The sequence below is a fragment of the Silurus aristotelis genome (assembly GCF_946808225.1).
Source record: "Silurus aristotelis genome assembly, chromosome: 25".
Classification (NCBI taxonomy): domain Eukaryota; kingdom Metazoa; phylum Chordata; class Actinopteri; order Siluriformes; family Siluridae; genus Silurus; species Silurus aristotelis.
In genome coordinates, this window is record NC_139598.1 from 5,139,241 (window position 1) to 5,283,419 (window position 144,179).

Consider the following 144,179-nt stretch of genomic DNA (forward strand, 5'->3'; position numbering starts at 1 on the left):
TAAGTGAGTAAGTAAGTAAGTGAGTAAATAAGTAAGTAAGTAAGTGAGTAAGTAAGTAAGTAAGTAAGTAAGTAAGTAAGTAAGTAAGTAAGTGAGTAAGTAAGTAAGTAAGTAAGTAAGTAAGTAAGTAAGTAAGTGAGTAAGTAAGTAAGTAAGTAAGTAAGTAAGTAAGTAAGTAAGTGAGTAAGTGAGTAAGTAAGTAAGTGAGTAAGTAAGTAAGTGTGTAAGTAAGTAAGTAAGTAAGTAAGTGAGTAAGTAAGTGAGTAAGTAAGTAAGTAAGTGAGTGAGTGAGTAAGTAAGTAAGTAAGTAAGTAAGTAAGTAAGTAAGTAAGTAAGTGAGTAAGTAAGTAAGTGAGTAAGTAAGTAAGTGTGTAAGTAAGTAAGTAAGTAAGTAAGTAAGTGAGTAAGTAAGTAAGTAAGTAAGTAAGTAAGTAAGTAAGTAAGTAAGTAAGTAAGTAAGTAAGTAAGTGAGTAAGTAAGTAAGTGAGTGAGTAAGTAAGTAAGTAAGTAAGTAAGTAAGTAAGTAAGTAAGTAAGTAAGTAAGTAAGTAAGTAAGTGAGTAAGTAAGTAAGTAAGTGTGTAAGTAAGTAAGTAAGTAAGTAAGTAAGTAAGTAAGTAAGTAAGTGAGTAAGTAAGTAAGTGAGTAAGTAAGTAAGTAAGTAAGTAAGTGTGTAAGTAAGTGTGTAAGTAAGTAAGTAAGTAAGTAAGTAAGTAAGTAAGTAAGTAAGTGAGTAAGTGAGTAAGTAAGTAAGTAAGTAAGTGAGTAAGTAAGTAAGTGTGTAAGTAAGTAAGTAAGTAAGTAAGTAAGTAAGTAAGTAAGTAAGTGTGTAAGTAAGTAAGTAAGTAAGTAAGTAAGTAAGTAAGTAAGTAAGTAAGTAAGTGAGTAAGTAAGTAAGTAAGTGTGTAAGTAAGTAAGTAAAAGTAAGTAAGTGAGTAAGTAAGTAAGTGAGTGAGTAAGTAAGTAAGTAAGTAAGTAAGTAAGTGAGTAAGTAAGTAAGTAAGTGTGTAAGTAAGTAAGTAAAAGTAAGTAAGTGAGTAAGTAAGTGAGTGAGTAAGTAAGTAAGTGAGTAAGTAAGTAAGTAAGTAAGTAAGTAAGTGAGTAAGTAAGTAAGTGAGAAAGTAAGTAAGTAAGTAAGTAAGTAAGTGAGTAAGTAAGTAAGTAAGTAAGTAAGTAAGTAAGTGAGTAAGTAAGTAAGTAAGTAAGTAAGTAAGTAAGTAAGTAAGTAAGTAAGTAAGTAAGTAAGCAAGTGTGTAAGTAAGTAAGTAAGTAAGTAAGTAAGTAAGTAAGTAAGTAAGTAAGTAAGTAAGTAAGTAAGTGAGTAAGTAAGTAAGTAAGTAAGTAAGTAAGTAAGTAAGTAAGTAAGTAAGTAAGTGAGTAAGTAAGTAAGTGTGTAAGTAAGTAAGTAAGTAAAAGTAAGATCCTACACATACGCATGGAAAAGAGCAAGGACATACAGACCTTAGAATAAACAAGACAAAAAAAACCACAATGGAAAAATGATGGACTACATCCAAATAATTCAGAAAGGCAGTCTTAGTTTTGAAACTTACAAACCTGAGGTCAAGAGTGCAAAAAACTCCACCAGTGTACAGCAAAAACAGTGCACACTTCCGCATAGCCTAGAGGAAGTTATTAGTACAACCTTAAAACACGCACTGAACTGTAAAAATCTGTAGCATATATAGGCTTGTTATGCACCGTAAAAAGTACTTTATTGTCATTGCATACAATACAATACAATGAGCCCTCAGGCAACAACAAGGCATTTACACATTAAACTAAAAGGAATTGAAATTGAGAAGTTCAAAAAGAGGAATAAAGAATAAATACACAGAGTACACTGCCTTGTGATGCCCTAATTATTGAAATGTGTTCTGAGAGGTAAATTTTGTGCATAGGATAAAACTATAATATAAAGACAAAATTCTGAACCAGGAAATACAGCAATGTACAAAACTATTATTACCAGAGCATACTGTAAAGTTAATTACAGTATGAGTACTGTCAGGTTTAAAGTAAACATCTGGCAACCCTGCTGCCTGTATTTTCTGTTCAATTTTTACCTGACAATTTTTTGGAGTGTAGTTTATAGGAAAATAATCAACCATACATCACAGCAAAAAAAACAAAAAAAAAACAACAACAAACAAACAAAAAAGCTCTGACTCATTTAAATGTATTACAATTGTTAAATATATTAGATTTATTTATAATGTACAATTATATATAATGGAATTTCTGCCAATCAATTTATACCTACTTGATAAAAAAAACCCACAATTACATTTGTACAGATCTATAGTCTAAAACAATGATACTATCATTTAAATATTATACAATTATATATTTATGATAGCTAAAGTAATAGCATTTTTATAGCAATAAATAGCAATTCCACCTTATTGTAAGTTAAATACAGTATCGCCTGTGATTTTCCACAACGCTGACATTGTAGACACCTTCCAAATATGCTATAATAATTTGCATTAATTTATTTATTATTTTAAATGGTAATGTACATTTTGTCCATTTGCCAATTCTCACTAATTTGCTGATTTTGATGCTTTACATCAGAGGTCCCCAACCACCGGAGTGAGATATAACGCTCTATTATTTATTGTGTTTTGCCCTTTAAAAGCCACTATCCATATTTACATACAGTGTGATTCCAAAAAACATCATTTCCACACTTCAACTAATTATTAAGTGCTACACAATCATGCCTTGAACAATTCTTTAGTGGGGGAGGTAAGAAAAGACCAAGTGATGGTGATAACAAAGAGAGAGACAGCTAATGATGAGTAAAAGGGAAAAAAAAAGCAGCCTTTGATATTTTATTTGTTTTATGCAGTTTCTGTGGAAACAAAATGCTGTTATGCTGATATTGTTACATTTATGTTGTTGTCTGTCTCTGTATTCAAAAACCCCTGCAATTTTAAGAATGTATAGATTTTTTTATATATATATATATATCAAAGTTGGCGCATTAATAATGCATTAATGCAATAATTTATTTTAACGGTACTACTTTTATTAGCGCGTGATTGATGCAGAACACATTTCTTTTTGACCATTTTAATTAAAAATAGAAATGAATAAATATAAAAGAGGCAAAATTAAAAGCTTCAATGCAACACACATTCATTCACGAGGTTCTTTCTTTTATCTGAAGAATTATTTTTAATCACTAAACATTTGTTGTACTGATGTGCTTAGAAAGAACTTCAAGAGATGAAGTTGTGAAGACATCGTGTTATTCCTTCATTTTTTAATCATGATTGAGCTAGAGAGTAAGAACAACAAACAAACAAACAAACAAACAAACAAACAAACAAACAAACAAACAAACAAACCAATAAAAGCTATGGATGGCCATGGTGAAGTTTGGAAGCAATACATGTCCTGGGTAAGCTGTGTTGGTCTTTAGGTGTGGTGTAATGACTAGACAACTAATGCCAGGACTGTGATTTCATTCTATTAATGATGTTTTTGTGCCTAAATAAAAAAATTTATAAAAACCTGGCAAATTCATCAGGCAAGACACTGATTTTCTTACATTGTCTCCACTGTATAAGGGAATATTGCAAGCTCATGTGGTTCGTGGTAGAATTAAATGAAGAATAACATCAAGTTTAACTGTAAAACATTGTTTGGGAAATGCAATTTTGATATCAGTTATGGAGAAGATTTGATGAAATATAAACAGTTCCTAATGGTGCATTCAGGCTTTTGCACCCTACTGACTATAATTGAAGTGATCATCTGCAGGAGGGAGGAACTGATTTTCCAAATGATAATAATAAGACCGCAATCGATTGTGCTAAAAAAATGTGTGTGTGTGTGTGTGTGTGTGTGTGTGTGTTATAAGCAATAATCCTACATAATATTTTGTATTTGAAACATTTATTTTGTATAATGAACTCATTTATTTTCATTAAATAAGTTTGTGTGAATGTTGTGTCAATGTTTATTTCAATGATTTCAACTTTAAAAATAAAGATGAATATAAAATTGCGGGTGAACAAGTGCTATCACGACTAAGAAACATATTTGAAAGCTGTTTGTTTGATGTGTGTGTGTGTGTGTGTGTGTGTGTGTGTGTGTGTGTGTGTGTGTGTGTGTGTGTAGGCAGTTGCCATAGAAACACCAACCATAGTGTAACACAAGTAATATTTTGGCCCAGTTAACTGGTTATGCCTTTAAGTAAAAAAAAAAAAAGAGTGGTTATCAATACATTGATGGTTTGTAGCAGTAAACAGTGTGTGTGTGTGTGTGTGTGTGTGTGTGTGTGTGTGTGTGTGTGTGTGTGTGTGTGTGTGTGTGCAGATGTGTTTTCCTAATACAGTGTTTATTGTCATACCCATGTTTAGATACAAGTTTTTGAGAAATCTGATGAAATATAAACAACTCCTAGTAGTGCAGTCGACATTTACCACCTAGTGACTATAATTTAAGTGAACATCTGCAGGGGGAGGAAGTGTTTCCTGTTTCTGCTCAATTATAATAATAATAAGACCTCAATCAATGGGGCTAAAAATAGGGACAGGCATGAAGTGTGAGTGTGTGAGTGTGTGTGTGTGTGTGTGTGTGTGTGTGTGTGTGTGTGTGTGTGTGTGTGTGTGTGTGTGTGTGTGGGTGGGTGGTTTGGGGGGAGAGAGAGAGAGAGAGAGAGAGAGAGAGAGAGAGAGAGAGAAAGAGGGACAAGTTTACTGGGGCCAAGATTCACACAACTGACACTTCACACAACACATCCATCAACTTCTACAACCTCTTCACTCAACAGCGTGTATTTCATGCTGTCATCTCTTTTTCGGTGTAGAATAAGGGCAGAATAAAAGCTCCACCGTTCTGCAGTGTTATTCTAGAATGCTCAGTGAACCTCTAGAAATCTCAGTGTCATTGCAGAATTCTCAGTGAAGTTACAGGAACTTCAGAGAGGTTATTGAATCCTCATTGTGGCTTTAACTAAACCTCTAGAATGATCAGTGTCACTCCTGAATAATTGGATTTTCATAAAAAAAAATTAAATTTTTTACTTAAAAATTTTACTTATTTTCTTACTTAAACTAGCAGAACCAAAACTGTTCCAGCATTACAACTATGGCCTGCCCTAGAGCTCTAACATCAACCGTACTGAACACCTCTGGGATTAATGTGAATGCTGACTGCACCCCAGGCCTCCTCACATCACCTACATCAGTACCTGACCTTATTAACACCCTTTTGTCTGAATCAGCACAAATCTCCTCAGGCAAGATCTAAAATCTAGAACATATTTCCAGAATAATTGAGGTCAATATAAGAGGCAGAGGACGAAATGTAGAATGGGATGTTTCATGTTCAATAAGAATCCTATAATCAGGTTTTTATCGTTTGTTCATATACAGTACAGACCAAAAGTTTGTATATATTATATATACAGTACAGACCAAAAGTTTATATATATTATATATACAGTACAGACCAAAAGTATAGACACACCTTCTCATTCAAAGAGTTTTCTTTATTTTCATGACTATGAAAATTGTAGAGTCACACTGAAGGCATCAAAACTATGAATTAACACATGTGGAATTATATATGGAATTATATACATAACAAAAAAGTGACCTGAAAATGTGTCATATTGTAGGTTCTTCAAAGTAGGCATCAAGAGAATGCCAAGAGTGTGCAAAGCAGTAATCTAAGCAAAAGGTGGCTACTTTGAAGAACCTACAATATGACATATTTTCAGTTTATTTTTTTTTATGTATATAATTCCACATGTGTTAATTCATAGTTTTGATGCCTTCAGTGTGAATATACAATTTTCATAGTCATGAAAATCGAGAAAACTCTTTGAATGAGAAGGTGTGTCCAAACTTTTGGTCTGTACTGTAGATTACAGCTCCATGACGAGATGGTGTACATGGGTTAGTGTGGAAGATAGGGAATGTAATGGTATACGTATTCCAACTGACCTTTTTCGGGACAGGGTTTTCGGTTAGGCGCATCGAATGCAATCCTTTTTTACATGTGGAACATAGATCAAATCTGAGTTCCCTCTGAAACGTATTAAGTGGCGGACCGCAAGTTTCTTCACCTCACACTGTTGTGTAGTGTCAAAGTTTATTCAATTATTATTATTAAACCACAAAAACCTACACAACAATGCCAAGGGTATAAAAAAGAAACTAGATATAGCGCAGTGTCACCGTGGCTACTCACACCGTACTGGAAATACGATTGTGAACGCTGAATTAGGATTTGTAGTGTAGTGTTTTGTGCATGCTCGAAATCGCTGCCACTTCCTTTATTTGAGCCATTTATTTAAAATGGTTTAAAAAATGTGAACTGGTGATGTTCATAAATGTTAATAATAAAAACTGTGTTAATTAAAAATGACAAGCTATTTTTTGTTTTGCATTTCTTCCCCCCAACTTTACCAAAATTGTACCTCGACCGTGACTTATGACACTATATGTCATACTCTGAATGAATGTGTATGTGACAAATAAAATTAGAATTAGAATTTGACTTAAAAACCTAAGTACATACCGAACTGTAAATTTTGTGAACCTTTATACCCTTATTAGATGATCTTGAGTGGCCTGGAATGGAGTTCTGACCTCAACCCTAATGAACACCTTTGGGGCTGAATGAGCACAAATCTCCAAAATTCTGTAGATATTTCCAAAAAAGAGGAGATTATTATAAAAGAAAATGGGGAATGAATGTAGGCATGTTCCAATAAAAATCCTACAAACTTGTGTCTATATAGTGTACAAATTTAATGCAAACTGTGTTTGAGTTTCCCAAATAAAGGAAAAATATTTTTTTTTAAAAAACTTGTCACCTTACAGCATAGTAAAAATCCTTTTTTCCCAGCGATGTTAGGAAGCTGGAACAGAGCGCAGGGTCAGCCATGATACATCGCCCCTTGAGTACAATGGGGTTAAGGACCTTGCTCAAGGGCCCAATAGAAACTTAAGCCCCCAAACTTCTCGTCAGTAACCCAGAGTCTTAACCACTGAGCAACTACCTCCACATATACAACATCTGCTTACTTAGACTTACCCAAATAGTACAAGCACAACTCAATCATCATCCATGCAACAGTTATTAACATGTAATTACATATATGCCCTCTAAAAATGTATACCTTGCGCTTAAACGGGAATTTATACAGTTGAGAAATTGCAAATGCTGTTTACTGAATTACTCACTCAATTCTGCTCCAACTATTTATTTGAATTTATTTTCAATTCTTTCATCCGTTCGAAAAACCGTAAACAACTTTCACAGGCTTCAGCTGCAGTAAAGAGATTCAGCTGAAAATGCTGGAGGGTTTCCTTTAATTTGCATATTCAAGAACCACAGCGGAAAAGAAGTATGGGACACTGTGAGACAGAGCCTGAACTAGATTACAGTAGTGTATTGCAGTGTGAGCCAAGATAGTAAAGGGGAGACACAATGCATAAGTCACTGGGACACATTATAGTCTCTGTATAGCAATTCAAAATGTGTGTATGCATATGTGTGTGTTTGTGTGTGTGTGTGTGTGTTGGCTGAAGTCGAACCGCTCTCTCTGATGTGCTTCTCTTTCTCTCCACACTGTGGTGCAGATTGTCCCTCTCTCTCTCTCTCTCTCTCTCTCTCTCTCTCTCTCTCTCTCTCTCTCTCTCTCTCTCTCTCTCTCTCTCACACACACACACATACACACTCACACACATTCACACACCCTCCCTCACACGCTCGCTCATACACACATACACACAGACTCTCTCTCTCTGTCAGCAGATGGACGCAGCTTTGCTTTGGTGCACACTCTTTTCTTCTCTCTTTCTCGTTCTGTTGCAGCTGAAACGGTTCTCTTTAATGGAGATTTGCACGGAAAATCCTGAAGATTAATCTGCTCTAGGCAAAACATCAATTCTTCCTTCCTTTCTTTTTCTCCATCTCTCTTTCCATCTATTTCTCTGTCTTTACTTCACTCTTAGCTGCTTGTGTGATAGAAGGCTTGCATGCCAAAGCTGCTTTACTTCAAAAAGGTAAGATCTTTTCTTTTCTCTCTGTCTCTTAAATACTATATATATATATATATATATATATATATATATATATATATATATATATATATATATATATATATATATACACAAACACACACATGTTGCTATACATCCTCAGTCGCTGCGCAATAATGACACTTCATGATTCTGCTGGATGGAAATCTGTCATGATATTCAGGTTGAAAAAAAGTGTTACTGCATCTTCACGCTTAGTCTGAGTGTGATTATGAAAATGCTAGGATCGTCAAATATCCTGCGCATCCACCTAGTCACAAAAGAGCAACAGTTTGCGTCAATGCTGCTGTAGGTCAGGATTTGCAAGGAGGAAACGATCATAAACAGCGTTGACGCAACACCTCCACTCCTGGGGTCACTGCATTGGCTCTTTCACTCTGTACAGAACTTGAAAACTTCTACAATGTTCATTTGAATGAAGGAAATCACTCTAGTGTTGAATTGTGGCGCTTCTTTAAATCTATCACCGGACTCATTTTGTACAGGATTTAAAATAATTCAACACACCATCCAGATATAATATTCAATTCTGCTCTACTCTCTTCCAATGAAATCATTTTAATAATTGAATACATCATTTACATGAAGGTTGAATTCATGCTTAATGGATACTATAAATAATTAACAGGAAGGGTAATTATTGTGTTATTTCATCACATAACCCTGAATTATTCTTCTCTAAAAAAGTGTAGAACCATACACTGTTCAAACAGAACCTCCGAAGGACCTGTGAAGAACGCATTTCTTTTTTTATTACGAGTGTAATTAATGTAGAATTCACAGTAGTTCCTGAATAATATATTTATAAAAAAAATAGACAGTCCGATGCGTTATTACCGAAACCGCTTTAATTAAATTCTAACTTGGATTCATTAACATGTCCGGTGTTTGATTCATTTTTTAATAAAATAATCATAATGATCACATTGCCATGAATGGATTTGCAATACAAGCAGGAGAAGTTCAGAACTTCAGAAAGCAGGAATCTAATAGACAACTAATAAATTGAATCTGGAAATGTTAATTGGTCAAATAATCCAAATAAAAGCATTTTTATTTAAAAGTTAATACTATATAATAGATAGTAATAGTAATAGCAATGCACTTATTCAATTTTATACTAAATAGTAGTAATAATATGCTTTAACAGAGTTAACAGTGATGAATGAACTACGCATGTGGTGTTGAAAGTGTTGGAGGCACACAATTATTATAGGATGTGTTCAGATGTAGTGTTCCAGGTATAAAAGTGCACCTGTGCACAAGGCCAGATGCATGAAGATATGGTGTACAGTGGAAGATCTCCTGCTATAGAGTTCTGACCTCAACCATATTGAACACTATTTGGGATGAATTGGATAGCTTAGTGCACGCTTGGACTCCTCACCATTATCACCTGACTATCCTTATGCCCTTGTCAAAAAATCTCCACAAGCACACTCCAAAATCAATAGAACATCTGGCCAGAAGAATGGAGGTTATTATAATATAGTATATATATTTTGAACAAATGAACTAACATTTACTAAACATTAAATAAATGAACTCTGACGTTACACTCGTATGAAATCAATAGTTTCGAATGATATTTTCCCTGTATTTCTTTTCTTCTTCAATCAGAGATATTTCAAACACAACACAAAAACGTGCCGTTTTATAAGCCAGCTCACTCATTAATTCCTCGTTTAGTTATTATCGACCCATATTATAAAGTTTATGTGATGTCAAATTCATTATATCTAATTTATAGCTTAGAGGTTTAGGGCAATGTCTTTATATAGAAAGCCCAATTTTTGTAGTGAAGAGTAAACGCTGCAGCAATATGCGGTAATGATCGTTATTTATGTATTACGTGACAGTCTGTGCTGCCGGTGTGACGGCTGATTAAAATGCTCTGGGAATGCACTTTCTTCAGTTTGTACCTGTGCAGCTATCTAGCACAGAGTTTGAATCTTGAAGCCCTATTTGTTAAAGGAACTTTGATGAGCAAGTTAGCGAGTGGATGCTGAAATCTGTACTTTAGCTAGTTAATTTTTATATTATATATGATTTGTATTGAAGGGTTGGTTTGGTACACAATGTCCTTCGAAACCTTCATGGAACACTGGTTCTATGTACAGATTTATAGACTTGCCTTCACTGAGACATACACGTGCCCTCAAATTCCTTCCAAATAGGACATCCTTTATCTCTGGAGTGCACAAATGCTGCCTACCTACTGTAGGGAACTGCCTAATGACTATGTTACACACAGTGTGGGTGTGTAAGTAAACAGCTACTGATTGAAATGAATTTTTTACTCCTTTAAGATTTAGCATGTTTATTTCGTTCTAATTCGCTTGCAAGACACTAAGTGCTCCTTTAAGCAGGTAGCTGTGAAGTTGTATCCTGTCAAGGCATGTCACTGCAGTGCTGTGAATGATCAGCAAGTCAAATAATATGTGTCGAAATAAATACACTTTCTGGCCAAAATGTTTTAAAGACATCTGACTGTCAGGGTTGAGGTCAGGCACTGATTGTTGGACGAAGAGGTCTGGTGTTCAGTCTGTGTTGCAATTTAGTGGGGTTGAGGTCAAGGCTCTGTGCAGGAACTCAAATTCTTTTCCAAACCATATTTTTATGTTGCTCATATTGTGCATTTCATGAGACAATATCATGCAGGCACATTTTGGGTCTTGGGGTTGAAGTAAAGAGAAAATTGAAATGATACAGGATACAGTGACTTTGCAGACAATTTAGTACTTCTACCTTTGTGGCAAAATAGCTGATGGGGAATTTCGAGCTGTGTACTACAGCCAAAGATGGTGCCTTTCTATATGGGTTTTGTACGACGATTATTTTCATGCAAAAATATGCAAATAATCACAATAAATCCATGAATATGCAAATATAATCTAAAATATGATGTCATTTGTTAATTTCTAGCCACTCCTTGAGCATGTTTTAGCTGTTTTTCCCTTAAAACATGATTATAGATGATTGTGTTGTTAATTGAACTGAGTGTAGAATAAAATAAAATACTAACAATCAGGTATTTTTCATTTTCTTTCCTTGCAGTCTTGGAGGCGCGTCTGTAAAGAAGATCCAACGTAGACTGATTCACCTTTTTTGTATTTTTATTTTCTCAAGAATTCCTCATCCATGTATCCATTGGGGCTGATGGATAACCCGAAGAAAACGACACAGCCTGGCACATAGCCAATGTATAATTTTTTTAATATATATGAATGTTACAAATTGCACACAGGGAAGAACTGTTTTAATGTATATAATTTTGGGAGTGCACACTATGGCGCCTCATAGTCAGTCTAGGAGTTGCAAAAGCAGACCCGTGCACCTCCAAGCTGATTAGTTGACCCTTTTTATTCTGAGATATAGGAAGTCCAAACTAGTTTTTTTATTCATTATATAAACAACAGTTTTTTTTAGATCTTGAGTGAACCATGGCGGATAAAGTAGGCCTTGGGGTTCCCAAATCAGGCTCTCGCTCCTCCATGTCTCTTCCTCCAGAGCCTATCGAGATCATCCGCACCAAAGCCTGCACCAGAAGAGTGCGTATCAACGTGGGAGGCCTGAACCACGAAGTGCTTTGGCGGACCCTGGAGCGGCTCCCGCGCACACGCCTGGGGAAACTGCGCGACTGCAATACGCACGACTCTTTAATGGAGGTGTGCGATGATTACAGCCTGAACGAGAACGAGTACTTCTTCGACCGGCATCCGGGTGCGTTCACAAGCATCCTGAACTTCTATCGCACTGGGAAGCTGCACATGATGGAGGAGATGTGCGCGCTCTCGTTCGGACAGGAGCTCGATTACTGGGGTATTGACGAGATTTATCTGGAGTCGTGCTGCCAGGCGCGCTATCATCAGAAAAAGGAGCAGATGAATGAGGAGCTGCGGAGGGAAGCGGAGACGCTGCGAGAAAGGGATGGAGAGGGGGAGTTTGACCACTCCTGCTGTCCTAATAAGCGAAAGAAACTGTGGGATCTCCTGGAGAAACCGAGCTCCTCAGTCGCTGCTAAGGTAAGACTATGGCCTATAATGTACAAAACCAACAGGCTCCCCTTTACCCAACATGTGTGTGATCAGCCATCATGTCTAATTTCCAAATATCTAACAAGCATCCAAATAAGCAAACATTTTTACATCTATCTATCTATCTATCTATCTATCTATCTATCTATCTATCTATCTATCTATCTATCTATCTATCTATCTATCTATCTATCTATCTATCTATCTATCTATCTATCTATCTATCTATCTATCTATCGTTAGGGTTGTTTTGCAAACATCTCCTGATGTCAGGGGAAAACAGCTACTACATCATTGCAAAATGCCACCACATGACCTCATTGACTGATTTGCCTTGTCACTGCATCATATGCCCATCAAAACAGTTTACATAAAAATAAAGGAAGACAGAATACTCTGGGGAGACCCCAAAGTCTCCATACACAAAGCAAATGATTGACATTTATTTGGAAACACACTCAACCCCATTTCCAATGATGGAAGTCTTGAGTGGCCTGCTATAGAGCTCTGACCTCAACCCTACTGAACACCTGTGGGATGAATGTAAACGCAAACCCAGACTTCCTCACCTCACTCAACATCAGTACCTGACTTTACTAACACCCTCGTGGCTAAAAAAACACACAAATCTCCACAAGCACAAAATATAGTCAATCATCTTCCCAGAAGAGGGGAGGTTATTATAACAGTAAATATAAATTGAATGTTAAATGGGATATTTTTTTAAAAACCACATACAAATCTTATGGTCAGGTGGCTATAAACTTTTTGTGCATATAGTGTACTTACATCACATCTTAACCCATCCCCTATCTGTGTCTCTTGCTCATAACCCCAGTGTCATTTTGACAATGTATTATACAATGTCAGAAAATACTAAACGACTTGACAATGCAACAAGAAGAGTGTGAGGTACTTTAGGAGAGTGCACAGTGCTAAACTGGAGGCTATACGTGGTCTTTTCTTGTATCCTGTAGCTCAATCAGAGCATTAAGAAGCAATATTCAAAACATTAACTGGCCGAGGATGTGAAGAATTGCGTTCATGTCCTATTTTGCTGGATCAGTATGCATGTATGTGTGCATATGTGTGTGTGGGCTTATTTAGTTTTTCTTCCCACAAAGTGAGGGGAAATTAGAGACAGTTTAGGTGTGTTTTTCTTTTGTAGATTGCTGTTTTTATTTATTATTGCATTATTGTGCCTTTATAATACTCCATTTTAGAAGAAAGCTTGCGTGTGCTTGCTTTTTTTTTTGTGTTTATCTATTCTGGAGTTCTAAAGCTAAACTTCTCTAAATCCTTATTTGACAGGTCCAAATGCATCGTTCACACATCCCTACTAAATAATTTATTAGGTAAAAGATAATATTCTTTACAATAGCTACACTATTTGGACAAACGTTTGTGGACACCTGACCATAAGATTCTGTCATAAATCTTTCCAATCTTCTGAGAAGATGTTCCACTAGATTATGGAGTGTGCTTGTGGATATTTTTAGCCATTCAGCCACAAGAGTGTAAGTAAAGTCAGGTACTGATGTGGGTGTGGTGAGGAGGCCTGGGGTGCAGTCAGTGTCCACATTCATCCCAAAGGGTTTCAATAGGGTTAAGGTCAGTGCTCTATAGCAGGAGATCTTCCACTACAAATGTAAACCATATCTTAATGGAGCTGGCTTTGTGCACTGTCATGCTGAAAAAAGGTTTAGGTCTCCTAGTATGAGTGATCCGCAGACATCCTATACAGTTGTATGGCTGGGAAAGTCCGGTGTCCCAATACTTTTTTGTCTTTAATGTTTAATGTGACTTTTTTTAAGTGAAAGTAGAAATTTAAAATGCTCTAAGAAGTATGTTTGATGGAACTGTTTAAGAAAATGCTTGTTTTTCTGTGTGAAACCTGATAAACCAAGTGAGTATTAGAACAAAAAATTAGTTTATTTCTCTCAGCTGATTTTTGTTTATGTGTGTGATGTGTGACCGCTGGTGAGTTTTGTTTTTGGGAAATCGATTTTCCTTCTTTGCTTTACATTAGCAGTGATTTGGTTCAAAATTTTTTAATGATCACTTATTTAGAAGGAAATAAAAGAAAGCTGTGATTGAAGTTTTTATTTTCCATTTCGGAAAAAGTCTTCAGCTACAAACGCATGTAAAGCATGGTGTACCTTTTTTTTTTTTGGGTATTACTTCTATCATGCAAGTGTTTTTAGACAAACAGTTTTAATTGTACATCAACCACAGTATTAGTACAAACGTACAATATTTTCTTCTCTTTCTGTTTTTGCCTTAATATTATATAAATATATAGTCTAGTATTGTTTTGGATCTGTGTTAAAATGTATACACACACACACACACACACACACACACACACACACACACACACACACACACACACACACACACACACACACACACACAGACTGAGTGATAAAATGCCCAAAAGGAGTTGAAAGTATTTTTTGGTATCGACAATAGCTATTTTTTAATAGAGTATTTCTGCTGAATAACTTCCCACGTCAGGTCACATAAATCATGGATATGGTATCTCGAGATCTCTCTCTCTCTCTCTCTCTCTCTCTCTCTCTCTCTCTCTCTCTCTCTCTCTCTCTCTCTCTCTCTCTCTTTCTCTCTTAGAAGATCCTACACACCACCAGTAAACAGGAAAAGTAAATAAAGTTCAGTTTGAAGCTTCTCTTGAATAAATATTTCAGGACAAACCATACGAGGAAGTTCACACGAATACTTGTTTAATGTGACATTTAGCCATACTGGCAAATTTCTCTCACTTAGCATGTTTGTATGAAAAAATTTAACAGATGAAGGTGTGGTTGCATGTTTTCATATGAACTCATTGTTGAAACCGAGAAGTGAAAATATACACAAAAACTGACAGGCAGAGATACAAACATGTGCTGTGTATAAAACAACATTTATGTGATTGGCTGGATTTTTCACCTTTTATGGTAAAAGAAACGTTAGTAATATGTGAAAGGAATGTTTGGAACAACCCAGTAAGCACAACCAAAAATATTTCTGTGGCCTTTTCCACAGAATCCACAGAATCCCCTTCTGTCACCTAAACTTTAAATAAATGCAGACAGAACCATTACCATTTACCACCATACGTATCACCATAGTCTATCTGTCTGATATGTTTTTCTTTTCTCTTAGTGACAATGTGTTTTTTCTGCAGAACGGCCTCCCACTGGATGTTTTATTTTTTTTTACACCATTGTGTTAACTCTTGGGAATTTTGTATGGGTTAAAATTTAAAAAGATTAGAAGTTTATGGAAAGTCCATACCAACCAACCACACCACAATCACAGACACTGGGATCACATCAGTGAAAGCTCTTGAAATGTGTTCTGCAGGACTTTATGAATTGTAATCCTGCTATCTGATTAGCTGATTAGATAGCTGCATGAATTAAGTGGTAAGTGGTAGCTCAGTGGTTAAAATCTCTGATTGGAAGGTATTAGTTTAGATTCCAGCACCACCATGCTGCCACTTTTGGGCCCTTGAGCAAGGCCTTAACCTTTACCTGCTCACTTGTAAGTCTGGATATGGGCGTCTGCCAAATGAGAGAAATGCAAATATAAATGAAGTAGCAGGTGTTATATAGGTGTTCCAAATAAACTGCTCTGTGGATGTATTGATACAAATAGACTGCTCTGTTAGTACAGATAACATTTTATATTTTATTACACACTCGCAAAGGAGGTTGGCTCGTTCATAGCAAATGTTCCTTGTCCTATAAGCTTCATAGCTAACTGCCCACTCCAGCATTAATGTTAGTTCCAAAATGTTCTCATGTACTTCCATGAATTTTTACAAGCATTGAATTAAGTAAAAGACAGGAAGTGGAGCTGGAGGTAGCAGAGCTAAAGATGTTGAGGTTTTTGTTGGGAGTGACGAGAATGGACAAGCTTAGAAACGAGTTTATTAGAGAGACAGCGCATGTAGGATGTTTTGGGGACAAGTTAAGGGAGGCGAGATTGAGATGGTTTGGACATGTGCAGAGGAGGGACATGGGGTATATCGGTAGGAGAATTCTGAGGATGGAGCCACCAGGAAGGAGGGAAATAAGAAGGCCAAGGAGGCGGTTTATGGATGTGGTGAAGGAAGACATGCAGGTAGTTGGTTTGAAAGAGGCAGAAGTAGAGGACAGGGTGGTATGGAGACGGATGATCCGCTGTGGTGACCCCTAATGGGAGCAGATGAAAGAAGAAGAAGAAGAAGATTGTATTAAAGCTTGTAGTTGCCAATTAGCATAAAACTCCTGTTAACCAATTGCCTTAGTCGGCACAGTTAGGTGATTCCCGGTCTCTGTGCTAAATAATAGATTCTTGGATAATAAGGAAAATGGCATATTAATGTTTAATAACTGCAGGGAAAGCACACACAGAAACTGTGATGACGTACAGTTTCGTCTCTTTTAACCCGAGGAAAGAAATGGATCAAATTCAATCAGTGCTAATTCAGAAGGAGGCTGCAGGATGATGTTCCGGATAATATTTCACATCTGAGTGGGTCCCATGAAAAAAAAAAAAGAAAGAAAAAGGAAGAAATTGCCACCTTGAAGTATGTCAAAGATGTGAAGCTTTTTGAAATGCTATTTAAAAGCTTTTAGAGTGCGTATTTGAGCTTCAGAGCTGAATATTGTGATTCCTAAATGTAGAACCATTTAAATTTGTACCTCTTCACAAACGTTTCACTTTTAATTTCTGAATTCTGCAGCTATAATGGGAGATGATGTTGATGATGAACGGTGCACAACAGATTCTCTCTGACATCCTGACAAATTAATTTAATGAACATAATCCAACTATGGAAATATTTGGCTCATTATTTAAAGTTTGCAGTGATATTAAGGATATTTTTTTAAACCAAAGAGCTTTTATTTCTATTACTGGTTAGGATTCGGCGCTCTCACCGCTGCGGCCCGGGTTCGATTTCCGGTCAGGGAACCGAACACAGCCATTAGGGTTGCACAAGCCAGTGCACTCTTGCTGAAGCCGAAAGAAAGTTTAATTCTGAACACAGTCCTTACATGTAGCTTCAATTATAGCTGTTTGAAGGCTCATCAACAAAACAGTTCCAAAAACTCTTTCTCTCTCTCCAAATATTATCCTCATTCTCTCTCAAATTGTTTTCCTCATTCTCTCTCCAAAAGCAGCATCAAATTAAACCAATTAAATATATAAGGCAAACAAAACCAAATTACATATTAATGTCAACAAAAGCACAAAGAAAGAATCTAAAACAAATCCAAAATATTTCACAAACGTAATATGTAGCCTAGCTGACATATGAAAGGATGAGTTGCTGCAGTCAGATGAAGGGAGCAAGAGTCTGTTAGACCCTTTTTTATTAGGCTTTTTTTTTATATAAAGTGCAATTAGTATAAAATGTAAACAAACAAACAAACAAACAAACAAACAAACAAACAAACAAAATCTAAATCTAATCCCAGGAATGACTGCCTAAATAAGCTAAATATCGAGAGACACCAACCCCACTGCAACCTCCCTCCAAAACCATGTGTCTAACATGTGTAGCAGATGACATAATATGCAGACATATTATGTCATCATGTTGCAGCAGCCTATATGTGTGTGTGTGTGTGTGTGTGTGTGTGTGTGTGTGTGTGTGTGTGTGTGTGTAAAACAAACCTCTTATGAGGTTTATATTTATTTAAGGTTAACCGCCAAACTGACACTGTTGGGCTCTTGAGCAAGGCCCTTAACCTAAGGGATACTGTATCATGGCTGACCCTGTACTCTGACCCCAGCTTCCTAACATGCTGGATATATGAAGAAAGAATTTTACTGTGCTGTAATGTATAGGATGTGACAAATAAATGCATCGCTCTATTATCATTTTATTTTTTATTTTTTGGAGAAAAGAGCCATTTGTGATTAACATTATTGTGTGTATTGTGTTTATGTGTTTATACAGGTGCATCTTAATAAATTCGAATATCATTAAAATAAGATATTTTCACAAGTATTTATTTCTTTTTGGCTCATAATGAACAAAAACCCACTAATTTATCTAAAAAAATTAGAATACTTCATAAAACCAATCAAAAAAAATGTTTTAGTGAAATGTTGGCCTTCTGGAAAGTATGTTAATTTGTCATATGTACTCATTACTTGGTAGGGGCTTCTTTTGCTTTAATTACTGCCTCAATTCGGTGTGGCATGGAGGTGATCAGTCTGTGGCACTGCTGAGGTGGTATGGAAGCCCAGGTTTCTTTGACAGTGGCCTTTAGCTCATTTGCATTTTTTTTGTCTCTTGTTTCTCATTTTCTGCTTGACAATACACCATAGATTCTCTATGGAATTCAGGTCTGGTTAGTTTGCTGGCCAGTCAAGCACAACAACACCATGGTAATTTACCCAACATTTGGTGCTTTTGGCAGTGTGGGCATGTGCCAAATCCTGCTGGAAAATGAAATCAGCATCTCCATAAAGCTGGTCAGAAAAGGGAAGCATGAAGTGCTCTAAAGCTTTCTGGTAAACAGCTGTGCTGACCTTGGACTTGATAAAACACAGTGGTCCAACACCAGCAGATGACAGGACTCCCCAAACCACCACTGTGCAAACTTTACACTGGACCTCAAGCAAATTGGATTCTTTGTCTCTCCTCTCTTCTTCCAGACTCTGGGACATTGATTTCTAAATAAAATGCTGAATTTTCTTTCCTTTAATCTGAAAAGATGACTTTGGCCCACTAAGCAACAGTTCAGTCCTTTTTGTCCTTTGCCCAGGTAAGACACCTCTGACGTTGTCTCTGGTACAGGAATGGCTTGACACAAGGAATGTGTCAGTTGTAGTTCATGGATACGTCTGTGTGTGTCTTGAAGCACTGACTCCAGCTGCAGTCCACTCTTTGTGAATCTCCCCAAATTCTTGAATGGGCTTCTTTTTACCTTTTTCTACCACAATATTTCCTTCCATTCAACTTTCCATTAATGTGCTCGGATACAGCACTCTGTAAACAGCAGCTTCTTTAGCAATGACCTTTTGTGTCTTACCCTCTATGTGCAGGGAGTCAATGATCGTCATCTGGACAACTGTCAAGTCAGCAGTCTTCCCCCATGATTGCGTAGCCTGAACCAGACTGAGACACCATTTAAAGGTTTAGGAAACCTTTGCAGGTGTTTGGATTTAATGAGCTGATTAGAGTGAGACACCACGAGTCTCCAATATTGAACTTTTTCACAATATTCTTATTTTCTGAGATACTGAATTTTGGGTTTTTATTATCTGTAAGTCAAAATCATCAAAATGAAAAGAAAAAAACACTAAAAATATATCAGTCTGTGTGTGATGAATCTATATAATATACCAGTTTCACTTTTTGTATTGAATTACTAAAATAAATTAACTTTTTAATGATATTCTAAGTTATTGAGATGCACTTATAAGTCTGAAGAGGCTAAAACAATTTGATAATTTTGTTCCTTTTAAACTATCACATTAGTTTTTCTCAAATCCACAAGAGTCTCGAGTTTAAAGCTCCATAGCAACAGCTATTAATGCCAACTATGATGGCGTCAGTGTCATGGCCATCGCTATTAAAGAGGTTATTTATAGATCCCACTAGACCGGGGTTATTTAACTATGGTGGCAGGTGGAAAACATAAACCACAAACATGTACACATGTGCGTGCACACACGCACACATTCTGTCTCACACACACCCACACCCACACCCACTCACACACACACACACACACACACACACACACACACACACACACACACACACACACCCACACCCACACACACACACACCCACACCCACACCCACTCACACACACACACACACACACACACACACACACACACACACACACACACACACACACACACACACACACACACAAACACACAGGGCAAATGGACCAGTCAATCTGAAGGCCATAAATATCTGAGATAAATCAAATAAATGAAAGCCATAAATAGATGAAATAAATACAATAAATAAAATAAAATGATAAATAAACCAGTGGTGCTATGTGGGAACACATCCAGGGTGGGATGTCAGGCCATTGCCGGGCTTTATTCACACACTCATTTACATCCAGTGGCAATTTCATTAAGATATTCCACCTACTGGCAATTTTTTTAATGGGAGTGGAACCTATGCAGTAAAAAAATCAACCCTAAAACACATTCTATAAACTGAGACTTTTCAGTCTCGACAATCCCAAACCTTATTTAGAACAATAGAACTTCCTATTTTAGACATATTCAGACTTCATTATTATTTGTATTTATTACATTAATTTGATTGGGCTGTGAAAATGCTGCCTGGATGTTTTTTTTTTAAGCTAAGTAGATCCAATAAAAAAAATCTACCAACATTATGGTATAGAAGTGTCAGACTGCAGTCCTTGCATTCCACAGCATTGTAGAGTTGAGCATTCCGCCTCATTTAACATACCTGATTCAGCTCATTGGGTTAATACGCAAGGTCTTGGTGCGTTACACAAACTCCTGCAGTGGACACCTGACTTTCTGCCATATGTGGTTCTTCTCTAAACTGTTACCACAATGCTGGAGGCACACAATTGTATAGGATGTCTGGATGCGGTATAATAAAATTTTGTGTTTACTTGAAGTTGGAACCCAAACCTGCTCTACCTGATCTTACTAACACCCTTGTGGCTGATGAACACTAATGTTCAAAAGCACACTCCGAAATCTAGTGGAACATCTTCCCAGAAGAGTGGAGGGAATTAAAAGAGCAAATTGGGACTAAATGTGGAATGCAATGTTTAAAAAGCACCTTATGACCAGGTGTCTGCAAACCTTTTACAATATAGTGAACAGTATATATTTATGTACAGTGCCTATTAAAAGTTTAAAAACACCTAGTTTTTAATTGTTTTTGACTTGGATAAATTATTTGACCAATCAAATGCATACATGTAAAAACGTTCATCCTTAGTTTCACTGAAAAATCCTCCCTTAGCATAAATAACAAATTTACACACTCTTGGCATCCGGACAGTCCTTTCTTTCTAAGCATTCAGCTGAAATACTTTGCCATGCCTCTCGCAAAACTTGGCAAATGTGTTCTTTACTAGTTGGAGATTTCTTTCTGGTCTTCCAGTTTATCCCAAAGCAGTTCAATAGGATTTACAGTAGGTGCAGTGACTGCGCAGTGACTGCGCAGGCCATTCCATGATAGATAAATAGAATAGAATAAATTAGAAAAGCCTTTATTGTCATATATACATTATAGCACAGTAAAATTATTTTCTTTGCGTTCAGAGCACAGGGTCAGCCATGATACAGCGCCTCAGGAGCACAGAAGGCTAAGGGGCCTTGCTCAAGAGCCCAACAGTGTTGGCTTGAACCCCTGACTTTCCGATCAGTAACCCAACGCTCTGCACCTGCCTTTCTATGATGTTACATTGCACATTTTGTACATGCACACACTTCTGTTTATATTATAACTTTGTACATATGTTGCTTATGTCTTGTGTTTTTGCCTGTTTTCATTACATCCTTTATTCATGTCATAGGCTGCTTGGAGGAGTCACAGAGTAAGAATTAATAGCATGGTATTATGGTGTAATTAGAATCCTGAATTTTCCTCAGCCATCGCAGCCACAATTTTCTAGAGATGTCTGCAAAAAAACATCACATGTCTCTATGACTGAATGCTAGAAATATCTAAAATAGATCAAAGCTGTTTAATAGCTACCTGCTGTCATTCAGTGGACATATACGTCAACATAATTAGTTCATTTTATAATTTGGTCTGTCAAAGTGTTTGCGTGATTAATGAAGTGCATCATTCCAGCACATGAGTAAAAGGTACCAAAAAATTCATGATTAAAAATGACTTGTTTTACATTTCAACTTGAAACAAAGTCAAAGCTTAAATGACTGACCTATAGAAGTATATTTTAATAATTGATGCAGTTCAGTATTTTATTGTCCTGCACTGTTTTAAAGAGAACATTTTCTATAGTTACAGTGAACCATTCCTCCACACACCAGAACCATAGGCTTGTGCTCTCAAAGCAGCATCTCATTTAATGCAATTTATTTTTAGAGAGAAATGGCACATTTTTCTGAAATGAGTAAAAAATAAAAAGGTATCTCCCAAATTAAAAATGCTAATTCCAATAGAAAAGATTCTTGAAAAATGCACCCTAAAAAGCACAGCATAGCAAAAAATAAATGGACTATATGGTTACATTACATCAGCTTTGCACCTTGGTTACAAATCAAAGCCATGCCAGTGTTCGGTATAACCGCACTTTTGCAACATTGCTTAAATAAAAATGTGTACAAATGTTACAGGATAACATTTGTACACTCTTCATACTGTGTAACTACTTTACCTCATCCATTTATGGACACAGACCACCAAAGGGCCACCAGTGACCATATATTTTTTGCCTATTGGACCCTTCTCAGCAGTACAAATACTGACATAGTAGCGTGTATCACTACTGTATTTAAACAAATCATTAAATCAACCCTGGGTTGTGAACCATGCAGCAGTCAGAAATATCCATCTGACAGCCGTAGTGTGTCTCAGAAATAAGGACGTAGAAAACCCAAAACCCCATACCAGTATCCGGACCCAAATAAAATCCACTTAGTGTGGTTCATTTTTTACTGATGGACATCTAGAAACATGAACAACAAAATTCACAGAGCATTTCACAAGCCAGAATTTGTAGCATGTAATCATTGAAGTTAGTAAAATCTCCCTCGAAAATTACTATAGTAGCTATACCTAATAAACTGGCACCTCAGCGTATGTCTTTAGCTCTTATTTGCGCTTCTTGTGCACAAATCTCTATAATCAATACCATACGTTTTAGCTTTATGAACCTAGACATAAATAAAGGAAATAAATTCCTCCCCAGGCATTTGAGCCGCCAGCCCTAACAAACACTAGCACAGATATATAACCAGCAACACTCATTATTAAGAACACACACCTTGCTGTGGTGTGGAAATAGGAAGGGTCTGTGTGTGAGTGTTGCGCTCTTTTGGGTTTTGTGTTAGAGAAAAAAAAATCAACAAGTCGATTCCTTAAATGCATCCAGGATTTAATTTGTTTTCTTTCTCTCAAAGTGAGTTACAGTTTGTGTCTGCTGGAGCCTGACTCCTGCTGCTGGTTAGACGCTGCTAGTCCCACTTATATAAGTTTCTCTAACGAAAGAAAAAGACAGGATTCTCCTAAATGCACTATATGGACAGGTTTGTGGACACCTGAGCATAAGATCGGTATGTACTTTTTAAATATCTTATTCCACATTTAGTGTGTATATAATAATCTCTGATCTTCTGGGAAGATGATCCACTAGAATTCCGACCTGTGATTGTAAAGATTAGTCCTCATTTAGCAACAAGGGTGTTAGAAAGTCAGGTACTGATGTGAGGTCTGAGGACTGGGGTGCAGTCAGTGTTCTAATTAATCCCGAAGGTGTTCACTAGCGTTGACGTCAGAGCTCTATAGCAGAAGATCTTTTACTTCAACCAATGTAAACCATATTTTTAGAGTGCCTCTAAATTTGAGGTAACAGTTTGGGGAAAAATCACATATTTCTGGAAAATTCAGGTGTCCCAATACTTTTGTGCATATTTGTATTTAATAAAAAAAATGTTTTTATATTGCATATATTATTTTTTTGTTTAATACATATAATTATAATTGCAATAATAATAAAAATAATAATAATGATAATTTTAAATAATAAAAAAATAAAACTGATATTCAAAAATCCAAAAAAAAATAATATTCCACTTATGATTTGTGTCCCCTTTTCCCCCTGTGTGTATTACTTGAGTTAAATTACGTTTCCCCCCCAGAGGCCCAATCTTTGCAGGTGGTGTGTCCTAAATCCTCTCTGCTCACTTTCATGATCAGACATAAATCTGAAGATTACAAGAAGGGTCGTATTGGTTGCAGATCCTCTTGAGGAAAAAATACGATTGTGGTGATTTGGCGCATTCAAATGCCTGTGTGTTGCCTGTGTGTCTCAGAACGTCTTAAACAGTAGATATCTGTAAGTCCATACAAACTATAGCATACCATACAAAAGCAGGACCTGCCTGTGTTTATCACTGCCATGTGAAAATCACTCGATGCAGCTTCATATCAAAAAGTGAGTCATCTCCTTTTGCAAAGAAATAAATACCACCAACATACAACTCGGTTATTTTTTCCCTAGTTTCTGAGGACATTCTCGAAACAATAATATATTCTTTTCTTTTTAAAGATACAACTATTCACCAACCTTGCAATTAAGAGACTCAAATATTGCAGTTCGGGAGAAAAAAGAAACGGAAAAAAAACGCTGTATTTCTGAAACAGCAGGACTTTCTATCTCAACTGAGTGCTTTTTCTACATGACTTACTCTCAGTAATGAGAGCCACACCAGGATACTGCTGAAGTAATGGACTATAAAATGATGGCAGAATAATCACAGTAATGTCACGATCTACCTGAGTGAATTAGTGTAAATGGACCAGCAATGCGATTAAAGGTTACCTCTGCGGCTTAAATCATATCAGCTCACGCTATTGTATCCGTCACAGAGGGCAAGCGAGTGCAAAGAAACATTGCGGATTTTTGCTGAATGTATCCAGAAGGAGCTAGGTCTAGTATTACGATAGCGTTTTCAATGTTATCGATAGCGGTCCTATGAAAGGCAGTGGTAGCATTAAAAACACTATCGTAATATGGGTAAGTAACTAAACCTAGCTCCTTCTGGATTCATTGAGCAAAAATCCGCAATGTTTCTTTGCACTCGCTTGCCCTCTGTGACTTACCCATATTACAATAGTGTTTTCAATGCTATCGATAGCGGTTCTATAAAAGGCAGTGGTAGCATTGTGGTTCAGGATTTGGGGTAGCATTTGAGAATTTGGATTAATGATCTGGTTTACTGGGTACTAATGCAAATCCTGCCACTGCTTAAGCATGGCTTTAGCCCTCAGCTAATCAGATAAGCAATACAAAAACACACCTAATTAGCAAAAGTTTGAAGGTGTATTCATAAATGTTCATATTTATCATCGCTATTGCTACTGTTTTACCGCAACTCTTGTGGGCTGTTCACGTTCTGGAGTGGTCAGTATATATTCAAAGTGGTCCAAGGAAGAATCCGTGGTGAACCAGTGACAGCTGTTAATGCTTGATGGGTCAAGACTGTTTTGGCAGCAAAAAGGGATACTACATGATATTAGCCAACATGATATTAGGCAGTTGGTCATAATAGCCATAAACTTATGCCTCGTAAACAACTGACTAACATGAGCTAATCTAACAGGTCTTCTGAAATTATATTCATACTCTCTGTACACATTTTTCTATGATTATGCTGAACGGTAGGCTAAAGCGAGCTTCGCTGACAGGACTCATGAGTCATAGTATTTTTAAAATACAATTCATATTTTGATATTTTTAACTGCTAATCCTAGAAAGCTGACTAACATGTACAAACCTGTAAGGGGAGTGTATTTTTAAAGAAGCCATGGCAGACACAACTGCCAACTTACATTTATTAGTAAAAATAGACATACAAACAAATAAATTAACACTAAAGCTACGCTATTTGGACAAAAGCATCTGGACACCTGACTTTTTCAGCCATATGTAATTCTTCCCGGCGCTGTTACTACAAAGGATTTATGAGTAGCATAAAATTTTTCCTTTACTTGAACTAGGAGACGCAAACCGGTTTCAGCAGGCCAGTGTTCATCACTCTACATTAATGCCTAAATGAGTGGAGTTTTTTTCATAACAGGAAATGGGAACTAAATGTGGTATGAGATGTTTAAAAAGCACATATGAATCTTATGATCAAGTGTCCTAAGCTTTTGTCTATATAGTGTAGCCAGTGGAGTAACCTGAGTTAAATGGATAGGAAATGTACTCAAAATTAAACTGTATTTGAATGTTTAAGCACTTTACAAGGTGGAAGTATAAGATCTTACAATCTCTGTGTGTTTTTTATTATTATTTAGTTACACTGTTAGCAAACAAAATAAGTATATTTCTTCATATTAATGAGTACATAGATTTATTAGCTTCACTGGTCAAAGCTTTAGTCCAACCTCAAAAACTTACAAACATGTAGTCCTATAAAATGGTGTCAACTTGTACATAATAATATTTTGAATAAAACCGCTTGCTGAATGGAAATTTCTAAAATAAAAAAACCTATGGCTTCAATGTATATCCATAAGTGGTCTATGGAATTCATATAAAAGTAGGAGAACCCCAGGTTTAGATAATCTATGTACATATGAGGTAACAGAGTCGTCCAGCTTCTTTGAACATACACTGATGTGTGGCTTATGAGTAAATTTCATGGGTTGCCTGCTTTTTTTTTTTTACACCACAGAGCATTTTTGTTTAGAAAATATACTTTTAAATATTCTCTGAAATTGTACTATATGTAAATTTGGATAGTGGCTCGCACTACATATACTACAGTGACATATCTATAGACAATTTCAGCAAAACGTTTTTGCGACTCGATAGCAACTTTTCTCTCATACTGGTTTGCGAGTCAGTGGATGGGGACCTCTGGTATACTTGGTTATTTGGGACAGCCTTTCTTTTCTGTTGAACAATGCAGGTGGTGCCTCCTCCTTGATTTGCTCCATTGAAACCTGTGACATTTCAGATTTGCTGGTTTAATTACCTCACAGTTAGTGAAGAAATCAATGACTGGTAATTACAAAAGCTCTGAGTGAAGCTCAAACGACATGTTCGCCGTCGCACTTGACAAATGTGCTTCACGCTTAGTGGTTTATTTTAATAACCTCTTATTTCTGTGTAGAGAGGTCACAAGAGGAAAGTCACTTGGGTAGTCTTGTTGTATTGCAGCTTTCACAGGATGGCAGAAAAAAATAAATCTGAGTACCTTTTTTATACTCGATGTAATGCATGCCGTCACTGTGTTTATATGTATTTAAACTCAAGATTGTTCTCACTTAGACTTGCTTCACCTCTCACTGTTTTTTATTCCTTTCTCATTACTCATCTTTTTAGGTCTAATAGCTTACGTTGTGGCTTTTTTTGTCCACCATGACCCTGAGCAGGATAAAGTGGTTGCTGAGAATGAGTGAATGTGTGTAAGTGTATTCGAGGGTTGTAATGCAAAAGGGTCAATAGCAGGAAGTCAGCAACTTCACACTGGAAGTGTTAGGGTTCTGTCGCGTTTAAGAAAAAACACAAAATGAGTTAGGGAGTGACAGCGCGTCTGACACTGAGAAATGAATGGTTCAGAGTAAGCTGGCCAAAAGGGATTAATCTGCCAACATTGGGGAAAACATTCACAGAAGAACTGAAGCGCACACTGGAATAGAGAGCAGGTTCAAAATATGAAGCATAAAGTAAAAAGCCTAATTTATCAAGTTTTCAGACATCTGTGCCCAGATTTATCATTAGCCTGTGAACAAATCTCATGATACCTCTAAAACTCACATTTTATTTTTTCAGTGTTGGCAAAACAGCTTACAGGAACCAAAAACAAGCCAAGAAGCAAAGCTTCTCTAAGGAGCTTCATTTATTTCAAACATCTCTAGTAAATACTTTATCCTGGTCAGGGGCACAGGGGATCCAAAGCTTATCCAAAGCCCATCAACCCCCCCCCCACCCCCCCCACCCACACACACACACACACACACACACACACACACACACACACACACACACACACACACACATACACACATGCAAGACATATGGGAAAAGAAAGAAAGATGAATACAAAGAAGAAAAGAAAGATAGGGGACAAATGGTAAAAGTAAAAAAGGAAGTAGACAATGACAAAGCAAGAAAGAAAGAAAGAAAGGAAGAAAGACAGAAAGACAGAAAGAAAGAAAATATAAAGAAGGAAGGAATGAAGAAAAGATGGCAAATGAGAAGAGAACAAGCTAAAGAAATAAAGAGCAAACAGAATTTGTATTAAGAAAAAAGAAAGAGAAAATACATACAAAATAGTGTGAAAATATAGAAAATAAGTGAAGAAGAAACAATGGAAATAAAAAGAGGGCAAAAGAGAAATATAAGCAAAAAAAAGTGGAAAGAAAAAGACATGGAGAAGAATGGAGACTATAGTGCTGTGATTATTGTGTGGCCTTGTTGCCTGATGTGATGTGAACACTAATGCAGCTCTTTAACTCAGCTCCTGTGCTTACGCATGCATGAAGTGCGGCTTCATTTTTGCTTTTGCCAAAAGCAGAGTTTCACTACACACATATACACAGCCATTTCTGACTTCTCGAAAAACAAAAGCATATCAGAAATGCTTCACTTTGCTAGTTGAATCACAGGGCCTCATATAAAACGCATTTCATTATTTGCATATCAGGTCAATATAATATGTTTTCACAAAAGGCAGATGAGGTCGGCTATTTTGTACTATTTGTGAAGCGTTTATTTATAGCTAGTTCCACCCATTATAGCAAGCTCCACCCATCATAGCTAGCTCCACCTATTACACTTCACTTCACTTATTATAGCAAGCTCCAGCTATTAAACCTAGCTCCACTGATTATTGCTAGCTCCACCCATTACACTTCACTTCACCCATTATTGCAAGCTCCACCAATACACTTCACACATTAAAGCAAGCTCCACCAATTATGCTTAACTCCACCCATTATAGCAAGCTCCACCCATTACACTTCACTTCGAAAATTAGAGCAAGCTCCACCCATTACACTTCACTTCACAGATTATAGCAAGCTCAACCCATTACACTTCACTTCACAGATTATAGCAAGATCCACCCATTACACTTCACTCCACCCATTATAGCAAACTCCACCCATCACACTTCACTTCACCCATTATAGCAAGCTCCATCAATACACTTCACTTCACCCATTATAGCAAGCTCCACCCATCACCCTTTACTCCACCCATTAAAGCAAACTCCACCTATTACACTTCACTTCACTCATTATAGCAAGCTCCACCCATTACACTTCACTTCACTTCTTATAGCAAGCTCCAGCCATTAAACCTAGCTCCACTGATTATAGCTCGCTTTACCCATTACACTTCACTCCACCCATTATAGCAAACTCCACCAATTACACTTAACCCCACCCATTATAGCAAGCTCCACCCATTACACTTAACTCCACCCATTATAGCAAACTCCACCCATTACACTTCACTCCACCCATTATAGCGAACTCCACCCATTACACTTTACTCCACCCATTATAGCAAACTCCACCCATTACACTTCACTCCACCCATTACACTTCACTCCACCCATTATAGCGAACTCCACCCATTACACTTTACTCAACCCATTATAGCAAACTCCACCCATTACACTTCACTTCACCCATTATAGCAAGCTCCACCCATTACACTTCACTCCACCCATTATAGCGAACTCCACCCATTACACTTTACTCCACCCATTATAGCAAACTCCACCCATTACACTTCACTTCACCCATTATAGCAAGCTCCACCAATACACTTCACTTCACCCATTATAGCTAGCTCCACCCATTACACTTCACTTAACCCATTATTGCAAACTCCACCCATTACACTTTACTTCACCCATTATAGCAAGCTCGACCCATTACACCTAACTCCACATATTTTAGCAAGTGCCACTCTTCAAAGTGGGTTCTATTCGTTATAACTAAAATCATCCTTCCTTTCTTTAGAAGAAAGTCGCTGAATGTTTTGGTGGGCATGTGATATCTAATTGAGATTCTTCTACCATTATGTGTTCTTGAAGCTGCTCTTATCTGACAGCCCAGCATCTGTAAAATTGCATTATGTCCTTCAAAATCTATACTGACATCAATTTCATGATGTTTCAAGGAACCCCAAAAAATACCAGGGCATAAATTAATCATTTGAACAAAGCACTTGAAACACACTTGTGTATATCTGAAATGGCGTAATAGGTCTCTATCTCTGTGAGTCCCTACGCAGCTGCTCTGTGTGTGTGTGTGTGTGTGTGTGTGTGTGTGTGTGTGTGTGTGTGTGTGTGTGTGTGTGTTTTCAAACATCCATCATGGTCCATTGCCAAGTAGTAAGGAGTGTGTTTAATCATACTTACCGACCAAAGAGGGAGAGAAACAAAGTAAACAAAATGTATCTTCATTTACCCTGCTACAAAAACTAGAGTATTAAGGCACGACATGATAAAAATTTAAAACAACAGTTTATTAAGATATTACTCTGTGCTACTATGTTTTAATATCTTTATTAAAGTAAAGCATTAAAATAAACAACAGCTATTCAGCATTTTAGACATTTTAGATTTGTTTCTGGTTTTGTTCAATATGCATTCATTCATGTCATGCTAGCTTTCATACTTGCTAGCATGCTAATGCTTATAGAATAATAAAGTAATTTGTGTGTTAATGGTAAAATAAAACATAGTACTGCATCTGTGTTACTGTGTTTCCTTCTGTGTTCTCTGTCAGGTTTAACTCAGCCAGAGAGCTAATCATCCATACTAATTGCTAATTAGCCTATTAGCAGAAGGAAGGCTTTTAGTGTTGCTCTTGTAGTCGAGTTGCAGTTAGTTAAATTAGCATTGTAATAAGAACTGTACAGTTTCAGGTTAACAGGAAAAGCCTCTCTCTCTCTCTCTCTCTCTCTCTCTCTCTCTCTCTCTCTCTCTCTCTCTCTCTCTCTCTCTTTCTCTCTCTCACACACACACACACACACACACACACACACACACACACACAATCAAAGAAAGACAGAACACATATAAGTGAAAGAATACATGAGATAACAGAGAAAAAAAGCTTTTATTGTTACTTTTGTATTCAAGTTGCAGTTAGTTACATTGACATTGTAATTTAAATCAAAGTTTTAGTATGAACGAAATAATAAAGTCTCACTATGTACTGCAATAAGTTAATGTCTAAACTATGTACATAATGAACTAATGTTAATAAAGCATTCAATAGAGTAAATAAGGCATGTGTGAACCATCGCAAGGCTTACTGTATACAGGGAATAGCATGTGCTTGTCAGTTTTATTTTAAACTCAGTATGTCTACAATAAAGCAGGAAAAACTTAAGGAAGTTCCAAGAGTATTAAGATCTTTCAAAAGCTAATGACATCCCAAAAACTGTAACAGGTCATTTTTCAAGATATTGACATTATAGTCATTTTACCCAGCCCTCATAAAAAGGCAGTAATAAATACACAGAGTGAATGACAAACGTAAACTAAAGCAAGATGAGAAAAGATAGAAGACAAATAGGAAAAGAAACCAAGTGCATTTTATTGTAATTTCAGCTGATATACTGTACATAAATGCACACTTAATAGGACATACAGTGCAAACGTGCAAAGCAAAGAAAGAAAGAAAGAAAGAAAGAAAGAAAGAAAGAAAGAAAGAAAGAAAGAAAGAAAGAAAGAAAGAACACAGACAAAGGCCAGAAAAAAGAAAGGACAAAATAAAGAAGGAAAGAAAAAAGGCATGGCAGAAAAGAAAAGAAAGGTAGATGACAAAGAGGAGAAAAAAGTAAAAGCAAGAAATCAATTGAGAAAGAAAGAAAGAAAGAAAGAAAGAAAGAAAGAAAGAAAGAAAGAAAGAAAGAAAGAAAGAGTTCCAAAAAGCTCACACATAATTAGAAAAAATGTAGCATGCAAGAAATTATTTGATGCAAGAAATAAAGAGAAAATTATGAAAATGCAGGGGAAAGAAAACAGATATAGAAAACAAATAGGAAATGAAGAAATAAGAGCAAGAGACATAAAAGAAAGAAAGCAAGAAAGGTAGCAGAAAATGTGGAAAGTATTAATGAAAGAAAATCAAGAAAGAATGAAAAAAGTATGGATGAGAAAAGTAAGAGTAAAAAGTAATAAGAAATAAAAATAAGAGAAACTGAATAAAGGAAACAGCAGAGGAAAGAAAATAACACCATATACTGTCTGTTAGACGAGTGTCACTGCTCTGATCTCAGAGATATTGTTACATCTATACCGCACCCTTCGACAAGCCTAATGAACATTTATGAGCTCTTTTAGATATTTTTCCACTTAATTTAACACATTTATTTTTTGCTGAAGGTGAATCCAAGTGCCATGTCTGCCAGTGAAGCATCTTAGCTCTTGGCTTGATGTGCTACTATTAAACATTCAGCTGGCTGTAATCCTGCTAAAGATTTTTTAATTCTCGTTGTTCTTGCAGTAAATCCCTGTAAGCACTGTGAAATTAACCCCACAGTGGATTATGTTTTTGAACGCATTTATTGTCTAGAAATAATGTCTAATATTGATAATTTGGTAGGAATGGACTTGCATTTCTTTCGAGACCTGAACTATGATTGTTATTTATTCTACACTTACTCCACGTTTTTGTCCAATCCGCAGACTTTTTTTTAATTACTTTACTTTTCCTTTCAATTTAATTACATTTTATTTGTATAGCGCTTTTTACAATGGACATTGTCTCAATCAGATTTAAACAGATAAAGCGGTAATAAGGTTGTATAAAAGAATGTGTACATTTATTGGACATAGGTTCCTTATAATTGTTTATCCCAGTGGTGACTGTGGCAAGGAAAAAGTCCCTAAGATGTATGAGGAAGAAACCTTGAGAGGAACCAGACTTAAATGGGAACCCATCCTCTCATAAAGAATTTTTAAATAAAAAAAAAATAAAAAAAATGAAATTAAGATTTAGTACAAATACAACAATTGAAAAATTTAAAAAGAAAGATAGAAAGAAAGAAACTAACAGCAAAAAGAATACAGACAGAGAAAACAACTGAGGTAGGAAAATGTGGTCAAAATAAGGACAATAATAATAAAAATTAGGAAAAAAATAGTTTTATATAAAGTAACAAAAATATCAGTTCATACAGCACACACTATTAAGTTGATCTTTATTACCAACAGATTTGTGTTAATGTAATGCATTAAATAATGTTTTAATCTTAGAAGATTTATCTAACTGTAGAGTGTAATGAAACAGCTAATAAAAGAAAATAAAAGATAAAAAAACTTTATAAAGAACGCAAGAAAGAAAGCAGAAAAAGGTATGAAAGTAATAAGAAAAGACTTGTTCACTGCTGAACAGATGTGAATTGATTTTTAAAAGTTTTAGAGCTGCTGCTATAATGGGCAATTAGAATCAAAGGTTAAACAGTGCTTATGATGTAAATCTTGATAATCAGGCAAGACCCATGCTGATGCTTTATTTCCACCAACCTTGTTTCTCAGTTTATGATGCCATCACAATATTGTGTCCGTGTGACAATTCTGTCAGCCATCTTTTTCAAACTTTCATAGTCCGGTGTGTAGAGTTATGGGATTGACTTCTACAAGAAATGCTCTGTCTGGACACACTTTTTCCCTGTCAATCCATCGACGAATTTTATGTAATAATCACAGCACGTTCCCGGTTTTCCCACAAAGCTCCCATCACCTGAGGCCTAAAAGAGTTCAAAGAATCTCCTCGTACATTCTAGGTATAAAATGTTCTCAGACCTTTTGTACATTTTTTTTCTTACCATATAACATGATGTGAATGTATAAACTGCTTTCCACTGACAGTTCCATTACCTTCTGTCAATCACATAGACCTGTCTTCTTCGCTCCCCTCAAAACAGGATACTTTTAATTAAAACTTATGAAAGAATAAAGAAAAAACCCTGAAGGATCTTTTTTAGGTCTGGACTACAAAATAATTACTTGTGAATCCCCAGATTGCATTGTAATAGTTTAATGTCAAAACAAGGATAACACATGGCTGAGCTAAAAATACTGTGAAATTATCTTTTTTTTTGGGTGTAATGAATACGGTATGGTTTATCTACAGCACTGCATTCTTTTCAGAAGAATTAAATTCAAAGGTGTTAGCAAATATCCCAGCACACTTTGCAGTTCTCGGATGTGAGGACCACAGACATAAAGAGCACTCTGCTTTAAACAGGAGATAGCTCTGGGAATACTGGCATTTTTATTAGTCGCTTTAGGCCAATGTTGACTTTGCAGTTTTTGTTAAATGCCTTTAGCTCAAGCTAGAATTGTAGTAATTGGTAGGTCATATGAAGTTGTCAAGCATTGGTTACTTTGTTAACTAGGCAACTAAACTAGCTTGAGATGTCTGCCATGTTAGCTTGAGCTTACATCATGTTTCTTGTATTTGTCCATAATAAAAATATTTTTATAAAGCTGTTTTTACATGAAGCTTATTCAGTTTATATCATTAAGTGTCAAATCTTGGTACAGTATATAAACTTCCAACAGGTCAATTCAGGTGAATTCTTGATTGTGATTGTTTGAAGAGTATAACAGCTATAACATCAAGACAGTTGCATATGATATTAATCCTTTTCATTCATTCATTTTCTCCCGCTTATCCGTAATCCGGGTCGCGGGGGCAGCAGTCTAGCAGTGCCCAATCCTCACAGCACCGTCCCTTACGGTCCCTCCTGCAGGTGGTGAGCCCACGGGAAGGCGGCCCCACGTCACTCCGACATCATGGACCTTGATATTTCCCTCGTAAGGGACCTCCGGAGCATAGAGGGTTAAGGGCCTTGCTCAAGGGCCCAAGAGTGGCAGCCTGGCGATACCGGGGCTTGAACCCCAGACCTTATATGATATTAAATATATCTTAAATATGTCTCAAATATCAGCTTTTTATAACTATCAGTGGTTGTAGGTGAAACATGTAGGTTTCACGCTTTGAACATTCTCACAACATTAAATAGCTTCCACTCTTTTGGAAAGATGTTCCAATAGTGTGAATATTGAGTTTTTTTTGTGCTCATTCAGCCACAAGAACATTAGTAAATCAAGTACTGATGTAGGCGAGGTGAGAAGGCCTGGGATGCAGTCAGTGTTTCGAATCATCCCAAAGGTGTTTAATAGGGTTGAGGTCAGCGCTCTATTGCAGGCTTCTCAAGATCTTCTCCAACCCATCTAAAGCATATTTCATGGAGCTTGCTTTGTGCACAGGGACATTGTCATGCTGGAACAGGTTTGGGTCTTCTAGTTCAAGTGAAGGGAAAATGTAATGTTATTCCATCCAAAGGCATCCAATACAATTGTGTGCCTCCAATGCAACAGATTGGGGACAGAACCACCATATATGGCTGGAAACAACTGGTGTCCCAATACTTTTGTCCATAGAGTGTGTGTGAGTCACAAAAGGAAAAAAAACAAACCTCTGAATATTAATATAATATTATGGGAGTTTCAATTGCCAATTTTCTGCATCATCTTTCTAAAGATTATTTATATATGAAAATAATTATCAGCTAGGTTTCTCATATACTATATCCTAAATAGAGTGGGTGGTTTGGAATATAATCCAAGCTACCCGATTTTCCTGGAAATCTATCTGTATTTAATATACAACAATATGTCCTGTATATTATAAGTAGCCAGAAGTAAAATTTATACCGGGATGCCCTATTATACCAGGATGTATTAAAACACGATCCCCAGTAAGCGTTTATAGGATTATTATTTATATAATATGGACTCTAATGCAGATTTGATGAGGTGACCCTGGTGTTAGAAAAAATTCGCCTTAAAAGGGATTTTTGATTCAGCAACCACACTCCAAGCTGGATGGTGAGATGAAAGCGAAGCTGCGTGTCACAGAGCTCTCCTTCATGTTCGAAATAAATGCCGCTCTTCAAGAATAAAAAGCAAAGAGAATTCACTTGCTAACTTTTAATGCACCATGAATCATTGATCGATGTTAAAAAAAGAAAATAGCTCTACGATCTTTTGTATCTATAGGGTGAAAGTGTAAATAATTATATACTGTGGGTTTTATTATACTAATTTGTAAATAAACAGTTTTGTGTAGATACAATTGTGTATTTCTATCTATCTATCTATCTATCTATCTATCTATCTATCTATCTATCTATCTATCTATCTATCTATCTATCTATCTATCTATCTATCTATCTATCTATCTATCTATCTAACTGCACACATGTACATATATAGACTATCTAGATATTATTTACATCACAAATAATGTGAAAATGTAATCTAAGCATTACAGATCTCAAAGCATTCCAGTTGCAAATCTCTCTCTATCTCTCTTTTGCGTTTGTGTTTGTGCTTGTCTGTCTGCCTGTCTGTACTGTGTGTTCCCACATCGTGCATTTTGCATTTGGACTAAATGGAACAAGAAGTACTTACAAGCCACAGACCCACAAGACTTTTCAGAGCACTAAGTGCAAATACATCTATTAAACCGACAAATGAAAATTATACTGGGGATTGATCTGGACATATACATCTGTAACACACACTATCACATTGTAGTACATTCAGGACCACAAGAAAACCATATCCTAATCGGAAATAAGGAAGGATCGTTGCTGATCTAAATAGACCTACTATGCAAACTTAGTAAGGTAAAGGGTGGAGCTACCAGGAGAGGCAGGGTTATATGCAATGATGGCAGCAAGGTACCTGCATATGTGTGTGTATGTGTGTGTATGTGTGTGTGTGTGTGTGTGTGTGTGTGTGTTTGTCTGTGAAGGACAAGTAAGTCACTTCACCCGTTGCATGTCCTTATCTGAAGGTGATTAGGGAAAGTGATTAGGCAGCCACTCAAGCTAAAATACTTCATTACGTTGCATGAACGATCAGACAGAATAAATGTAGCTATTAAGTCGCAGACATCATCTCCTACAATTTGCATAAATGTCTCTCCAAGCATTAAAGGGTATTTTCTAGCTAATATGACACGTCTGGCTAATAGAGCTAATACGCAATCATTCATAAAATATATTTCACAAGAAATGAAATATCTTTACTAATACGCTTCCAGTTCTACTGTGATGCCACACATGACTATCAACATACACTAGGACACAGTGGGACAAGTTTAGAGTTGTGTTATACTGTATGTGTGTAATCAGGATGTCACTTTCGCACATGGGGTGGGGTGAAGGGGTATAGCCTAAAACCAAGGTGTATCTTGTTTATATGTTTTCGTATTATCAGCTTAAATCAGGAGCAGTATTAAGTTTTAAGTATATTGTAATCACAGTGTGTCATGCGAAAATTCATTTAGTGATATACATAAAAGATTTTTAATGAACAAAATTATGAATAAACTCAAAATAAGTAAAGCAGAGTGTATGGATGGCTTCAAACCATCTAAAACTTTTATTTTTATAAATTTTTATGCCTCATATTTTATGGTTTTGTTTATTCAATAAATTTGGCACATACAAATAGCAAATTATAGTAATATCCTATACTTATTTTCTTCATTTTTTTTTTTTATAACCTTTTATTATATGCTATTTCATAACTTGATTAAAAACAAAGGAAACCCTATTGTTAAATAAAGTCAAATTTGTTGTGATTAATGTTATAAATGTAAGAAGGTTTATTCGTCAAACTATTTATTTTCAAGCTAAATAGCAATTGGGTTTTGCTGTAATAGCAGGTACTAATGTAGGTAGTCATTTCTAATGTTTCTCTATACGTGAAATGAAAACTCTATTTGGAACACTGTACTGCAACACAATCTGGCAAACTTGGATGCCTAAACTACAAGCAGGTGATAATATATGGGTGCAAATTTAACCTAGAAAATTATCTTTACTGTAGGTAGTCATTGCTGAATATGTTGAATACGTCCCTTGCATAAATATTACCATACGTGTTTATTTAAATTTGATTGCAACAACGCTGCATTAAAACACTGTGATGTTTTTTTTTTACTTTATATAGGTGTGAATTTGATAGTAATTGTTTGAGAATTTGGCCATGCATTTATGGTAACATGGTTTCATAGGCTTCTGTATTTACAGAGATTGGAAATATATGATGATGTAGAACATTTGGGCATTGTAGAGCTCGCTTTGCTGTTTAGGAGCCATAATGTTTACGGATATCAACTGCAATTTTCCCTGGAACAGTGCTTTAGAGTAAATAAAATTGTGTGCAAATGTAATAAGTAAGATGTAAGCACTTTTCATTTGAATTTCTTGGTTTTTGGCAGTTTTTTTGTCTAAGCCATTGTTGGCGGGGCAGAATGATTACTGTAGGGCATTACATTTAATGCATGCTTTCAGCCCAGTTCATGGCTGCATGAAACATGTATGAACCTTTTATCAATTGTAAAAACCACAGAAACCTTTTATCTAATTTTATGTAAATGGAAGAGCTCCTATAATCGAATTTGCTGAGTGAGGGATTTTCATGCTAGTGACACGGTTACATATTTATGGACATTTCATTAGCTTCTTTACTTCATTAACTTCACAGATTAGCATGTAAACTGATGTAGCAAAGGACTGGGTAATTTGTGCCATGTCATTTCTCAGTAATGTGAAAAGCTGTGTAATGAATGTTTCCTGACTTGAATGCAACTCTATTTATATAATTATGTTGATGGGTATAGTGTTATTTTTGGTGTGTTGTTCCCCTAATATAAAGGAGCTACAAGACACCTATAGAAATGGCATTGTAGAGTTAGACAGCTTATTTAATACTTTTAATATCCATTCTATTAGATAGCTAGTTAGCTGGGCACTTTTTAATACTTTTTGCAATAAACTTATATTTCTATATTTCTTAAAGCCATGTTGTTAAATTAAAAAAAAAATGTACTTCAATCAGAGCCGCTCATTGTAATGCTAGCTAGATTATTTAATAAGTGAAATATTATTTTTAATCTAATAACTAATCCTTTCAGTTTCACTGATATAGAGTGGATCAATGAAGCAAAAAGAGTTCATTCATGTTTTTATCACTCTGTGTCGGCCATTTTGAATTTTCAGGCCACACTGCCATCTGATGGCATGGTCCCAGGCTGTGAGCGTTGGAAGTGTCAGAAGTATTGCAATGCCATTGTGCTATTGATAGTGCACTATATCTCACTAACATCCTCTGTGTGAACACACTACTCACAATTTAAGTGACTAGTGCATTGAACACATTTTTGGTAGTGCCTGCAGATTGTGTGGACACTTTTTTAACAGCCTTGACTCCATCAGCTTCTTAGCGTTTAACTTCATTGTCATTTTAGAAGAGTTTAGGCAATGCTTCTTATCATACATTTGCCATAAAGCAAAAAGAAGATTTTTCTTGAAGATTATCATTTCAGGAGAGTTTGTAGTGTTTAGTATTATATAAAACTCTATTTTGCTAAATCTGTCTGCTTTATAGCTTTATAGACTAGTTGTTGGTTGTCTCCTTTGCTAGCAGGTTTGTTTGCTAGCTTGTTAAAAGTTAGCTTTTGGCACCAAGGATGCAGGAAATGTAGAAGGTGGTAGAGATGGTGTTTGGGGTTGTAAGTAGTTACAGTGATGTGGCTTATTGTTTTTACTGTTAAGTAGTATGTAAGGGCAATCACCAATCATTATAGAGGTGTATGTTAACTTGTAGTATCTCTACAGTTTATATACTCTCATAATAACCATAAGTGATTAAAATAAATCTTACACATCCTACCTCTGTGTTCTTTTCTTACATTGTCTGATCCTGTCATTTTCCACAGTGCTTTGCATTTGATTTTGCATTGACAAAAGCTGAGGTTAAAAGAGGATGTGCTTATGAAAATGCTCTATTAGGGCATAAAATAGCATGTACTTGAATGATTTGTGTTCGTGTTCACAGTTGTTGCTATTTTTTGTGGTATATGCGCTCATAATTTGTGTGATATTCAGCATATGCAGTATTGTTAGTACGTAGAGATATAAGGTCTAAACCCATTTGGATCAGGTAGTGATGTAGGTGGGGAGGATTGGGTTGCACGTAGCTTGGGTTGCACGTTCCACTTTATTTTAAACATGTTTATTAGGGGTGAGGTCACAACTTAATAGCAGACTAATCAAGGTCTTTTCCGCCAACTGATGTAAAATTATCTTCATGGAGCTGGCTTTGTGCACAAGGTCATTGTCATGCTGGAACAGGTTTGGATCTCCTAGTTCAAGAAATGTGAAAATGCTATGCAATTATGTGCCTCTAACTTTGTAGTAACAGTTCGGAGAAGAACTGCTATGAACATGTCATCGTTTTATTTATTCAATTTCAAATATATGCATCATGCAAAGAAAAAGAAATTGTTACTATATAATAACTAACAACTTACAATAACAATCATTTATTTTGTAACTTTTTTATTTTATTTGGACAGAAATGTGTATCTAATATATTTATAATATTGCATATTATGTATGTTTGAGTTATTTTATATGTTTTAAATCATATAAAATCACTCAACTGGGAATTGAAAGCAGCAGCAAGCTGTGCTTCTAATGCATCCATTATTGAGACTCAGTGCCAGAACATTTCCTCCAATATCAACCCACAAAAAGGGTAGGGCTGCTAGCACTCATTAGGCACTCATTACCCAATGCCGATGTCATGTCGCATTACCCACGATGCATCTACAAAATAGGATAGGGAAGTTCTTTTAAGCTAATGAGGGGCTGCCTGTAGCCATGTCCCATCTCCCTGACAGATGCACTGTAGTAAACTCACTGTGATTGTTTTTCTTATCTAAGAAGACACCTGTTCTGTTTTCTCATAATACATTTTATTTCAGAATACCCAAAATGCACCTGCAGCAAATAAGTGGTGTGTTTTTGCTAGCTTAAAGAAGCATGTATTAATAATGCTTGTTGTGAGTAAAAATACAAGTTTCATTGTTCAGTTTAATCGATTTCCAATGAAATTATTTACATTTATGCCATTTTGGCAGGTGTTTTTCAACAGAATGATGCACAATTACCTCATTTTTACAACTGAGCAGTTGCGGGCTATGGGCCTTGATTAGGGGGCCTGGCAGCAGCAGGTTGGCGATGTAGGGACTTGACCTCACATATGTCTGATCCGCAGTGGGACATCTTTACCACTGAGCTATCACTTCCCACAAAGTAAAACAAGCAGGGTAAAAAAGATTCCTGGTTGATTATCAAAGAAAAAACTGGCATCATTATTGTAACACATAGGAGTCTAGACATCGTGGTTTGGAAACATATCAGGGACAAGGTACAGATAGACTGCGCTGTAAAGATCATCAGACATAGGTCAAAGCAATATGCAACATGAACTAGAACATAACATCCGGTATCGTCCAATCTCAAAAGGGGAAGCTCTTAGCTCAGGCTTATTGATGTATTATCAGGATTTTTAAATTGAATATAAAGAAAATTAGATTAGACTGTAAGAAGCCAGGGAAAATGCTATTCCTGCAGGTTGCATTTCGATGTTGATCTATTACAAGTTTAAATTTTTTGGATCATTTTAGCCTTTAAATTATTCACTAGTCACAGTGCTTGTGAATGTTAACCAACTTCCATTAAAGAGCACATGGCTGCTAATAACAATACCTTCAGTGTGTCCAGTCACTTTAACAACAATGCATCTGAGACAGGAATTTGTCTTCATAAAGAGTGTTTTCACTCTATTCAAATTAATGTCTTACTCGACCTTTTTTTTCATTGTTAGTGTATCTAAAGGCACTATACATCATTATAAGTATTGATTACTATTATTAAGTGCTAGAGGCTAAACAGGGTGTGTGTGTGTGTGTGTGTGTGTGTGTGTGTGTGTGTGTGTGTGTGTGAGCTTTTATGTGTGTGCTCTATGCTCTGAAATATATGCGTCAGCTGCTGTGACTCAAGAGCAAAAAATAGCCCACGGATTATGAAAGGATTGTAATAAGAATGCACGACGTAATCACACAACGCTCTGCATTATTACACGCTAGTGTTCGAAGTGGGGCGTTTACAACACAATATATAAGAAGCCACTTTCACTTTTAGTGTTTATGAACCACTCAAAACTTTTTTAGTAAAGCAGAAGGCAAAAATTAGCACACACTAGGAAATCGTTTCTTTTTTAAATAGTTTATTTTATTTTACCAAGAAGTCTCACTGAGCTCAATGATTTTTTTTTTTTTTACAAGAGTGACCTGGCAAAGGAAGTAGCTAAGGCAAACTCATAACTAAGTAACACAGGTCTGTTCTAAAAATGACAATGCTTTTCACTTGTCACGTGCACCTTACAGAACAGTGGAAATCCTCCTTTGGATATCCCAGGAATGTTAGGAAGCTAGGGGGTCAAAACGCAGAGTCAACCATGATACAGTGTCTCTGGAGCACAGAGGGTTAAGGGCATTTAGCATTAAGGGCCTTGCTTAAGGGCCCAAGAGCCTGCTCCTTCACCACATTCTTGCATTAATTGAGATTAATACATTTTGGAAAAATGTAATGTACACAAACTTTAAATCCTTTTCAGAATATAGACACTTTTGAAATATTTAATTTTTTAAACAAATGCCACATTCTTTTTTTAAAGTGTGGCGTTCATAATTTCACATTCATAATATTTTTTTTTTTACAAGGGCCATTAAACCTTCACGTAAACTCTTTATTATGTCAATGAAACTGCCAAGAGTTGATTTGACCGTTTATAATTTTTATTTAATTCAGTTTTATTCGTGTCATCCTTTTAACAATGAACATTGTCTCAATGGAGCTTTATAGAGATGAGTAGATTATAAAATATGAATTTATGTTAGTGCCTATAAGTTTAGTGCCTATAAGTTTAACCCTTATAAGTTTATCACTAAAGAGTGAATCAGTGGCAAGAAAAAACTCCCTTAGAAGGTACGAGGAAGAAACCTTGAGAGGATCCAGACTCACTATGGAACCCATTCTCATCTGGGTGGCACCTAATTTCCATTCAATATAGTTCAATCAATGTCGAGGTGTGCTGTTCAGTGATGGGTCCTTAAATGCAAAACTGTTAATGCAAATTGCAGTAATAAGCCATTAACCTAGACTGTTTATATTAATTATAGTACAAATTCATCCCCAAGGATGTTAAGTTGCTTAAATTTGACCTACACTGTTCTATAATTATTTAGTTCTGAGCTCACTGACTATATAGAATTTAAGGCCCCTCAAACAGGATAGTTTAGCGTTTGCCCCCCTAAAAAAAGCTTATATCATTTAAAAAATGATACAGCTAATGCATGACAGACTGCATGTCAAGACCAGCGCTGCTGTATGACGATGCGTCATGTGATGTCAACAATGAGAAAGCTGTTGGGAACAAAACACAGGATCCTCAGCAGCATAGCACTTACTAATAATGTGGATTGAATGAAAGATTGTCTGTGTGTCAGTACGGAAGTGGACAAAAATAAAGTGGGAAACAGGTTCATGTTTTTTTTCTCTCAAGTCTATTAGTCATATAACAGACAATAATAAAATGCAAAAAAATGCTGCAGTGATTTTTGGTCAATTTGTCATTGTCAGTGTGTGATGTTGCACTTGGAATAATGCTGTAAAGTCATATAAAGCTTTCTCATTGCAAAAGAAAATCATTGAGCACATCATAAGCTTTCGTATAAGAAGCAGTTTAGCTGCTTTTTTATGAAGTTAGTGTCAGTAATATTCCATCAATTGCATTTGTACAGCATTTTTAACAATCGACATTCGAAACGCCAAATATCAGCTTAGCAGAAATAAATAGATTAAGAAATCAGTCCCTATTGTGTTTAGTTAATCAAGGAGAATAGTATGATCAGTGGGGTCAAAAAGCTGAACTGTGTTCCAGCAACATAAGCAAAGAAACATTAGCCAGTAGTAGGTCATTTACCACTTTAACCAGCGCTGCTCCTGTGCTATGATAAAATTCTGGTTTGATATGGGCCTATAGTTGGACAGCTGACAACGGTCAGGGAGGGTTTTTAAATTAGCTGTTTAATTGCTAGCTTGAAAGATTTATGTACATATGAGGTACAAAAGGAACAATGTATTATTTTTGGATGTTTGCTCCTGGAATGATGAGCGATATTGTTTGCTTAGGAAAAGGATGATATAGTCATTGCTGTTTGTGGACTCATATATATGACACTTTATTAGGAACATGTTTTATTGAGCATTGTGCAGTTGTCTGTCTAGCAACAGCACAAAGCATACTGCAGTGCAGATACAGGTTAAGCTCAGCTACAGTTAATGTCACTCAATGCAGCATGATACTTTGAGACAGTTTGAGTGTTTGCAAAACTGCTGATTGCCTAGGATTTTTGTACACAACAGTCTCTAGAGTTTACAACGAAGGGCAAAAAAATAAATAAAAATCCACTGATTGGCAGTTCCGTGGGTGGAAACGGCTTGTTGTTGTCAGAGAAGAACAGCCAGACTGATTTGAGCTGACAAGAAGGCTGTGGTAACTCTGGATGGCCACTCTCAAAAGACCATGGTGAGCACAAAAGCATGTTTGAATGTGTAAAATGCAGATCTTAAAAAGGATAGGTTAAAAAAGCAGAAGACCACATCCGGTTCCAATCTTCACTGCCAAGAACAGGAAGCTAAGGATAACTCTTAATCTGTATTTGCATGCATAATGCAATGAGGTGCCTGACTAAACACAAATGAGCAGAAGTACTGAATATCAAATTGGCCAACGAGAGTACATGTTTGGATTTGGGTTTAGAATAAAAATGTTGACAAATATTTCACATCTTTGACCCGACTGTGGCATTAATTTTTATTTAATAATAATTTTATTCAGTGTTGACATTTGCCATTGACTCTTGGCCATTTCTATTCTGGTTTGCAGTCATTCCATACACCAGAGACAGCCACGTTAAAACTTTTAAATGACTGATTTACTTCAACTCCCTCTGGGATTCTCAACATTGTTGTTTTATTAGACTTGAGCGCAGCTTTTCACACATTGTTCCACTCTAATCCTCAAAACCTAGCATTGTACTCTAATCCACAAAACCTAGCATTGTCGGCACCACAAGGGATTGGATTACTTTTTATCTGACAGTCAGAAAGCATTTCATCTCTTTATCTGGCTATAGCTTTACAATTTCCATTGTTACACATGGGGGTGGGGGGAAAACCTCAAGGCTCAGTTCTTGGTCCAATGATTTTGCCATTTGTGTACTCGCTTTGAGATATGTCTGACTTTAAATAGTTTATTAGAAATTATGACAAACATATTTATTCAGTTCAATAGACAGAAATATTGCTTATAAAAAAAACAACAACAACCATCCAAACAAACAAATAAAAAAAATAAGATTGATGACAGGTCTATTTCTTTTTCCTTTTCAATCTGCAAACTCATTTCAGTAATCCCTCATAGTGAAACCCTTCTCTAAAAAAACCCATGCAAAGCTTAAACCTTGTCTGTTTTTATCTGCTTCTCAATCCCCCTTCCATTGTATTTGGCTCTAGCTGCTTGAATTATTGTAATTCCCTTCTCAGTGGTATCAGTCTATCAATAAACTTCACAATTCTGGCTCTGCAATTCTCACCAATCACTCAGTTGCAAAAGTTTCACTTGACAGCCTTCATCATCTCTCAGAAAACCATATCAAGGCTGTTCTCCTTACTTCCCAAGCCTTTAATCTCACTCACTCATTGTGATGTTCCACCATACCAATTCACAAGGGGATCCTCAAGACTCAGTTCTTGGGCCATTAAATGTTTGTGAGTTATTTGCTACATACCTTACTGTACCTCTCTCCAGCTATAGTCCATTGCTAAAACTTTGTGAGACTTTATTCTTAATGATGTCCATGTTTTAAACATTTTTTCCAAACACATTTTCTACTTGGCTTTTATTTGTTTTGCATCGAAACTGGGGTTCTACATGACTCAACAAAAAAGGTGCCAGCAGGTTTCTATTAAATGGAAGGATTATATTGCTCATTTGCATAATAAAAAAGTATGCTAAATATAAATATAGCAACTTACAATTATACAGCTGAACAAATGAGGGTTAAGGGCCCTGCTTAAGGGCTGAGCAGTGTCAGCTTGGTGGTGTTGGGATTTGAACCCATGACCTTAAATAAAAAATCCAACATCTTCTTCACTGAGCTACCACTTTAACACTAAACACTTGCAGTCTCAGAAAATGGACATTAACATTTACGGCATTTGGTTGAGTATTAAGGGCCTTGTTTAAGGACTCAGCAGTCGTAGCTTGGTGGTGCAGGGATTTAAACTCGTGCACTTCTTATCCAAATTCCAACATGTTAACCATTAAGCTACTGGCATATGAGGAATAAGAAATACATTCCTGCAACTGCATATTGATACCAAATAATAAACCAGTATCATGATGGAATAAGGCATGGTTACTGATTTACAATGATACAAATTATTATGCTCAACTGTATCATCTGGATGAGAAAAAAATGTCCTTACTTGAACCCGTTTTATCGAAATAGGAAATTGCTCTATCTATCATGTTGCAGTAGCAAGAAACTGACTGGTTGAGACTCACAGTGCAGCAAAATCAAGTCAGGGACGAGTGAGATGTCGAGAGGACTACTGATCTTTAAAACATCACTAATCACAGCAGTGGAGTGAGCAGTTAATTAAAACCTGGTGGGTCGTATACTGTATATATATATATATATATATATATATATATATATATATATATATATATATATATATATATATATATATATATATATATATATATATGTGTGTATGTATGTATATATATATATATATATATATATATATATATATATATATATATATATATATATATATATATATATATATATGTGTGTATGTATGTATATATATATATATATATATATATATATATATATATATATATATATATATATATATATATATATATATATATATATGTCTAAATGCATGTATATGTGTGTGTTAGTGGGAGAGAGAGCAGGAAGAGAAAAGGGCAGGCAGCTGTGTATTGATTAGATGAGAGCCGATGTGAGATTTACAACCCTGATCAATTTTTATTCTGTTTAATCCACTGTGTTTTAGCGTGATTGATTTCCACCTGTTGTTTTTTTTTTTTTGTTAAGCATGACCCACCTACTCACACGTGATCTCTACCTCAGAACACATGCCACACACACACACACAACTTTTTCAGCAACTCTAATTTTGTGTCAAAATCAAAATTAGAAAGACAGTGTAAGAGAGACACTTGTTTTCCTGTTAGGAGATGACTGCATTTGGGGCCTGTTCAGTATGAGTGTGTGAGTGAGAAAGCGAAAGAGAGACAGAGACTGCATATCCTCTTACACCCTTATAACAAGATTTTTGATGCATTATAAACTTCCTTCCTCTTGTTCTGACATCACCCTCTGATTTTGCAGTTAGTGCAGTCATCACTTTTTTCATGCACACAACGCTCACATGATTACACAACCAGGTATATACAGCAGGGATGGTAATATTTACAGATTCGCATCCGTGCATTGGCATAAATGTTAACAATGTAATACATCGATTCAAAAAAGTGTGCATCAGGTACAAGTTGGTATTTGTATCGCCATGCATCATTTTTTTTATTTTTGCATTGGTAAAAACCTATTTATTTATATATAAATAATAATAAATGTGCTTTACTTTTATTATTTAGAAAGTGACTAATAATTTGTGACCTATATTTAATATGTAGATTGATTTCTCCTCGCTTAACTTTCTCAAGTGCGTTGTCTCAGCACCACTGCTGCTACGTATATATGACAAATCACAAAACTATGGAGACTGGGAGAGTCATAAAGAATATTGTTTAACATAGCAGAGGTAGAGCTGCATCGTCCTGGAGACAGAACAGAAAAAGAACATCTGATTTAAAAAATAATTTTTTTTCTTGTTTTTGCCTTAGAAAGGCATTTTCCCATTGCATCATATTGCATTTAATTGCATTTTGTTAAATCGAATCCAAATTGAATCGCACGGCATCGTAATAGGGGTAAATCGGTAACTGCATCATATGTAAATCTAATGTATTTTCTTGGCTATGCATCGAGATGTAAATCGCATCGGCTGCAAATATGAGATGGACATCAGATTAAACATGAGATTAAAAATTTATCCAAAAAGAAATGTTGTGAAAAGACCTAAAGCGAGCAGTTAATGTGAGGTAACTCACCAACATCCCAGAGCTGAAACTGTTCTGTTCTGAGGAACGTCTCAGTACCGTATTGGATCATTTTTCTCAATCAATATATGTCCATGGGTAATATTTCTGTCTCATTTGTTTAATTCTGTTGACTTTGTCTACTTTTAGAACTTGTGTTTTGTGTTAATCTGATAATATTTTGGATCATAAATAGCCACAAATCTAGAAAATTCCAAAGGGTTCCAGAAACTTTCAAACACCATGCTATGCAAGGGATAAAGTTTCCCTAACAATATATGGTCCCCCTCAACCCCAGGTCAATGGGGTCAATTTCAGCTATCAGGACCCTTCTGATGGAAGAAAAGATCAAGGAAGATAGAAACAAGCTTTCAATTTTAAAGAACAATTCTATTAATTCTTTATTGGCGCATTATCTGTGTAAAACTGCTTTGAGACAATGTTTATTGTTAAAAGTGCTATACAAATAAAAATATATTGAAATATGTGCCCTCTCCCACAGATAGGAGTGGAAAAAAAAGAGTGAATAAAACACTGTTACTGTCACATTTGCATTATCAAACACCAGCCATTTTCTAAAGAACACTTTTATCCCCCTAGTTCTTGTTCCTTTCAGCTCGAAATGACCTTAACATCACCTCTGTGACAGAAAGACACAGTTCGAGCTCAGTATATGACTCTTGGTGATTCTGAGAAATCCAATGTTGTGACTCAATTCTTAACTCAAAAAAAACAAACACTCTTGGCTTTAATGTGGTGTGTATTCAGGGCTAGTGGTATATTGTAGCGCTTCAGACAGTGGTATGGTAAATATTTATTAATGCTTTATTTTTCTGCTAAATGAAGAAGCCATTTTTAGTCAATGAATTGACTGACTGAATTATTGACTGATTGATTGAATGATTGATTGATTGATTAATTGAGCTCCACTGATAACACATAAATGAGATGCTTTGTTTAGAAATAGATTGTGCACGCTTATAACTTGGAAAAGCAGTTCAATACTGGAAAAAATTTACATTTTAACAATCTCTGCCCCCTGTGCTACAAATTCCTGCCACCTGTTTTCATTTTTTGTAGTAGTTAGGGATACCTAATAACATACTTTTTTATGCATAGCAAATTAAATCATGATAACTATGCCTGACTATACAGAACCACTGTCCTGTATGTATCAGTGTGTAAAAAAAATAAAAATAATAATTATTAGGGTAATATTTTGCTTTGATTGTACAAATCATAGTGAACTAATCGCACATGACACATGAATTACATTTTATTTTAGAAAACTCCTGCTGAGTTTTGGACTGTATTTGTCAACAATCCCAATCCGTTGGTTAACTCTCTTAGCTTCAACTTTTCCGGCTTGCTAGCATGACAATGACATGGATAGAAATGAGAAAAATTGCAACTAATTAACAAAAATAACAAATGTGATGAACAACATTTGCTGTTGCAGTTGAATTAAACTGTTACCGTATAACATGAAAGAAAAATAGCTTAAAAATCTAAGGTCATATTCATACATGATTAAGACAGTCTTCTGTTTTTTTTTTAAACTCTATCTTGTGTAGGAAAAATCTCTAATAGCTTTCTTTATTTTCAGGTGAGGTCTGAATACAGCTCAGTGTGAATGAGCTTTACAGAAATGACACATAGTTCATTTAAGGTAGCAGCTACATTATACAACCTTATTGTGTTGGAGTCAGACAGCTTTCTAAAGTACTGAAAGCTCTTACTGTTACCTCTTACATAAGTGTATGGTTTTTTAACTATAATGACAGAAGCATTGGGATACCTGATTTTCCAGCCGTGTCTTTTTTCCTCAGACTGTTACCACACGTGTGCATAAAGCTAATTCCATGTAGATATAGTTTACATGAATAAACACCATTGGGATTTATTGGAACGCTGACTGCACTTAAGGCCTACTCACCCTACATTAGCCCTTGAGCGTGAATGAGCACAAATCTCCACACGGACACTCCAGAATCGAGTGAAACATCTTCCCAGAAGAGTAAAGATTATTATAAGAGCAAATGGGGACTAAATTTTAAATGTTCAAAAACCACAAATGAACCTTATGGTAAGGTGTCTACAAATCTTTGTCTATATCCTGTAGGTATTCAGGTCATTACTGCTTGATTACTGACCTGTAGTTTTCAGCTTAGCAGTCTAGATCACTTAAACATATCTAACTATTAAATAGTAAACGATTGAAATACTGTATGAAGACTTTTTGTATAATCCAAGTTTTTTTTGACTGACGCATAAAGCTCCCTGGTCTAATTTGTGTACATAGGAGTGTGCTAGATTGGGCACATAATTGTCTGCTGTAGGCAGTAAGGAGGAGGGTGGTATTTGGAACACAGCCCAGGAAACTAAAACACTGGAAGCAGTGCTTTATCAAACACAGGAGTTCACACACACTTGTATTCTAGCTTGTTACTGTCAGGCACCTAATCATCTATGTAATATGATTTATAGCCCGTGATGTGGAGTCATTGGAATGTTTCATGCTGGTACGCATTTCTGAAGATGGACAAACAAGTTTCATCCCCTGGTAGCGGTTTGACCTTTCGGAGACACGTCTGTGAGCAGCAGTTAAAACTTTACAAGTGGATCAGAGAGGATTTCAGGGCTTAAGAAAGTGAAGTAAAAAATGTGTTGAAAGTTTCACATGTGACTGGCTGAACTTTTTAACTTTGTCCTTACTGCTTCAGAAGAGCATTGACATCATCTTTGAGGCTTGTGGGTGTGATTTGTTGTTAGATAATAATAGCGATGTGCCATTTTTTAAAAAAACATAAAACATTTTATTGTCCAGATTGAAGTAAAGATAGTAAAAGCTAGCAACAAATGTTGCATTTTTGTCATGATATATTGACAATATTAAACAATTACACACTATTACAATTAATGACATTATGGCATTTTTATATGCTCTTTTTATCTCAGTAGTTATTGCTCCTGTGTTAAATTGTTATATTTAATGTTGCAAACACATACCTTGTTCTTTTATTGTATAGATTTCAGTGATTATGTGTTTAACATTGTTAAAATTATATTTACATCTTACAAAATATGTGAATTCTCTCAAAATTTAAGGTAATCTTGCTATTAGTTAATATAAGTCAGTTTTTAAATTGGAATGAATTACAGGAGTGACTGCTCAAAGCAACTGCATTGCGGTTTTTCTTATTAGTACATCTTTTAGTGTCAGTGTTTATAGTCAGATTATTAGGTTTGACCTTTTACAATTCTGATGTCATGTTTTATTTTAATGTTTTGCAATCCATATTAGGTAAACTATGGCTATAGGAAACTGATTAGTATCACCCAGGATTAAAAACCAAAGAAGAAAAAAAAACATGTGTACAGAGAGATCATGTGAAACTCTCAGGAGCTCAGGATGAAACAAGTGAAATGCTGCACCACGAGAATACAACATCAAAATAAATACTGTATATACAAACTGTACAGTAAGACTCATGAGCAGTAATTTAAATGAATGAATCAGAAAGTCTATCATTGCAAAATACCTTGGTACTAAAAATAACCAATATAATGAACGTATCTGTATTTGTCATAGAAAAGAGAGAGAAACAGCCAGAATCATTCATTTACACTTGCTAACAAATGTTAGAAATGTAACAGCAGCCTTTTGCAAGTGAAGAGTTTTATGATGCTTTTATGTATTATAACCTTGGCACCGAATCACAATAGTCAAAAGCATATGCAATCATACCCAAATGTGAATTAGGTTCTAAACTAGTTTTTTAAACACTATGTTAAAAATCCCAAGACTTCCATAGAGCCATTAGGCAAGATCTGTCAATGTCAATGTGTGTTTTTTTTCCCCTGGAACTGGAAAAGTTCCTCAGTTTTTCCATGTTTGCCATGGTTTCCATGGTTGATGTGAGCGATTATATTAAATGTTTATTTGGACTAAAGGCATGCAAGAATGAGCTACTAGTCTATTATGAAGAAGGCATATAGGTTTCATATGGAGAATAATAATAATGTATTAATTATTAATAATAATATAATTAAACTGACAATATAAGCAGATCATCTATAAGAGACTTTACATGACGTACTAAAAAAGGTCACATTCATTCTGAGTATGCTTCGGTCCAAATGAAACAGTGGAGCTATCATTTTAAATATTTATGGTGTCATTTTATGTGCACATTGTAAACATGAATTAAACTTGAGGTTTTATATTTCCAATTAATTTCGATTGTTTTATTGCTAAATATTGATTTTTTTGATGTGATCTTGCTATGATTTCCGAGCTTGTTACAACTACACTGGTGTGAGCACTAAAGAAGTGCCCTTCAATTTTCCCTAATTAGTGTAGACTCCAGGAGGGTTTAAAGATCGGAAGCCTGATTTGGTGTATTTCCTCTTCTTGACATGTGTTTGGTATTCTATTCGCGCACACACACAAAAGGGCACATCCTTATCTCAGGGCACGGCCACATGAACTCTGTCTGTTCATTACTGATAATCGAGCAAAGCATTATGGGAAAAGATAAGTGGGATCGGATTGTCTGCCACTCATTCTTTTTCTTTTTCTTTTTTTTTAAAGCCCTTTCTATGTGTTTCAATACAATTCCATTAAAGAAATGTCCATGAGTCAGGAAAAATACAGATTGAAGGACATTTTCCAAGAGAGAGAGAAAGAACACAATGTCCTTTGCTCACATCCGGCTGTCAGAATCCATTATTGTTTCAGCGGTTTTCATCGTTCTTTACTAATATAGGCTGATAAGATCCTGTTGGCTGAAAACAATAGGGATTGGAGCATACTGCATTAAGTAAGAGTGAAGAATGAGGTCAGAATCAGTTGCAAAATAAGATCAGATAGGAAGATATTTAGTCTTTACACAGTCTTTGGTGAATCGCTGCTTCTTAGTTCTCTGTGTGTGGCTTATGAGAAAAATCCTCTTCTTGTGTTGTTTAATTTTGAGCTTGTCATATAGCATTGTTTGTTTTGTCTTTATGTGCTTTAGTTTTGGGTTTAGTTCTGTCTCAGCCCCTATGTTATCATTGGTTTACTGACCTAATGTGTTCACCTGTACTGTGCTTTACTCAGTTGTTCTATTTTAGTGAATATAATTTGTCTAAATCTTTTCTTGTATCCCTTTGGCTCACCACATACATATAGTACATATAGGCTGGAGAACTACAGCTTGGTACCATTTTTGTTTTTGATCAAATGATGTAATTTGTGGATGGATTGTGAATACATTGTTTAGATTGTGGACTATTGAAATATTAGGCATTGCTACTACCATGTACCTTAAAACACGGCACTTTGATAGACACAAAGTGTAACAAACTCACTGGTTCTGCGCTGGAAGAAAGAGAGTTCAACAAGCAGCGCTTGCTTTATTTACTTCCGTTTTCACCCTGGTGCTCTCCCTTTCAGTACGTCATGCCGGGGCTCACACTCACACTCACGGTTCGGGATGCCTTTCCATCTTGACGTCTGTCGGCAGCCACTCGCGGATCGGTCCGCCTTCCTCTGGCGTCTGCCCGTCTCACTCGCGGATCGCTGGCACACAAAGATAATTACAAAGAAACTTTTCTAAACACAGTACACGGTACCATGGTGCCAACAGTCTCTAAACCCACAAAGTAATCATTTGTTACTGGGTAGCAGAATGGGTATTCTTTGGCTATGCCAGCTGTTTCTCATCAAAATAATTACAAAAACATCACCAAACTAGCTAATACACAGGATTGTGAGATTTATCACACAGTGAACAACATGCTTGAACGACTTCACACTTGTAAGCAGGGACCCACTGGTTAAACAAATCTAATTATTTTTCAGAGTCGGCTAAGTGTTGAGGCTTGAAGCTTTATACACTCTTGGTGGCTCTCGGCAGATTCATGAGAAACCTCCAGGGCTAGATTTTCAACAGTCTGAAAGAAATCCCCACATGCTGAGGACTCATTAGCAGCTTTTCCTTCACTCTCTGTTTGGTCCTCTCAAAATGCTTTCATTTGCCTTTCTTACATTTCTGGTTACATTAATGTGGAAGATTAATTAGCTGTGATATCAAACCTTCAGTTAGGCTGTAAACAATGGCACGGACTATAAGGCACAAGCCATCTGTTTATGGTGTTTCTGAAGCTACCGAGGTGTAAATCATTCACATGGCTTTTTCAGGGAACTGTTTCTAGCCATTAAAATATTCCATTGGCCATCACAAACGCTGGCATATTAATTAATCAGCTTTAGATAGGATTAGAGGGATTGCATTCATAAAATTGTAGTCTTACCTCATTTCTTGTAATTCCTTTAATGCAGTATTGTTTTCCAAATATTGGGTCTAACTGGTAAGAAGTGCAACAACTTTTTCATTCATCTTCAGTAACCGCATTATTATTATGATCAGTGTTAAGGTGAATCCAGTAACAAAAAGCATGACATAAACATAAAGCCTGGAGGGGACACCAAAAATATCAGTTTCAAGTATCCAACCAACCTAACGCAAAGTAATGGGAAATAATGTAGTGAAATCATACAAAACTCCACACAGACAGTAACCTTATCCATGGTAGATCAGTGGCAAAAGTAATGGCATCAGCCTCTGCCCCCTGTTTATATATGTCTGCTTTACCTTATATGACAGAACTATATATATATATATATATATATATATATATATATATATATATATATATATATATATATATATATATATATATATATATATATATATAGGATCTTGATGTGTGAACTGATAAATGTTTTACACTAAATGGAAATTACAGAACACCCCATACAGCCTCACATAATTGAGCTGCTCGAACAACCTTCACAGGCTTAACGACTCATTTTACAACCTAAATGATTCGTTCATGACATTTTGTTCTTCAGTTCTTCATTTGCATGTGCAGTGTAGTATTATTCTCACGTAATACGTTTTTTTTTTTGCTCAATGTGGGCAGTTCAAACACTGCGTCATTGTCTCAAAGCAGTTACTGCACACCAGAAGTGTATCAAGAAGAAGCTTAAAAAAAAAAGAAACACAACTACATCTAAATAGTCCTTGGCTCTATTTTATTTTAACAGGGCTCGTTGCCAGCGGTTGCCTTCTTATTGACTTTTCTTCTTATCTTTTTCTCTCTCTAAACGCTCTTACAAAAGATCACAATGAACTTGGCAGCCGTTGCTTTTTCGTGCCGGTATCACAAACGATTTGAGTGTCTGACACTCAGTCCACCTCCATCACACATTCACACTCTCACCTGTCCACACGCTATATAAAAATGATTTATTTTGCAGTGGAAACAGCAATATCATATTTTACTATTTGACTTCAGTAGATTTGTTGATACTTCTGTCCTACTGCTGTAGTATGTGTTTGACAAGAAGTACAAATTACTATTCATCATTTTTGTCATGTCAAATGATAAAAAAAATATACTGAAAGTTGCAAAAAAAAAAAAGAAAAAGTAACAGTTACTTGTCTGTAGTAGTTAGAGAAAAATGATAATAGAGATAAACATTGCAGTCTTTTTTTCCACTCTTTTCAGAACTACATAAAGAAGATGCAGGATACAGAACACCTATTCTTTTTGTAGATAATAATTTTTTTCAATAAAACACCATAAAACGGAGGGAAATTCAGATGAACACTCAACATTATATTACATTTGAGATTTTTTGCTGTAAAATCTAGAAACAACATTCCAAAACCTCGAAGAACATTGCAGCAGGGATGAACAAGAAAGTGACGAAGGCCATGTCCACATTAATATTTTTTTATTTGAAAACACACATTTTTGGCCTTCCATCTAAGAACGGTATTTTTTAGTCAACTAAAACAATACATTGCCACCAAGTTTCAAAGAGCTAGAAAGTAAATAAAAGCTAGACCAAAATGATGAAGAAAAAAGCATCTTACACTTTATTCATGCGCAGTACAGTGTGACGGAAGTGAAGAGACATCACTTATTATTTCTTTATTTTTTTCTTCTAAACTGGGGATTAAAAAGTAAATTTGTCATTCTTTTTCATCATAATTTCTTATATCAGTTTCTTACTTTTAGATTAAAATCACATGAGCAGCATATATTTAATGCAAACATTTATTTATTTGTTTATAATATTTTAATTAATATAGTTTTCTGTTTCTTTTTATTTAATCAAATATTCAAAATGTTTTATGTTTATTTGAGGACCTGAGCCAAATCAAGCTTCATGTAAAAAAATTGCAGTGTTTCGTCTGATTTAGTTTAAAACAGGTCATTTTGACCTGAACCGAACAGCAAGGGGTTAAAATAAGTATGTTGTGTCCTCTTGTGTGTCAAAACACCTTGGAAAGAAGAGGGAAAAAACCCACATATGCTCTTACATGAAATATCTATTAATCATGAGCTGTCCGTTTTGATGAATGAAACCGGGAAATGAAAGTTACTAAAAAAAGATGACTGTTTAGCCCGAGCTCATTTCTCAGTTTTGATGTCAAATTAATATTGCAAGACCAGGTGTGTAACAATATGATAAAGCCCCGGCGTGGTCCTGGTGTCTGCCTCCAGTTTCCTGTTTACTAATAGGATGACATTAAAAGCTGCAAAATGATACAATGTATGGAAAACTGCTCATAAACTGCTTTTTTTTTCAACAGTATCAACAGAATTCAGTAGGTTATGAACCCCGAAAGACTGAGTTGCAATTGAAAAAAAAAAACAATAAATTGAAATAAATCAATGAAAGTTGCAATTTACAGTGACAGGAAGTGGAGCAGTGTGGGCAGGGTGAGGCAAAATAAAGATGAACACTTACATTCTATGAAAGTCAAGCATTGAAAAAACATAACAATGCCAGGATGGATGGTAGGCATGATTTTCCCGAATGTGAACCATTCAGACTGGATTAGTTTGACATTAGTGAAGGTGGAGTAATGCAATTTTTAGCATTGTACCATCTTCTGGGATTTTTGTCTTGCCTTGTCAAACTGTGCACTCCCTTAACTGGAAAGATTACTTTGTATTTGACCCTCTGTAAACTGACAAATAGACATAATCCCGTATTTTATATCTAATTTGTATTGACCTGCTGGTAAACATTTTTTTATTTATTGTAGAGAGGGATTTCACTTGTTTCTGGTGTAATGCCACTCCTGGAAAGAGTCTCTTTTTTATTTAAGAACTGCCTGCATAGATAATTTCCACCACCCACCAGCAAGCTCTTCCTTATCAAATAAAGTTTCCACAAAGGTAAGAGGATAAAGGAGCTTCTTCTGGGCTTTTACCTTTTTCTGCACACCTGAGCTCACAGAGACTTATGATTGGATATCTAAATGTCATTGTGATTTTATCACAAAGTTGGAGCACACAGCTGTATCTTGAACAAAGAGAGCCAAATCTGTTTCAGCATGACAATGCCAATGTACAAAGTCAGCTCCATGAAGATTTTGATTGCATGGGTTGCAGTGAAAGATATTGAGTGACCTTCTATAGAACTCAACCCTTTTGAATACCTGAATTGGTACACTGACTGCACCCCATGTCTCCTAACCTCACCTACATCATTCCCTGACTTTAATAATGCCCTTCTGTCTAAATGAGCACAAATCTCCACAATCACACTCCAAATTCTAGTAGAACATCTTCCTAGAAGAATAGAGTTTACTATAACAGCAAATAGGGACTAAATGTGGACTGAGATGTTCAAAAATCGCATATGAATGGCACCCTCAGGTGTCCCCAAACTTTTGTCCATATAATATATCAAATTAATGTACCATCACACCACATAGGTGACTTGCTGTTACGCTGGTTGCACTGCAGCCATTTGGCGATAAAATAAAGTGAGTTTTTAACGTGCGAGAGTATGAAGTGTCTAAAGTGGCAGCTATGCCGTCCTTCATCATGCCCCCACGATGTTTTTTATCGTGTTCTGCAGAGATTTGCTGTAAATGTAAGATAATTACTACCCTCTGGATGCATCAAGGATTTCTAATAACATTACAGTGCTTGCTAAATGGAGGAAATTAAAGTGTGTACTTAAACCGTATCGCGTTACTGTCGTGGCCTTAAACGAAAGGAAACAAACCGTAGATTTTCAATTAGTCACTTATTGAATGATCCCATTATTATTCTAGATGTGATGATGGCACAAGCTTTCTAATTAGGGGTTCCTGTTATTAGCAAGTGAACCTTAGTACTTATTCAAATGTCTCTGTTTCTCAGAAGAACCTGGAATAGACACTAGAGACGATAGTTATGAGTGACAAAGCGGACTGTTTCCTTCCATCATCAATTTAGTGCATTTAAGAGTTAGATGGTCTGTCTTATTGTCTCTTACATTTTACGCACGGTGGTTTTGTTTAACGGAAATACTAAGTGCACGCACTGGATATGGATCGCCATTATGCATTATTCAAGCATTAAGAGCTGAACGGACTCCAACAGAGAGGTGATCGCTTTGGAAGTTCAATCAGTTTGACCAAAACATCTATTCATTCATTTATCTTTATAAACACTTTATCGTGGTGGATCCAGAGCGTATCCATGCTTAATTGAAATAGAGGTAGGAATATATCTTGGATTTTTTTTTATTTGAATAATGCAGCCTATTTGCAGCCTATTCCACATACACACACACACACACACACACACACAAACACACACACACACACACACACACACACACACACAGACACATACACACACACACACACACACACACACACACACACACACACACACACACACACACATACACATACATTGTCACCTAGGGCCAGTTTAACATGCATGATCAGATTGGTTGACCTGGAGCAGTAAGGTTGCAACACCACCCACTGCACCGATGTGCTTGCCAAGAAAAATCATGCATAATTTAATGTTTTTGAAATGTTTTTTTATGCTGTTAACATATTTGGCCTAATATCATTGTGTCGTCCTTTGTGGTTACAAAAATATACAATATATATAAATATAAAACAATATACAAAAAAGTAATAATTATATATATATATATATATATATATATATATATATATATATATATATATATATATATATATATATATATATATATATAATTTTTTTTTTTTTTTTTTTAAGTGTAATATAATATAATTATGTACAATTTGGCAAATAATTAAAACAAAGGTTTGAAATTCAGGGCTTTACATTTTTACAAGTCTAAATTTATGTTTATAATAATAAAAATAATAATAATAATAATAATAATAGTAGTAATACTATTATTTTATTTGTATTAATATAATATTATTATTTTTATTATTATTATAAATTGGAAAAGCAGTTTACACTGAAACGAATCCAACACTGAAAAAAAAAACATATTTTAGCATCTGGTGTTCAAGAGCCATGTAGATTGTTTAGTATAATTCTAATGTGCACTTGTTTTCTGTCTCCCTCTTCCTTTCTTTCTCTCTTTCTGTGTCTCTCTTTCTCTCTCTCTCTCTCTCTCTCTCTCTCTCTCTCTCTCTCTCTCTCTCTCTCTCTCTCTCTCTCTCTCTCTCTCTCTCTCATCCTCTCTGAAACTGCACATGTCTTCGTTATGTAACCGTGGGTTTTTGCAGAATGAATATTTAATTAGAGCCCTTAATGTGGAGAAAGCATGCAAATGAAAAGGCTGGGTGTGGGAGTGGAGCAGCCAGCAGATCCTCCGGCCAGAAAAATCTCCTCTTTTAGAAAATAATGTAGCACAGAACAAACGAAAGATAAAAGGACAAATAAATATGAAAATACAGCCTCTGAAAAGTCCTCTCATGGTGTGTGCTTCCATCCATCTTTGAATTTGCACAACAGATAAAGAAAACTTGGACAATATTTTTTTTATTTTTTTTATTTTTTAAAGAGAATGTGCTTATTGATTTGGGTGTGGTAGTTGGAATTCAATAACATTCGCAAATTCCAGTGTACAAAAATATACAATTATCTGTTTGTGTTTGAAGTAAAAAAATGTAGTGAAATGTAGTGACAATTTAGACTGCAGTGATTTTAAAAGCCAGAACATCAGGATTTTGATTCGTCATTTTCAATTCTCCAATATATTTCCAGAATACAAAATATCAGAAAACATTACATACACTCTAATCCCAGCACTTTTAGCCCTTCTTTTCAATGCTACAAATTTTTCAATTATGAAATGTGATGAGCGGTATTTGTTTACACCATTACCATAGCAATGAGGAGCGACAGCACACTTAGAACACAGCAACTAATCATTTACAGGATGATCCATTAGTGCAAACATTGGGGTCACATAATTATGTAACTGTACCGACTCTACGGTGTATCATGCTTTATGGTCCCTAATGCTCAGGGAATACCCACCTTTTTACAATGCTAAAGTTCTGTTTTGAATCAAAACATACTACTTTATTAAGTAGAACTGAGCTGTAGCGAAAAATCTCGAGTGATAATTGGCCCTAAATGACTTAGCCTTGGTAGCTATTCTCCAAGTCTAAGCAGTCATCTGTAAAAAACATTCCCATGGTCCAGACCTCAACAAAAATATGCCGATTCAATGTTTAGCTACACCAGTTAGCCCTTCCCTTGCACAGATCTGAGTTCTCAGTGCTGTATTGGATTGTTGGAAAAAAAAAACCCGGATGGATTTAGGGAAAACAAGCCGTAGGCTTTGTAGAAAATGGGGCCGATTTCAGAATTGTTTTCATCAGTCTTTTCTGTGTTTATTTTTGTGTCTGCTATGCAAAAGAGAGTTTGCGTATTACAAAGATGTGTGCCCCAAAATAGCAAACTAGCAGCTGTAAAGCAAGTGTAGCATTAATATAAGACTCAAAGAGTAGTAAATACAAATGAAAAAGCCTGTACAAACATACAATTTAATATGTGTGGTTAAGGAAAAAAACAGTAGATGTATTAATACGTGGTTTAGGACAAAGTCTGTAGGAGTACTAATATGTGATTTAGGACGTATCCTGTAGTAGTAATATATGGTTTAGGAAAAACCTATAGAAATATTATTATATAGTTTCGGACAAAGCCTTTAGGAGTACTAATATGTGGTTTAGGACAAGGCCTGTAGGAATACTAATATGTGGTTTAGGACAAATCCTATAGAAGTACAAATATACGATTTAGGACAAAGCCTGCAAGAACACTATTATATTATTTAGGATACCATACCTGTATAAATATTAATATGTTGTTTAGGACGAGGCCTGGAGGGATACTAAAGTGTGGTTTTGGACAAAGCTTGAAAGATTACCAATATAGGGTTCAGGTCAAACCTGTAAAAGTACTAATATATGGTTTTGAAAAAAGCCTGTAGAAGTACTAATATACAGGTTATAATAGAGCATGTAGCAGTTTTATTATGCATTTGAGAATGAAGCCTGCAGGAGCATAGAGCTGAGAGCAAGGCCTGTAGCCTACTGATATGCAGTTCAGGATTGAGCTGTATGTTGCTGGTTGTTTACATAGGATAATTGCCTGAATGCCATAAGATGCAAAGTAAGGAGATGAAATATTATTTAAATGCGGGGTTTGTGTGTCCTGATTTGCTTTTAGCATCAGTGGTAATCAGTTCTCAAAGAAAGTGTCTATAATTGTTCATTAATTATAATTGCTGACTAATCATATTCAAACAATACTCAAACCATTTTTATTAATTCCATTTTCTCAAGGTCGATGACCTTTTTTATAGTCTTGAAACACCTTTGCACGATGTAGAATCTTTAAATTATGAATGCGACTCAAAGCAAAAATTCCAGCCATGAAAATATAACAGATTCAAACATTCCTCCATTTAACAGATTATACGTCCTGAACGATCAAATAAAAAATGCCTTCGAGATTGACTTGACTGATGTGTTTTATACGGTATATCGACCTACAGTAGGTGTGCCAGTGGAATGATTCTATTCCAAATTGAGCAGATTATGAAAAGATTAGTCTGAAAATAAACAGCAGCCAGCTGCTGAGCGCTAATTTTTTGCAGCGGTTGAAAGAGACATTTTTACTGATATCAGCATGGAATGTGAGCAGATGTGATTGTTGTGAAGTGTGAAAAGCTCTTCTACTTGAATTTCACTTCCCTGATGAGCAGATTTTTCCTTAGTGCCTCTAATTGCTAATACACAGATAGGTGCACTTCAGTGCAGAGTCGCTGGTGACAGCAGGACAGATTCAATGTATTAAAGAGCAAAGATAACTTGCCATTCCTGTTGGGTTTTACCACTGACCATGCATTTGGGACACTTCCATAGTGGACTGATATATTTTCTGTAATCAGGGGTATACTTGGTTTATAAAGAGTATGTAGAGTAAGTAGTATCGGATGCAGTGGCAGTTGACGATTAATGTTTGACATGGTGTTTTATGAACATACAGTATACATTGACCAACTTGTGTAATTTGAGATGCTTCACAAGTGGAATGGGATGTTTATGATTGGGTTTATGTGGCCTATACTGTGAATAGGTGGGGCTGTGATTTTGTTTTGTGGTGCTCTGATTTTGGTGAAATATACCGTAGGACAGATTGTGCTTATATCACCTACTGTATATTGTGTGATTTGGGACACATCCACAGTGGAAGACATTTAAAAGGAGCTTTACTTAAACTTATATAGTTATATGTATAGTTTAGGAAACATCCACAGTTGAGTGAAATATTTGCAATGGTGTTTATGCGGTGTTTATGTTTCTATGAAACAAAGAATCTTTAAGTTTTAGAACACACCCTTACTGGACTGATAATGCTGTGATAAATGGTGTGTATGTCACCTATTGTATATAGTGAATAGGCTTTTTAGTTTTACAGTGGAGAGGGGCATTATTATGTAGAGTGAATAGGCTGTGTTGTTTGGGTCAAATTCCTACTGAACTGATGTGTGTGAAATATATGGGAAGTTGTGCTTATATCACCTACTATATGTTGTTAATTTGCTTCATGATTTAGGACATGTTCACAGTGGAAGACATTTAAGAGGGACTGTATTTGGTCTGTGAACTGTAGTCTAGAGGGGGTGCAGTTTGGCACACATCTATAGTGAAAAGAGATACCAACACTGATGTTTATTTGGCCTGTGTAGTGTGTAGGATCTGTGGTATGGGACACATCCACAATGAGCAGAGATATTCATGATGTATATATATTGTCTAGGTAGTAAGAAAAGCTGTGGGATTTGGGATACATCCTTATTGGACTAATAATAAGGTGAGCGACTTATTACATTTAGTTAATAGGTGGTGTCATTTGGGACACATCCACTGCGATGATCTTCTAATTTGTCCCATATTGTGCATATGGTATGTGGTTTGGGACATGTCCACACTGGATGGACATTTAAGAAAATCTGTATTTGGTACAGTGTTATTTGATAGATATCCACAGAGAAGTAATACATTAAGAATGCTCAATGTGGCATATATGGCAAATAGAGTGTGTGGAAAGGGTGTGTGGATACATAGTGGACAGATGACAGAGAGCAGTGTGTGTCAGCGTTTAGTGATGAGTGTGTGTGGTTTGGGTCTTGTCACTAGTTGACTGATAATAATGAATCATGTGTGATGATGTTTATGTGGCCTGTATAGAGAACAGAGTCTGTGGTTTGGGACACGTCCTCACTGGACTAATTATGGTAAGACATTTATGTTTATATAACAGAATAATAAACACACTGTAGTAAAGCCAATCCAGAAATGAATATAATGATATCTTTGTCCCTTCTATTAGTATACTACAATATATACATGCAATGACAATCATCCTTCAGTGGAGGAAACAGGAAGTAGTGGCAGAATACTGAAACAGTGTGAAATATTTCAATTGTAATTCAAAGGTTTTTTTTATGATTATTTTGGCCAAATCACTTTACTAACTTTTATACTTTTTCTGCAGATCTAAACCCCCGAATATCATACATGTGCAAGTGGCAAGTGTTTTATTTCTATAATATTATTACAGACCAAAAAACAGCATAATGTTTACAGGATTTTTATAATTTCACTGACTTTCAAAGAAATATCTATGTACACTATTCTTCTGCTGTGTAACCAGAAATTAGACATTTTGGTTTCGCCTTCTTTTTCACCCTCACACAAATCCAAATTCAGGATTTTTTTCCACATATTTTTGTTTGTTCTACTGAACCTTTCCACTTGGGTCACTTGATGTTACAGATAAACTCATAGCAATAGATGTATAGAGAAATTTGAGTTTTAAAACATTGAATCTGAAACGTAGCTTGTTTGACTGTGACTGCCAGGGCAATTAAAAAAATTGTTGATGTAAATCAGTTGACCCTACAGGTGCTTTTGAACCCTACATTGGGAAACCCTGGGATATAATTAAAGCATTCTTAAATACCTGACTCACAAGGTTTTCATTCTCCTGCTCTTGTGTTGGGCAAAATACAGGCAACAGGATGCACCAGGTGTAATAGAACGTTCCACTAATTACAATGCGAAGCTGCTAACCTGAACTGTAACCTCTACCTCCCTGAGGGTCAGCTTGAAAGCTCTTTGCTCTAATGTGGTCTATATTAGTGCAGTACATATTAGTGCTAATGATCCCACACTGTAGAGAGTGGGAAGGCATTCACTAGCGAGAATAAGAGCCAGTCCCTAAATAGGGCCAGGTGAGAGCGATCGTTAGAGAGTCCCTGATAGTGTCAGAGTTTTTTTTGCTGCTTTGCTGTTTGCTGAGTCATATTGTCAACACAATGTATTCGAAGGGGTTGTAGCTCATTAGTGCACACACTGAGCAGGCTTTTTTATGAGCTCTGAGCTGTTTGCAGAATGCGAATCATAACACCTTTGCGGCTAAAAAAAAAACGAGTTTTATACTTCGGTTATGGGAAACTTCCAATGCCTTCATGCAGACTCTGAAATAAACTGTTTGTCTGTGCCAACATGTTAATGCAGCAGGCTGTGTACCTGCTGTGTCAGAAATCCACCCGAGTAATGGCGCAGTTATGATGTAACACTGTTTGTCCCACATGTCTACAGTGTCTTTTTCAAAAGATTTGCTCCTGGAAAGCATGCTGTACCGAATGTAATCATCTTTTGTATGGCCCGTAAAGTGGTCTGAAACTCATCCACAGTGGACTGGACACTTTCTAAGGTTTTTTTATGTGGCTGATACAGAGATTGTAAAAACACTATTGAATCATAAAAAATAATACAAGTAATGAATGGGTAAAATATTAATGAGCAAATTACAATTTAAAGTTGTATCAATTGTTAGTATTATATTACTATCAATATATACTTTCTGATACTGGTTTATTAGGTCACAAACTAAGAATGCATCAATCTAAAAACTGTTGGCATGAAAAATAGTTAGAAAAGCAATGTTCAAATTAGTACGAGAATTGCTAATTTGAGTAATATTGGAAGAGCTATGGCTTTAGACATAGTTTGAAGATTATTGATGACTCATGAATTAAGTAAAAGTTCATTTCATCAACTAGGTGCCAGAACAGTTAAAAGGAGGGAAATCAAACTACTGTACAATACAAAGGTGAAAAGAAATAAAGCAAATTAGCAAACTAGCATAACATCAGGAATAAAAATATGCAAGCTACTACTAATAACACCACATATCGGTGAAGGTTGACAAGAAAATACTTTATACACTATATGGATATTGAGACACCTGACTTTTCCAGCCATGTGGTTCTTCTCAAAGCTGTTACCACCAAGTTAAAGACACACAAGTTTATAGAATGTTTTTGGATGCAGTTACCTTAAATTTTCTTTTTCATTAAACTAGGAGACCCAAACCTAAAAATGTGCAAACAAACATAGAAAGAGAGGTGAAAGAGAAACATATGAGGTGACCTACTATATACTATATACAAAAAAGTTTGTAGACACTTGACCATAACATTTGACTGTGCATTTTGAACATCACATTCCACATTTACTCCTCATTTGATGTTGGCATTTTGTTGAAATTTGTGCACATTTAGCCACAAGGTTGTCAGTAAAGTCAGGTACTGATGTAGGTGCAGTAAGGAGGCCTGGAGTTCAGTCACTGTTTCAAATCATCCCAAAGGTGTTGAATTGAAGGGCTCTATAGCAGTCCACTTAAGATCTCTCACTGCAAGCCCTTAGACCATTTCTTCTTGGAGCTGGCTTTCTGCACAGGTTTATTGTCATGTTGGAAAAGGTTCAGGTCTCCTAGTTAAAGTCAAGTCAAGTCAAGTCAAGTTTATTTTTATAGAGCTTTTCACAACAGACATTGTCTCAAAGCAGCTTTACAGAAATCAACAGTCAAGGTGAATGGTGTGCATTTATCCCTGATGAGCAAGCCGTGGCGACGTGAAGGGAAAGTTTAATGCTACCAAATATGGCTGGAGAAGACAGGTGTCCAAATATGTTTGCTTATATAGTGCATTCTAACAATAGGAATACATCAATAGACTATTCTGAAAGCTGGTGTTTGGAATTGAGGTTAATCCACTCAGTATGATATTATTAGAATGTTTTGCAAAGCCTTGAAAAATGTAGTTTTTTCCTGGAGATTATATCAGTCAGGCTTGCCAGTGTGCACTCTAGTTTTCAAAGCAATAGAATGAGTTTTATTGTGATGCTACAGAAGAAGAAATTCTGCATAGAGACAGAAGAGAGGAAGCAAATAAAAGCAGTTTTTTACCTGAGGAAGAACACATAGATATTCTTCTCTCAAAAACCATGCATATTTATGAGCCCTTTCATCTCAGCCTCAGATCACTGCCTGTAGTAACCCAGATGATTGAAGATGTTCATTAAAAATGCGACTTTTTGAGCGAGTTGATTAATTCATCCACCTTTATTGTTTCATAAAGCAACTCTTATGTAGAATTTTCTTTTTTTTTTGGAGTTGGGTGGTCAGGTGATATATGAAGTGACACTTAAGTCATTTAAGTTTTTTTTGTGAATGGGTTTCTTGCAGGTTTATTATTAGCTCCTGTATCTCAGGGCAACTGTTGCCATGCATACATATCCATAGATATGCATAGATGCGCCACAAGGACTGATCCATGTTGTTCGAGAATTTGCTGTTTCATTTGCTGTTTCATTCGTTTCGTAGCTGTATAGGAATTTTTCATGAAAATCACATCTTTTGTCATCGTTATTGTTGATTTGATTTCTTCCTATAACAGTATTGCTGTATATTTCATTTAGGTAACACAAATTTTTCTAACACACAGTATTAGTGGTTATGGGTTTTATTCAATATGTTAATTGACATTTCTGCATTATTGTCACAGGAAATCAAGTTACTTGTAATATGTGTCAAAATTTAGTTTTTATCTAAATAAATCCCATTATGATGTCCATACATGTGATAAACACCCAGGCAGTACTTATTTATGTCCATAAACAGAAATCTCATGTATTGTACGTGAGAAGATCAATGTCAGGGTATATTTGATCTATTTGTTCAGCTGTTTAGGCATAGAATCCAAAGGCATACAATAGCCAGTCAACTTCCTGACATGGTTTTGGGAAATTAATGACCTGGAACACTGTGCAGGTGTATGAAAAAGAACCTGTACACCATGGCACACAGTGTGACTCAGAATCAACCCTTGTACTCTGGACTCAAGTTCAGTAATAAATATGTTCAGAAAAGAAAAGTATATTTTTTTCCTGTTTTTTGTTTTTATTTTGTTCCTATGTAACCATCAAGTAGTTACAGTTAGTAACAGCTTTGTAAGAAAGTTGATTATTATGAGAATTAATTTAATTAAATGTCTTCTCTTTCTCATTCTCTCTCTCTCTCTCTGTCTTTCTCTGAAACAAGTTGGAGCCATTCTCTGAATAGGATTTTCTATTTTTGTCTAGCTTTCTTGTTTTCTCTCTCTCTCTCTCTCTCTCTCTCTCTCTCTCTCTCTCTCTCTCTCTCTCTCTCTCTCTCTCTCTCTCTCTCTCTCTCTCTCTCTCTCTCTTTCTCTCTCTCTCTCTCTTTCTTTGAAACCAGTTTGAGGGATTCTCTGAATAAAATCTTCTGTTTCTTTTTAGCTTTCTTACTTTGTCTGTCCCTGTTCGTCTCTCTCTCTCTCTCTTTGATCTCATCACCCTCACATCTTTTCCACCATCTTTTCTCCTCTCATTTGCAAAACATCCGGAAAACTCGTTAGCTTGCTAAGTCAAAGACAAAATGTGTTATGTGCCAAATTTATGTTTAATTGTGAACAATTCAAGACTTGACTGGTTTCAGCACAATTCTAATAAACCTACATTTCTGGAATACATTTAGCATATTGAGTTCTTTCGCAATAATCCACTTTGTTCCATCTGAAATGACTCATCAAATTGTGCTAGATGGAACCCACATTTCTAAACATAGCATTGTTATGAATTATCACAATGCTGCTCATTATACTTGTGTAGGAGGCTAAAATTTTATCAAAACATGGTGTAACTTTTCAGTACTGCTTAATGGCTTGTGTTATTGTGCTAGCAAAGAGCCGATCTACCAACAAGTGACTTTTCACTGGGGCACACTAACAACTGACTAATAGCATTGTTAAACAAAAATGGCTGGCTATCTATTAGTGCTCACAATAAGAGTAGCAAAACATATAGTTCATATCCATATTTCGAGCTCGGTGTCAATCTATTAAACCTATGTGCTTATTCAGAATGTTTGCTATTGCGTTCCTTTGGGGAGGACGAGGTGAAAATTTGGATGTTCATGGTTATGACTGGGGATGCCAATGCCATAATATAAGAGTCCCCTCATACCTGTGCAGCCTTCTGGCTCTCCTTTATAGTCTTGCTGTTTTTAGTTATGCTAGACAAGTATGCTTACTCCTGCTGACCCGGTGTGATGCCTTATGATCTTGGTACACTTCTCCAGCTGTGCTGTATCTCAGCCTTCCTCAGATGACACTAGTACAAGATCCCAAAGGTCTACTTTGGCTGCTGTTGTTTCTGTTTCTTCATTGTGGATATATTTGCATGCATGATTCATCAGATGCCATCAGAATCCCACTAGTTGGTATCACCCATAGAAGGATGATTCACTTTCCTGCTGCCACCATACTGCTGCCATCAAATCCAACTATCTGCTGTGAGCCAGAGCATGATAGGTCTTGAGTCTGGTTTCTCTGCAGGGTTCAGAGTGCTTAACTTTTTTTTAGTTATGTCTAAGGAGAAAGGTGTAACCCTACAGTAGTGGAATAAACAGGGCTCCCAGGAGGAACCTGGATGATAATTAATTAACTCATGAAAACCTATAAAAAAACCCATGAAAAAAAAACTATGAAAAAGCGTTCAAGAAAAGCTGGACATTATGAGGAAAGGTTGGCCAAAACAGTAGAAAAAAAGCACAAAAATGCATGGAAAATCTGTGGTCATTCTATGAGGTTAATATTGCTGTTGCTGCTAGAGATGATGTATGCAGGTGGTGCAGCTGTGAAAGGAGATTTTTTAAATTGTTTATTGGGTATTTTATTTTAGTAATGCCATTAATTCTAACTGAATGAGATACCTGTTTGTGATGCAGCACTCCATTGTACTGTGTTTCTGTATAATACTGATGGTTTATATATATCCGTAGCATTATAATGATTGTATTAAGAGGTGGATTGATTCATGTAGGACACCACTAAAAGCCTAGGTGTAAAATGCACAACCTGGATCACATACAAATATTTTACATAATTTATTAAATATTTGTTTGCAAAACTCAAAAAAACTGATTTTTCTCTACATCTACATGAAGCTATATATATAAGTCATAAGTTCAAATCCCAGCATGATCAAACTCCTGCTGTAGGGCCCTGAAGGAGAGCAGGTCCTCCTGGATAAGGTTTAATTAGTTAGTATAATTAACTCTAAGTGCAAATATACAAAGAGAAACACAACTTCTTAATTATAAACCGAAAATCATTGGATGATAAATATGAGGCAAACAGTCTGATGCAAACTGAGATTATATAGAAGTGAAGATAAATCTAATGTGAATTGAAATCAGGTGTAAGTGATCAATATCATGTAACATGCAGGGGCTGATGGAAGATGTATTCCTAACTTAAATGTATGAACCAGTTTGAAATTTGCTTTCATTTGTACCAATGGCCGAAAAGAAGCCTCGTATCACTTTGGTGCTTGTTGGTGTGAACACAGGGTTAGAAGTGCTTTGCCCAAGTTTGCTGGGAAATTTTTGCAGTGGAGGAAATTTTCTTTTTTTTTTATAGTTAAAGTTGTTGTTCAAGCTTTTACCTTCAAGGAGTTATCCAGTGGCAATCTTTGGTTACTGGAGATTGAAAGCGCAAGCATGTTCTAAAGTTTGGTAAACTCTGTTTTGCTAATTTACATCACGTGAAGATGTGTGATGGGTAGAAGCTCGAGACATCGCAGCGTGAACTCCAAGATGGAGGAAGCGCTGATAATAGTGGTGTTGTTCCATCCTGTTTCATACAATGCAGCTGTATAATATATTAATATTTTACAAAATCATAAACATAAAAAAATAATAAAAAAATTAAAAGAGCTACCGGATTTGCAATGTTGCAGTTGGAACAGATGGTACAAAATTGTAAAATGATTTTTTTTTAATGGTTTCTCAAGTATTTACTTCTGTGACATGACCGCTCTTTTACTACACTTTTGATACTTCCTATAATTATTAATAATACAATATAATATTTAACTAATGATCAAGAATTTCTTTCCGGCATTCCAGGCACATTTGCACACACTCCAACCAGACACGAGTTTCATTGTAGAAACAAGCCAAAAAATGCTTTTACCATTTAGGACGACTGTATGCGACTTTGATGAATAAAATACAATTTGTATTCAATCTGCACGGGAACAAGCTCTAAAAGTGCAAGGCATTAAACCCAAAGCAGTGTCTCTCGCTCTTTCATTGTGGACAAGACATGGAGACGTGTGAGTGCAGCCGAGCTGTGTGCCAGCCAAGTAAAAATAAATAATGAAATTGATTAAAGGTCGATCGATAAGCAGCCAAGTTAGAAAGCCAGCCAATGCGAGACATTTCTCTGCAACACAATTTCAATCAAGGTCCACTTCAGCTGTCTGAAACTGAAGAGAGCGAGAGAACAAGAGAAAGACAGCGAAATAGAATGAGCAAAAGAAAGAGGCAGGAAAAAGTCAAGCTATAAACAACACTATAAATATATAGGGATTATTTTTTTCTATGTCACCCGTTAAACATGCAGAACTTTAGCAATGCCACATCCCTGTCTCTGTCTCAATCTCTTTGTCCTCTTGTTCTTTCTCTTTCTTTCACCTCTGGAGAAATGAGCAGACTGAGTTAAAGAGCAAAAGAGCGAAAAGTTCATGGTAATTAATGCCTTTTTTCCTACCTTTTTTTTTTTAATAATGCAGGACTGGATATTTAACAACTGGTCTTTTGAGAATATTTATATCTTTTGGACACATGGTTCAGTGAGAAACGAGTCGATTAGGATGGAAAGTTGCCTAAAATATTTCAAAGTGACAAAAAGTGAAGCACTATCATTTCGCATCTTTAACGTGTATGACCCGGCGTTCTTTCCAGAGTTTTGTGTGTGTGTGTGTGTGTGTGTGTGTGTGTGTGTGTGTGTGTGTGTGTGTGTGTGTGTGTGTGTGTAGATAAGCTCTTGTGATTTTGTTCAGCTGTACAGCAGCAGAGTTAATGTCTCATCATGTTCTCTCATTGCAGGCGCACTCTTAGCACTGCAAGCAGCAATAACATTAATCATGTCATGATTAGCCATGCTTATAGAAAAAACATTGAGCAAATCACAGCTAACTTTGTCAATAGGAAAAGAATTATTTAAGCCTCTGTTAGTATTGCTTTAATTTATCGATTAAATACGTTGACAGTTAGTATTGGTAAGAGTGATAAAATGCAATGAATACAATTTAGCTCACAACATATATGCTCAGCTGGTTTCTATGTGGTTTTGTCTTAGCTGCTTTGTCCGCCTATGTAGTTTTTTATCCAGTTTTTTTCTTGATATTAGCCTGTCCTACAATACTTTGTTAGTTGCTTGACCATTTTGTTGTCTTTTGATTCGAAGCCTGCGTGCTGATTCTGTCCTTTTGCTTACAAGTTTATTAAATTTGCCTACATATGCATTTATATGCTCACATTCACTGGACTCTCACCTCCTACATGTAACTCTCTGGTTCATTAACATGGTGTGCTTCCTGGTCCCCAACATAGATTTCACACGCTTCTTCTCATGTAAACCGTGCTCTGGTTGAGATTAAATGTATAGTGTCAAAGCCCCCATAAGCAAAATGGACCTTATTTATGAGTTGCTTTCGTAGGCAAAACTTGAACAAAATGATCAGCACCACTTTTGCTAATAATACAGCACTCTGAAGCAGAGAGGAGCCCAAGCATTACCCGAGCTGCCACTGTTGGGTTTTTAAGCAAAGCCTTTAACATACTGGAGCAGTGCCTCTGCTTCTGGGACACTGCATCATGTCTGACCCTGTGCTTTGACCCCAGTTTCCTAACAAGCAGGGCTGTGTGAGGAAAGAATTTCACTGTGCTGGGGTGTATATGTGACAAGTAAATGCTTCTTTCTTTCTTTTTCTTTCTTTTCTAATGTTTTGTTAACACCAATTTTTTTTTGTTGTTGTACTCGGCACTTGTTAATAAATTCCAATCAGCTATTCACTACCAAGACTACTGCATATAAAGCACAACTGGTTTACTTTAAATGACGCCAACAAAACTTCATAAAAAATCTCCAAAAGCTAAAACTTGCTTGCATTGCGCCTTACTTAAACAGAAGCTGGTCTTTGCTTGTCTTTTACCTTATGACAAATATGGTAACACCCTCTTATTACGATATAAATTTACAAATGCTTGCTCGACATAACTGCCTCATAGCTCTTTTCCTCCTGGATGTTATCTAGCCTATTTTATTTCTAAAGCTTCTGCTGGCTAAACTCGAAACCAAGCCTATTTCTTACCACAGGCTAATACTCAGAGAACTAAATTCCAACATTAAACCCAAACAGATTTAGCAGGTCACCATTGGCAACATGTGTAAGTATTGATTTTGCCTCGTCTGTCAAGTTTTAGCCACCAGCCTAAAAAAAAACCCTCTCTAACACATATCCCTGTTGAGAAAAGTGAACTTCAAGAAAATGGTTCTGCTAAAGCAACATCTACATTTCACATTTGCTGATTTTATTTAACATCAATATCAATGTAATATCCGGGGTCTAAATTCAATCCCGTAGGATTTTTTCAGTGGCTGAGCCAAAAAAAAAAAACTCTGGCCAAAGATCAATGGGTCAATGAAAATGTAATGAAATAGATTGGGTTCGGGTCAAGCGGGAGTTGAAATGGTGAAACTGGACATTGAAGCCTCTTTGTAGTCATTTTGTAAATGTATGTTTAGTAATCCTAGGTGAAGGTTGGTGTGATGCAGAAAAATGGATGTCACATGTCATGCTAAACTTTATGAATTTGCAGTCTGACCATTTAAAGTTCAAATATAGGCTACATCAGGCTGCCATCATGTTCTATCTTTTTTTTTAAAATCACATTTACAGTTTTATTATGTGTTTTTATTTATATATATGTTTTTATTTATTTTAACATATACATTTACCATACAAGTCAATTTTTAATCTAAGTAATGGCTGACTGGAGCCTATGTTATCTGCCCTCTGCCCTATCTGTCACTAAAAAGGTACGAATTTCCATTGATGGATAAGAGTCTATGATGTTTGACCTTAGAACACAAGAAACGATGAACAGGTTGTGTGGTTAAGTAGAGGTAAAAAATGACATATTAGAAATAGGGGTACTGTACAATTTTAGAGTCTTTAACTATGTCATGTTTGTTGGTATCTGATATTCTGGTTTTGAGGTTATTTCAGGAATTTTTATGTACGACAGTCTTTACACAGAATGGTACGAAAAAGCAAAAAATATCCAGGAAGCAGCTAGAAATGCTTTGCTAAGCAAAAAAACATAACATTATATGGAACAAATGTATACGCACTAAATGTATACATTCTTTAATACAACATTTGCTTTGAGACAATGTTTTAAGGGCAATACTAATAAAACTCAATTACATTAAATCAAATTGAACTGAATTAAGAGAGGACAACCTTCAGACTGGCTGAAGCTAAAAAGGAACACAAATAATCACTCTTTACATAAATAGTGAGCAGAAAAGCACAACACCAAGCCCAAATAATTGAAGATTGGCAAAACTTTGCTGTTCTGATTTTTAATATGAACACATACTGACACTTTTGTCCTGTGTCTCCACGGTTTTATCTATTACACTGCTGCCACATGATTGGATGATTGACTGGTCACATGTGTAGGTGTACAGATGTTTATGTTGTAGTAGATGAAAGATGTATTTTCAATACATTATTTAAGTCAAACAATGAATGTATAATTTATTAAATAATATTATTGTATTGATGAATATTTCCTCATGAACAATGTCAGGAGATTGTGTGCCAGTGTGTGTGCTGCCACTTTGCCTGTGGCTGGTTTTGTTTACCAGCATTGCATAATAGAGATGACTGTAGCTCTTTATCGTACTGATTGGCAGGATTTATGCCCTGCTGTAATGCTGTATTGGAATTCTACACATAAAAAAAAAAACATATACCGCCAGTTTTCTCCATTTTACTTCAAAACTTCATCAATAAATTGATCAATTGAAGCAAACTTTTGTTTATTTTAGACGGGATCTTTAATGCTGCTTAGGCTTTGTATTTAAAGTGCTGCCTACGGATCTTTGGACCCTAAGCGGAGCGTATCAGACGCTCTGGATGCTTTTCTGGCATCGTCGCCAGCATGTGCATCTGCGAGTGGGCGTTTATGGCATGTAGGTTCTGTTTCTCAAGGGAATAAAAAACGAAAAAATAAGGAAAAATCGGACAAGGCCACCTTGAGCACTCACCTTCAAGAAGAACTTTCACACCTCATTAGGTTTTTTTTTTGCTTTGGGCCCTGCTCCATTTTGCTTATGTGTTTAAAGGAATTTCACCCTCGGAGCACTTTATGCACTGAAATGTAGAAACCTGTGCTGCGCTGAAGAGGATTAGAAAAGTCTAAATTCGGTGCTCTATGACGGATTATAGGATTTCTTATGATCCATAATAGTGTCGCGTTTTAATTATACCACCGTACCAAAGCTTCTCATGTCTACTTATTGTAAAAAAACAAAATAAAATGTGTTTAAGTGCTTGCTTATAGAGTGTCATATTTTGTAACGTGTATTATTATAATTGATCTTAAATTTCAGTTTATGTACATTTAATTCAATTCAATAATTTTTAATTTGTATAGTGCTTTTAACAATGGACATTGTCCCAAAGCAGCTTCGAACAGATAATGTTTCAATAAAGAATGAATACGTTTGTTCTTTATAATTGTACGTTTGTCCCTAATGAGTGGAGACTGTGGCAAGGAAAAACTCCTTGAGATGGCATAAAAAAGAAAACTTGAGAAACCAGACTCAAGAGGAAACCCATTCTCCATTTATTACAGTTATTTATTGCATTGTTGAGGTGTGCAGTGATGGTGATCAAATGCAACCTGTAGTCCTAAATCATTGTAGCAGACTTTTGACATTAAATATAGTCCAAATCCATTCTCAAAAGCTCCTGTGTTGTTCTGTAATTTTATGGATCCCTCGGCCATTGATGTAACACCATCCAAAGCTGCACCGAGTGGCCTCCAATCGAAGAGAACCTCAGCTAGAGGGTAACACAGACATGTGGGATCTCTGACATAAGAGATGGCCCACCACACCACTGTCATGTACATAGGCTGAAATGTTGGACTTTCTAACAATACACAGGCATTGGTATTGTCATGACTGGTAATAAAATGGTCCTTTGGATGAGGTATGAGTTTTAATGTAGATGTAAAACATGAAGAAAATCAGCAATGAGACTTTTGTAAATCTGGTGGGAAATTTAAATCTAATTTGACTAGTAAAAGACTGATAAATGAAACCTAATATTGCCTAGATTTCCAAAATTGTTCCCCAAAACAAAAACTGAAAATGTAAAATCAAGAAAATCTGCTATTTTCTCCTTCCTTCCCTCAACCACACACCATGCTGTCCTCCAATCCTTCTCTTCATTGCAGCCACTGCAGCCACTAGTCCTTAGTCCTTAGCCCTGTGTTTTCTGTGATGTAGCTCTATGTTGTTTTATGTAGCACCAGAGTTCAGGAGGAACGTTGTTTCATTTCACTGTGTACTGTGTCAGCTATATATGGTTGAAATGAGAATAAAAGCTTCTTGACTTGACATCTTCACTTGACTTACTGATACTAGATAATGACATTGACTGTTCTCTTAGCCTTGTATCGGATGTGAATCTGATCTAGTCTTGCATGTGAAAGTGTCTTAACATAAAGACACGAAATTAAGGCACCTGTCACATTCTGTAAGGTCCCTCTGTTCTCATGTAAAAGGTTAGAACAATAAAACACAACAATCATTGATGCCAAGCATGTATGGTGTGTAGCAAACAGAAGATCAATTTCCTCCGGTGTGCATTGTATCGGATTCTCAGCTGTCGTGCCGCGTGTTCTCGTAAGCCGTCCATATTTTTAGGAAGTAGTTTATGTGTGAGAGATGAGAGGTTTAAGTGTAATCCATCATTTGCGTGCTGTTCCTCCGAGAAGATGGACATTGTTCCGCGTACTGCTAATCTGAAATGACGCACGACGCAGGCCGATTTATTACAGACGCAAAGTTTTATTTCAGTTGAACGCCGACCTCAGTGATGCAAAGCAAAAGAGACAATATTAGCTACAAAACACTAGCCACTCTCTCATGTCAAATTACAGATGCTTGAACATTCCATTTTTATTTTCAGAAGACGTTTCTGGAGTTAGAATGGTCTGTCAGTTTTCATCTCAGAGTCACTGTTTTATTTTTAAAACAACTAAAACTGCTACAAACCAGTTTGCCAAATTACACATAGACATCACTGTTCTTTCTTTATGTGTAAATCTAACAGCACATATTTTGCTCATTACACTGGAGAGTGTGTTGCAGGGTTAGCATAAAAAGAGGTTAGACTAAGATGTAAGGCAAGATTAAGAGGGTTTAGACTGATGTTACTGTATCATTAGGGGTGTTAGTGTAAGAGGCAGAAGAGATCAAGGGTTAGGGTTAGAGTAAGGGGTGTGGTTAATGTAAAAGGCAGAGTAGCAAGATGGGGTGGAGTTAAAGTAAGGGGTGTGGTTAGGGGCAGGGGCAGCAACAGTGGGCAAATTAGTGTCTTGCCCAACCAATTAAAGTTTAATTTTATTATTTTAGCCAAAGGGAAAACAGAAAATCCCAGCATGATTTCTAACCTCTGATTTGGGTGGGCAGCTTACAGCCAATGAACATCAATCACTAACAGTCCTACCCTAAGCCCCACCCTAGCAGAATAGAATAGTTTTTCACCCCCTCAACTCACACTATTTTCACACAAACACGCTTAAGATCCATAATGGCTCGTTATTTTTATTTTGTCTACTTTTTCAGTTTCTGATAGTTGTGTAGCAGCTAATGAATGCTCGTTTCACCAACATTAAATTTGATTACACTTTATTTAACTGCCGTTACAATTTGACGTGTGTGATGTAAAGAGATGGCAAAAGTACACACGTCCTTCACTCAAGTAGAAGTACAGATACTCATGTTTTAAAAGACTCTGGTAAAAGTTGAAGTACTGACTACACTTTTTCACTCAAGTTAAAGAGGTTTGTACTTAAAAAAGTAACCATTACTACTACCTGTTTTCATCATATTGATATATTAATACAAAAGAATTTCAAATTGTGTTACCTAATGAATGTATCCAGGCTAAACATCCACCATATAGAACACAAGAAGAAAAGATGATGATGATCAGCTGATCAGGAAAGTCTCAGTTCTCAGTCATGTTTACATCACCGATTCCCTCTGACTCATCCACGTCAGCCCAAACTTCTTGCTGCCTTCTGCCGTGCTTGTTGTTAGCTTCATAGGCTAGAACACGTCTGTGGTGTGTGATAGCCAGGAAATGATACACCAGTGGTAGGTTGAAAAAGCCACACAATGAAAAGAAAAAGGTTGATGGGCTGAAAACGGCACACAATGAGAAGAAAAATATTGATGTCAACAAATCGATTAAAACTAAAGTAACGAGCCTGTTTTTAAAATGTAAGAAGGAGAAAGTACAGAAATTTGTGTATAAGTAAAATGCTGATACCAAAAAAATCTACTTAAGTACAGTAACAAAGTATTTGTGATATAACTGATAAACAATACACATAGATTTCAGGTTATCTGTGAGTTCAGGTAGTGAGAATTTTCTTTTTTTTTTTTTTTTTTTATAAAAAGGGGCAAAAAAGAAAAGTGGTTATATAATGTTCTTATACTGTGGTTAAGTACTGAATTGAAAACAATTTAAAAAATCTATAAAAGTGTAGGAAAAAAACTTTATGTAATGATCTGATTTTGTACTGAAGTTTGAAAATACTATTGATAAGTTGATTTAAAGATTGCGTTAGAATGATGTCGAAGTGGTGTGGATAAAAGAGTTAAATAAGTAGAGTGACAGTCAGGGTTTAATGTGCTCGGAGTAATGGGCTCGAAAAAATATATGGGTGGGGTTTTAGTTAGGGGCGGGGTTAAAGCTAAACAAGTGCCAAGTCAGTACACAATACTCATTCAAGACTGCATCTTACACCGCGCTGACTGAAGTTCCAGTAGTGGACACAACCTTATAGATATACCCCATGAATATTGAAATCGAATTTTCTGCAGAGCATTTGGATGTAGGTAACAAAGTCAACACAGTAACAATAGCTAGTTAGCTGAAGTTCAGTGAAAAGAATCAAACTTTCACCTCCAGTCACTTTTGATGTATGTTCTCGGGTGTATTTTATCATCTCCTCTGTGTAGTTTGTTCTCCGGCCTGTCAAACTCTCTAGACACGAGCCTGCTCATGTTAGCATGCTATCCAAAACACAAAGCGATAAATATACAGGGCGAGCAGGCACACTGTATGACTCACTCTCACCCAATATAACAGCATTTTAAAATAAAAAATACAATGCGGAGAAACACACAAACATCTCTTAGTCACTAGCCACTACATTGTTAGTCACTGCAGTTACCAACTTGTGAACAATTTCACAACTTGGTAATGACACAAATTTTTAAGAAAAAAATAAAGTAAATTTTTTGGGGGATTCCATAAATGTGGTCTCTCACATTCTTAAATCTTTCTCTCCTCTCACTGCTCACTGCCATTGTGTATATTGGATGTTAGCTTTTCTTTGTGCCTAAAGGTTCACATGCACTGTCGTGACATATGAGTAGAAATTTCTCACTGATTTTGTGATTTTAAGTCACAGTTGCTTGTGTGAGCATATTGTAATGTATTTTTATTCCTGAATTTCTTTTGGTTAGTTAAATGATGAATTCCTGCTTAAATTTCTACACAATAACATAACTGTTTAGATGACTGTTAATAAAGAAGTGGACTGTAGCATTTTACTAATATTAGGGTGATTTATAGATAAAAGTTGGAACAACAGTTTATACACTACTGTGTGACTTCAACCCACATTCACCCACATACACACAAAAGCACTGATGGATGAGAATATGTGTGTGTGCCAAGTGGTCAGTGAGAGTGCATCTGTCTTTCTCTCTCTCTCGCTTTCTCTCTGTCACACACATACACACACACACTGCTGCTGTTTGTACACTCATTAGCAGCAACAAATTTGTTTTTGTGACACTAATTATGGCCTTGCAGAAAACGAGAGTCAAGGCATATGAAAGGCGTTACTAAGGGTGCTCCGATCGGGCAGGGATCATAATCGACCGATAATCGCGTTGGGAAGTTTGATCGCCGGTATTTATAAAGGCCAATCCAGAAGGACTGATCAGATGATGCAAACTAAATGTCTTACACGCTGCTAAAACTGGCTTTACCGGTTTAAAAAATTTCTGAAAGGTTTTTGAAAAAGACAATACGTTAGAAATCTGCAATGTGTGTACCAAAAAAATTCCACGAGGCAGGAAGCAGCCAAAACACCACTAACCTTATCAGACATTTGAAGGTCAGTCACATAAAGAAACATGATGTTTTTCAAAGTTGGCTAGCGCTAAGAGAGAGGGACGATTGAGCAACTCAAGTGCAACTCACTCAGCTGTCATTAACGGAGATGCTTTAAAGACAGCAATCCTACTTAATAAATAAATATCAGACAAAATAATGAAAATGATATGCCTTGATCATCAGGCGCTGTCTATTGTGGAGGACAAAGGGTTCCGGCTACTTATGTCCTACTTGGATTCACGTTACAACAGTGGTCCTCAAAGTTTGGGGTGTGGCCCTCTAGTGTGGAATAAAGACATGACAGGGGGGGGTGCAACGTAAGGCAGAATTTATATATATATATATATATATATATATATATATATATATACTACATTAACTTTCATTTATGATTTTCTCTATTAAAAATAAAGTTCATACATTAAAAGCAACCACAAACAAACAATTAGGGCATTAATGTAAGTAAATTAATACAAGATCAGTTAGGGTACCTAAAACAAGTACACTTTTTTTCTTTTTATCTTGATGCTATATAATGTTATTTATCATGTAGCATAAGTAAATTAGTAGTTAGATAAATAGATTAATTGAAGGCTTCAAATAGACCCTGTAATCGGTGATTGGCATCGGTATCAGACAATACAGCTTTCAGTGATCAGGGCACAATGTGTGTGTGTGTGTGTGTGTGAGTGTGTGTGTGTGTGTGTGTGTGTGTGTGTGTGTGTGTGTGTGCGTGTGTGTGTGCGTGTGTGTGTGTGTGTGTGTGTGTGTGTGTGTGTGTGTGTGTGTGTGTGTGTATGTTTGTAAGTGCAGGAGCCTTGACAACTCACAGGACATGTAATCCATCCCTGTCTGTTGTGTGATCCCTTGCCCCATGCTGCTCTTTCTCTATGTATTTTACATGCGCTTTTTATAGTGCCGAATCAGAAGGTTGACTGAACACTGAATGTTTTGCATTTTGTGTGTGCACGTTTATGCTGTTTGTGTTTGCATGCCAAAAAGCAAGAATGCAATTGTGTGGAAAGCCTGTGTGTGGACCAGGCTTGACAATGATAATTGATTATACAGCGTTGGTCTTCGTGGTTCTGTATTTTTATTTTTTTATTTATCTTTTTCTAAAGATTTATACACTACACTTACTGTACCCACTACATTACCCACTACACATACACACTACACATTCACATATTGTGCCTTTTACACACATTCTCAGACATTTATTCACATATACATTTATGTATATTCTTAGTGTAATAGCTCCCGCACATTTTTTACTCTCCCCAGTGCCATTATAATAATATGTGCTGTACATTTATCCACTTATATATTACACATTCTACATATATTTGCATAATATTTGCACTTGTTAATTTGCACAATTGCTAATCTTTGCACTTCTGGTAGATGCTAAAAGGATTTTCGTTGCTGTGTATCTATACTATGCAATGACAATAAAGGTATCTATCTATCTACACACTATACATACACACTAATTATACACTACACATACAGTATACACTACTATACAGTACAGACCAAAAGTTTGGACACACCTTCTCATTCAGAGAGTTTTCTTTATTTTCATGACTATGAAAATTGTAGAGTCACTCTGAAGGCATCAAGGGCTATTTGACCAAGAAGGAGAGTGATGGGGTGCTGCGCCAGATGACCTGGCCTCCACAGTCACCGGACCTGAACCCAATCGAGATGGTTTAGAGGTGAGCTGGACCGCAGAGTGAAGGCAAAAGGGCCAACAAGTGCCAAGCATCTCTCGGGGAACTCCTTCAAGACTGTTGGAAGACCATTTCAGGTGACTACCTCTTGAAACTCATCAAGAGAATGCCAAGAGTGTGCAAAGCAGTAATCAAAGCAAAAGGTGGCTACTTTGAAGAACCTAGAATATGACATTTTTCAGTTGTTTCACACTTTTTTGTTATGTATATAATTCCATATATAATTCCACATGTGTTAATTCATAGTTTTGATGCCTTTAGTGTGAATTTTCATAGTCATGAAAATAAAGAAAACTCTTTGAATGAGAAGGTGTGTCCAAACTTTTGGTCTGTACTGTATATGCACACGTATTACCTGCTACAGTTACACATTAGACAGAAACACTAGCTACACATTACACTTAAATTCAACACTAACACAATATCCATACAAACTACAGTTGTTAAAGATACTTTCACATTATTCATACAGTTACATTTACACATTATACATACACACTGATTAAGCTTACACAAATCTAATTACTCTAATATACAAGTTACTACACTCTACATGTATTTACATATTACAGGTACATGCTATACTTACATACTATACATACAAACTACAGCTACCAATTACACATTCAAGTGCACAATAGTTTTTATAATATACAAATTATTACACAATACTTATACACTAGTTACACTTGCATGCTACACCTACACACAACACTTACACACTATGCATGCACAGTACATTTTCTCACTACACTTAGAGTAGAGTTCACTACACTTACACACTAAACATACACTCACACAAACTCTACAATGATACACTAACTCACCAGACTTGCATAATCCACACAAAAAATACACAAATCTGCTTTCCATTACACAAACACATTGTACATACGCACTGCAATTTTATAATACATTATCTGCTTGGATGTCAACTAAACTTAGATAAAACCTTTTAGACGTACATACAACAGTCACATAACAAATTCAACAAACACTGAAATCACCGAGCTGGCCAGTCCGCATATAAACCTAATATGTTGGACGTGATTTTCATCTAAACCGAGCTCATGAAGGCTTAATGTTGGAAAAATCCTCCTGATATAATAATGTAATATGGCTAATATTTAGCAGGTTGTTGGTGTGAACATGTGACAGCAGAGGTGGATGTTATATTGGATTTTGCTTACAGGCCTGAGGAAGAAAGTGTGTAGGAGGATGAGCACAACTCCCCCTCTACACCAGATGTCAAGTGTTAGTGTATTATCAAAAACGCGAGTGTGGCCAGTCTTTCCTCGCAGGCAAATGTGAAAATGTGTGTATTACTCACTTAACAACATGATGAAACATTTTTCAGCCAAACTGGCTTCCCTGGAAAACCTGCACATATAAGTGTAATATTTATCAAATCATAAATTCACTCGAAATGTTAACTTGCTTTCCTATGATATGTACAAATATCTATTAGACATCTCACCTTTATTATTTTAATCATTTCTTAACAGTAAAAGGACACTCCAGCTTTCCTTTAGTGATGCAGTCTATTTTACAGTTTTTACTCAGCTGCTTTGGAGCATTCCTTGAATCATCCTTAATATTTGCAAAGTGAATTCACAAAACAATGTGTACAAACAGAACAAGACAATGGATTTCTTGCAAAAGCCTGTACTTTTCTCAAAATCCTTAGTTCACCTCTCAAAAGTAAGTATTTGTGTCCATGAACATATCATTCCAATCAGAATTAAAAGTCCCAAATGTTTAGTCATGTTGTCAGTATGATGGCGCACAGTTTCAGGATTTCTTGATATAAACTACCGTTTGGATTACAGTGATTGAAAATGCACAAAAATTTTTATTTATTCTGTTTGACATCGATGAATTTCATCAGCAAAAAAATTTATTTATTTGATTGCATATTTGCTTTATATTGATTGCAAGAGATATGCAAAATGATTGTAATTCTGTTTTTCTCTGTTGCCAAACGAAGTTTCAAGTCACATTTAACCATTGGTTAAACTCGTTTAACCATTTTGCATTCAATGACTTATACAGTGAACTGATGCCGAGATGTTTTGGGGGTTAAGACTATTCAGGTAAAACCAGTGTAATATATTTTAATTAACATGAACATAAACAACTGAAAATGTAAAAAACAGCAAACAATTGTAAACAATCATTCAAATGAATGTAAAAAGAATGACAAGAAATGCTTTTATTATATGCACAAGTGTCTAAATGATGTAGAGGTTGAACAAGTAGTTTTGAGAATTTCATTTCTGATGTGAGAAACGCTCCAAAGCAACTGAGAAAAAATGTATGCTCATTTAGGTGAAACTAGTATAATATATTCTGAATAACTGATAATGTAAGAAACAGCAGATAATTGTACACAATCAATTCAATGAATGTACCAAAGCATTCGCAATTTGATTAAAGCAACAAGAAATGTTTTTATGATGTGCACAAGTGACAACATGATGTGGAGGAACATGTAGTTTTGAGAATTTCATTATTGATCTGTGAAATGCTACAAAGCAACTTAGAAATCTGTAATGTTTGTCCAGTTACTGTTGGCACTGTAGTTTATCACTGTGCTGTTTCCTGAGCTAAAGCCTTTGCTGGAGTCCTAGTTCCCCTGTCTGGCTATTGGCTCTAAATCCTCCTTGTTTGGGGCTTAGCCAATAACTTAGATCTTGGCCCTATGGACTAAACCAAGTGCTGACAATATCAATTTGCCAAAATTAGGTTTAGTAGCAGAATCATGTATTGAGGAATCACCAACAGGTTATCTGGGATTCATTCACATAATTGTGGTGGTCAGCAGGCTTGAGATGGATATGTTCAAAATAGAAATGTAACCACGGGATGTATAAAATAATTGCTGCGCACACTATGAATCAGAAAAATATATAAATTTCAGTGGAGATTTATTCCTATAATCATGCTTAAAGTGCATTAATAATGACTAGGCCTTTGTAGTCAATTTAAATGCAAAGCAATTGTATAGAATAAGTTGATGTTTTGACATAAACTATTCCTTTAGTGTGCTTTACTTAATAGTGTTGTGCTCTATTGCCTTAACTACTTTTTAGACTTTTCAGGGTCTTCTGAGAAAACACAATTACACACTACTGCTTACTTTTCTACTACAGTTAATCACAGTCACCCTGCTGTGATTTGACCTCATAAAACTATCGGCTAACTTTTAACTACTTCCTACACTTACTACACTACATGCACTGCTTTTTTGTTCAACTGTACAGCCCAGCTACCTTTGCAGTTCACACTTCTACACTATATTTATATATTACACTATAATTATACAATATGAACACTCACTACATGTACATTCTACACTTACACAAAACATTCATACATTCACATCATACTGTACTGTTCTATTGCATTACATTATCTGGACACTCACTTGCTCAATGTACACCAGACTATACTCACCGCATTTACATTTTACACTTACAAATTTTACGCACAGTATACGCACCCACTTTTATATTTTAGACATAAATGCTATGCTAACTTACCTTGCATACTAAGCTCATTCACTACATTCACATTCTAGACTTATGCACTACATTCATATGTTACACTGTGCAGTAATACTGCATACATTTCACTTGCACACTATACTATACTCCCTGCATTTTACACATACTATACTTAAAGCACATACAATCTAAACTTTCATTTTGTATTTACACACTATACTTACTACACATACTGTACATTGTAATTAGAGTGCATAAACATCGACCAGGCAAATCTTTATGGCCACTGATCAGGCATAAAATTATAAACAATGACTATGACTAATTTTATGACTAACTAGCCAAAACAGTCCTAACCTATTGAGCTTTAAGAGCATTTACTTCTTCAGCAAGTTCAGCTACAGTAGCCCGTCTGTTGGATCCACATGGGCAAGTCTTCGCTCCTCACACACATTATTGGCCATTGACCCTGTTCCTTCCTTGGTCCACTTTTGATAGATACTGACCACTGCAGATCGGAAACACCTCACCTCAAACTCGCTCATATCCTTACGCTTGACTATTTTTCCTATTTAACACGTCATCTTTGAGGAGAAAATGTTAATTTGCGGCCTAATATATCCCACCCACTAACAGGTGTCATGATGAAGAGATAATCAGTGTTATTCACTTCACCAGTCATAATGTTATAATGCCATAATGTTCTGCCCAGTTGATTTGCCCTGCACTTGTATACTGCACACCTACTATATTTACATTTTATACTAATTTTATACATTTATAGACTACACTTACATTTCATAGTTGCATACTTCACACAGTACATGAAAATTTTACATACAGTATACTGTTTATTACTTACTGTACTACTACACTACATATAACGAATTACTAGGTATGCATATTATGTTATACATTTTATAGTTACAATTATGTATACTTACACTATAAATGTATTACACAATTTATTACAATAAATGTACACAACATTTACTTTTTGTGTTTACAATAATACACATACACACTAAATTTACAAATTTATATTTGACACACACAAAATTTACATTATATTTTTTTAACACAATATATTTACTAAACAAAAAAATAATAATCTTAGATGACGAGAGCGATACGATAAAAGTGAGTATGCAGTGTAAGATGTACGCTACATTGGACAAGCAGCTGGGATGAGGGTATCTATGATGGAGTAAAGCTGTCTCATTGTGTATTTATATCCGTTTCAAACGGTCTCAAACAGCAATTGTAGTGATAAAAGCATGTCTTCCAAACGCTAAGTATGTCTCCTGCTGGTAGTGAAAAAAAGAAGAGGAAAGCCATCCGTTTAAAACAGAAAATAAAAATGATAAATCAGCCTGTCACAGGCTGTCACTGTCACAGTCATGGCACCATCTTCGACTTACGATATTTTTGTCTTACGATGGGGTCGTCGTAACGTATCTCCATCGTAAGTAGAGGACTATATACCTGTGTGTATATATATTTGTACACAATACTCACCCACTGTATTTACATTTTAAATTTGTATTTGTTAACTTATACTGGGGATAGAACTGTCTATTTCATAAGGCAACATTACAGTGCTAAAGCATTTCTGTTTACTCAAGAATTGTATCAATGTACATAAAGTGTCAGTGTTACTCCAGTTTTAGAACAAGAGTAAAATCTTATTGTTTATAATGGACAAAATGCCATTTGTTTTCTAATTGTCTTTCCTGCACTTTGCATTTTTTTAACACCTCTTTTAGATTATCGGCTCAGAAAATCCTACAGGAAAAATAAAACATCCATGCCCTGAAATTTGCACTCAGATGATAACATTAGTAGAGATCGAGGAATAAAGCACAGTAACATGATCTCTAAATTGCTTCTATCATTTGCTAAGTGTTCTCACTCGGCTAAGTGGCGAGCAGCACTGCATGAACCGCTCTCACGCCCTGATTCTGCAGCGTGACAGGCGACTGTAGTTATCCTGAGCAAGGTTTAGGTTCAATGTAATCAGTCAATCAAGAGAGAGCTTTTATTTTTCACATATAGTATACAAATATTATACTTATCTTTCGTTTACATATTCAAGTTTGTTGTGGAGTTGGAGCTTCTGATCAGTAACCCAGAGCCTTAACCACTTAGCAACCACCTCATATTTTGATCATAAAGGTAGTGTTTGTGTATATATATATATATATATATATATATATATATATATATATATATATATATATATATATATATATATATATATATATATATATAACTTCACCATGTACACAATCCAATTGAATTCAGATTTGCTCACTCTCACCTCTACCTGGGGTCAAACCACAAGTTTCTGACCACAGGTTTGTTTGCCGATTTGGATTGCTAATAAATGGCACACACCTCCACCTTTCTGCCTTCAACTTGCCACACTTAATGTGTACGTATTAAGCATTAGAAGTTAAGTGAGTAGATTTTCCAAGTGTGTGAGTAGCCAAGGCTATAATATTAGTAATAAAACCACCGAACACACACATAGACAAGTAGAGAGGCAGACAGACAGGCAGAAAGACAGATAGATAGGTATCTATAGAATCAATAGAAGCATATAGATAACCTAAATGCCTATTGTGAAGAAGAAAGCCATCGTTTAAGGATCCTTCAATCTACATGCAGTCACTAAGCACTAACAGAAAGACATTAGCATGTTTTGAGTAATATAATTTGCACAAAATGATTAGAATAATAGTACTATAGTAGCTACTTCAATCTGCTACATGATCAGTACTCATTCACATTCACGCATTCACAAATAAGGGTTTCACCTTATTACATTTTAGTCAATTCATTTAGCAAAGCACCTTAAGTCACGTTGTTGCTCAATGCTTTTGTTTTTCTCCACATCATTTCACTTCTGATCTGCAAGTTTGAAATCTTTCCAACTTTGTCACCCGTCCAGAAACTCCACCCATTTTGCTTCACACATTGTCACTGTGAGTCACCATGAAACTCTTGCTGACATTGAAGGATTTCTGGAGAATCTTGCCCTCTTTTATATGGAAATGTGGTTTTTAGAAGTAAAACCCTTGTTTTTCCAGCTATACAGAATAGCACCCAACATTGGAGTGTAGCTGATTGACTCAAAAGCCGATTGTGTGTGTATGTGTGTGTGTGTGTGTGTGTGTGTGTGTGTGTGTGTGTGTGTGTATTCGCAAACTGAGCAGCGAAGCAATCCAAATATGGCCGTTCTCTTGCTTGCTCCATTTAACTAAACCGGGCTGTCACATTTTCATATAAACACGTGAAAAGCACTTTGTTTATGAAGCTCAAATGGAAACACACTCCAGTGTATTATTCATCATATTCGCCGTGTTTATACTCTTAAACCTGCTTCCCAGCTCTTTGCTGGAACTGAGAACAGATTGTTGAAAACGGAGTGGAAACATCTACACGGAAGCTTAAAACCAGTGCTCTTGTTGGTTTTTGGATCGTTTGTTTGTTTGTGTGTGTGTGTGTGTGTGTGTGTGTGTGTGTGTGTGTGTGTGTGTGTGTGTGTGTGTGTCCGGGTCCTACTTAAGGTGTTTTTAGTCTTCTATCTAATGCACCTTTTGCTCTGCATGTCTCGTTCTGTCTTATACTTAAATAAACACGTATTTACTCTCACATATTTGAAACTTTTTTTGTCTTTTCTTAAGTTTTTTTCATATGTAATGTTTTGAGTCCTGTTTATCCCATTTCAACCATTGTTAGTCCCATTCTCTTTCCAGCTGTACACACACACACACACACACACACACACACACACACACACACACACACACACACACACACCTGCAATTAGAAAGAAACCCCAATCCTCACTAAGATAACAAGACAATTGAGGATTTTTATTGCTTATAATGAGGTTAATGTTAATCTTGTGAACACAATCTACAATTCAACAGCTGAGTAAGTGATGTTTATAAACTAATGCATAAAGTGAGCAGGACCGTTGCCGATGTCTATATACAGAATTGTCCCCAAGTCTCAGCAACATATCTTTTCTATTCAGGGTTGAGACTTATGTACTGTTGTAATCCTAAATGATTCACATGAGACAAACAATATCTTTATAAATTACAGGGATCGGAGTGCCTTCACAATGTACGTATGGTTGTAACACCATTTCATGTCTACTTAAAAAAACCTAATTGCAATACAAACCAAAAGGTTATGATCTTTAATATGAATTCTTTTTCCAGGGCTTGTTTTCATGCATTTGCCAGGTCACATAGCCATAACATTGATGTAGGTTAGGAGCTTTCTACCTTAGCTACAGCTGCAAGAAGCTGCACTTTTATGACAAGTCTTTTAAACCATTTGTCATATTGTATTGCTCTATGTTTTCAATTTGGTTTTGGTGTTAGATGATAAAAAGAACAGTAAAGCCTCTCTTCCCACAGGATATATAGGGAACTTTTACCAAAATGTCAATTCTGAGGTGATATACAGTATATATATATATATATACACACACACACACACACACACACACACACACACACACACACACACACACACACACACACGTTACATAATATTAGCCTTAAAATTCAATACATAGTTGCACCAGTCATCTTGACCCTCAACAAAATTTTATCAGATTTATATTTCTGCTGTCCTGTGGGGAGCATTTATTTTTGCAAGCATGGTTTTGGTCCACTTGTATGCTTTGACACTTGTATGCTTTTTCCACTCCCCATCATCCCAGAGTGCACAAGGGCTCTTACTGAATGTATTGACAAGGATGAAATTTATGTAAATAACGTGCTATGACCCTCAATGTCAGCATATTTTAAATTGACCTAGCAGCATCAAACAGCACCTGCAGTTTAGCTCATGCTCTGTATTAGAGAAAAACATAAAAATAAAGAAAGAAAGTGCCTTTGACTATTTCGTTTAGACTGCACTACTTAGTTATAGTCCATTTGTTAGCTTTGAATCATTACAGAGAGTTGCTCAAGCTGGCATTCAGTAGAAAAACAATTAGCGCTAGCTTTAAATGGAGTATTAGCATTAGCAGCGCTGTGTTCTCTTTCCAGTGAGTGACTTTCGAGCCTTCTGTTTTGTTTGAAGCTTTTTTCATATTGTGTGAATGGGCAGCTTTGAAGTCAAGTGTGTTGATAAGGCTCTTTTAAAATTCAGCACACACACACACACACACACACACACACACACACACACACACACTGCATTCTGATTCACCAAGGTTCTCTTCTTCACACTTTGCTTCTCTCATTTGCATTATTTTACTTTGCATGCTTACTCAAAGATAATACATATTTGATGTAGACTGTCTACACTAGAGCACAATTAGCATTAAGGACGTTAAGGATGCAAGTCTTAGCTGGTAGGTAAACATACAAATATTAGCATCACTGCGTGAATAGAATTTAAATGTAAAGCAGTGCAGCATTCAAGTTACTTTGCAATGCATTCAAGTGAGCAGCTACCTAATCAGCAAGTTGCAAATTACAGCATACTAATTCGTGACTAGTTGTTGTAGGTTGTTGTAGGTTGTTTGTCATGTTATTACAAGCTATTCATTTCATTCAGAATTGTGGGATGAGCAACAGTTCAGTGTTAGTTAGCATTTAGATGGCTTTATTAAAGGTGAGCAGGCAATTTAGTCACATACAACAGTTAAACAATACAAGATAAAACTGGGACAGAGAGAGTGGTGAGAGTGAATGAGTGTGTTTGTGTATGTGTATATGTGTGTGCTTATACACCTTGTCCATACTAAGTGAGGACACTTCAGGATAATGGTAATAGGATTGAACTTCTATCTTTAGTAAGGACACAAAAAGGTTAGAAGCAGTTAGTCAATCTTCCCCCAGAAGAGAAAATGTCAATGAATAATCTCTCCCCTTCATCACGCTATAATAATAATAATAATAATAATAATAATAATAATAATAATAATAATAATAATAATATTATAACTCACAAATTCTGATGTCATTATGGTTATAAAAATAGCTGACAAACAATTGGACTCCACATTCAGTGTAACTGCAAACTCACTGAATACACACTCATTATAATTTGTTTAACTATTTCACTCAAATAAACCAACTATAATTTTGAGTTGAGGAATATTCTGTAAATATGAAACGACACCATTTGTGAAATGAGTACGTGGCAGTTTCCGTAATAGCAGAAACGCATCACAAGTCGAGTGCTACATTACAAAGTTTGCCCAGTGTCTAGTGTCCAGAAAAAGCGAAGGCTGTCCTTACTGTTAGTATTAGTAATAAATGTCTCCATTTTAAAAATGTAAAAACTATAGATTATAGCATTAACTGGTGCTTGTAGAAATGAGCGCAAAGAGGTAATATTGCTGGATGAGTGAATGTTTCATTAGCCCCATCTCAAATTCTGTCCTATGACTTTATTAAGAAGATATTTTAGTCTGAGAAAATGCTCTTTCTTTTTCTCTCTTACTCTCTCTCTCTCTTGCTCTCATTAGCATTTTATAAACAGTGCTACATCAGTATGATGTAAACACCCTGTCATGGTTTTTAGTTTACGAGGTGCCTAAAGCACTGAGACACAGCAAATTACAGACTGTGGAGCTCTAATAAATACATTCATCTGTGCGAACACCTAAAGTGTACACTATTGTGACTGTTGATTCAATAGAGAGCTACATACACACAAGCGCATTGCCAAAGGTTTGAACCATACACATCCCATGCAACAAATGCATCAGGGAAAACTCCTGTAAATCTGATTTGACTCATTTTATGGCTGTTCATTTATATAAACAAAAATTAAATTTTGCCCATGTTGAACATTTGCACTATATCCTCATAGGTTATCCTCTTTTTTATCCTCTTTTGCACTAGTATGGTCATTGCACTGATATGGTCACTTTTTAAATAATACCCATCTGTGTTTAGCTTCACAAATGCACCTTATACAATATTATTTGTAATATATATATATATATATATATATATATATATATATATATATATATATATATATATATATATATATATATATATATATATATGCACCTTTGCACTTCTATAATATGATTATTATATATACATATTTATATTTGTATATTTATTTTTTAGATTAGATTTATTTATACACCTTACTATTTGCACTTATGGTTAGATGCTAATAGCATTTCGTTGGCCCGGTACTTGTACTTTTCACAATTACAATAACTTTGAATCTAATCTAATCTAATCTAATCTAATCTAATCTAGTCTCTAATAGAGATATAGAAGGTTCACTGTGAAAATATGACATAATTATTAATATTGTTTATAATATTTTTAGACTTTTTTTTTACTAATTTCAAGCTCGCTTATTGGCAGGTAATGATGCTTATTGTAATGCATTAATTCCTAGACAGAAGCTAAATTTATTTCTGACCAAAAAAAAATTGAAGAAATACCAAGTTGGATTGCAGTGGTGCATAATTCAGAGACTTGTTGCAACTGAGCTGAATACAGCTTTCTGGTTTAGTTCAGATAATTGTTCTGGAATTACACTGTGTGGTACTTAAAATAGCTTCCTGTAAAATTGACCATCAGGAAAACAGACAACGTGGATGGGTCATCTTCTGAATATCATGCTGACGGCAGCAAAGGTTTCAACCTTCACATAATACTTTACTCCCTTCACTGTAAGCTTGCCATTTATAGGAGATTATATAAAAAAGGATTCATAATTAATGTGATGGTCAAAAGAACTACATAGTTCAAGTCAAGAGAAAGATCAAAAAAAGGAGAGAGTGCACTCTAGTGACAAAATGGATGACATACAATTAGGATCGATATATAGATACATATACACATAAATATAAACATACATACATACATACATATATACATAACCAATTACCTTGTACGTCTTTATCTTTAACTTGCAACATTCTTTTACTTTTCTTACTTCGTTACACATGGTGCGGCTTTACCCCAAATACAGCAGCTTGTAATCTTCCACTGTACACTACCTACTTGTCTTTAGATTTTACTAGAGAGAGAGAGAGAGAGAGAGAGAGAGAGAGAGAGAGAGAGAGAGAGAAAGATAAGATAAGATAAGATGGACTGGTGTCAATTTGTTAATCTTTAAGATTTCTTATCCCACACAGAAGGAGATAGTGTTTTAAATGATGTGTAACATTTTCAACACATAGCTAGGACTGAAAAAAGCCCTGAGAAATCACAATTAAATGGAAATATAGTGGAGGTATAGATAATGTGTGAGTGAATGTATAGATAACGTTGAGCTGTGATTATGGATCATGTGAAAGTGGATGTATAGAAAATGTGCAAGTGAATGGTGGATGTCTTTCACAGCCAGACCTTCAGTGGTGTCCTACCTAAATCAATCCACCTCTTACTACACCATTTTGATGCCACGGCTATAGAAACTATTAATAGTATACAGCAATGCAGTATAACAGACCACTGCGTCATAGACAGGTATCTCATACAATGAAAACGAATGCCACTACTAAAGCAAGAAACTCAATGAACACAATTCAACAAGTCTCCTTTCATTGCAGCCACAGCTGCTGCACTTTTACGCATCAATAAAAGCATCAATATTAACCTCATTAGATACCCTTTTACTATGCATTATTGTTCTCCTGGGAATATGAAATGAAGGCAAATTGTGTTTTTGTGCAAATTATATGAGAAAGAAAACGCAAAAGTATGAATGGCTCATGAATATGCTCATTTAGGTACACACCCCTCTTTCTGGACACATGCCTTACTTGCATCTTGCACTAATATACCTTATATACAGTCTGACTAATATTTACTTAGTGTAGTTGCTTATCTATCTATCTATCTATCTATCTATCTATCTATCTATCTATCTATCTATCTATCTATCTATCTATCTATCTATCTATCTATCTATCTATCTAGCTATCTATCTAGCTATCTATGAAAGGTGTAACAACTGTTACGATCTGAAAATAATGTGCACGTGGAACTGAAGATAATGTGAAAGTATAATAATGTGGAAGTGGAGTTGTAGATAATGTGAGAGAGTAAGCATAGATAATGTTTAGTGGAGGTGTAGATAATGTGGAAGTATAGATAGCATGGTGGTGCAAGAGTAGGTAATGTGGAAGTGTAGATAATGTGGAGGTGCAATTAAAGATCGTGTGGAAGTGTAATTGACGATAATGTGGAAGTGGAAGTAAAGATAATGTGGAAGTGAAGATAATGTGGAAGTATAAATAATGTGGTTATGCAAGAGTAAATAATGTAGAAGTGGAGGTGTAGTAAAAAAAGTGTCTATTTAACAATCTTCTTCTTCATCTGCTCCCATTAGGGGTCACCACAACGGATCATCCGTTTCCATACTACTCTGTCCTCTACATCCGCCTCTTTCAAACCAAGTACCTGCATGTCTTTCTTTACCACAACAATGAACCTCCTTTTTGGCCTTCCTCTTTTCCTCCTTCCTGGTGGCTCCATCCTCATAATTTTCCTACTGATATACCCAATGTCTCTCTTCTGCACATGTCCAAACCATCTTAATGTCCTACATGCGCTGTCCCTCTAATAAACTTGTTTCTAATCCTGTCCATCGTCGTCACTCCCAACAAATACCTTAACATCCTCAACTCTGCTACATCCATTCCACCTCCTGTTTTTTAGTCAATGCCACTGTCTTTTAACCATACTCCATTGCAGGTCTCACCACAGTCCTATAAACTTTCCCTTTCACTCTTGCAGATAGCCTTCTATCATATCACTCCTGATACTCTTCTCCACCCACTCCACCCTGCCTGCACTCTTTTCTTCACTTCTCCAATACACTCTCAATTACTTTGCACTGTTGACCCCAGGTACCTAAACCCATCCACCTTCTTCACCTTTTCTCCCGGCAACCGCACCACTCGACTGTCCTCCATCTCATTTACACACCTGTACTTTGTCTTACTGCTACTGACTTTCATTCCCCTTCTCTCCAGCATGTACCTTCACCTCTCCAGGCTTTTCTTAACCTGCTCCCTACTCTCACCACAAATCACAATATCATCCGCAAACATCATAGTCCATGGAGACTCCTGTCTGATCTCGTTCGTCAACCTGTCCATCACCAATGCAAACTGAAAAGGGCTCAGAACTGATCCTTGATGCAGTCCAACCTCCGCTTTGAACCAGTCTGTCGTTCCTACTGCACAGTTCACTGCTGTCACACTGTCCTCATACATGTCATACACCAAACTCACATACTTCTCTGCGACACCTGACTTCTTCATACAATACAAAGTATCCATTCAACAATATGTTCCTACATCTAAAATAGCTAAAAAAGATTGACCATTATTTTGATCCAATGAGTACATTTTTGCATCACAAACATCAGTACCAGGTGTAACATGTCACTGCTGCAGAATATTTGTATCATATCATGAGATATCATTTCCATTAATTATATCTAAATAATATCTATTGAAATGAATGTCTTTTTGCTGTGGTTTGAATGACTTTAGAGTGTAACCTCTAGAATGCAACACAAGGCAAGAGTGCTTGAATGTAGAAGTCACACACTAGTGTACAATAACAGTAAGCACTTACAATTACATTTACGTTTATATTCAAGCATATCTAAGCAAAAGCAGTGCATGTGAGCATAACACACCAGCAAGCAACAGACCTAAAGAGTCCGTTTTTAAGATTTTATACAAGGCACACACACACACACACACACACACACACACACACACACACACACACACACACGCACACACAAGGGAAAGAAAAATGGCCTGATCCACACCACCCGCTGTCTGTCAACCTTGAGTGAATATTGATTGTGTATAAATTAGAGTGAGAAATGAACTTAAATTGATATTGATTAGGCATGCACTTGCATTCCAAAGTCGACCACTATAGCATCATCACTTGTGCCAAAAATAATGAGTTTTTTTTTTTTCTGATATGTAAAATAATTTTCAACTATTTCTTTGTCTGTCCAGTACAGCAGACTTATTACTGAAATAAATTAGCTAAACATTACTGCAACTAGCTAAAACACTTGCAGTTTAGTAATAATGCTAGTCACACACTAGCAGCTAGGAACAATTATTACAGTATATATATGTTTAGAGTGAAACTGTACACATTTTTTTTCAGTACAGGGCTTTTGGTTGCTTCAAATATTTATTTTAAAAGAAGAAAATCTTGACAATTCCACATATTGAGTGAATGAATGGAGGATTGATGGGATGCTTTAGAAAATTAAATATAACACACACACACACACACACACACACACACACACACACACACACACACACACACACACACACACTCACACACACACACACACTCACACACACACACACACACACACACACACACACACACACACACACACACACCCCCCCCCGCTTATATACACATCTATTTAATTTAATGTTTCCATTTATTTTATTTTATTTAATAAATGTATTCAATATAATAAAAGTGTATTTCATTAATTTGATTTATTATATTTTATTTTTATAAAATATAATAAAATATTATTTCATATATTATTTAACCAAGCAAGCAGTTGCTGGAGTAGCTATGCTACTTTAGGACATTCAGTTCTCCTGAAGCCACACACAAATAGTGTAACATCAGAGCTTTGTGTGTTTTCATTGGCTGCATCTCCTCTCAGTCCCCATACAATTTGACTCCTTTTAAGCCTGAAGTTGTGATTTGATGACATTTGTACATTCAAAATTCTCACAAATTCTACCCTGGCATTCCCAAAAACAATGCAATCTTATCATATAGCCATTTTCTGTCATGACTCAGTACTAATGTGTCCTATGCAGTCAAGCTTCAACACAAAAAAATAGCTTTCTTTCTCAGATTCAATAACATTTTTCACCATGACCTTTCTCTTCTCTTGGATTTGGCCTTCAAAGCAAATAGCTAACCACTGATCCATAAAACATCGAACCCAGAAAGACCAACACATCTGAGCAGCCAAATCTCATTCCACTCTTGTTATAAATATTGTAGTGGCCAGAAGAAGCCAGAAGAGTAAAATCTGTGGTTTCACTTAAAAGTATTTAATAGATAATTCCAGAAACAGAGTATAACTTTTATCATTTAAATTGTAACGCAGTTACATAGTGCATTCTTGTGTGGTCATTAGCATGTTTATGCTGTATAAGCTAAGCTTCTACATTATTTCTCCAGAGTGACTTATACTCAGGGTCTTAAGAGTTAAGGGCCCTGGTCAGTGCTCCAGCAGTAGTAGCTTGATGTTGCTGGGATTTGAACTCCAATCACAACCTTTTAACCACAAGCCCAACATCTGAACTAATGAGCTACCTAGCCATTATTCTCCATGTTATTTAGCATAATAATTGGCTCAAAGGTCCATTATCAAACGTTTGTTTCATGCATCTGCTGGTGTGCTTGGCCCTTACACGTCAGCTATACAGTATGTTGGTCCTTCTCTATGCAGCAGTGTGATTTGTAAGAGCTCAGCTATGCTTCGATTTTAGTGTTGAAGCACACATTCAGTACTGTATGTGACCTACTCGAAGGATGAGCCAGTAAATATGCATCTTCAGTGTGTATGCAGCTATCATCCTATGAAGCAGATATGGTTACTTAGGTGATGTATTTTGGTATTTGTTCTTGTGTAACAGTTACAGATGAATTGCTGAAGCTATATACACTTCACTCTAAACATAGCAGCTGAAATAGTTTCATAGATGAGCTTATAAGCTTTTGAATATAGTTTCAACTTCTCATAACCCTCACATGTATGAAAACGTAGCGATTTCTTTAGTGGCACCTAAAACTCAAGTTTTTGTTTTTATGCTTCGTCAAAGTTTTTTTCATTCCTGTGTGTATATGCGAAACATAAACTTAATAGAAATTCATAGATATTACACAATCGCATTTTTTTTGTATGCCGTTAACTTTGGAATCATAAGTTACATTTACATTTATGACATTTGGCAAATGGCCTTATCCAGAGCAGCTACCAAAGTTTTTTTTAACCAAGTAATACTATAAGAAATTGTTCGGACATCAAGTGGAAGTTCATTTGACCACCTGAGAGTTCCAGAAGAGAAGAGTCTTGAAACATGTCTTCTTTGTAACTTGAGAAATGGTGTTGTGTTTGCAGTCGAGTAGTGGCTGAGGATCAGATGTGTGGTGCAGTGTGAGGTGAAATAAGTCCTCAGAGGTGGAATGGTGCTGGTCTGTTTTTTTATTTTCTTTTTTTGTACACCAGCATTTGTGTTTTAAACCTGATGCAGGCAGCTACAGGAAGCCTAGATGAAAAAACGTAGCAGAGAATGTACAATCTATAAAGCAGCAGGCAATTTATTTACTGGACATTTATTCAGGAAAGGGAATGTCTCCTCTGTGTTCCATTGACATGGTTCACTATTGTAATTTGATTTCATGATTAATTGATGATGTTGTGTGGGAGAGTTTGCCAGAACTTCCCTCTCATTAACTCCTTTTATTACTTTTTCAAACTCAATTATAGCCTGGTAATTTCCTAACTTCCTTCATATATTTATTCCAATTTGTTAATTAAACACTCATTACTTCTTGAACTTCTTTTTTTGAATACTTTTATAACTCTATTTATACCTAATTGTTTATTTAGATGGTGGAAATTGGACATTTTATTTCAGTATTTTATTTCTTTACTTATTGACGTTCTTGCTTGACTATACTTTGCATTACTTTATCTAGTAATCACCGTTACTTTTTATTTAATTTACATTTATTTTAAAGCTGTATAACTTTCAGATTTTATCTCTTTATTTTATCTAAGCATATTTCTTATCTTGGTGTAAATTCACTTTATCACCTTTTCATTCTTTAACTTTGCTCCTTTAACTCACATTAATGTCTCTGTTGCGGCTGGATCGGAATCCTAATGCGCTTCCTTTTAGCTTTCAGTTTTTTTCTCTACACCCTAATATTCCTGCACTTAGAGGTTCTCATAAACCACGTTCCTGCATGAACGCAGAGCTGCAGTGGATTTCGATAATGCAATGTGCGAATACTAACAGGTTTGATCTAAGTAGCACTCACCACTGCACTAAGCAGCACCCATTTGTTTGTAATGAAATGTGGGACAGTAGAGGGTTTTTGTAAAGAAATTACACACTATTTATTTTTAAAAGGATCTACTCTGAACATTAGTGTGGTTATAGAATGTTTTTTTGCATCTGCATCCTTGTCAGGATTTGAGGTTTTCTTTATTATTTAGTGCATGTAGTGCTGATATAATTGAAACCCTTGCATTAGGTATAAGTAAGAAATGAATAAATATGTTCATTATAAATCTGGGAAAGTTTTTGAATAAGTTATTTCAAGGTTAGGGGAGCTATGAATTAGGATACAATCTGTGTCAGATTACTATTCACGTTCTCCTTGTGGCCCTATGGGTTTTCTTTAGGCTTTTTGCATTCCTTTCACCTCCAAAGCATTTGGAGCATGTTAGTTGGTTGATTAGCTATGATAAATTGCTTTAGGTTTGAATGAATGTGTAAATGAGTGGAGTGTATGCATTGTGAATTCCTGCCTCGCATTCATTTAGCATTCTTTACCTCCAGATCCAGGATATAGCAGTTACTAAAGATTAATGATTATATGAATATATTAAGGCAGCTGGTAAACATAGAGCAGACAGAGGCTGAAAGTTATATATATTTTTTTGCACTTGGTGAGTTACACTTGGAGTTTATTTTTTGCCAGGTGCACTGTGCCACCAGAAATGTTCAGAACACAGCATGAGTCACCACTCATGTGGAAACAAAACAGCGGAGGAATGTCCCACTTTGCTGCTTGTGCCTCACCGCCTCAGGGATAAAACAGAAACCCTGAACTTTTTCGAATTGCTGGGGAGAGGGTCAGACTTATTGTGAAGGTTACAACAAGCTTTGCATACAGTAGTTTTTTGGCTTTAAAAAGAAATGGACTTTGAACTAGAAATTCATCTTATCCATAGTTCCTCTAGCAGAAATGTACATACGGTTCCTGAGATCCAAAAAATAAATGCTCTGTACAGGAAACAGAGTTACATAGAGGATAGGTTCCTCTTTTAAGGCTGGTTCTTCTCAATGTTTCGTCCTCATACCATATAATGGAGTCTTTCCTTTTCGCAGTTGCCCCATGCTTGCTCATCGGGGATAAATACATATAAATTTCATTATAAGTGAATTTTCTTCTATAATTCTATAATTACATTCTGTAAAGCTGCTCTGAGATAATGTCCATTGTGAAAAGCACTATAGAAATAAACTTGAATTGAACTGAATAGCACAAAGCAGTTTCTCTCACTCTTTTAAGGGAACAATATCCTTATAATATTGATGTTGATGTGGACAGTTAGGCTGGTCCTCCATGAGAAAAGCAAAATTTATAATACCCCCCCCCCCCAACACACACACACACACACACACACACACACACACACACACACACACACACACACACACACACACACACACACAAAAAATGACAGGTGCTAATACAGGAACACTAATTAAAGATATAATGTTCTTTAGTGTATATTTAGTGAGTAACGAATAAAGTTGAAAGTGCCATGTTACTTTGACAGTGGGTTTAGGTGTAAAAGGGGTAAGGTTTTTTGGGGGGAAAATAAGCTAAGGTGTAGAGATAGAGAGCACAAGGAAAGATAAAGCAGTGGATTAGGGATAACTCTTATATGACGTGGGTTATGACTGAAACAATAACCCTGAGAATTCTGTAATAAAGAATCTCTAAACAGAGAGAGCTCATCTGGTTTATATGTCAGTGAATGCTACATTATTATTATTATTATTATTATTATTATTAATATTCTTATCATTATTATTTTTTTACTATCATTTACTTTTTCTTATATAGAGACACACCTAATGTATGGGCAAGAGTATATAAACAGAGATAAGTTGTTTATGAACAATTTGCTCATTTTGAATGTCTATAATGTGACTCAGAAGAACGAGTAGTCTCAAAAATTGATTTGTTCATTTTCTACTGAACACGCATGAGAAAAGCACCACAAAATCAAGTTATAAATAGGAAACAGAATTGAGTAGTTAACCTCTTGACTGTTCTAGTCTAAATCATTCCTTCTTTTATCATGTGACTCCTATATACGCTATGCAGTTCATTATACGCGAAACAGAACTGAGCAGTCCTCTGGTCCGAGTCGTTCGTCCTTTTGTCACATGACCCCTATATATACGCTCTGAAAGTTATTAAAGGATTAAGGGAACGAAATGTCACTGAAATGAACCGATCTTCCCATCAGTAGACACCTGACTATTACACATACATGCTGTTGTTTCCCAAACTGTTGCCATTACACAATTGTACATAATGTCTTTGTAAGCTGTAACTTCAAAATTTACCTTCAATTGAACATAGAGGCCCATTTTAATGGTTTTGTGTACTAAACAAATTTCATGAAGATATGGTTTGTTAAGGTTGTATTGGAAGAACTCAGGTGTCTGGCACAGAGCCCTGACTGATAATGCTCTTATGCCTGAATTCACTCAAATCACCATAACCATGCTTCATTATCTAGTGGAAAGCTTTCTCAGAATAATAGACATTCATTCAATAACAAAAAGGGGATGATTAAAAAGCAAATGTAGTTTCTTCATAAACATTATGCCATATGATATAGATTTGGTCAGAAATGTAAACACAATTCTAAACCAATGCTACTATAAATGTAACAAGCACAACCAGGAGTTCACATACAACTGTAACAGAGTTTACCACAGCTAAAGGGAATATGCAATAACAATACAATGCATACACATTGTAGCATTCTGTACACTGCCAGTGCTTTTTGGTCTTTGTATTGTAAATAGCTTGTAGTTTACCCAAACTGAAATTTCATTTTCATGCCTTGTGTAAAGGAATTCAATCTGACCACAGGAAATCAAGCATTAATGTAGGGGCATCGTGCTGGCCAAAAATCAATATTTGCAAAGAAAAAACTAATGATTTACATCAGATAGTTTGCCCGCAGCCATTTCACCCACTGAGAGTCACACAGATTGTAATAATGTAAAAATAATAACCTAATCATGTACTGCCCAACTCCAAAAACACTCCAGATAAGACAAACATTACATATCTTCAGCCTTGCATTTAAACAAAGATATTCTTATTATTTATTGCAGCTCTTACATAGTGGCTACTTAATTTCTTTAAATTCTCTGGCAGTTTTAATGGTTTAATCAGAAGTTGGTTTTGAATAGACTCATACTTCATCATTGAGATGGAAGCAGTAATATATGAAGTATGTAGGATGTAGGAAGTGATTTTACAAGTATAGATCTAATACACATTAATCACTAAGGGGATTGCGGTGCTTGGGTCTTTTATTGACAAAAAAAAGAAATCACAAAACTTGGTGTAATAATAAATAACACTACAGTCACTATGATTAGTGATAGTACAGTTTTATACCATGTAACTCAATACAGCTTTTTCTCTCTTTCTCTTTCTCTCTCTCTGCAGATCTTGGCCATTATCTCCATTCTCTTTATCATCCTGTCCACCATCGCCTTGTCCCTGAACACGTTACCTGAGCTCCAGGTTACAGATGAGTTTGGTCAGGCAAATGACAACCCTCAGCTGGCACACATCGAGGCTGTATGCATCGCCTGGTTCACAATGGAGTACCTGCTGCGCTTCCTGTCTTCACCCAACAAGTGGAAATTCTTCAAAGGACCTTTAAATGTAATCGACTTGTTAGCCATCTTACCTTACTACGTCACTATATTCCTGACTGAGTCCAACAAGAGTGTTCTGCAGTTCCAGAATGTGCGACGCGTGGTGCAGATTTTCCGCATCATGAGAATCTTGAGGATCCTTAAGCTGGCAAGGCATTCGACCGGGCTCCAGTCACTTGGCTTTACGCTCAGACGGAGCTATAACGAGCTCGGTTTGCTTATACTGTTTTTAGCAATGGGAATTATGATATTCTCAAGCTTGGTCTTTTTTGCAGAGAAAGACGAAGATGCAACAAAATTCACAAGTATACCAGCTTCATTTTGGTGGGCCACTATCACCATGACGACTGTTGGTTATGGAGATATCTATCCACAGACACTGCTAGGTAAAATAGTCGGCGGGCTTTGTTGCATCGCAGGTGTGTTGGTGATCGCTTTGCCCATTCCCATCATCGTCAACAACTTCTCAGAGTTTTACAAGGAGCAAAAGCGCCAGGAGAAAGCCATCAAGCGACGAGAGGCCTTGGAGAGAGCAAAAAGGAACGGCAGCATTGTCTCGATGAACCTGAAAGACGCCTTTGCAAGGAGCATGGAGTTAATGGACATTGTGGTGGAGAAGAGCGAAGACAAACCTTCCTTTGATAATCACCTGTCTCCGAGCAGGTGGGGAATTTCAAAGCGTACTTCCTCCGATGCCAGTTTAATGCCATTTGATAGAAAAAACGGCTCAAGGGAGTGTTTTAAAAGCTCAAGTCCACAGCACCTTAATGTCCAGAAACTCGAAGAAATATACAACCAGATGAGCAAGGCACGTTCCTTATCAGATCTCGACAAAAATCTGAACGATGCCGGGCCAAAGCAGAGAGCACAGACTGCTAAATCTAATCGAAAACGAAATAGACCTGCTTCAGATGTACCACATGTGACGAGCCTTGAAAGCTTTGCAAGCTGCACTGCTGAACTTAGAGAAGCCAAAAAGTCAATCCCTTCTAGTAACAAGGCAGCTCAGGTGGAGCAAAGCCCGACCGAAGTGCCTCCACTTCAGGCAGCATCCAATAAAGATGATAAGTGCTGTGTAAAAAATGGCACAAGTGTGGTGGACAACACAACATGTTTAATTCAAAGAATTAACCCAGGCTTGACAGTCAATTTTCTAGAAAGTACAGATGATGTTCCTCTAACACCTCCAAGCACTTCCTCCGCTCAGGAACTCAGCATTAGTCTTCAAGAAAACGGCGATTCACCGGAGCAAGAAAACTCTCCACTTTTTCCTGAATCTCTAATTCTGGCTAGAATGAAAGAATCAGGACTATTCCTTTCTCCAAAGCTTCCGGTTTGTGATTTCCATCCAAATGAGACTTTATCTCTCCTCGAGGAACAACAGCGAGCGTCCGTGGAGGAGGACATTGCCGGCATGTCGGGTTCTTCGCCAAAATTTACTGCACAAAACTGCACTCAGGACGAAGTAGGGGACAACTCGGAAGGCATAAATGAAAGCAACCAAAGTGGACACAAAGTAGAGAATCACATGTTTACGCCAGAGATTCATCTCATGCCGGGAGATGGGGATATTTCGCAAACTAGCATGTGAAACACTGTAAGATGTGAGGGAAAAACGTGTGGCATGGAGTTGTAGCAAAAAATATTTTTGCATGGCATGAAAATGAAAAGGCCATTATATTTTTTGGCATTGTTTGCAGGAAATATTGATACAAACCTCTTGGACAAAGAACCTATTTATCTTTAAAATGATCACAATCCTGCTGATTTGTACAAATTCGATGACAAACGAGGAAAAAGTGCAGTGGAACAGAACAAGCATGCATTTAAAAACTTCTCTTTACGGTGCTTAGTTTGCTGAAAGCGCTTCACTGTAAATATCCCCCCGAGGACTGAATGATGCTCATAGCCACAGAGGACAAAATCCAACTTATTTATTTAAGAACCGTGCTTCTGAAGACTGAAAGGTTGCAAAACAGCAACGTACTGAAACATATCATTACACAGTAATGCAATGTGTACCATGACAGAGCTGTCGTTTTGTTTTGTTGTCTTGTTTTGTTTTGTTTCTTGTTCTTTTTTTTTTTTTTAAGAGTATATGACATCGATATCATTTTGACTGGTAATTTGCAATATTTCCTGATTTAATGACCAGAAATTAACTGTTACACTGGCTCATACACTTTTATAGAAGCAGATTTGCTTATTTACCGGCTAGCTCATTTTTCGATGCTACTGGCAGCTAGCATTAGTCAGGTTTTGAATGTGTATCTTGATAATGTAGTTAAACATCACTAAACATCAGCATGATGGAGTGGCAGAGTGACTCTGTACATCTCACGTGTTTTTAATTCACTTATGCTAGCTAGCTTTCTAAGTACAGCATTTAGAAAATATAGCAGCTAGTATAACAATGAGCAGCTAATGGACGTCCTTAGGTAAACACGTGGATCCTTTATGTACCTAAAAGAGGTCTGAATCTAATCTTATTTCCTGTCTACTTTATTAGGAACAGCTGTACACCTGCACATTCATTTGGTTGTCCAATCATGTTGCGGCAGCATAGCCATTAAAGTTACAAACTTTAAATAAAGTTCACATCAAACATCAGAATGAGGAGAAATTGAACTGTGGCATGGTTGTTGTTGCCAGGTAAGTTAGTTAAATATTTTAAAAACGGCTGAGCTCCTGGATTTTCACACAGTTTTTACACAAACTGGTGCAGAAAACTAAAAACATCCAGTGAGTACCCCAGCTCTGTTGATGAGAGAGGGACCGAGAAGAGTAGCCAGACTGTTTCAAACTGACCAAAAGTCTACACTAATATAATAACTACTCTTTGCAACCAAGCAGAAAAGTTTCACAGAATGCACAAGTTAAATCTTAATGGCTCAACCAAACAGTTTGCATTCACTTTAGTGACAGAGTCCTCTTCTTGGCTAACATGAGTGGAACATGATATACAGTAGCCTTGTATTATAGACAATTTTGTTTCATGTTGTGTGTTCTGAGATGCTTTTCTGCTCACCATGGTTGCAAAGAATGATAATCTAAAAACCTGTGTTCACTGGTTATTGGTTTTTCACACTATTGTGTGTCAATTTTAGAGATGTGTTTAGAGTGTGTTGGGTAGAAAAACCTCAGAAAGGCACTCGAACATACCTGTTTGACAACAACTGTTTTATTTTTTATCCTGATGCTTAATGTAAACATTATATCATGCTTTGATCAGTAGTTGAATAATTTTATGCACTATAATGCAGCCAAATGATTGGGTGAAAATGTACAAATGTACAGGTGTTCCTATACATTGCTTGTTCTGGTCATTAAATCTTACACTTTGCTTTACATATATATTTTTTTTAACGATAAATAATAATGATAATACTACTACTACTACTACTACTACTAATAATAATAATAATAATAATAATAATTAGGACCAAAAAGCCATATTTACAATAAATATTTTGCCTATTCTGCTGTATTGTCAAGATATAATGAGACAAAATTATGCTTCCAAAATTTTTTTATTACACTTGTGCCCCTTTTCCACCCAAAGTCAGAGCTTGTCCTGTTTCGATTTCTCTTTTTGAACCAGTTTAATGCCAAACCATACCATTATTTGATGTCTGACATTCTTTCAGCATTTACTTATTTTATCATCCGCACAGCAAACAAATATTGCCATAGCTAAGGATCTCAAACATGCTCTGTTGTTTGTATTCATTATGTTTTGGGTAGCATCGCTTTAGCATACAATATTAGCAACGTAGTTGCCCCTCAGTTTGTTAATTGCCAGTAAAGTGTTTCTTCCTCTGACCATGAATTGTGATTTCACTCACCAATTCAATCAAATATTCACATAGTCATCTACGATTTAAAGCAAACGACTTTGTTATCATGGCAACCGAAGGTCTGGGTTAACTGTTCCAGTCTCTTTGGTTCAGTGCTGTTTTTAGTGCTAAATTGTTGACTTCCCCTCTCGACTCGCACTTTGCCAAACCTGTGTGTATTTTTTTTGTTTACAGCTTCTTTTAATGGCACTATTTTGAAAACCGGTGCAAAGTCTTTTGGGAATATTTTGTTCCAAATGTCTACAGTGATGTCATCATCAGGATACACCTTCGGACACTCCTCGAACCAACTTTACTCAAGCTAACAAAGTAAAAGGAGTTTCAAAATAGTCAAAAGGACAAAGGGGATGTGGACAAAAAGTGCACTGAACAGAGAATTGGAACGCTCCAGCACCGTGGAAAACATCTTTGTTTTTTTTTTGTTTTTTTATTGTTATATTCTTCTTCATCTTCATCATTTGGATTAAAATGGTTTAAGTCGAATTTAACCACGAATTACTTTCAAATATCCTTTTCTATTGCATCATGTTGCTTTCATTCAGATGTTGCTGTGTGTCGTTTAACTGAACACATTTTTTGAGGCTTGTGTCAAAAAAGTAAGATGAATTTTAAAGTGAATGGAGGGAAAGTGCAATACTGTCATACTGCAAAACTATGCAGGCCAAGAAAAAAAAATGCACTTTATTTTACAGTTTAATGTACAGGCAGACAAATACACGTGTATTTTACAAATATATATAAATATAAATATATCTTTAATATTAAAAAACAGTGTTAATACAGGACAAGAATAAGATTTTACAGCAGTGTGACTCAGATATAAATTCATCTTCCAATCAATAAATATTGGCATTTTTATTCATGTAAAATAATGATTTTCAAACGTGACAATGAACTAAAACAGCCAGAGGCGATATATTTACTTATTTCCCTGAACCAACTTTGTCGATACTTTTTTTTTTTTTTTCTAAAGCGTTTCCTGGTTGCAGTGAAATGACGCTCACCTGTTCGTAAATAAATCGCATTGTTTATAGAAAGGCTAATCACTTATTATTTTTGGTTTATACAACACTGTACAGAAAAAAGCTAAACAAAAAAACCCTACTTTTTATAGGAATAAATCAGGTCTTTCGGTGAGAAATAACAAGAAATAATCTATGAGTTCTCAGGTTTGCTACAAAACAAATGGTACAACTGGTGTGTGTTTTTTCTTATTTACAGATAATGATGTCATTAAAAGGTACGTGTTTATGTCCTGGCAGAGAGCAGTACTTCTCACACATGCAAATATATGAACTCTAAATTATTCATCCTTACTGTTAACATATGTCATAAATATTCATTAGCACACCACATTGAAACACTGTATTTTACTGTATTTTAAGTATGAATATTCATCTCCTCATCTCAGGTGGACAAACTATAATCAGCTTGCACAAGTGAAAAGTGGAAAAAGAGGAAGTGAAAGCACTTGGCCTGTGTTTTGCTTTGCTGAAAAAAGATTATATATTTTTTGCATTTTTGAAACGTAAAAATACATTTGGGGTGGCTGAATTTTTTTTATCTTTAAATTAAATTTTACTTAATTTTTTTTTAAACTGCTGGCATCACAGCATCGACCGACTTGTGCACATGCCATGACTGTAGCATAAATTTAACACTATTACTACACAATGCTTGTAAAAAAGTTTGGAAACGCCTAGTCTTTTATTATTTCTGAGACACATGCATGTATCTTTTGTTTCCAAGAATTGGACAGTGAATGACTGGAACAAAGTTCCATGAACAGATGAGTCCAAACATTTTTGGCTCTAACAGAAGAACTTATGTAAGACGGAGAACAGGAGAGAAGATGTTAGCAGACTTACACCCACAGTCAAAAATGAAGGTAGAAGCGTAATGTTTTGGGGTTGGGAAGGTCGTTCATATTTCAGGTGAAAAAAATACTGAACCAACATGCTACCATGCAGTTCCTTCTTGACTGTGGCTAATTGGAACCAAATTTATTGTACAACAAGATAATGACCTGAAGCGTAAATCCAAAAAGTATTTTAGCTGAATGTTTGGAGAAACACTGTTTCTGTTACTGTAAAAGACTACTGTAGGTGTTTCCACACTTTTGACAGGCACTCTATCAGATTCAATGATCATGATTATATCATTCATCCAGAAATAACATCTCACTCTTTACTATTTTTAAATAAGTAGTTGTAGTAAGCATGGCAGTTTGGAATGCAGCTATATATTACCATGCTTTATTGGCTGACTAGAAACAGATCATTTGATTAAAAAAAATTTTTTTTCCATATTCTAAAACATGGGGAAAAAATTGCCACTCTGGATGTCACTTTATTTTACTGTTTTTTTTATATTTCTTATCTTTTATTTTATTTTATATCACAGCATCTACAGTATCTGCGCATGTGCTAGGACATCAATTTACACGCTGGGCATTCAAATGAAGTAATTAAGTTTCGTGAGCAGCACATTGTCTTGTTAAATGTCATTAATCCTTCCGCAATAAAAGAAACAAAAAACAGCTTGCTTGGATCACGCATCAGGTGTAACGCGTTACTAATAATATTTTACATTTTACATTTAACTCTACCTGCATAACCCAAATGAAAACATACAATAGCTTTCCAAATGTCAAGAAGTAATAGATTTTTTCCTGGTTGTTAAATCTACAGTACATGTTCACTGGGTAACTATAAATAAAAGCTAACATGTCACACTCAAGTCTAGAGCTAGCCACCCTGGTTATTGATTTTATTTTGCCTTTCTATTCAGATTAAATTTGAAATTGTAATATAAGTCCTGATCATGCTAATGCTCCCATAATATTCTATACTAAACATTTCTATATAATAATTGTATTTTTTTAAATCGCAGCACAATTTCTACGAAATATAAGAAATAAACATCCATAAATAAATAGAGAATCAGATCTAAACAATGCTTCAACACCAATGCTGTCTACATAGACTGTCTTCTTTGTTGTAAAACTCAAAGACGGGAAGTGATCGTATTTTAAAGCATTCATAACGTATAACTATAGCTACATTATATGGACACCAGTTTGCGGACACCTGAAAACAAGATTGATGTGTGCTTTGAACATCCCATGCCACATTTAGTTCCCAAATTGCTGTTATAATAACCTCCGCTCTTCTGGGAAGATGTTCACCAGGTTTTGGAGTGTGTTTGTGGAGATTTGTGCTCATTCAGTCACAAAGTCAGGTACTGATGTAGGTAAGATAAGGAGGCCTGTGGTGCAGTCAGCATTTTAAATCATCCCAAAAGTGTTCAGTAGGGTTGAGATCAGAGCTCTATATCAGGCCATTTAAGATCTTCCTTTCCAACCCATGCAAAGCTTATCTTCATGGAGCTGGTTTTGTGCACTGGGGAATGATCATGCTGGAACTCTCTTAGTACAAGGTAAAAAATATTGTGTGCCTCCAACTTTGTGGTAAAAGTTTAAAGAAAAGCTTCATGGCGGGAAAAGTTAGGTGTCCTAATACTTGTGTCCATATAGTGTATATTAGATACACTTATCAAAATGATATCATTCACATCATCACGCTCGTTAGAAATGTTTAAATATGTACTAATAGTAAGCATGGCGAATCGAGACATAGCCACGTTACCATATTAATCAGAAAAGATACTATTATTAATCCTTTGCACATACTATTATAGATTAGGGTGTGATTTGGAACACAGCCCCCGGCACCTAAAAACGACTGATGTTGGAATTTTGTATCTCTACTGCTGTAGTGTAACTGTTTCAGATTTCATCCATTATGGTATAAAAGCAAAAAATTGTATTCACTGTTCCTTTTTTGGTCTTTGTTAGTTTTTATTATTCAAGAGAGAATACTACAGAACTGAAGAGCTCACTGTGATACTGTAATGTTCTCTACAACATGTTCAAAATCCAACATTTTTAGTGTAAAAAAAAAGAATCCAGATTTTTTTAACGATTTATTACGATGAAGGGAAAATTATGGGTTCTGTGGGGATCTGTGAGCTAATGCACGTTTTTTTCTTTCTTTTTTTTTATTATGACTGATTATTTTGGGAAAATTCTTAAGCCTTGATGATAAATGTTGTGCTTCAATTTTAAATGTTGGTCTGTGTAAAATCCTTTCCTTATTGGTTTCTGCCTTTTTTCATGTAGGGAAGGATTGGTTTTAATTTTGATTGGGTAAAGCGTTTGCTGTAGACGCTCTGTCTTTCTGCACACATCAGCATGTTGGACTCATGATCACTTTGTTATGGTACGTGTGTGTGTGTGTGTGTGTGTGTGTGTGTGTGGACTCTTTTGGTATGTCAGAAAGCACTGTTCCTTGTTCCATCTGTCCTAAGTATATGCAGAATAAAGAATAAATATGTATATAACTCACTGTGATGTGCTCTATATATGTGTGTGTGTTTGTGTGTATGTGTGTGTGTGTTTCCCTTCTTGCTTAGGCCCTTCATATTGAGATATCTAAACTGACTCTTCATCACATCCTGACACTAAAACTGACTCTTCATAATGTCCTTATACTAAACCTGACTCTTTATGACAAGTAGGCTTTACTGTCATTTCAACCATATACAGTGAAGTACACAGAGAAATGAAGGACCAGGACCCCAGGACCAGGGTGCTGCAGCAAACAACATAAATTAACAAAAGGAACACAAGGAACACAGAAATACACATAACTCTAAACCAGGGGTCTTCAACTAAAATTGCTTTATGTCCAGGAAGTGAACCCTCATCGCCAGCTGAGGTCCAGACAATTATATACCTAAAAACATAAATTGATGCTTTTTGACAGACTGAAGAAATAAATGTAGACAACATTTTTATTGGACACAAAAATTCAATTCATTTTTTATTTGTATAGCAAATAAAACATTGTTTTGTAAAGCCAATAAAACATTGTCTCAAAGCAGCTTTACAAAAATAATGTGGTAATAAAAAGATGTTCTTTATGTGTATGTTTGTCCCTGATGAGCGAGCCGGTTGGCGACTGTGGCAGGGAAAAACTCCCCGAGATGGCATGAGGAAGAAACCTTGAGAGGAACCAGACTCAAGAGCAAACCCGTTCTCGTCTGGGTGGCACCGAATGTCCATTTATTACAGATAAACAATGTAGAGGTGTGCAGTGATGGTGATCAGAAGCCAACTGTAGTCTTGTGTCAGTGTAGCAGACTCTTGACATTAACTACAGTCCAAATCCATCCAGAAAATATTAATAAAAAAAAGAAAAAGTGCTTTTGTTTCTGCTGAACTGAGATTACAGATCATAAGTAATGAACGAAGCGATATTATCCAGAAACACAAACGGGCAAAAATAACATTGGAAATATGAAAAATGACATTGTTTTTCACTTACTGAAAGTTTGGTGCCTCGCTTTTTGCTGCCTTCACTCCACGTGCAACTGCATGCGCACGTCTGAACGTAGCAACAGTGAGCATAGTAACTGTAGCAGCGACCCGTAGCGTCGTAGGACCAAAATGGCTCTACTGAGTTTACCTTAATGTGCCTTATATACATTTGATTTTATTAGAAAATAGCGAGAAGGATTGTCCATATACAGTATGAAGCTGACTCTTTATCACATTCCAAAAATAGAACTGACTCTTCATCATGTTCTGGGACTAAAACATATTTTTCATCACATGCTTACACTAAAACTGACTCTTCATCACACCCTGACACTAAAACTAACTCTTCATCACACCCTGAAACTAAAACTAACTCTTCATCACAAACTGACACTAAAACTGACTCTTGATCATGTCCTGACACTAAAACTAACTCATCACGTCCTGACACTAAAACAGACTCTTCATCACACCCTGAAACTAACACAGACTCTTCACCACACCCTGACACTAAAACTAACTCTTCACCACATCCTGACACTAAAACTGACTCTTCACCACATCCTGACACTAAAACAGACTCTTCATCACACCCTGACACTAAAACAGACTCTTCATCACACCTTGACACTAAAACAGACTCTTCACCACACCCTGACACTAAAACTAACTCTTCACCACATCCTGACACTAAAACTGACTCTTCACCACATCCTGACACTAAAACAGACTCTTCATCACACCCTGACACTAAAACAGACTCTTCATCACACCTTGACACTAAAACTGACTTTTCACCACACCCTGACACTAAAACTAACTCTTCACCACATCCTGACACTAAAACTGACTCTTCACCACATCCTGACACTAAAACAGACTCTTCATCACACCCTGACACTAAAACAGACTCTTCGCCACGTCCTGACACTAAAACTGACTCTTCGTCACGTCCTGACACTAAAACTGACTCTTCGTCACGTCCTGACACTAAAACTGACTCTTCGTCACGTCCTGACAGTAAAAACTGACTCTTCGTCACGTCCTGACACTAAAACTGACTCTTCGTCACGTCCTGACACTAAAACTGACTCTTCGTCACGTCCTGACAGTAAAAACTGACTCTTCGTCACGTCCTGACACTAAAACTGACTCTTCGTCACGTCCTGACACTAAAACTGACTCTTCGTCACGTCCTGACACTAAAACTGACTCATCACAAAAGTAATTATATAAATTAAAATTTGCATAATTTATAACGAAGGTGAAATAATGCATAACGAGTCAAGTAAAGAAGCTTTTATTGTCATTTAAACCATATATAGCTGAGGCAGTACACAGTGAAATGAAACAACGTTCCTCCTGAACCCTGGTGCTACATAAAACAACATAGAGCTACATCAGAGAAAACACAGGGCTGAGGACCAGTACTGGAAGTGTCCTCGCCACATAAAGTGCATCGTGTGCAACCTGGTGCAAACAGTGCAAAGACAACACAAGACAACACAGAAGAGTGCAATACAATACAGGACAGTGCAAGACAAAACAAACGTAATTACTAAATCATATATTTATATATGTGCTGTATAGACTAAAAGTGTTTATTATTTGGTCATCTGCTATGACTAATTTTCTTGGTCACTTTGCACAGAGCTGAACGGAAGGGTTTTGAACGCAACCTTGATATACCGGCGGTGATTACTGCCCCCTGTTGGTCATTTGAACATACAATATTCATCTCGACATAATAAGAAATTGAAATAAAGTTTATGAAATAAAAATGGTGACTATTGTGTTTATAAAAAAGATAATTGTACATGCGTGTTTACAAATTCTATTGTATAAATTTTTCTGTTAAAAAAAGATAGTTGGATACTTAGGAAATGGGAATTGTACGGTAAATTGTTAAATAAATGTACTTTAATGCGATAGGAATGTAACAGATACGTTTCGTTTGTTTCCAACATAAACCAAATTATATAATGCTGTACACTTGTAAAGATTCGTGTTTTTTTTTTTTTTTTAAGTTATAGTAATTATAATAAAAATTTCCCCACGGGGACGAATAAACGTATATCTTATTGCGCCGTCATTACTTAGTGTGACCGCGTGGTGGCAGTACATATATCTGTGAAGACAACGGAAAAAAGACGAAGAAGAAACAAAAGCTGCAGAAGAAGAAACCAAACCAAAACGGATTTGTTTTCATCTGAGTTTTTCCTCAATTTTCTCACATACACAGACGTGTACAGTTGCTGCTGTAAAATCTTGTACACGGCTCTCGGGATGGATGTCAGAGCTCCACAGGAAACCCAGGCGGTCATATCGAGCACAACAGGCGCCCAGGTGAACAGCGCTGAGGTGGAAAGTGTTGCTAAGTCGTGGATGATTGACTTCAGCTTCCTGTCGTTATGTTGCTCCTACAGAGAGCAAAACGCCGAGAAGTTCAGCAAGACTTTAAAAATGTTTGAAGGTAAAACTCGTGGCATCTGACGGTCCACTGCTTTACAAGACGCAACTTTTGATCTCATATTTTCCAAGTCCCTCTTCCATATCATTTGTGGCTTTGTACGAACTCCTGTCTAATAGCATCGCAGGGGGCGGGGCTTACGGCTGCGTGCGCGGGAAAATTAACAATTCAATACGCGTCCTCCAATTTAACCATTAAACATAAAACTCATGAATAATGTATTAGTCACTTATAAATAAATATAAAATCCATCTTTAGACATAATTAAGTCATACGACGTTATTAACTAATAATAAATTCATATTTAAGTAGCAATTTATAGTCAAGATATTTCAGCCACGTGTGTAATAATAGCAACATGTTGCATAAATATTGTAATATATTATGTTGAATAAATATTTTATAATTATATATTAACATATAAAGTGTAATAATAGCAACATATTGCTTCAGTGTCAGTAAAATCCACCCGAAACCCCCTCTGAATCAAACCCATATGTATTTAAAGGGGGCGATGCAGCGGTGCTTTAATCCTTCAGTGCCAGTCTATATGTCTCTATCACTTCTTCATTTGCTTTCACTTTCATACGACCATCACAGTCAGCACTTGTTATCCGGTAATTAACTAATTGGCCCTTGTTTCTGTTATAACTCGGGTTTTGTTGTTTCGTCTCCTTTCACCCTATTAATAAATAAATAAGTAAATAAATAAATAAATTCATTAAGGAATAAATACATTTACAGTGAAAAGTTATAGGAAGATATATATATATATATATATATATATATATATATATATATATATATATATATATATATATCACACACACACACACACACAAAGAGTGTGAGCCTACATAAGAAAAATAAAACAAGGAAGGTGGGAAAATGTAGTTAACATTTGATTAGACAAAGTACTAACAAAACACAAGACAAATTTAAAAGAAAGAAAGAACAAAGCAAAAGTGGAAAAACACTAGTTAAACAAACTAAACCAGAGAAAGAGAAATGTTTTTTTCTTTTAATGCATATTAACTCCCAGTCAAGTGGAGGTTGGACTGTATCAAGGATCGGCTCTGAGCCCTTTCCTATTTGCAGTGGTGATGGACATGTTGATGGACGAGGTCAGACAGAAGTCTCTATGGACTATGATGTTTGTGGATGATATTGTGATTTGTGGTGAGAGTAGGGAGCAGGTTGAGAGGAGCCTGGAGAGATGGAGGTACAGAGGAGAGAAGGGGAATGAAAGTCAGTAGGAGTAAGACAGAGTACATGTGTGTGAATGAGAGGGAGGGCAGTGGAGTGGTGCGGTTGCAGGGAGAAGAGGTGGTAAAGGAGTTTAGGTACCTGGGGTCAACAATGCAAAGTAATGTAGAGTGTGTTAGAGAATTGAAGAAAAGAGTGCAGGCAGGGTGGAGTGGGTGGAGAAGAGTGTCCAGGAGTGATTTGTGATAGAAGAGTATCTGCGAGAGTGAAAGGGAAAGTTTATAGGACTGTGGTGAGACCTGCAATGTTGTATGGTTTAGAGACAGTGGCATTGAGTAAAAGACAGGAGGTGGAGCTGGAGGTAGCAAAACTAAAGATGTTGAGGTTTTCGTTGGGAGTAACGAGGATGGACAAGCTTAGAAACGAGTTTATTAGAGAGACAGCCCATGTAGGATGTTTTGGTGACAAGGTGAGGGAGGCGAGATTGAGATGGTTTGGACATGTGCAGAGGAGGGACATGGGGTACATCGGTAGGAGAATGCTGAGGATGGAGCCACCAGGAAGGAGGAAAAGAGGAAGACCAAGGAGGCGGTTTATGGATGTGGTGAAGGAAGACTTGCAGGTAGTTGGGTTGAAAGAGGCAGATGTAGAGGACAGGGGGGGTATGGAGACAGATGATCTGCTGTGGCGACCCCTAACGGGAGATGCTGAAAGAAGAAGAAGATTCTGTATTTACAATATATAATGGACCTGAAAACTATTGTACTATTCTGTAATGTACTTTACTGTAAACTGCTTGTTTTGTAGAAGTTAAAGGTTGTCTGTATTTCTCCAGTGTTGATTGATGACGACTATCAAATTCAGGACAATCAGCAAATCCAGCGAACCATCTGCTGCCTGCTTTCCAGAATAATGGACAGCAAAAACTTAGGTGACTTTTTTATTTTTTATTTTTTTAAATCCTCGACTTAAAACCTCTAGTGCAGAGTAGAATTTTCTGTAAAATCATGCTAATTAGAATGCGATGGAGCACAGCAGGACAAATGGTTTACACTTCATAGACAAAAGTCTGCAGACTCCTTACCATACGATTTGTATATGCTTATTGAAAATCACATTTAGTCCCCATTTGTTGTGCTAATAACCTCCACTCTTCTGGGAAGATTTTCTGCTAGATTTTGGAGTGTGATTTTGGCTATTTGTGCTCATTCAGCTTACAAAGTCATGTACTGTAGGTGAGGTGAGAAGGCCTGGGGTGCAGTCAGCATTCCAGTTCATCCCAAAGGTGTTTAGTAGGGTTGAGGTTGAGAGCTCTATAGCAGGTCACTCAAGATCTTCCCCTTTTTTTTCTTCTTCTATTAATAGTCAAAGAAAGGGAAATCAGGGCTGCCTAATTAGGAAGTTTCATTATGGAGGCGTTAATTATTCATGAATTGTTTTGTGTTTGTGCTTAGATGCGCATTATGACCTGAACAAGAAGGTGACTCCTCTGATGTCTGCGATCTCGGTGTGGGAATGTCTGAAGGACACCGTAGACGATGCTGTCTTATACAACAACGTGGAGAACCTGTTATTTATTCAGGTCAGAATTCAGCACTACGGAGTGTATCTATTATTTCCATTCATTCAAAAAACAGTACACACGCATATGTAGGACACACACACACATCTCCAGTAAAGCACTGATAAAATGTCTATTTCTGTATTTGGTTTTCATTCTTTTAAACAAATGTTACGCTGTATTATGGTGTATGTTTTTTTTTGTTTGTTTGTTTTTTTGTCCAGTGTGTTGGCGTGTGTTTGGAGAAAGGCAACCCTCAGCTCGCAGCACACACACTGCAGTGGCTTGAGAAAGAGACTAGTTTACCTGAGGTAACTTCCGCTTAATTACACCTCGGTGTTGTAAAATAATAACTGAATAAGAAGGTGGACAGTAGCTCTGTCTCAAACTACACATCATGCACTGCATTATTCCTCCACACAATGTGAGGGGTTGTACTAGGATGTTTGTATTGCAGTAATGTCCTGAGGTCATTCATATAACATCATTTTGTATTTAATCTGTATTTTTTTTTTTTGTAATTTCTTCTTCTTTTTCTGTCATTTCTTCTTTTTTACACTATTGTTTTATTTCATTTCCTGCTCTTTCTTTCTTTCTTTCTTTCTTTCTTTCTTTCTTTCTTTCTTTCTTTCTTTCTTTCTTTCTTTCTTTCTTTCTTTTGTGTTGCCTTTTTTCAAATTTATTTTTGGATTGTTTTCTTCTGTGTCCCCCTTTTATCATTTTTCTTACCTCTTGCTCTGTCTCTTTTTCAGTCATTTTTTTTCTGTATCTTTTATTTGCCTAGTTTTTCATATTTGTATATAGCTTTGTCTGTTTTTTTCTTTCTTCTTTTGATTTTCCTTTTTCCTTAGTATTTTTATTCCTATTTACAGAAACTGCAGAGAAAACTGTCCACCGTCGTGTCTAAGAAGGACGCATATGATCAGCTTCTCACGAGGTTCTCCTTTAATCACCTACTGAAGAACGTGAACTCGTTCTTGGATAAGTTTCTTAAGAAACATCCATCTGACTTTTTGTTTAAGGTATTACTTGTGATGGGTCAATCCTCTTTCTCACCTGTAGTGGGTTCATAATTCAGAAGGTTTTATTGTCTCAGGTTGTAAAATGGTTGTATAAAAGTGTGACGATGTTCAATCCTACAGGCCGCATCTAAAGTGGTTCAGGTTCATCAGGAAAGAACGGAGAAGACTGAGGAGGCGGGTCAGGACACTGAGGAGCCAGAAACAGGCAGTCCTTTAAAGTACGATGCAGAAATAATATGGCAATATTTCAAGATATATTTATAGAAACTTGAATTGAGAACAATGGGTTAAAAGCGTCCTTTTCTGCTTTAGGCCTGAGGCGAACGCTGTTTCGTCAGAGCTAAACCTGAGGTGCGTGTTCATTATAATCAAGCAGGAATATAAAGCATGATGAAAACGGATATAAACGCATACCCGTGTTGAGTAATGCTGTTACTATGTTCTGTTTCTCATAGACCAAAAAAGAAGCTTTTCTCCACTAAAATTGGTCAGCACTGGAAACCAGAAAGCACAAAGAAACAGCAGAGATTTTCGCACCGAACAGCCAAATTAAGTATGTTTTAATAAAGAAAAATTACTTAGTCCATATGTAATCAGATACAATGCATCCTGTGCATGTGGTGTGTGTCAAGTGTATATATGAAACCTCTAAAACTTGGGGAAGAAAAAAAAACAGCTGAGAAAAAAAGTCCTGTATGATCTTGATAAGAATTTTATTTTGCACTCTGTCCAGAAGTATCCAGAAGGAGTTCTAACGTGCCACCACCACAGCAAAACAGCACCACCAAATACAGATCCCGGAGGGTAAGTGTTTATGTTTAAGGGAGAATTCACAGCTAAGTGAATTACTCGATTTTATGACGGGGAGGGTGAATAACCTCATGGAGGTATTAAAATTATCCATTCAGAATTGTCACGTCAGAGCCGTTATTGTGGTTTGCAGAGCAAAACTGACTAAATGGCTGAATATAACAGTTAATTTTATATTCCAGTGGTTAGAACTAGAAATACACTATATAAAAAAAAAAGTATTGGGACACCTGACCGATCCTGCCATATGTGGTTTTTCCCCAAACTGTTACCACAAAGCTGGAGGCACACAATTGTATTGGATGTCTGTGGATGCGGATGTTCATTTAGATCGGTGATAAAGCAAAGTGGCACTGCCTGTTTGTTCTCCAGTTTCAGTACACTTCTTTCAGCCAATCAGAATCAAGTATTCAGCCAGACCATGATATAAACTATAAATATATATCTGTTCCAATGGAGGAAAAGTTATTTATGTATCATGATAAAAAATTTTTTATACACAACAATTCTGCTATTCAGAAGTGGCTTAACGAGGAGGACAAGCGCCTGAAGGCAGGCGTGAGGAAGCACGGCGAGGGGAAGTGGTGCAAAATCCTGGAGGAGTTTGATTTCGGAAATCGGACCAGCGTCATGCTGAAGGACAGGTGGAGAACGTTAAAGAAACATGGCAAGGTTTGAAACCATCGGCTTGGAGCTTGTTTTTTTTTCTCTCCTCTATATGGATACTTCAGTGATTATGAATTGATGGTGTGCCATCCTCTGATTCTTGATTTTAAAGTTACTGAATGAAATAAAACATCAATTAAAAAAAAATGTGTTTGCATTTTAAACGGAAAACCGTTTCCTGCACCTTTAATGAAACACATATATAACTTTTTATTAAGGTTTATTTTGAGTAACTGTAAATAACGTTTTTACTGTTTTTTAACCTACGTATGTGTATGTTTTATTGTACCGGAAATGCTTAAAAAATACTCAATAAACAGCAGTGAAAGTAGATGTGTCTCCAACATTTTTACCAAACACATGGAATACCATAACTGCAACTCCCTTGCAACCTTGTGGAATGCCATAGCAGTGTCCGTAGCAACAACATGGAACGCTATTGCAACTTTCTAGAAACTTCCATAGAAAAATCTCAGCAGCAACATCCTAACAAGTACCTCGAGTATAATAGCAACACCCTAGCAACCACCTTTAATATCATAGCTACACGATAACAACCATGTGCAATACTGTAGCGACATCCCTAACAACCGCAATACCATAGTAACAACCTAGCAGCCATTTGTAATTTCATATCAACAGCATTACAAAAACACATGGAATTCAATAGCAACAGTGATGGACAGTAACAAAGTAAATGTAATCAGATAATGTACTTCAGTAGCTTTTTTTCATGCATCTGTACTGAAGTATTTTCATTTGGAGAGACTTTTACTTTGTCACAACATTTCAAAGTCCAATATCGTACTTTTTACTTAACTACATTTTGTGGAATCAGTCGTTCCTTTTTATTTACGAGTGGATTAAACAACGTAACTCGTCAAGCACACAGCAAGCCACCAATCAGTGCTAAAAGATTTTATTAATTTTTATCACCACATTATCTGTGTAAAGCTGTTTTGAGACAATGTTCATTGTTAAAAGTGCTACACTAATAATAATGAATTAAATGTAATTTGATTTAGAAAATGTAATATTAAATGTAAAACACACTCACAAACATCTGTATTACCCATATGGGGTCTAACAAATGTTAAATATGAAATTCTTTTTTTTTTTTTAATTTCTTACATTTTATTTAATACATTTTATTTGTGGCAATTAAATCGATTACTCGATTTAATCAATGTAACAAAGTGTTTTGCATTAGAAGGACAGGTGGAGAACAATATTAGATTTTTTTTTTTTATAAAATATTATAAAATATAATTTTGTATATTATTTAACCAAGCAGGCATTTTATTTCAAATTCTTTCAAAAATGTAAACTGTTGATGTTCACAAATGTTATTGGTAAAAAAAACACTGTACATTGTACCGAACCGTGACCCTAAAAACCGAGGTACGTACCGAACCGTGACTTCTGTAGCAACACAGCTACATCCCTAGTAGCAATACAGCTTTTATAGTTTTAAAAAATAAGAACTGCGATGGTGAAGTTTGGTGAAAAGAGAAAAGTAAACACTCACCAGAAATGCCGCAGTAGCCGCCTAGCATACCGTAACAACCATCAGGCTAGCATAACAGCACTCTAGCAAGATCTTAGAAATCACTTGAAATAACATAGTACCCAACTTGCACCATTAGCAACCACCTGGAAAACGATTACATCGGCTTAGCAACATGCTAGCAATGTTGAGCTTATTTTTTATGCATTATTTTTATTCAGCACTTCCTTTTTGCGAACGCTTCACACATTTTATTTTTGCTAGAAGTCTTCAGTCTCCAACCTAATGCTATAATTGATGCTTGGTGTATGAGTTCAAATGGATGATGCAGTGCTAAAGTAATGAGACCTCTGCACCCAATAAGCATTTAATTAAAGATGTACTTGATGTAATTTATCTGTGTTTCATTAATGAGCTCTGCCTCTGTCTGCATAAACAGAGTGCTGGGTTTATTGAAGTGTGAATACACACCAGGGAATAGAAATGCTGTTATGAAAAATATGCAAACCCCCACAATGTAATTTAATTCAAAACTAGGCCTGTAGGACATTTATTCAAAAACTTAAGAATAAATAACTGTCTAATTACAAATAGACTGATCAGTGCACCACCATCAATACCCTAGCAACACCCTAGTAACCATCTTGAAAATGGGAAGTTCAAATTATACATCCCAGGGGGAAATTCACGAAGGGGAAGAAATATTATAGCAACACTCTAACCACCACTTTGAATACCATAACAACATCCAAAAAAAACTCCACCTTAGCAACACCATAGAAACCACTTTGAATACCATTTCATTATCAACCATCCTAAATGCTGTAGCAACACCCTAGAAACAACCTTGAATTCTTTAGCGACACTCTAGCAACCACTATGAATGCTGTAGCCACACCCTTAAAACCAGTTTGAATACCATAGCAGCACTTTAGCAATCATTCAGAATACTGTAGCGACACCTAGAAACCATCTAGAATATGACAGCAATATCATATCATAGTGTAAATTATTATAAGTGTGTGTATAGTGTGTGTATTGTTTGAGATACACTGTTGGCTCAAGAGTGTTCCTTAACTCCAGATCTTCTGTGACTCTGACCAGGATAAGGCAACTATTGAATGATAGTGTGTAAGTCCTGGCTGCTAGATCCATCATGTAAAACTGACACTGAACGATTATAAACACTCTGCACACTTTTCCTTCTCGATCCATTCTTGGTCTTCGCTCTCTTTTTCGCTATGTGTCTGTCAGTCTGGAATGCTCTTTTAATCCAGCATCTCTAAAACGTTTCAGATGAAAACTTCACATCAGCAGCACAACTGCAATGTCTAATCCCAAAAACATAACACTCACTGTATCTTACTGATAAACCGTGCTGAATGCTAAACCATGATTCCAAATATTAATTGATGTTCAGCTCCTGAGACAGGCTGCATTTCTTTTACACACCCTTTATTCCTTCCATCCTTCTTTCCTGACTTACTTCCTTACTGACTTACTTCCAGACTTTGTCTTCCTTCCTTCCAGACCTTGTTCAAGACTTCTATTCTTCCTTCCTTCCAGACCTTCCTTCCTTCCTTCCATCCTTCCCTCCTTCCATCCTTCCCTCCCCCCCTTTCCTTTTATTTATCTGTCCAGACCTCATTTTTAATTCCAATTTCCTTTCTTTTTTCATCAGTAGTCTTCCTTATTTTCAGATTTCCTCTGAAGATTTTTCCCTGGACTCCTTCCAGGCTTTCTTTCTTACAAACACCGTTATAAAACACATTTTTATCCATCCATCCATCCATCCATCCATCCATCCATCCATCCAACCATCCATCCATCATTAATTATTTTTTCTTCAGAAATGTAATGCATTCCACTTATAGGCAATGTATGACCATTTGAGTTCTAAATAAAGATTTAGTATCAGTTTTATTTCTTTATTTTTGGCAGATTTTCTTTACTTTTATTAGACTGTAATCTACAAAGTAACAAGTTATCTAGTAGGTGTAATGTTTCTCTGGATGTCTCCTAAATTCTCCCTTTGTTTCTGTCTTTTTTTACCACTCTTACCCTCTGCCCATTTTTCCTGTTCCTCTTCTCTCTTTCCCACAATGTCTTGTCTTCTGTCGCTCCCTCAATCCCCCACAACCCCCCGGCCTTCCCTCCCAGCCCCACCAGTAACAGGTGTGAGTGTATGAGCTCAGTGGGTTCTCATGCTTGGGCTCTCACACAGCTGTGGGACAAAACTAACGCGAGGTAAATGCAATGAAATGGACACACACACACACACACACACACACGCACATGCACACACACAATAAAGTGACCTCACTGAGAATGAGCAATCTACCTACACACAAACACAAATAAAACTCGACAAGTGCAACATTAAAGCCACTCGGATGGTTCAGTAATGCAGTGGATAAGAGGTTTATAATGCAAAATGTGATGTACGTCTTTATGTAATTATTATTCATTTATAATCAACAATGAAACCGCATTCATCACACAGCAGTAAGCCTAGATAGATAGATAGATAGATAAATAGATAGACAGACAGACAGACAGACAGACAGACAGACAGACAGACAGACAGACAGACAGACAGACATTTTCCCGAACAGTGGAGATCATCATAAAAGCAAATTGAGACTAAATGTGGAATAGGATGTTCAAAACGTACATACAAATATTATGGTTACGGTATCCACAAACTTTTGTATATTTTGTATTTTGTATTTGGCCTGCTACAGAGCTCAGCCTCAGACTTTCTGTTCTTGGCTGTTGTAGCACATCAGCTTTAAGGTTCGATGTTCATTTTTACGCTGCTTTTCTGCTCACTACAATTGTACACAGTAGTTATTTAACCTACTGTTGCTTTCCTGTCAGCTCGAACCAGTCTGGCAATTTCCTGCTCAATTTTCATTCTCGACACGGCATTTCCATTCACAAATCTGCCAACCATGTTTTTGAGGGTTTTTTGCACATGATTTTGACTAAAAATTTGAGACTTTCTTGCACTAACAATCATACCACAGGCAAAATTACTAAGATTAACTATTTCCCCCATTTTGAGGAAAGCTGCTGGTTCAAATCTGCATATCTTTATACATAGCACTGCTGCCACCTGATTAGCTAGTTAAATCATTTGATGTATGTGTAGGTGTACAATATATTACACATCTATATGTCTATGTAAACAATACCATTACTTTCTGCTATTACTTATAGTAGTAATAGTCATTCTCTCACCAGCCTCCACTTTTTATATTTTTTTTTTTATGATTTTGACCAAAAAATAAATAAATTTTAAACTTGATGGAGCAAATGTTCTTCCATTAATGTTTAATAAATATTCTCCCTTTTTTTAAAAATAAAAGACAATTAACCTAACATCGTTTTAGCCAGGAAAACAAATGTATTGCCTCCTTCTCTGCAAGACTGTCCATCAATCCAATCACATAAGGAAAATTATTGAGATCATGAAATATTCTCACAGCAGTGACACTGGTGCAAGTGTTCCCATGGCTGAGAAGTTCTCAGGACCTCACAATGTTCACAGAAACCTGATATCTACAAGTGTGACATTCAGATTTAATATCACAATGGGAAATCTGTAACCAGCAATTAACACAGCTGACTCTCTCTCTCTCTCTCTCTCTCTCTCTCTCTCTCTCTCTCTCTCTCTCTCTCTCTCTCTCTCTGTTACAAACAGTACATTTGGCTTGAAGAAGCTGTCCAGTAGCTGTTATAGTACAGTGCAAGAACAAAGTGCAGAACTAAAAAAAACAACAACAGCAGAGCATTGGTAATAAGGCTAAAAATAATCAAAATCCACAGACCTTCTTTATTTTAACCAATTATCAACAGGAGTAGCTTCAACCTCATGGCCTGTCATGGAGGACATGGAAACGTTGTAATGTGACTGATTTCTGTTTCATGATCTGAAACATGACTGTAAATGTGTTATTTCTTGCTTTAGAAAGGTTTGAAAGCGTTTATATAATGTGTTAGCCAAACAGGCCAAATCCAGCTGCTAGCTCATCTTCCAGCTACTTTAATTTCTTGCTAACTTAAATGTTAACATATTAGCATGTTAAAGCATATTATGAATAGAATTGAGGATAGACTATTGGCCTTTTACTGTTTAATGGAGACTATTAGCATGATTTTTGATGTATCCTTAGTGTCAGCATTAACTACATAAAAGTAACTGTAAACAAGATAATCCTAGCACGGAAAGAAGAAAGGAAGAAATGATTTAAATAAGTAAGAACACAAAATACTCAATATATGGGGAAAAAAAAAGAAAGTTTCTCGCCCTATACTCCTATTTTTATAGATACAATGTTGTATGCAAACATAATAATAAAAAAAAAAAAAAGTTGCGTAGCTGTAAAAAATTTCAATAAAAGCAGAATGCAATGATTAGCAAATAAACCCATATTTGATTTATAATAGAACATTACTATTTTAGGGAAAAACAAGGTAATTGTAGTTTTAAAAATGTTGGCAGAGGGCAATATTTACTACTGTGTAGCATCCCCTTTTCTTTTAACAACCATCTGTTTATGCGTGGAAACAGAGAAGACTGAATATTGGGAGAAGAATGTTGTCCCATGTGCCTGATACAGGATTCTGGCTGCTCAACAGTCCTGGGTCTTTTTTTCTCTTGTATTTTTTGTTTCATTATGCACACTTTTTTTTTTAAAAATGGTTAAGGTCTGGACTGTAGGCAGGCCATTTGATATATATATTGCACAGATTTTTAGAAGTATCTCCGTTACTGGCAAAATAAAGGGGAGTTAAAATTGTCCATATTACTTTTAAACTGCAGATGATGACCATCATCCTGCAAAACACTAACATTAGCCTCCACACCAGACAGAATTTATGTAGTAGGCCTATAGTGCTATATTGTGAGTTACTTTTAAACTATTACATTCTTATATTATTTATAAAAGCTCTTAGTAAAGTTGTTTCTGTTCACCAGCAGCTTCATAATGTAATATCTAAATGTGGACAGCAAAAATGTATGTTGTCTGTGTATATTCTGCCCAATGCTTTTTTCATAATTATGTGCTTATTTGCTGAATGGGTGCCAATTTTAGAGTCATATTTGGTGGTTCTGCTTCTGCACTTCTCGGTTATTCAAACCAACCCATCTAGATTAAAGTGGCGACAGCTGTGTCCAATGTGCACTGGCTGTGTGGAAATGTTCAAAAAACGCAAGAGAAACTCAATATCTCTGTGAACTGACCGGCGGATTACTTACTTTTCATAAAGAGTTCAGACGGTTCCATTACTTAATAGATTATTTGTAAAAAGCATCCACTAGCAAGGATTTTTTCATCACATAGGAGAAACTACTCTAAGCAGTCAGCTGACCAAATAAGCATCTAAATGCTGGAACTGTCTTAAAGCTTTAACAATATAACAATTTAAATGTATTGTAAGTGTTTCTTAAATCCAAAACAAAAAAAAGGCATGTTTTATATCAGATGTTTGTTTCTGAAATTTTCTACTTTTTTATTTATGTGGATAACAACTATCAAATTTTCCAATTTATGTACGAACATGCATCAGAACGTAAAGAAGACACTAGAAATGCAATGATTTTGCCAAAAAAATTATGAAAACAACTTTATTTCTTACTTCTCTCTCTTTTTTTAGGAAGCTTGCCCAACAACAAAACGTTTGATTTTTTATTTATTATTTGATTGATTGATTGATTGATTGATTAATTGATTGTAAATATAAAGTCAGTGAGAGAAATCATTAAAATTAGCATACAGTGTTTATTCATTCATTTTACTGACTGCCAGGTCAGGGTCATGATGGTTTAAATGAATTTGTTAATATTTTGGGAAAGGAAATCACCTGAATACATTAAAAACATCATAGACCGGAACAAAACGGTATAATGTAGCTGAGTTAGATAGTTAAAAATTGATGTGTGCCAGATCTGATTAAATATGAATAGAGATATTGATGTTTGCAGAATTAGATCCAGATGTAGACAGTGGCAGCTCAATCCTGAAGATGTACAATAATGAAATATACAAAGCAGAATAAAGTATTATATGATTAGAATGAATGTTTCAGGATAAACTAGAAAGCCACAGCTTTACTTTGGGTTTGATGGTTGTGTGGAGTAACATTAAATTATGTAATATGGAATTTTCTAAATGGCTGCTACAATTGATGTTTTTTCTGTGATTTCTTTTTTTTATTTTTTTTTTTACCCCTAAATTTTATTTGTTGATTTTAATAAATAATTCTGCTGTTGTTAACCATTAAAAGCACTACCAATGGATTTCCTTTACATAGCGGGTTTGTGTACATCATCAAATACTTTTATTAAACCAAAGAAACCAAGTGTAAACACGTATTGGAATCTGGATGCTTAATAACATCCTAGTAATTTCCAGTAAATATCAACAATTTGCCCAAATATTTCTAATGGTCCTTTAAAGTATCCATTAGACTTAGCATTGCAACCATAGAGGACAAAATATGACAGCGACCCACATGGACCAGTACAATTTCCATTAGTACCATTACAAATTACATTATTTAGGTTTTATTTTTTTTTTATTAAAGGGAAAGTGCAAGCTCAGGTTCTGGTTTCCTGATCGAAAGATTTGGAGGTTTAAGACCCAGTACTGCCAGGCTGCTACTGATTGACCCTTGAGCAAGGCCCTAAACCGTCTCTGCTCCAGGGGTGCTGTATTATAGCTAACCCCACGCTTTGCAAATTGTAATATGCAAAGAAAGTATAATGAGCTGTAATACGTAAATATGTGACAAGTAAGAGCTTTTTCTTTTTTTTTATTATTTTTTGCAGGAAACAGAAAGCAAATAGGTAGAACTTTTAGAGACTTGGTATGAAATGAATAAATGATTATTAAGGCAACTTGTGTCTAAATGTAAAAAAGGATGTAAGAGGACATACAGTATAATCTTTCCTTGCTTACTACCTAGATTAGCCTTGTAGGTAGCCTGTGTGTGTCCATGTTTGACATTAATATATTTTAGCAGATTGACTACATTTGCTGAAGCGGCTAAGCCTGATGTTGAGTAGTTTGAGTCAGGCATTCTCCTCAGCTAAACTGACAGAAGTCTTATGAGGTGTCCAGAGAGTAAAGGCACACATACACACAGGCTACACTCTAATCTGAAAGCTGAAACACACATACGCTAACTCCTCCTCCTCTACAGACTTGCTAAAAGTCCATGATGCTATGGAAAAAAAAGGGGTGTGTAAAAAGAAAAAAGTCCCGTGTAAGAAGTGTGCATGTGTGTGTCACAATTTAAATGAGTGGTAAGATCGAAAGGGAACTACATCTTATCTGAAGAGCCCGCAAAGAGAAAGAGAGTATGTGGTTTGTTTTTGCATTCCTGTCAACACAGTAGCATGTTTTTAGGACACTTGATGTTGAAGACTAATTTGAGAATTTGTACTCAATTCGATCTACATTTTACGAAGATTTGTTTTCTGTTTTTAGGCGATATCTTCAAGATAATACAGATTTAAGAAGAAAAGAGCCTACTTCTATATCATATTTAAGTTTGCAATAATAGTAATAATGTCAACGAGTTCACTGAGTGACGCTGATGATGCACCGGAAACAGCATTCGCACGTCTCGATTCTCACTCCGAAGATGACTTTAACGACGACGAAGGACCCAACACCAAACCTGAGCGATCGAACATACAAAAGGGAGCAAAAAGACTAAAAGATGGACGACAGTCGCAGCGGCATGCGGCCAACGCACGTGAAAGAGCGAGGATGAGAGTCCTAGCAAAAGCGTTCTCACGTCTGAAGACTAGTTTACCATGGGTTCCAGCAGACACCAAACTGTCCAAACTGGACACACTAAGGCTCGCCTTGAGCTACATCAATCATCTCAGACAGCTGCTGCATGAGGATAAATATGAAAAGACCCTTGTCCATCCGGTAAATATGGTATGATGTTTTAGCATGTTTAGCATTACATATCATTCCGCTTCATATGCAATGCTGTATTAATGCATTGAAAAACTAATTAACCTTTAAACATATATATATATATATATATATATATATATATATATATATATATATATATATATATATATATATATATATATATATATATATATATATATATATGAGCACAACTCCAAAGGGAACCCATCCTCATCTGAGTAACACCAAATGTCCATTCATTATATTTCCATCATTGTTGAGGTTCTGTTCATCAATGGAGACCTAAGTGTAAAACTGCTCATGGTGATTGTAATCCTAAGCCATTGTAGCAAACTATTTATATTAATAACAGTTCAGATCCATCTTCATTATTTTTGGTTTAACTCTCCACAGTAAGCTCATGGATGTTTACACTGTTGATGTGGAACCATCCTCAGCTGCAGTAAGTGGTCTTTAAATGAAAATAAATCCATCCAGAGGTCAGGATTAACCAAGCAGGTTGGGAGAGAAGAAAGGGACAAGGATCACTCACCCACCAAATCATCAACATTAGAATCAGTGTTAGATGTCATCCTGAAGCATTAATTCAGATCTCCCTTACAAGCTGTAACCTAATAGGTAGTAACACTATAATAAGAGTGTAACAGAGTGTAGTGATTTAGTGAAGGTGCAAGAACTAAATAGAGCTGATGATGTCAAAATGACAATTCAAACAATGGTTTGTTTGCTTTGATACCCTAATCACTGGTATGGCCACTGTTGTATTCCTGATATGAAAACATGACATGACATACATTGGTTTCATAATTAATCTTTCATCACTGGATGAAAGAATAAGTTACTGTATAAATCTGAAGCTCTGATTGACTCAGCTACTCAAATAATATTGTTTTTTCCAGTTTTTTTTGTTATTGACTTAATCTAAAGTTTGGGGATATTACTGATCTGTTAATGTGCATAATATTAGGCTGTTGTTATTCTTCAAAAGTGACTCACAGCGATGGTTAACAAATTGAATTGGCCATTTCCCTTTTAGTATAAACTAAACAGTGAACTTAATCTATAATTTTTTTTTATTATGCTTGATCTTTTATAGATTCTTCTGAAAAAGAAGGGCAGAATTTGAACTTACCTTTTTCTGTTCCTTTTTTTCTTCACAGTCATGGCCTTTTGTGGTTTCAGGAAGACCAGATGACACAAAAGACATTTCAACGTTCAGGTTGTGTGGAGCTACAGCCTAAATGTATCACTAAGTCTGTTTTTATCTTCTTCATTTTTATTTTTTTTTATTAAAATTTCATACACCAGATGTGTATTGGCTGAAACTGGATATTTCTCTTTTATATTCCTTTTTTTGCAGTATTTCTTGTTTGTGCTTTTTTTTTTGTTTGTTCGTTTTTCTTTTATAGCACGATTTTACCCAAATCCCAATTTTCTTTTTCTTTTTGTCTTTATAAGGTCAACTTATTTCGTACCTTTATCAGATGTAGGATGTTATGATGGAGACTGACAGTGTGTGACCTACTGTTTTCAAAACATGTGGCAGAGATAAAAATATTTCGAGCTAAATCATTCCATGTATAAATCAGATTCGTGGTGAAATGGGTCATTGTGTAAAGTTCAAAAAGTTGAAAGTTATTGGAATATAAACTGCTTTAAATGTACACTATATGGGGAAATGTGTGCAGGCACCTGACCAGAAGACTTCTATGTGTTTTTTGACCATTACATTCCACATTTAGATTTCGAATCGCTATTATAATAACCTCCACTTTTCTGGGAAAATGTTCCACAAGCCATAAAAGTGTCAGTAAAACGATGTAGGGTGAGGAGACCTGGGGTGCAGTGGAACACTGCATTTTTCCCTAAAGGTGTTTAGTAGGGTTTAAGGTCAGAGCTCTATAGCCGGTCATTTAAGATCTAACACTCCAACCCATGTAAACCATATCTTCATGGTGCTGTCTTTGTGCACAGGGGCATTGCCATGCTGGAGCAGGTTTGGGTCTCCTAGTTCAAATGAAGAAAAAAAATGCTATTTTATCAAAACAAATCCTATACAGTTGATTGCCTCCAACTTTCTGGTAACAGTTTGGGGAAGAACCACATATGACTGGAAAAAAAAAAAATTTCTTTCTGTAACGTCCCACAAGTACAAAGTGTGTGTAAATTACACAAGTAGATATCTTAATTTGGACCTCCATTTACAGTGGATTTGATGATTCATCAGTATAAATTTCATCACGACACCTTGGATGCTTTATATTTCCAGCTTGAGCCCACTGTTAATGTTATTGTGTGAAATTAAATGTCTATTCCTTTTTATTGTGAAATGCTTGCATTGCTTTCATTTAATCTGCATGTTTTTTTTTTTTTTTTTACTGTTTATTTATATTTTATTTTCAAAAGATTTTATACATTGAAAATGATGTTGTTAATCACTTTGGACTCTATTTTTCTAATAAAGCAAATAACAGTCCTTTAACTGTACTATTATTAATCATTCGTACATGTACCACATGATGTATGGTCCCCAATGAGTATCAATGAAATTTGATGATTTTTCCTAACATGACCCAAAAAAAACCTACCAAACTGCTGTACACTGAGGCTGTGTGAGTCAAATTTGACCTTAACCTAATGAATTGGATTGTAGATCCACCAGTGTCAGACAAAGCAAAGATTTTTTTCAAAGATTTGTTTTTCCCTTAAAAACAAATTAATTTGCAGATGCCATTTTTGTGTTTGTTTTTTTATGAGACAGTACTGACACATCTCCTTAGTTCTAGAATGTACTTACCATTTTTTGGGTGGTAAAAGTAGTAAGAATTAGTACTTACTGTAGTAAGTCTATTAATTAGTTATGATTAATCACCCATTAACACCAGACACCAGATCTATACATTTTCAATAGATCTCTGGTCCAACATTTAAAATAGAGATCAGTTGAAGGGATTCTTGGGCCGGGACATAAATGAAAGGTAAACAATATGAAAAGTAGGCAAGGCCCCCCAACACACACACACACACACACACACACACACACACACACACACACACACACACACACACACACATACACACCGTGGATCAAACAGTTCAGACTTTAGCAGTGAGGAGAACATGAAGAAATCTATAACAGATGCTTTGGTTCATAATTCAAAACTCAAAGGTCCTCCAAATCTTTATACACCAGCAAATATGTCATCAGAACACATGTTCCTATGATGTACAGTCTTACAGAAGCAAAATATACCTCACAGGTTCAAGCAGAGCTGGGCAGTACCATACTCACTAAAAAGAACATAAAAAAAAAAAGAAATTTGTCGTAATTTGTCCTTGACAAAGCGTTTCATCTCGAGTGATCCTTTCTTTGGGGATCGCTCCAGCTTTTGTGGGAAAAATAACTGTGGAACAGCTGCGATACTTCACAGAAGTGATGAAAAGTCAAATTCCGTCCTTCAAACCACAAATGTTTTAATTATCGCTGTGAATTTTTTCCCAAGCTTTTAACCTGCATCACGGGAAGGGCTGAAACAGCTCGGAGAATTTATTTACAAAACAGGATTCCTGAGAGCAAAAGAATTGTGGTGATAAGAATATATATAAGAATATAATAACGCATTTCTGTTTGGACAATTTTATTTTCAAATATAGACAAATAAACATAAAAGAGGCTAAATTAAAACCTTCAACTCAACACACATTTATTTACATAATTTCCTTACTAAAAAAAAATGTAATCAAAATTCCTAAAAAATTATTTTTTTAAACGCTAAACAAATCACTCAAATCAAAGTCCAAAATCTACAATAGTGCACACATCCAGCAGTTACAACCAGCCGTGGGGAAAATATATATATATATATATATATATATATATATATATATATATATATATATATATATATATATATATATATATATATATATATATATAATTTTTTATTTATTGGTATTTATTTTTAAATCAAATCAGATCTAAACACAAAATCTGAAAATTTGTGGACATTATGTAATCAGAATAGATAATAATAATAATAATAATAATAATAATAATAATAATAATAATAATAATAATAATAATAATAATATTAATATTAATAATAATAATGGTAATAAGAAGATTTTTTTTTTTACTGCCATTGTATATCATTTTATGCTTATCAACTTTATTAACTAAAGTATTATCGTAACGTAAGTATTACCATTCTAAGCTCGCATTGTGAGTGGGACAGAAAAAATTACGACAGGACACCTGTGTGTCTGGATAGATCCCTCTTTAGAATCCATGATACAGTTTTTAAATTTTGCATATTGGACTTTGGATTTTGAGGTCAGTCTGTGATACTATGACAACTCTGATGTCACCGTGAGTTTCTGACGTATATGAGTCAGTGGGGTCATTCTGAGTATGTTGGGTGATGAGTCTCTAATGCCATATTGAGTCTATAATGTTATAGTGAGTTAGTTCTGTAATGATTCAGTGGTATCATTCTGAGTATGTTAGGTTGTGAGGTTGCGAGTCTGTAATGTCAAAGTGAGTCTGTGATGTAATGAGTCTGGTTGGTTGTAGGTCTGTAATGGAACAGCCAGTCTGTGATGTAGTGAGTCCGTACAGTTGTGAGTGTGTAAGTAAATCAGTTAATCTGTGATGTGGTCGGGCTGTAATGTGGTGAGTTTGTGATGCCATTATGAATATACTATAATCATTAATTTTTGTGATTGTGAGTCTGTGATGTGCTGGTGAGTATGCAACGTTCTGCGTATGTGATTTCATGACTATGTGATATAAGGACTTGATGCCATTGTGAGCATGTTGCTGTTATGTGATATTAGTCTGGGATGCTGTGGCGATTCTGTGATGTAAATAATGTTGCAGAAGTATTATTGTAAGGGGACACAATTTATTTATTTGGAAATAGTTTTTTATTTCAATGCACCATTTGTAATTCAGTAATTGGTCAGGGCTCTGAATACTTTTGCAAAGCACTGTATGTGATGTTATGAGGGATATGGTGAGTCCGGGATGTGGTGTTTGATGTAATAAAAAATTGGATGCCATTAATCTGGGATATTGTGAGTCTATGATGTTGAGGAGTTCAATCTGTGATGCTTTGAAGACTCATTTATGTTATGTTCTGTCTGTGATGTGATGACACAGTTGTGTTGTGGTGTACAGTGCATCTGGAAACTTTCACAGCGCTTCACTTTTTCCATTTTTTGTTATGTTTCAGCCTTATTACAAAATGGATTTAATTCATTATTTTCCCAGTCTTTTTGAACATAATGCTACAAGCTTGGCACATCCATTTTTGGGCAGTTTCTCATATTCTTTTTTTGCAGAACCTCTCAAGCTTCATCAGGTTAGATGGGGAGCATCAGTGCATAGCCATTTTTAGATCTATCCAGTTATGTTCAATTGGGTTCAAGTCTGGGCTCTGGCTGGGCCACTCAGGGACATTCACTGAGTCATCCAATAACCACTCCTTTGTTATCTTGGCTGGGTGCTTAGGGTCATTGTCCTGATAGAAGATGAACCGTCGGCCTAGTCTGAGGTCCAGAGCACTCTGGAGCAGGGTTTATCAAGGATGTCTCTGTACATTGCTGCATTTATCTTTCCCTTGATCCTGACTAGTCTCCCAGTTCCTGCTGCTGAAAAACATCCCCACAGCATGATGCTGCCACCACCATGCTTCACTGTAGGGATGGTATTGGCCAGGTGATGAGGGATGCCTGGTTTCCTCCAGACATGACGCTTGGCATTCAGGCTGGTTTCTCATGGCCTTAGAGTCTTTCAGGTGCCTTTTGGCAAGCTCAAGGCAGGCTGTCATGTTACTTTTACTAAAAATTAGCTTCCATCTGGCTTGCACAGGCCTGATTGGTGGAATGCTACAGAAATTATTGTTCTCCTGGAAGGTTCTCATCTCTCCAAAGAGGAATGCTGGAGCTCTTTTAGAGTGACCCTTCTTCCCGATCGCTCAGTTTGGCCGGGCGGCCCGCTCTAGGAAGAGTCATAGTGGTTCCAAAATTTTTTCATTTACGGATGATGTAGGTCACTGAGCTTATTGGGACCTTTAATGCTGCAGAAATGTTCTTGGAGGTCTACAGACAATTTCTTGGACTTCATGGCTTTCTTTGTGCTCTGACATGCACTGTTAACTATGGGACCTTATATATACAGGTGTGTGCCTTCAAATAGTATCCAATCTACTTAATCAAGTTGTAGAAACATCTCAAGGATAATCAGTGGAAACAGGATGCACCTGAGCTAAATTTTAAATGTTTTTTTTATTTATTTATTTTTTATTTGCTTTCATACAAAGATTTCAAACAAACTTCTTTTACGTTGTCATTATGGGGTATTGTTTGTAGGATGTTGAGGTAAATAATACATTTGATCATTTTTGTGCTGTAAAGCATGGCAATAAAGGATGCTGCACCACCATCTAGTGGTCAATTTATGTGTTTACACCCAGTCAAGACCGGAATTCTATCTCAGAACTTCAAAAAGTTTTAAGTCTTACTCTATTTACAAGAAAGTACTTCATTTATTTACGTTAACACACAATCACCTTCAAAATAGCTCCCAATACATCACAATACATCAATCCCAGCGTCCCTGGCACTTCTGGAACATGTCTTGGAAGTCTTCTTTTCAAAGCATGTCAAGCACCATCTGTGACACATGCTGGATGTTCTCTGACGATCACCATGCACAAGTTGCTGAATGTTGAGCTTGTTGAAAGTTTTCCTAGATTCTCAAGTGCATTTGCCACTCAAAACACCTAGAACGACTCATTGCAGCATCGCCGTTTGTCAAATTTGCTCTTTGTTTGCTCGAAACTTTTTGAAACTACCTCATATATGGACTAAGTTCCGTGTTAATTGGGTACCTCTTACTTAAATCTAGACCATTTAATTGCCCTTTATGATCAACTGAACCTACCAAACTTTCCCCCACAGTTTACATTTACTGAAAACAATTTGTTGCTTGCTTACATTTTCATTTATATAATTTGGCAGATGCTCTTACCCAGAGCGACTAACCAACTACTGGCCTTTCTCAAAAGCCCAACAGTGGCATGGTGGTGGGATTGGAACCACTGAGCTACAACTTTGCACCTCCTCACTCTGCGCCAATTAATCATACTCTTATTTATCAGAGCTATTTTCTAAATTCAACACCATGTTAGGCTGGACATTTTGTCACTGATGGATGGTTTCAAACCCTGCACGTGCAATGAAAACTTATCTCGGCACATACTGTATTTTATGACACACTTGTCTTTGACTAGATGCATGGAGCCACATTGAGCTATCTTTTAAAGGCTATACACAACAGAATAACACTGCATGTAAACCCTGGAGCACATACTAACCACTGTCAAGAGGTCTAGGTTATAGGGATTCTGGAACATTTAGGATTGATACTTCATCATTAATTTAGTATGAGTGTATTACAAGTGCTTTAAAGGAAATACGCAAAGGCAAAAAAAAAATAAAAGATTGCTTATAAAATAAAACACAAACGAAGTAATCTCCAAAATCAGTCTTTTTCCATGTGTGTTTTGTGGTCAACCAGCAGAGGGCAGTGTTGTATTACTGTAAATGGACAAAGGACTTGCAGGCATTTGTGTGTGTGTGTGTGTGTGTGTGTGTGTGTGTGTGTGTGTGTGTGTGTGTGTGTGTGTGTTCACTTTGCTTAAAAAAAAAAACACACTCCCTGTAGGGTGTTCAATGATAAGCAACAAATGCCACTTTGTTCTTCTGGCATAACCTCCAACCCGATTGGTAATTTTCTATAATTACAGCTTCCCACCTAAAAGAGACAAATGTGCACTCATTCTTCTTATTCTTTCTTATTAGCTACTACTGAGGATGAAAAAGATGATTTGGTTCATTTTTTATTAAGCTCCTATAGTATGCATCACCTCCTATATCTAATAGACCATGTGTCTGAATCTGTTGTACATGATGCACCGGGTTCATTTTGAATGTATACTCACAGACAGGCTGGCGGTGTGTGTGTGTGTGTGTGTGTGTGTGTGTGTGTGTGTGTGTGTGTGTGTGTGTGTGTGTGTGTGTGTGTGTGTGTGTGAGAGATGGGGAGTAGGGGTGTTGGGGTTTCTTGTGTTTTATAATGACTGTTTATTCCAAACATGCTATCATTATTCCAAAAATATTAGCTATACTTTAATATTATAGCTGTAAACTATATGAACAAAGGTTTGTGGACACCTAACCATGTGCAGATTCATATGCACTTTTTGGACATCAATTTCCACATTTTGTCCCCCTCTCCAATCTTCTGGGAAGATGTTCCACAAAGAATAGAAAAGGTTGGGGAGATTTGTGCTCATTCAGTCAAAAGGTACTGATGTAGATGAGGTGAAAAGGCCTGGGGTGCAGTCAGCGATCCAATTCATCCCAAAAGTGTTCAATAGGGTTGACGTCAGAACTCTATAGCAGGTCACTCAAGATGTTCTACTCCAGCCTATGTAAACCGTATATTCAAGGAGCACAAGGGAGTTGTTTAGATGGAACATCCTGGAACATCTGTCAAATATTATAGTAAAATATATTATTTTGAATATCCACCAATATCTAACAACTTTGTAACTTGTTTAAAAATATGGAATTTATTCTACTCAATATTTTATATTGTTTTTATATTTGACTTAGCAACTTATGTTAACTTATTAATTCTTTAAACTTAATAACTTAGTAACATAATCAAATTTACCTTATTAAACTTACTTGTTTTTACTTATTCTTGTGCCATTGCACTGTAGATTTTGTATTACTGCAAAACATACAAATTTTAAATGAATTTACTACATAAAAATGTATGGATTCTTCTGATTAATGCTGTTTCTCAGATCGTAAAGAAAAATGCCCTGATAATAAATAAGATTAAGTTAAGTTAAGTTTAACTTAAAAATAAGTTAAAAGATAAATAATTATTATAATCAAGTATACAATTTTTTTTTTTTTTTTTTACATATAATTCATAGATATTGTTTAAATGCGAAAACAAAAAGTTTGACTTGTTCCATACATAAAAAGTTTACAAAAGTTAATATTCAAATTCATAAAAAAAACAGGAAATGATACACATAATAACAATAATAACAACAATAATAATAATTGTACAGTATAATACTTTGGTAATAAATAAATTACCTAAAATGATACATTAGGAAATAAGCATAAGCATGTAGTTCAATAAGCATGGGAATGCATAAAGTGCATGCGTGCAAACAACATTTGTCCAACAACAACAACAAAAAAACCACCGCAACACCATCCGGTACACAGATATAAATTGTAAGTGCAAAAGCTTTTTATCATGTCATAAACATGTTATAAACACACATATGGAAGAAGACAAAAACAGGTTTCACAAAAATGCAATTGTCCAAAATTGCACAAGACTTGCCTAAACCAGTGGTAATAAGAGGTAATTAGAGAAATTAGTTTGTAATGACATAGATTGGGGGTTTACACACACACACACACACACACACACACACACACACACACACACACACACACACACACACAGATATTCTTTATATCCGAGACTGTTTAAAAAATTCACATCTCCAGATTGTATACATTTGTGGCCTTCTTTTCTGTTTCATTCTGTCTGTCTTTCTCTCTATTTCTCTCTTCTTGTCCCCACCACCACCAAAAAAAATCTCTTTCTCTCAAGATTTCCACTTTGTCCATTTTGTAAATGTATGACCTTTCTTTCTCCCTCTATTCTGTCCCACACACCTGTACAGAACTGTCTTTGCTCGCCCCTTTACCTGTTTTGTCCTTTCTTCATTGTGAAAGAGAAACTCGTCGGCTGATGGCATTCCAGATCGTAAGCATACAAAAGAATACCTGTTGGTTCGATTTGCTCTGATTCAGTGGAGCATGCACACACTGAGTGTACTGTAGATAAACCACACTGGCTTCAGGCCACGTCTCATTCCCACTGATAGGGAAGGGGAATTCAGACTTAGCTTATTTAACAGTGAAGAAGATGAAGCAGCTCGGCTAATAAAGGTGAAATATGACATTAAATACAATGAAACCTTTTAGGTCAGAGGCAATCGGGTCATAGAGAGATTAGTATTTATACTGAAAAAGTTATAAAAGGCATAATAAAGTATACACTGAATCACCTATATGGTTATAAGATGCCACAAAGTTGAATAAGAACGGGTTTCCTTTTGAGTCTGGTTCCACTTAAGGTTCCTTCCTCATATCATCTGAGGAAGTTTTTCCTCATATCATCTGAGGAAGATATATATACAACTAATATAACTGAAAAAAAGAGTTATACGTTTTACAATAAAAACTGTAGTTTTTTTCTGTCTTTATTCCTCTCATAATCACAATATTTTCCTCCTCACTCAGTTTGTTGGAGTTTGCTGCTATCATTCTGAACAGTTTAACTAAGTATCTTTGGATAAATCTTATTTCACAGCCTGCCTTTCTGACTCTAACATCACCGCACCACGCATGTGATCCTGATGGATGTTTGGGGGTCAGTGGTTCAGCTGTGGAGTTCAAACCCACAAGCCTTTAGCTTACACACTAAAAACACGCACTCAGCTGGGAAAACTCGTAACCCGCCCTCTGTGCTCACTCAGCGCTAACACTTTCATTCCTCACCTGGCCTTCAAATGTCCTCAGCTCACAGGGGCCCATAAATCAGCGTCAGGGTTAACGCGGCACCTTGGCTTTATTCTGAAACGCCATTACAGGAGTTGACAGTGTCTCCAGTGGTAAATAATGACCTTTACGGACAATTTGTGTTGGCTGAGTGAAGTAGGAACGTAAGAAGTGATTACAGGTTGTCTGCTTTGGTCTAATACTTCATCTTATACTCAGAGTGAGGACCATACAATATAAAATATGCATATATATAAAAAATGCTATTGATTTTCAAAGAACTTTCACCAGTATAATACTTTTAGTTTGTTTAATTTATTTTCCTTTTTTTTTATACATGAATCGAATCGGTAAAAGTTTGTGCTCATGCCACATGAATTTTGGCAACCTATAAACAATTCTCGATAAGCATAACTATCTATCAATCTATCTAACAAAATTCATTGAATACTAGTGAGCTAATCAAGATATTTTTTACAAACAAACTAGCATATACACACACACAAACCCAATAAAATGCTCAAACAGGCAAAAAAGCCTAAAGAAACAAATGCATATATGAAAAATGCTGAGAAATAAAAAAAACACAAACATACACAAACACAAAAAATTTAAACATAAGCAAATGCACAATGCACAGAAACAAAAAACTACAAAGATACACCCAAATAAACAAAAAATAAATGCACAACGCATAAAACCACAAGCAAGCGAAAAACAAAAACACACAAAAAGAATGTTAACAAGAAAGACCAAAAATGTTTTGTAGTTTATTTTAATAAATATATTCTAATATAGACATTTATTGAGAGTCTAAAAATCTAATTTATTTATTTGTATTCTATTTAAAAATATACTCTAATATAGATTTTTATGAAGAACTAAACTAAAACTACTATTAATGTAAAAACTCTGTTAAGAGGGAATAAAGTATATAAATTGAAGACTGCAAGAGATTTAGATTTTTGGATATAAGTGGGAGGTTTTTTAACCACCTAGGTGCCAGGACAGAGACGAGCCCTAAAGAAGGCCTTCCTTGTATCTTGAGAGATGGTTAAACGAGTTGAGCTGAGGTAGCATATCGGAGGTTACTTGGAGCAGCGTGGGATGGGATTAGTGCTATGAGGTAAAAGTGTCACAGAGACAATTCCAACAAAATACTAACTAAGCTTTTGTTATATATATATATATATATATATATATATATATATATATATATATATATATATATATATATATATATATATATATATACAAATATAAAGAAAACCCTTGCATTAGCTATCATAAGAGAAAATTTCAAGACACTACTAACTAGGTAACATCCGGAAAAAAAATTCCAGAAATGGCTAGATAGCACTCATAATAAGTAACAGCTTTCTTCTGGCCAGGGTCATGGTTGATCTAGGACTTATTACAGAAACCTTCAGTGTGAGGTTGATACCTTGAAAATATTGCCTAAGCTTTACTAGCAAAGCTAGCAAACTTCACAAAGCTAGCAAACTTCACAAAGCTAGCAAACTTTAGAGAGAAAATCCGCAAACATCGAAAAAAGTGTCCAAAAAATATTAGCTAGCTAACTTCCAAAAGTGTCCACAAAATCCTACTTAGCTAACGTAAATAAAAATGTCAATGATATTCTAGCTAGCTAGCTAACATCAAATAATCTGTCTACAAATCCTATCTAGCTAACATGAAAAAAAGTGCCCAGAAAGTCCTAACTAGTCAATATTAGTGTCCGTAAAAATAGCTAAGTAGAAAAAAGAAATCATAATAACAGACAAAGTAAAGCTAGTCCAAAGCTAGCAACCATCCTAAAACAATACTAGTTAGCTAAATGTGTTAGATAATATTTTCTTTGCTAGAGAATAGCGTCAAACAAAAATAGCTTGCTAATTTCTCTAAGCTAACACAACTAAATAGTATCAAATACCACGGTTGCTGTTTTAGATTAATTAAGACTAGATTTTAGTTAAGTTGAAAGAACGTTCAATGGCTGAAAAGATGAACTGTGCAATGGTTAAATAGTACAGGTAGTACACAAAATCAGAATGTCAATCAGGAATGATTTTACCAAATCAGTACACAGACCATTGAGATCCCAGAGGGTCTAGGAGTGAAAGAAATATCCCATCATCTCCCCTCGGACAGATGGAGGCATGCCGATATCTGCCCACAGCGATGCTGCCAAAATTTGCCTGGATCGTCTACCAATTAAGATATCAAAAGATCTCACTGTAGCTTACTGACAGCTGCTCGAATTGTTTGCACCTGCTGTTTAAGCGTTACGCTAACCGCCTCGTCTGGAGCACATTATTCCGGCTCGTGGCTGAACACGATTCACCTTTCCTACGAATGATTTATTCCAGCCGATCATCCTCTGGCAGATGGAACTTTTGACACGATCATGTGTGTCATCTAATTGCACTGTTAGTCTATTCTTTCTCTCTTGTGCTGTTGAAAATATCCACGCTAACTAAAATAGACGTTGCCTTCTGTCAGAACGCTGTAACTCTGACACAGATTTATAATAGTGGTTTATGGGGGTCAATGTAGAGAGTTTAGCTGTGCTCCGGAACGATTTGGTTTGCGATGAAAGGCCAGGGGATACTAAAAGAATTAAGGAAGTCGAGATACTTCAGTGTAACTAGAGAAGACCATTAAAAAAATAAAAAATAAATATTTTCAACCGAATTTCTCAGGCACATGTAGTTCCTCCCAAAAATGTTACCACAACGTTGGGGGCAAACAATTTTAGAGCATGCCAATGGATGTGCTAGAATTCAATTTAAATTCCCTTGAACTAGTATACCTAAATGCCAGTATTCCAGTTTGACAATGCCCCTGTGCACAAAGCCACCTCCATGAATAAATGCTTTATATGCCTTGGAATGGAAGATCTTAAGTGACCTGAAAACTCTGACCTCAACCCTACTGAACACCTTTGGGATGAATTGGAATGCTGACCTCATCCCAGGCCTCCTCATTCTACTTAAGTACCTGAATTTGTGAAAAACTAGTGGAACATCTTCCCAGAAGAGTGGAAGTTATTATAAAAGCTGATGAAGACTAAATGTAGAATGGGATGTTTAGAAAGCACATACAAATCATATGGTAAGGTGTCCAGAAACATTTTTCCATGAAAGTTTTATTCCTGAATTATTTCGTTCAAGAAGAGTATGCAGAAAAAGCCTGGAACAGTCTTTTTAGTTGGTTATGTCTAGTTTTATAGTTAGAATTAAGTTATATTAAATAAGTGGCAAATTAATTACAACATACTGCATATGCTACTGAGAAACCTAATGAGCATTTCTGATAACTTTGTAGCTAACAAAACGCTTTGTTCTCAGCTTGAGCTAAATATTCACACCTCGCAGCTTCCTCTTAGCAGGAAACCCTGAGTGTAAATTCTACCGGATCCGCTCAGAGTGCAGGTCCCTCAGAACAGAAAGTGAGGAGGCAAGGTAGATAAATCCCAGGGGTCTTTTTTTACCTTTGTGATTGACTTTTCAGCACACACTGCCGAGGATCTTGATAAGCCTGTGAAAGCTGAACTCAGCGAGCAAGATGAAGAGGCTTATTGTCCTCGTTCCGTCCGCTCGGCCCGTCTGGTTCCTGGATAGAGGGAGAAGAAACAAAGTAGCCCTAATAGACCAATCCAAAGCCCAGCAACAACAAACCTGCTATTCTCTTGCTCTTTTCACAGAAACACACATACATACACAGCATTAAAGAAATAAAGCCAGGTTTAGCCAGTCACACAGTTATTCAGCAAAAAAAATAAAATAAATGGCCAGCCAACGTTCACTGGCTTTCCAGGTCGAAGTAAAAAAAAAAAAAAGAAGCTGAATAACAATTCATTTATGCTCATCTGTCTTTTTGGAAACATATGGGGTATTCTAGCCACTCTTAGGTTTCCTCCAAGTGTTTCATGAGTGTGTTGATGGTTGTCTGTGTGTACGTGTGGACAGGTGGTGAGCATCACATCCCATTTGCCTTAAAGCATCTGTCCATCTCCAGCTGGCCAGAGCAC

The 144,179-nt window shown here is 36.0% G+C and overlaps 3 protein-coding genes across 5 annotated transcripts; all 3 read left to right on the plus strand.

The window, feature by feature from the left end:
* The first annotated feature begins 7,758 nt into the window (after positions 1–7,758).
* Positions 7,759–107,375, plus strand: kcnb2b (potassium voltage-gated channel subfamily B member 2b). The gene is made up of 3 exons (XM_083530261.1): positions 7,759–8,031; positions 11,125–12,092; positions 102,821–107,375. The coding sequence occupies exons 2-3, from the start codon at positions 11,511–11,513 to the stop codon at positions 104,624–104,626; spliced, it is 2,388 nt and encodes a 795-aa protein (XP_083386387.1). The 5' UTR covers positions 7,759–8,031; positions 11,125–11,510; the 3' UTR covers positions 104,627–107,375.
* Positions 107,376–114,408: 7,033 nt separating this feature from the next.
* terf1 (telomeric repeat binding factor (NIMA-interacting) 1) lies at positions 114,409–120,338 on the plus strand. 2 transcript variants are annotated; one of them, XM_083529129.1, is made up of 10 exons: positions 114,409–114,745; positions 116,784–116,879; positions 117,403–117,530; positions 117,734–117,820; positions 118,382–118,531; positions 118,652–118,749; positions 118,844–118,882; positions 118,987–119,084; positions 119,265–119,335; positions 119,861–120,338. In XM_083529129.1, exons 1-10 carry the CDS (start codon positions 114,559–114,561, stop codon positions 120,017–120,019), a joined length of 1,113 nt encoding a protein of 370 aa, XP_083385255.1. In that variant the 5' UTR covers positions 114,409–114,558; the 3' UTR covers positions 120,020–120,338. The 2 variants fall into 2 exon arrangements, with proteins under 2 accessions (XP_083385255.1, XP_083385256.1); XM_083529130.1 differs by having other exon boundaries at positions 119,268–119,335.
* Positions 120,339–128,771: 8,433 nt separating this feature from the next.
* Positions 128,772–131,960, plus strand: msc (musculin (activated B-cell factor-1)). 2 transcript variants are annotated; one of them, XM_083530339.1, is made up of 3 exons: positions 128,772–128,883; positions 129,014–129,475; positions 130,639–131,960. In XM_083530339.1, exons 2-3 carry the CDS (start codon positions 129,095–129,097, stop codon positions 130,717–130,719), a joined length of 462 nt encoding a protein of 153 aa, XP_083386465.1. In that variant the 5' UTR covers positions 128,772–128,883; positions 129,014–129,094; the 3' UTR covers positions 130,720–131,960. The 2 variants fall into 2 exon arrangements, with proteins under 2 accessions (XP_083386465.1, XP_083386466.1); XM_083530340.1 differs by having other exon boundaries at positions 129,014–129,466.
* Positions 131,961–144,179: the final 12,219 nt, after the last annotated feature.

What these genes read in the sequence shown, in the direction of transcription:
- kcnb2b (XM_083530261.1), top strand. Translation starts at nt 11,511, where the DNA reads ATGGCGGATAAAGTAGGCCTTGGGGTTCCCAAATCAGGCTCTCGCTCC. An exon ending in GCTCCTCAGTCGCTGCTAAG is followed by an intron (nt 12,093 to 102,820) that starts GTAAGACTATGG and finishes CTCTCTCTGCAG; the next exon opens with ATCTTGGCCATTATCTCCAT.
- terf1 (XM_083529129.1), top strand. Translation starts at nt 114,559, where the DNA reads ATGGATGTCAGAGCTCCACAGGAAACCCAGGCGGTCATATCGAGCACA. An exon ending in AGAACCTGTTATTTATTCAG is followed by an intron (nt 117,531 to 117,733) that starts GTCAGAATTCAG and finishes TTTTTTGTCCAG; the next exon opens with TGTGTTGGCGTGTGTTTGGA. An exon ending in GAAACAGGCAGTCCTTTAAA is followed by an intron (nt 118,750 to 118,843) that starts GTACGATGCAGA and finishes TTTCTGCTTTAG; the next exon opens with GCCTGAGGCGAACGCTGTTT.
- msc (XM_083530339.1), top strand. Translation starts at nt 129,095, where the DNA reads ATGTCAACGAGTTCACTGAGTGACGCTGATGATGCACCGGAAACAGCA. An exon ending in TTGTCCATCCGGTAAATATG is followed by an intron (nt 129,476 to 130,638) that starts GTATGATGTTTT and finishes TTTTCTTCACAG; the next exon opens with TCATGGCCTTTTGTGGTTTC.